The 141362-nt window shown below is 45.4% G+C and overlaps 11 protein-coding genes and 1 long non-coding RNA gene across 22 annotated transcripts in view; 5 read left to right on the top strand and 7 right to left on the bottom strand.

Moving 5' to 3' along the window:
- Positions 1–103, bottom strand: part of nrg2b (neuregulin 2b) — a 48941-nt gene extending 48838 nt beyond the window's left edge. For both annotated transcript variants that reach the window (XM_068582748.1, XM_068582740.1), the window contains exon 1: positions 1–103. This exon is cut by the window's left edge and continues 733 nt beyond it. The gene's annotated coding sequence lies outside the window, so the exon portion shown is untranslated.
- Positions 104–3779: 3676 nt separating this feature from the next.
- Positions 3780–10821, top strand: purab (purine-rich element binding protein Ab). The gene is made up of 2 exons (XM_068583313.1): positions 3780–3832; positions 4703–10821. Exon 2 carries the CDS (start codon positions 4787–4789, stop codon positions 5630–5632), a length of 846 nt encoding a protein of 281 aa, XP_068439414.1. The 5' UTR covers positions 3780–3832; positions 4703–4786; the 3' UTR covers positions 5633–10821.
- A 2283-nt stretch (positions 10822–13104) lies between these two features.
- Positions 13105–45190, bottom strand: psd2 (pleckstrin and Sec7 domain containing 2). 2 transcript variants are annotated; one of them, XM_068582813.1, is made up of 15 exons: positions 44825–45190; positions 37162–37698; positions 35344–36072; positions 23204–23401; positions 22829–22909; positions 21478–21653; positions 21017–21077; positions 19524–19614; positions 19374–19417; positions 19064–19254; positions 18882–18952; positions 18305–18462; positions 17745–17889; positions 17323–17466; positions 13105–16379 (listed from the first exon to the last, which is right to left on the bottom strand). In XM_068582813.1, exons 2-15 carry the CDS (start codon positions 37593–37595, stop codon positions 16149–16151), a joined length of 2754 nt encoding a protein of 917 aa, XP_068438914.1. In that variant the 5' UTR covers positions 37596–37698; positions 44825–45190; the 3' UTR covers positions 13105–16148. The 2 variants fall into 2 exon arrangements, with proteins under 2 accessions (XP_068438914.1, XP_068438925.1); XM_068582824.1 differs by lacking the exon at positions 44825–45190 and adding an exon at positions 44559–44723 and having other exon boundaries at positions 19524–19613; positions 21019–21077.
- zgc:92242 (uncharacterized protein LOC436899 homolog) lies at positions 27240–64537 on the top strand. Of its 2 annotated transcripts, XM_068582838.1 has the most exons (10): positions 27240–27420; positions 27527–27722; positions 27839–27916; positions 55609–55906; positions 58041–58510; positions 61202–61282; positions 61902–62022; positions 62523–62628; positions 62721–62946; positions 63697–64537. In XM_068582838.1, the coding sequence occupies exons 5-10, from the start codon at positions 58318–58320 to the stop codon at positions 63846–63848; spliced, it is 879 nt and encodes a 292-aa protein (XP_068438939.1). In that variant the 5' UTR covers positions 27240–27420; positions 27527–27722; positions 27839–27916; positions 55609–55906; positions 58041–58317; the 3' UTR covers positions 63849–64537. The 2 variants fall into 2 exon arrangements, with proteins under 2 accessions (XP_068438939.1, XP_068438948.1); XM_068582847.1 differs by lacking the exons at positions 27240–27420; positions 61202–61282 and having other exon boundaries at positions 27455–27722.
- Positions 64538–71569: 7032 nt separating this feature from the next.
- On the bottom strand, positions 71570–74400 carry cxxc5b (CXXC finger protein 5b). The gene is made up of 2 exons (XM_068581183.1): positions 74163–74400; positions 71570–73226 (listed from the first exon to the last, which is right to left on the bottom strand). Exon 2 carries the CDS (start codon positions 73019–73021, stop codon positions 72137–72139), a length of 885 nt encoding a protein of 294 aa, XP_068437284.1. The 5' UTR covers positions 73022–73226; positions 74163–74400; the 3' UTR covers positions 71570–72136.
- Positions 74401–76166: 1766 nt separating this feature from the next.
- On the bottom strand, positions 76167–78670 carry zgc:110843 (uncharacterized protein LOC541492 homolog). The gene is made up of 3 exons (XM_068584115.1): positions 78502–78670; positions 77225–77427; positions 76167–77083 (listed from the first exon to the last, which is right to left on the bottom strand). The coding sequence occupies exons 1-3, from the start codon at positions 78563–78565 to the stop codon at positions 76994–76996; spliced, it is 357 nt and encodes a 118-aa protein (XP_068440216.1). The 5' UTR covers positions 78566–78670; the 3' UTR covers positions 76167–76993.
- A 1113-nt stretch (positions 78671–79783) lies between these two features.
- On the bottom strand, positions 79784–89010 carry ube2d2 (ubiquitin-conjugating enzyme E2D 2 (UBC4/5 homolog, yeast)). The gene is made up of 7 exons (XM_068582862.1): positions 88755–89010; positions 86985–87048; positions 84074–84105; positions 83775–83852; positions 83513–83618; positions 82959–83052; positions 79784–81138 (listed from the first exon to the last, which is right to left on the bottom strand). Exons 1-7 carry the CDS (start codon positions 88776–88778, stop codon positions 81093–81095), a joined length of 444 nt encoding a protein of 147 aa, XP_068438963.1. The 5' UTR covers positions 88779–89010; the 3' UTR covers positions 79784–81092.
- Positions 89011–92798: 3788 nt separating this feature from the next.
- On the top strand, positions 92799–120723 carry ppp3cb (protein phosphatase 3, catalytic subunit, beta isozyme). 2 transcript variants are annotated; one of them, XM_068582892.1, is made up of 14 exons: positions 92799–92993; positions 103304–103504; positions 106435–106559; positions 108331–108442; positions 111008–111153; positions 112392–112531; positions 113824–113901; positions 115375–115469; positions 115692–115817; positions 116553–116630; positions 116848–116932; positions 117148–117245; positions 118173–118220; positions 120116–120723. In XM_068582892.1, exons 1-14 carry the CDS (start codon positions 92969–92971, stop codon positions 120292–120294), a joined length of 1536 nt encoding a protein of 511 aa, XP_068438993.1. In that variant the 5' UTR covers positions 92799–92968; the 3' UTR covers positions 120295–120723. The 2 variants fall into 2 exon arrangements, with proteins under 2 accessions (XP_068438993.1, XP_068439003.1); XM_068582902.1 differs by lacking the exon at positions 118173–118220.
- Positions 120724–123467: 2744 nt separating this feature from the next.
- sting1 (stimulator of interferon response cGAMP interactor 1) lies at positions 123468–130634 on the top strand. 2 transcript variants are annotated; one of them, XM_068582916.1, is made up of 7 exons: positions 123468–123529; positions 123768–123973; positions 124737–124929; positions 126985–127093; positions 127285–127520; positions 129634–129820; positions 130173–130634. In XM_068582916.1, exons 1-7 carry the CDS (start codon positions 123527–123529, stop codon positions 130439–130441), a joined length of 1203 nt encoding a protein of 400 aa, XP_068439017.1. In that variant the 5' UTR covers positions 123468–123526; the 3' UTR covers positions 130442–130634. The 2 variants fall into 2 exon arrangements, with proteins under 2 accessions (XP_068439017.1, XP_068439026.1); XM_068582925.1 differs by having other exon boundaries at positions 124743–124929.
- On the bottom strand, positions 123667–124287 carry LOC137789390 (uncharacterized). The gene is made up of 2 exons (XR_011077839.1): positions 124051–124287; positions 123667–123953 (listed from the first exon to the last, which is right to left on the bottom strand). It is a non-coding gene; the product is annotated as an uncharacterized lncRNA (long non-coding RNA).
- A 4341-nt stretch (positions 130635–134975) lies between the features above and the next one.
- si:ch211-39i2.2 (DNA damage-inducible transcript 4-like protein-like) lies at positions 134976–136520 on the top strand. The gene is made up of 2 exons (XM_068593143.1): positions 134976–135223; positions 135797–136520. The coding sequence occupies exons 1-2, from the start codon at positions 135061–135063 to the stop codon at positions 136240–136242; spliced, it is 609 nt and encodes a 202-aa protein (XP_068449244.1). The 5' UTR covers positions 134976–135060; the 3' UTR covers positions 136243–136520.
- Positions 136521–136751: 231 nt separating this feature from the next.
- The window catches only part of brd8b (bromodomain containing 8b), a 13746-nt gene continuing 9135 nt past the window's right edge, over positions 136752–141362 (bottom strand). For 2 of the 6 annotated variants that reach the window (XM_068585868.1, XM_068585907.1), the window contains exon 18: positions 138375–140243. In XM_068585868.1, the coding sequence (XP_068441969.1) occupies positions 140109–140243 (135 nt within the window). In that variant the 3' untranslated portion in view covers positions 138375–140108. The other 4 variants (XM_068585896.1, XM_068585915.1, XM_068585878.1 and 1 more) reach the window with 3 other exon arrangements.

Below are 141362 nucleotides of genomic sequence, written 5' to 3' on the forward strand. Positions count from 1 at the left end.
AATTAGCCTCCTCTCGATTCCAGGGCTGAAAACTCTCTCTCTCTCTCTCTCTCTCTCTCTCTCTCTCTCTCTCTCTCTCTCTCTCTCTCTCTCTCTCTCTCTCTCTCCTTCCCCTCTCTCTCTCTCTCTCTCTCTCCAGCTAATAGGCTAGCATCGCATGGGTGGGCGCATTGCCTCTCTGGAATGAAAAAAAAAGCGGCTCGCGCGCGCAGGAGGGGAATCACACAAGAAACGATACGCACTCCACGTATGTTCACGCACAAGGTCGGGTCCTTTATCCACTTATTTCGATCGTCAAAAGAGTCCCACTCCTGCAAACCCAGTTAGTCGGTATAGAAAAAAAAATACACACACCAACCCTCCCTCCCCACCTCTCCAAAAAAAAAAAAAACCCGGGGAGGAACAGACTGACAGGATGAGAGAGCGGCGGTTATCCGGTGAGGCGATGCAACAGTAGCGCGCGCCCTCCAGCCGCGTCCCCTGCGCCCCTCGTCAAGCGCGAGCGGCTGACGTGAGCAAACATCACCTGCCCCGGTCACCGGCGGTCGGCTCGCGCCGCGTCCCTGCGCAAACACCCTAATGACCCGGGCACCCGGCGCACACCGCCACCGACCCAAACCGGCATGTGACCATGCCGGCGCGACTGTGTTAAACCTTCTGCGGGCTGGCGGGCTGGGTGGGTGGGAGAGAAACCACGCACGCAGTGTGGCACAGACACTGAGCACACACACACACACAGAGAGAGAGAGAGAGAGAGAGAGAGAGAGAGAGAGAGAGAGAGAGAGAGAGAGAGAGAGAGAGAGAGAGAGAGAGAGAGTGCGTCTGCTGTGTATAGCCAAGCCCCTGCACGGCCGCCCACTGTGGATCTCCGGTGCGAGAGGTGCGAGAGAGAGAGGGAAAGAGAGAGAGAGAGAAAAAGAGAGAGGCTGTATATGCGACCACTACACACACTGCGGATAGTTGTTGCGATGACTAACGCTGCGAAATTCTCTCAATGGATGCCTCGGCATGGCCGATGGGCGAGCTCGGAGTTTCGCAGACTTTAGCGTTAAATGTCCTCAGACATCCGGAAGCAGCCCGCCGCGCGCCGCAGGAGAGCACACCCCGAAACCTGACATTGTCCCCGCGATTATGCGAGTCATTGCAGTTCACTCATATTTCCTTGGGACACTGAACGCGTTGCGACTCTTGGGGGGCAACAAGTGGGGGCATCAGTTCGCCCAACCCGTGCAGGGGATGCTGGGAAAGACGTTCTACCCAAATGTTTTGTTGCCAATCCTGCTCAGCTACAGCTAATAAAACCACTTTTTTTTTCATTGAATGCATCTCCACCAATGAAAAGAGAGCTTTGCACAATATTTTTTTTATGGCGACCACAAGGATCCCTCCTCCCCTGCACACAGCAAACCAGTCCCCCGCCTCTATCTCTGTGTCCATCAATCAAACCATTCATAAGATTCGTCTTCCCCTCCCCTTGTCCGAGGCCGAGCGCCCTTCGCTAGAGGTCAGAGAGCCTTTCATTGTCCGTGTGCTGAGGAGTGGATCAAATATAATGATCATATAGGGGACGATACGGACATGTGGTTCCTTACTATAGATGACCGGGATGATAAAGAACATGCACGAGCCCATTTTCATCACAGGGTGCATCGGCCCATCAGCAGGGGGTCACGTCATGAGCCGGCCTCTGTCCGTGGTGCTGAACGGGCCTTGACAGGTTTAGTGCTCCGTCCCCAACGGGCCAATCACACGGCAGCTCGTATACGACTGAAGGCCACGGCCAGATTGCTGCAATGAAGTGTTTGTCTCCGCGTGTCCACTGTAACAAGCACAAAGGAGTCAACTTGTTTTATTGTGGAGTCAAAAGGAGAAAAGTATAGTGTCCGTCCTGCGTGCCGTCGTGAAACAAGAGGGTGTCTTTTGGGGTTAAAGGTTGATGGTTCCACTTCACTGGGGTTGTTTCTCCAGTCCGGGCATCAAAGCATCATTTCCAGAGGAAACCAGAGTCTGTGATCCGTCTCGTTCTGCCCCACCCACACCTCTTACCCTCACCGCCCTCTGCCCACCCATCCACCGATCTGCCCCCACCCTTCAGTCATTCAACCAGTCATGCATTCATTAGAGACCCCATTCACAGACCTCACACACACACAATTTAAAAATGTACAAATTAGCCTTGAAAGCAAATCATTGACGAAGCGAAGGGGAGTAACAAACGATTCCTGCCGCCTCACCCGGGGGGGAGGACTGCCACCAATATGCTTCCACAACTCCCCTGGCGCTCGTGAGCCTGTGGGAATTATCAGAGGGGTTGTGTTTCATAACGCAGCAGCGGTTCAGCAGGATATTAATGCGTTCATATATATATCGGGCTGGCCTCTCGCGGTACTCTTGCTGACCAAGCTGCTTCGCTCTCGACCTTTGACCCTGAAGGGACACAGAGGCCTTCCTTTGTTGTAATAGTTATCGCGCTCAATGTCTCGGCACACTTGTGCCAGATGTCATATCTGTGGGCCTCTTTCTCTCATTTTAATAATCACGAGCAACGCTGGAAAAATCCCAAATGTTTTTAACGCTCATGTCCGCTGTCCGTGGTTCTGAAAACCAAATAGCATGCAGCGCTAACGCTAACCTCATCCACTCACCACAGTGGGATGAATGGACTTGTACTAAACTCATATTTAGAACAAAATGTATGTTTATAGATTTTTAGATTTTATTTATAAAGTGATGCTTTGAAGCTTCAGTCAGGAAGACTCTTATTTATCAAACATCTGCCATTCACTTCTCACACATACTCATTTATAAATGTACAGCTGTCAATCATGACATCATCTGTTTAGATTAGCATAATAAAGTCTTCATCTGATATCATCATTTTGCTGCTTTGTCTTTTTAAACATGATCGTCTCTACTACCTTCAGTACATTCATGTTGCTGTTGTGCACCCCTCCACCTCTCCATCTCCGCCCAATCGTCTCAGATCCGCTATAGTTTCATCCGCTCATCATCAGCCTCTTCATCATCATCATCACCAGCAGCAGTGTCTGGCCTCCACAAGGGGATGTATCTTGCTGCTGCTCCTCCATTATAAGATCTATCTGTAAAGTCAAAGCGCCAAAGACTCTAATACATATTTAATAACATGTAAGTGAGTTCATGAAGATAATTGTATATATTCTGTTGAATCAGACATGGCACAGCGCTGTGTATTACATCTTTTTTTTATTTATAAAAAATGATTTTCCACTGGCTGAAACAGTATCCCACAGGGGGAACATCGCTGAAAAAAAGCTCGAGAACTTTAACCTTAAATGACCTTTAAAAGCGAGGTTCAGTCAGACGTGAAGAAACGCCGACAAACACACAAACAAGTGAACTGAAATGAGGTTTCATATCTTTATAAACATGGTTTACAGCATAAATGACACTTTCACTCTAAAAATCAAAAACCCATTTAGAAGATGTTCTATGTTATTCGTACATTTCATTATTTGTGAACTCAAGCAGTTTACATTTTTTTTAAATCTTTTTTCTCTGACTAGAACATTTTTTTTTTTCAAACACAAACCCTTTCAGGGCCGTTGCGAACCTGTGACAGACGAGCGAGTCCAATCACAGGCTGATGATTCATGATGCTCCACCGAGTGCCAGTCCCTCCCTCAGACTCCCACACAGCTATCACCCACTGTTCATTCACAAATCTCTCTCTCTCTCTCTCTCTCTCTCTCTCTCTCTCTCTCTCTCTCTCTCTCTCTCTCCATCCATCCATCCATCCACAGGTTCGGGGTTCGCTGTCCGTGGTGCTGAAACACCCAACAATAATCATCAGGTACGACTTTTGTTACTGTCCTCTTTTTTTAAACTTCTCAGACGGGATGCAGACAGGTGTGTCCTTTCCATCTATCTATCTATCTATCTATCTATCCATCTATCCATCTATCCATCTATCCATCTATCCATCTATCTATCTATCTATCTATCTATCTATCTATCTAATCTTTGTTGCTGTCCTTTTTAAACTTCTTCGACAGGATGCAGACTTTCTTTCCTTCCCTCCCGCTTTACCTATCTATCTATCTATCTATCTATCTATCTATCTATCTATCTATCTATCTATCTATCTATCCATCTATCTATCTATCTATCTATCTATCTATCTATCTAATCTTTGTTGCTGTCCTTTTTAAACTTCTTCGACAGGATGCAGACTTTCTTTCCTTCCCTCCCTCTCTACCTACCTACCTCTTTATCTATCTATCTATCTATCTATCTATCTATCTATCTATCTATCTATCTATCTATCCATGCATCTTTAGCTGTTGTCCTTTTTTAACTTCTTAGACAGGATGCAGACAGGGGCGTCCTTTACATACTTTCATTTCTATCTATCTCTCCATCCCTTTATCCATCTCTCTCTCTCTCTATCTATCTCCCTATCTATATTTATCCATCCATCTATCCATGTTGATGTTGGGACTGCAGTGTTTTAGGCTCACATGGGTGGGGGTTAACTTTCATTTGCAATATCAGGCTCCACACAAGACTGAAGGCGGCGTTCAGTCAAACAGCGCGAGTGTCTTGAACGCAGCCCGCGCGCAGCTCTACAGTAGCAGCAGCCGCTACAGTTACTTTCATTTTTTTTTCTTCTTCTTCTATTTTATTCTCGTTCGCCCTCTCCTCTCCTCTCGTCTCGCGATAGAGCGGCGGAGCGGTTTGACGGGCAGTCGAGGTTGCAGCAGGCAGAGAGGGAGACGGTGGAAGGTAAAGCAAGGGAGGCAGCATCATGGCGGACAGAGACAGTGGCAGTGACCACGGAGGCCCCACCGCGAGCCCCGGCTCCCTGCCCCCGGGCGCCATGGGCGCCATGTCCCGGCTGCAGCACGACACCGAGGAGCTGGCCTCGAAGCGCGTCGACATCCAGAACAAGCGCTTCTACCTCGACGTGAAGCAGAACGTGAAAGGCCGCTTCCTAAAGATAGCCGAGGTCGGCGCCGGGGGAAACAAGAGCCGCCTCACTCTCTCCATGTCCGTGGCCGTGGAGTTCCGCGACTACCTCGGGGACTTTATCGAACATTACGCCCAGCTGGGACCGAGCAACCCGGACATCGTGCAGGATGAGCCCCGGCGGGCGCTCAAGAGCGAATTCCTGGTGCGGGAGAATCGGAAATATTACATGGATCTGAAGGAGAACCAGAGGGGGCGGTTCCTGAGGATCCGGCAGACCGTTAATCGGGGGCCCGGATTGGGAAGCGCGCAAGGCCAGACCATCGCGCTGCCGGCGCAGGGGCTCATCGAGTTCCGCGACGCTTTGGCCAAACTCATCGACGACTACGGCGTGGACGAGGAGCCCGCGGAGCTCCCGGAGGGCACGTCGCTCACGGTCGACAACAAGCGCTTCTTCTTCGACGTGGGCTCCAACAAGTACGGGGTCTTCATGCGGGTCAGCGAGGTGAAGCCCACGTACCGGAACTCCATCACGGTTCCGTGCAAAGTGTGGTCCAAATTTGGCAACACCTTCTGCAAATACGCGGAGGAGATGCGGAAGATCCAGGAGAGGAGTCGAGAGAAACGGGCCTCCGAACTGCTACCTGAGGGCCCGCTCGGAGGGGACGACGGCGACGAAGACTGACGCGGAGGGGTTTCTTTTCTTTTCTTTTCTCTTTTTTTTTTCTTTTTTTTTTGGAGAGCAGAACGTGAAAACAACTAAAGACTAAAACTGAACTCTGAGAGGAAAAAAAACGAGACTTTTAACTGTAAAATAGAAGGAGACATTTCCAAGGGAATCACCCCACACACAACCTCCACAGACATGGCAGCAGCTCCGCTGCCTCCTCGCTCATTTTACTGGATGTCATCCCACTAACCACCGTGTAACAGTAAGCCGCTGCTATCAAGGATCCAACTGTAAGATATGAACTGTTTCCTACTTGATTTAAATGACAATGGACAGAGTGTTTATACCTCTGACAAAAACCGACAGATTTTTTGCACACATCAAAAGCTATTTCGAAAAAAAAAAAAAAGATAAATGTTTAAATGTTTTAAAACTGCTAGTATACGAAGATTTAATCAACGAGAGAGAGAAAACACAGAGGTCTATTATATGAAATGACAGTCGAATATTGGACATCAGCACAAAGAGAATATATTATGAAAACCAAAATCTGAGACCAGATGTATAGTTTATTATAAAGGTACGCAGAATACATGAGGCAGCACTACAGGCCTGTAAACACCTGTCAGCATGTGTGCAGGAGGCCCAGGTTTGGAAAAGAAGTTTGGCAAAGTAGTCTCTAATAGTCTCTAATAGTCGGCTAATGAAAGCGTTTCTATTATGCCCTTGTGGAAAAGTTGGCTCGACAATAAAAAAGCCTGTTTTGTGGGCCCTCAAACTCAGAAACTGGGATAAATCGATCTCTGAGCTACGATATTGAATATCAACCCTGTTGCACCATGTTCATATAAACTTAATTGAGAGAGAGAAAAGTGCTAACTTAGATGTACTCATTATGATTTTGTGAATCAGCTGTAAAAAAAAAAAAAAAAAAAGAGAAAAAAATCCTTATTAAGATACCCACGTTTTCTGTGGGTTAAGTTGTTTATTTGTTGTTTTTCCCTCTAGGGGGGGAGGAGGGGGGGAGGGAGGGGGATGCAAAAGGATATACGGTCCACAAAAATATATATATAATATGGCGCGCATCCTCTCTGACGTCATGACGACCCGTGCCTTATACACTCCACTCGTTTACGTGTTTCTCACGTGGATGGTCCGTGACCTCGACCGCTGTACGTTTTCATTTAGGAGTGCTGTCGCGTGGGCCCAATTATTTACTCGCTGGGGCTAATCCCCCCCCAACCCACCTGCATGGAGCATTGGGTGGCAACGCCGAGCTGTGAGCTCAGAGGAAAGAGGGGGGCTATATATATATATATATATATATATATATATATATATATATATATATATATATATATATATATAGCGTGCAGAAACAGCTGTAAGCCCCTTTAGAGAGATGTTCCTCCCTGGAACAGGAGACGCACCACCAGGTGTCCACGTGCAGATTCATCGCGAGATGTTAGAGGAGAGTTTGGGGGTTTGCACACCGCCTGCACCGTGTTAAAACAACAAAAAACGACAACAACAACGACAACAAAAAGCTAAATCAGGAGTGGCTGGACGAGGCTATTCGTCAGAGCTGAGATGGATGCTGTTCAAGAGTCCGGCAGTCAGCCAGCCGGCCGTGCCGTCAAGTCTGAGTGCAGTTTAGTGGATGTAGAGGCCTCTCAGTGCAGGGCCGAGGCAGTATCTATCTCTTTATGGTGCTACAGCCCCTCCAGCGCTCCTTTGGGGAGGGGGGGGGCCTCGCCACTCCGAATATGTCACTTTTGCATTGTTTTTATTCTGATGCTCCTCTCTTCTTTTTCTCTCCTTTCAAAGTTTTCTTTCTCTTCCACGTTTCTTTGTTGGGTTTTCTCGCTCCCGGGCAAGGGAGGAAGCCGCCGCTAGCCGCTAGCCACTAGCCACTAGCGCAGGACTTCCTCACATTAGTGTGCAATATTGTGCGCGTGGCCAATCGGCGGCGCCGCATCACGTGTACAGACTTTTAAAAAGACGAATGAAAATGTATAGGCCGTGCGGCGGGGTAGATATTTGGAGAAAAAAAGCATGACGATGAGGTGGATGCATATGCGTTTGTATTTCCCAAATGTGAAGTCTTTCTTCTCATGCACTTTGGTCATGGAACAAAACAAAACACAACAAAAAAAAAAACGCGTCAGACTCGTAGTGAGATGTTTTTCCTGTCATGTCATGTTGTAAACCAGTAGGCTGCCTTGTCCGCCGAGCAGTGCACGTAGACTAGCGAGGGTGTGTTACGTCCTAAACTCCTTTCCCTCCTCGTTACTCCCCAACACACACACACACACACAAACACACACACAACGCAGGCAGGCAGCCAGCGGCCTCTTAACCGGGTCGGTCGATCGCGGGAAAGGTGAACTACGATTTGACTTTTGCTCGTCAGCGGTTTCACTCGCAAACGGGCCCTCGGCTCAGAGGAGAGCTTGTTGTTAGGGTCACAATCCTCCCCTCTCTGCTACTAGCGCTGCTACTAGCGCTGCTATTAGCGCTGCTACCTCTCCTCCAGCTCCAGATTCAAAGTGTAAAAGAAGAAGGTCCCCGGGTTTGTTGTCCGTGCAGCAATGAGCTAGTTTACTATTATCAAGATGCTCGAGGTGGTTAGTTCTCCTATCGGCGTTATTTAAAGCCCTGTCAGGGTGACATGAGGAGGAGGAGGAGGGGGGGGGGCTGTGGATTGAGGCTTTAGAGGCCTCATCTGGATGAAGCGCCGCTAATGTAGTTACTGCCTGGGCCTGCCCGCCGTGTGCGATGGCTGGACTGAAGCTGAATTCCCCTCGTCGGCACACCTGTGATGAGAAAAAAAGAAAAAACCGGTATCAGAAGCCCGATTGAATCCTGGCTTTTGTCAGATTTGATCTGCGTTTGATTGCACGCGCCTGGTTGGGCAATGGAGCCGAGGAAAAGATGGATCCCATCTGTTCCACGCGGGACGCTTTTTGGACCCGGGTTTGTCTCCGAGTGCTGGTGAGCGGCCAGATAGCGCCTCACCGGCAGCAGCAGCCAACCTGCTGACCCCGCTCGGCCTTTTCTCTCTTACGGAGATGACGACATATCCTCTCACTGCCCCTTTTTTGAATTATAAAAAAAAGAGCCCATTTTCCATTAAACACACACACACACACACACACTAGCCGCCCACGACGACTGCGTGTCCGAGCAAACCGCTCACATCCAAAAGGTCAATCTGAGTTCATCCTCAGCTCAACATGAGTCTGGACTCTGTGCCGATGCAGCGCTTATTCCCCAAAGCTGGAAAAGCTCTAGCGGGATTGAATTCAGGTCCTCGTGCTCCGTGAAGACTGGAAACACTTTTCTTTCCTCTTTTTTTTTTTTCTGTTACGGCCAAATGTAAGGAGAGCCTGAACCTCACTTTTGTGAGTTCCTCGCTCTGTGGAACGCACGCGTTTCTTAACAGTTTAAAAGACGTGACCGCCAGGTGCGACCGGGTCAGGTGTGCTATTACGACGAGGTCGAGTCTGTTGGGGAAACGCGACCAGGGTCCATTTTTTTTTAGAGGTCGCGGTCCTGTCAATGGGGGGGGAGGGGGTTCTCGTGATCTAGCTGAAGACGGCGTGATCTAAATCAGATTAGTCCGTTTATGAGCGCTCACCCGGTGACCCTGCAGCCATGTTGTGCCCTCGCGTCGCGCGGGCATCCATTTGTGGGACTCAAAAATTGCAAAATGGGAGGCGGGTTTTATGCGTCTTGTTTGCCGGCGTGCTCGGCGGCCTCCGGCTCGAGTTCAGCGAGCGCCGCCGAAGGTCCGCCGGACGAGAACGCCGTTCTGTTTCATCACACGGCGGCCGCCGCCGTCGTGGCATCGTAGCGATCCTCAGTCGTGATGTAATGCTGACACATTTCAACTGATGGAAACACTTTTTCCAAGTGGACGTAACTCACAGTGCGATCGCTGCGACGGCGTCGGCCGCTCGTCCCTCCTGCGTTTTCAGAGGTTATTCATTAGAAACAGCCACGTGCACCAGACTCACAACAGCAAACTCACACAATTACAGACTTAGAACGGACTGAACTTCCAGGGTCTGCTCCGTTTCTGGCGTCGGTCTCGTAGTATTCTGTCGTCGGCCAATCAGAGTCCCCCGGGGGTGATCACACAGCCAATCGCAGCCGAGCGCCACACGACTCATTTCAAAACCAGAGGACCTCGTTCAGCAAGTACTCGTTGTGTAAAGTAGTTACAAAGACAGGCTTTTCTTCTGAGGATGCTGGGAAACGGATCCTGGATTTTAGGGGGTGGGGTCAATGCACAATGAACATATCCCATGTCACCGTTTAAATCCCTTTACCATCCTCATACGAGATAATATGTTGTATCTTTCAAAAATATTTTATCTGTGGCGTGTGTGTGTGTGTGTGTGTGTGTGTGCGTGTGTGTGTGTGTGTATATATATATATATATGTATATATATATATATATATATACACACATATATATATATAGTTTGTTATATATGATCCTCCTCCTTTCAGAAAATTATAACATGTAAACAGGAAAAACATATTGCTGTTTTTTTCCTTTGTATTTTATACTTACAGAAAGCATTGAATAAAAATGGATAAATACTTGCACTTTAGATATATTAAGAAAAGTGAAAAATCTGCATATTATTTTTGATAGGGATCTCACATTCAAAGAGTATAAATTACAGGCTTTGTGACTATTGCTGGACAGAGATGTATTGAGTTCTACTTATTGAAGTATATTTTGTCTGTGTGTCAGAAGGTTTACTAAAGTAAATTGCATGATAAAGTAGTGCTACACCGATATTGTTCTTTTTTTAGTTGGTAAAAATGTCTGAAAACTGTGATAACAACCCTCTTGTATCATGTTTATCCTCTCCTCGCCCCTTCTAGAATATTTCTTATGAAATATGGCCTTTCCTGACTACATGACGATGGTGCTTACTTTGGCTTTGACATCAAGCTCATCCTATACATCTCAACATCATAACTCGCGTCCTTACACTTCATTACTTTCTGTTATGTACTATCACTACCTTATTAAATTTCCGTTGATGGCAACAACAACAACAAAAAAAAGGGTGTGCTGTTTTGTACATTGCTGTTTGTTTTAATGTTGGGGGAGCCTTGTTGTCTGAAAAATGACTAATCGCGCAATAAAAAGTAATTCCACATGTCCCCTGTCTCTGCACAACTGTCTCAACACTGCAGGAAACTACAAGAAACACAGAGAAATGTTCATTATGCGATAGAAAAATTCAAATAGGTGTTCATATATGCTACTTGATACATAGAGTATTGGTCCGCTACATGTTTTCTGTTTATCTTCTAGATTCTACAACAAAAACGTGAAGTAAAAAATCCTTAGTCTCCGCTCGTTGTAATCCGCTTCGCACTGGAAACTTTGAACCTTGTTGTGTTTTTAGTGGATAACTCCTCAAACTCGGAGTGAGGCCACTTGGGAACGTGTTGCTGTGAAGAGCTCACTGAGTTTGTAACAATGTGAAGATCAGTGGAAGTTGTGCGAACAAATTGGAATAAAATTGTAACATAGTAACCAAAACACAAGTAGATTATTAATATTATTAACTAGACTAAACTAAAGTTCCAAGCGGGGACCTTTCTGACTGTTTTGTTTCACATCAAGAAACACACATAATGTGTTATAATTAATCAATTACCACTACATTTCATTTAACTTACACTATTTAATTAGCTTAAACTATTAAACTCACTTATACTAGTGAACTAACTTAAACTATTAAACTAATTTAAACTATTTAACTAGCTTAAACTATTTCACGAAAACTATATGACTAGCTTCATTATATAACTAGCTTAAACTATGTATCTTAATTAAACTATTGAACAAATTTAAACTATTTAACTAACTTAAACTATATAACTAGCTTCATTATATAACTAACTTAAACTATTTTTCTAAATTAAACTATTAAACAAATTTAAACTATTTAACTAACTTAAACTATATAACTAGCTTAAATGCTATAACTAGCTTAAACTATTTATCTAACTTAAACGTGTTAACTAGCTTACACTATTTAACTAACTTAACTAGCTTAATCTCTCTGGAGTTATCTGCTCACCGTAACAACTTGTGTGTTTGTGTGGAAGATGTTTAAAGTCATTTTAAATGTTGAGGGTTTACAGAAACACATATTGATAAAGTGCTAACAGTGTTTCAGTAACTTGGTTTGTGTTGTTCATCTCTTTCCTCTCAGGTTCACACACACACACACACACACACACACACACACACACACTCTTCAGTGTCACTGTCTCACGTCTGCAGAGGTTTTATGTCCTGGAGACTCATCTCTGCATCTTGTGTCCAGCATGAACTCTGCTGCTCTCGTGACTGAAGCTCCTCTCCTGTAAATCCCAATAAAATGAGTCTTTGGTGATTAACATCAGGATGACAGCGCACTCCAAAAAGCGTTTAACAATCAGTGATCTCATGTAAGGGACTCACAAGGTAACATATTCTTTGTAATGTGGACAAATTATAGTGATTTTATTTATTGATCATTGTGCTGTTACACCACGAAGCTTCCAGTCGAACAACACGTCCATTTGATTTATGATAAATATCTACTTCTTTTTTTTTAAAGTAACCATAGTGACTGCTAAAAATAAATTGTTTATCTTGTTGGACCAGGCGTGGGCTGCAGAGCAGATCAGTTCCATATAACCACGAACAAAAAGATTGCATCATTTTTGTCGCTCAAATGTGATGATGGACGAGTAGCGTGGAGGTCAGGACGGCTCACTGACGGCGGCGTCCTGCTCCACGCTGACGGGAAGCGTCTGCGTGGTGGAGGGTGTGAATGTCATCAGCATCGCTCCGCCGCTGCAGCTGAGCCTCTCCAACACGTCTGCTGATGCAGGAGGAACACTGCAAGACACCTGGGAGGAGGAAGAGGAGGAGGAGGAGGAGGAGGAGGAGGAGGAGGAAGAGGAGGAGGGGGGCTGCCTTTTAAGTTTGAGATTTGATGCATTGGAAGGAAACGGGGGATGCTACAGCGATGTATGACACCATGTTTCACTGGAAGCGGCTCCATGAACGCAGATGATCTTGTTTTCTAAGTGTGTGTGTTGTTATTAATGCTGAATTGTGACCTGAATTAACTCCTTCGGCATAATGAATATTATAATCTAATATTAACTGCTCCGTGAAACCGGCGACTAATGAAATTATATCGCTTTAATGTCGCTAATGGAAGTCCAGGAATGATTTCTTTCAATATTTTGATTATATTTCTGGTTGTTTTTTTCTCCACCTTACACATCCACGATGTTCCCGTTATGCTCCACCGTCCAGATTATTATTATTTTGTTTTAAAAAGGGCATCTTGGTGCAGACTGTCAAGTGTTTGTTGTTGTTGTTGTTTGTGTTTATGATCCATTATGACCATGAGGGTGCATACTGTGAAGGTGAACTCTAGAATAATTACTCGTTTCAGGAGGAAGGACGGCAGATGCTCTTCTGCACTCGCTTTATTGTCTGTGGCTTCCAGTGAGGGAACACATGTGGCTTTGGTTTAGTTCACAGCTGTGTACCTTTATCATTGAGCTCCCAACTTTAGGCTAAACATATCAGATACAACGCACACCGCTGTTAGAGATGTTGGAGAGCGCTAAACAAAATGTGTCAGCATTATATAATATAGATAATTAACGTCTACACAATGTCATAGATGTGAGTAACGCACACGCGTTTGTTGACCTTTTTTTGTAAAGCAGACTTGACGATATTAATAAATCACAAGCACAACCGTCTGTATAAAAGCTTACTTTATGAAGCACAGACTAAATATTCAGTAAATATGTCCTTTACATAGTATAAGCATCCTGTCAAAAAACAGTTCCGATATACAAACAAAACAAAACAAAAAGACAGATCCAATGCTGACATCAAGGTGCCGAAGTTGTCATTTTTTAAATAAAACGTAACAATCAACAATTTTTTTTTTAATGTGTGTTTTTTTGCCACGATCCTATAGTACAGCACAGGCCTAGCCTAGAACATCAGGGAACAAAGGTTAGCACAACAGCCAAAGTGACTATAAGGGGAAGTCTCCCGGTAAGAAAGCAGTCATTCGTCCTCACCACACGGCTTTATAAAACACAACTTCCTCTCTGAAAACTCAGCTTCCGCGTCAGCATTTTGGTCTGTACACGGATCCAAGGACTCCAGCTGTGACTGTCTCCAAAAAAGGAAAAGAAAAAAGGATCTCAGATCCCGTTGGTCACCATTAATACGATATATATACGCCAAAGATATCATATGCTGTGGATACCCGCGGCCATGGTTCTGTGCCACGCCGACGAGGCCGAGTGACGGGCCGCTGAGCTCACCGATCTACAGTTGTGTCGTATAAGCGGGTGTGTGTGTGAGTGTGTGTGTGTGTGTGTGTGGGGCGGGTTGGGATCAATTAAGGTGCTCACAAACAGCAGTACCGCCTCCCTATCCCCGCTTCCTCACAACGTTACGCAAGGCCTCCGTCCATGTGTGTTTCCTCTGGAAAGAAATGTGTGCTGCGTGTCTGTTTTGCCGGTTCTTGGCTGGCAGAGTCTTTCTTACTCAGAAAACCAAACTCTTCTTCTTAGAAAACAAGATTGTTCTCCTCCTCCTCCTCGTCCTCGTCTCCCCCCCGTAGAGGATGTTTTGATGGCTTCTCTGCTGGCGGAGTTGTTTTTGCTGCCGTTCCCCTCTCCATTCCGATATTTGCTGACGGGTTTCTTGACTTTTTAGCGCGTTAAAGCTGGAGCAGTCCCGCTGCTACACCCTCCAATCAGCCGCTTGCTGCGTGACGGACTTTCCCAAAAACATCTCCAACTGAAGGACGGCCAGTGGAAAAGGAACACACCAGGACGAGTAAACGGCCAACACGCTACGGCGGGTCCATGTTACATAAACCAGAATACTGAGCGGTACTTTTTTTTTTAAATGTTATTTTTCATACAAAGAATGCCGTCTGCCTTTGTGCTGAAGATGCTTTCCGGAGACTCCGTGGTCTAAATGTCGAATTCAGAAGAAGGCCAATCGGATTCTCTCCCAAACATGCTCAATAAATTCTTCATAGAAAAACACGACCCTGCTAGATTTACTTCTACTTGTTGCCTACAGCTTGGACAACTCATCTACCGCAAACACACACACACACACACACACACGCACACACACGCGCGTACAGCAGCTGACCCACTCAACACGGGACGCCTCCAAACTGCACGTTCCTGTTCTGCCTTCACCCGGTTCGTAAGACACCAAAACACCCGACCACTTATCGTTACACATCGAGCGCGGCACAGCGCTTTCGTTCATCACACACACACACACACACACACACACACACACACACACACACACACACACACGCACACGCACACACGCACACACGCACACACGCACACCGTCATCCTCAGTTTCAGATTGGACTTTGATAGAAAGACAAACAGGATAACTGAATGTATGTCAGTATTTCAGTATTTGGGGTAGCGGCAGATTAAAATAAAAAAAAAGAAATCACTGACACAGACTTGTGATCTCTCTGACTGTTTCTCTAAATCCCTCAACAGCTCGTGTCAAGGTGCCCTTGAGTAAGGCACTCAACCTCCACTTCCTCTGGTGGAGCAGCTTAGTGCACAGTTCAAACCGCGGTCGTTCCACTCGGCAGCTGCTTCACGCTCACGAATGTACGCAACTGCACCAACGTCGAGACGAAGAGGAAAACTAAAATCGCTGGGGAATAAAAAAAGAGCAAGCATGCTCGGTGGAAACCCGTCCCCACAGGGTGGAAAAAGATTTTGGAGAATTAGATAAATAAATAAATATGCTATACATGGCAGGGACTTGATCCTTCTGAGAAGTTCTTTTGAGAGTTTCTGTTAGAAACTCGGGGAGAGATGTGTTGTGTCTTCACACAACACCGCAACGTAGGTCCGTACACACACACCTGGGTGGGTAAACATGGGAGGGGTGGAAAATAAAAAAAAAGGAGTAAAATGCTACAGTAGTACCATCTCCATCTGCAGGGCGAGGACAGGACGGAGCCGTCCTTCTTTCTTCTCCGTCTGGCCCTCCAACAAACACCTCGTAAATCACTCGAAGCTCGGCTCATACCTACAAACACATCTAAAAGACAACGCTCTGAGATTCATTTCAAAATAATACTGATGACGTCGTTATAAATAAGTGATCTCACACACACACGCACTGGTATGATCATTTTGAATGTGCAAGAATTAAAGTTCAAAGGACTGAGGTTTGGCAGGGTCACTTGTTGGGGCTCTCGCTCCTCCGTCTATTGCTCAAGGACAGAAACTCATCACCAGGGCGGATACATTCTGGAAGGAGAGCGACACGGCTCCTGCCTCCTACTGGAAGTACAACAGGGAGGAGCCCGGAACACAAAACACGAACAGGAAAGCCCACAAAGAGGATCAAGCTAGTTTGGCTCGGAGGGGTGCGTCGTTCACCGCTCCTCCTTCCTCATCCTCAGCTCCTCTGTTCCCGGGCGGCGCTTCCGGCGGCCCTCCCGTTCAGCCCGCCGTGAGCCTGGCTGATGGACGGGGACGACTGCGTCTTGCGGAGGAGGCACTCGTGGCCGGCCATGACGCCCTCCATGAGCAGGCCCCCCATCACGCCGGCCTCGATCTTCTCGAGGTCGTCCGTTTCGGCGCGGATCTTGGCCTGCAGGAGGCTGATGTACGTCTCGTAGCGAGTCTTCTGCTCGGGCAGAGGGGAGAGGAGGCGAAGGAGGAGGAGGAGGAGGAGGAGAGGGAAAGTGAGATTAAAAGATGATGAAACCAGACAGTAATTGCCCTAAAACTCACCTCTGTGAGCATGAACATGCATTTTGTATTTGATAGAGATTCAGTATAATATTGAGCGTGATTGAGGCATTAAAAGGGACAGTTTGGGGGTTAAATGAGGTACTTATTGAGTCAAGTGTATTACCTTCAGTAGATGGAATTGACACAGAAATGAGTACGATAGCGGTTGCTGTGGCAAAACATGCTTTAGACACTTCAAAGGAAGATGCACCGAAAGAAAATCTGAATTTTTTTCTGGCGTATGGTTTTTTTCTTGCCGTCAGACAGCTCTTATGGAGGAAAACTGAACTAAAAGTCAAACCTATCCATGCTCTCTTCAAAGCCACCAGACTCAGCTGACTAAAACACATTTCATGTACAAACATTTCACCATCAGTTCAGTTCTCGGTTGGAAAATATTCTAAATTTAGCTCACACGTGATATGGATTGTTTGAGGTGTAGGTTTTGAGTCCCCGTCCACGGCCGTACTCTGTTTCTATAAACTCCATCTGCTGTAGGTATTACACTGACTGTGGTGTTACCTCATACAACCCCACTTTAAAATACCCGAACTATCCCTTTAATATAAGCACCGAAAGTTTGAAACACAAGTTTTGAGTTGTGCTAAAACTAAATGTCTTCTTTGCTCCTAATAATTTAAAACCAAATTACAATCATGATGTACGTTCATTTTTAGAATAGATATTAAAAAAAAAAAGAAGAAAGCAGCTAACAGGCCACGCCGGCCATCTTTCATGCTTTTTGGTCTCCTAGCTGTAACTTGAAAAACATAAAAACCCATAAAAACAATTTAAAAAAAGCAGACAAATGAGCCGAAGCCGTCCACAGCCTGTACCTCGTACGTGAGGTAGTGCTCTTTGAGCCGGTACTCCTCCCACTCGCGGCTTTTGGGGTCGACTGAGGGCGAGTTTTTCCGGTGCTCCTCCAGCTCCAGGCTCATCTGCTTCAGCTTGTTCTCGTGACTCAGCAGCTGCTCCTCCTGCACCAATCACAGCGCGGACGAAAAAACCAGAAGAGACCCCCCCGACACAGCCAATCAGACGCCAGCGGACACAAATAGAATATGTAAAAACGCCCGACCCTGTGTGCAGACCTTTAAATGCAGAAGGCTTGATAAACTACATACTACATACCGTGCAAAACATCATAACTACATATGTAAGCAGTATTTGAATATAATACATCATGCACCTGGTGGGGAAATAGAAGGCTGGAGAGCGCAACTGCTGCTCCCGTCGTCCGTGTGCGAGTGTGTACCTGTTTCAGTCGGGTGGATGAAGACGGCAGGATGGGCCGGCAGAATTTCTTCATGGAGCCGATGGCGGCGGGGAAGGCCGGAGCGGAGAACAGCGCCGCCACCAAGTTTATCCGGAAGATCCACGACATCATCTCCTCCTCACTACTGCAATACGAGAAAGAGAGAGAGAGAGAGAGTGAGGAGTAAGGGGTTGATGAAGGGCGAAAGAGCAGGTGAGCAAATCGAGTGAAAATTGCTTGATGGATGTTTCTGAGCTCGCCACATAAACACAGATTCTTCTGCAAGAAAAACTCAACTGGCTGCAGAGAATGAAAGTAAAATAGGACAAATACAAACAGACGGCTACAAACAGTTCGTCATCATCAGCAGCCATCCATCCCTCTGCTGCACCAGCTCATCCCGTAGATGGCCCAAACCAATGTTTACCATTCATACCACACATTGAAAACATGTGAAAACCTTTTCTACACATGCATGCATGACTAATCCAACACAATCTTTTCTCATTTCCAGTTGTTGTTTTTTGTCGCGTAAAGAAAACCTCTCCAATCTGACTTACGAGGCGTGCAGCAGAAAGACTCTCCAGTCGGAGGTTTTCAGCTTCAGCACGTTGGCCCTCTTGCTGTAGTCGGTGGCGCGAGTGGCTAAAGCGTGGTGGATCCGCACGGCGTTCTTCAGGTCCACCTCCGAAATGTCAGCGTCCGGCTTGTACTCATCCTGGGAACGAAAGAACGTTGAAAAAATGTTATGTTTCAGTCATTCTGTTCCTTACAACACAGAATATAAGAGTATCATATAGTGATACTTACAATACTACAATATACTTCAACCTGAGGAATAGTCTTCTTTTAACTTCATAAAACAAAATACAAAAAACTAGCAACTCTTCAATTTGAACATTTCACAAGCTGTGTGTGTGTAGTACAGGCAGCCGACCAGCAGGGGGAGACAAACACACAGTAGAGTGGCCGTGCCTCATCTCTCTTAAAGCTCTTTCTATCTCTCTCTCTCTCCCTCTCCATCACACACACAAACACACACACACACACACTCACACACACACACACACATGAGCAGCAAGCAGCGGCGGCGATGTGTGTTTCTATGGTAACGGGGCAGAGGACGAGATGCGGTACCTTCTGGAGATACAAGATCATCCCCTTCAGTACCGCATAGAACTTCTTCCAGCCGCGCCGACCCCTCGGGGCTGGAAAAAAAGGGAAAAGGGAAGAAATAAAGAAGAAGAATAAATGTCTGCCATGTTGTTTTTTTCCCTGTCACTCGTCAGGATTCCTTTCGTCCGGGGGAACACACTCACTGCGCTTGCCGTCCATGTCCGCGTGGCTCTTGCGGGTCAGCACTCCGTGTTTGTAGGTGACGGCGTTGAGGAGAATGGGAATGGCGATGAAGGGGTTACTGCCGTCCGTTACCCTGGAAACTCGCTTACTCCCGCACTCGCACTGCTCCTCCACCAGCTCCGACAGACTCTTCCTCAACTCCTCCTCCTCGCTGCACACACAAATGCCCATTCAGACCGGAGCCGAGCAGCGGACATTCGAGTGCGCTCGCTTCCACCAAACTCGCATAGCCCAAATACTTTTGCCCGAAATACAAAAGCGTGTACTCACACTGCCCACTCCAGCTTCTCGTTCTTGATCGAGTTGTACAAGACCTGCGTGGACGAAGCAGTAGAAGGAGAGAGACTGTGAAGACTGTGCTTCCAGACCGAATGAAGATCAAGCTGCCAGATTCTGTGGTGGCTGCACTTTCTCATATACCTTTAATAAGTCTTTAGGGAAGTCTTTTCCATTGTTGAGGCCGTCGAGATTACTGATGAACTGTGTGCACGACATCTTCTTCCCAATGTTCTGAGGAGAGAAGAACAAACAGACACACACACACACACACACACACACACACAACAGTTTGAGATGACATTTGCATTTTTGTGGAGGCAAATTTGTCAATCTTCAACTCAGCTCATGTTTTTCTTTCTTTTTATCTGCTCCAACCTGAACGCAGTTGTGCAACTCTCCAGTGGGTGGCAGTGTTAAGCTGCTGGTTCTACCAGCGATTAGGTTTCACCTCTATCAGAGCTTATGGAGCATCAGCTTACCATACATTCCCTCTTGTTTTAACCTCTAATTATGATGCATCATTAGAGGATGAAACATAGCGAGGTGCTTGTGTCTCGCTGCCCCTCCCTGCCTGGATAAAGCCTGAACAGATACACATGTGGGTCTAAAGCTGACTCACTGCTGTTACAAAAAAAATAAAAGAAATATTGTCTGTGGCTTTTTATTGGTATTTTTCCTCTGAGGAGGCCACGTAACAGACAAGACAACCCGGTGCCCTTTTTCTAGGAAGCGTTCAGAATACCCAGGATTAACCCTTCTGTGACGATCGATGGAACATGCGTCACTAAATCTTTTCTGCTCCATTTATTCATAATATCCAGCGAATAGGTAACGCGGTGTAGTTCAGAGCCGCAACTCAACCGGATGAGCTTCTCAGTTAAATTACACGTTCATGCAAATTTGTAACGCTGCAGAGAAATTGCATTTCTCATTGCTTATATAATATTCATTATATGTAGGCTGAACGTCAACCAAAAACAGCTACTGACCATTTCTCTATGGTGAACCAGTTCAGCACCTGAATGCTTTTTTTGGGCCACAGAATAATTCTAATTTAAAAGGAAGAAATCAGTGTGTGCATCATCCTTTATTATGATAGGACATCAATTTAAAGCCGAGGCAGAGACGGTGTTAGTACTATAAATATACTTACCACCTGCAGGGGTGGACATAGACCAGGGGGTCAGATTTGGTTAGCAGGGGATAGAAAAGGAGGAAAAGGAAATACGTTTCAGTTAGTTTAGTCACAGAGGAGGGATGTTCACTAGAAAGCAGGAGAAGGTGGGACTCGAGCGGAGCAGGAGGGGTCGAGGAAAAGCAAGGCGTGGGACCTCTGACACTGATCGTGTTACGCTGCCCGGACCACAGCGCTCCAGTTTAGAACTGAACAGATGAGGCTATTCGAGGAGAGGAGAGACAGAAACAGGTCAGAATGTAGGCCGCCGCGGAGCCCAAAGAGAACCGCAGCGGAGTTCGTTCGCTAATGAGCGAACGAACAAGAAATAGAAAAGATGACGTGAATGGAGACGTGCCAGTGCTGTCTTCAGACTTTTTTTTTTTTTATCTCTTTTTTTTTTTTACAGAAAGATGAGAGGAAAGACAATCCTGCAGTGAGACAAAGAGGTGCAGTACATACATGTCCGTGTAGATCGGTGTTGAGCAGCATGAGGGCGCAGGTTAATGTGTGGGCTCCATCTGCAACAGGATGACACACAAGGCCGAGGTCAGCTACATGCCTCTCCTCCACAAACACACTTGCAGAATACCCTTTATAGACCATGCAGACACAAATCACACACACACACACACACACACACACACACACACACACACACACACACACACACACACACACACACACACACACACACACACACACACACACACACACACACATCTGCATAAATACCCTGCATGCTAAAATAACTTCAGCCAGTGCTGTGCCTCTGTTGGATCAATACTTTTACTATTATGAGAGCAGCGATGAGATTAACACTGCAGTAACGATCAATATGGAGAAACGTATGAGTGATGTCAAATATGTTGTATTTTGTAGAGCTGCCGTGACTTTTATTCGTCACATCGCTCCTCATACCGTCGTCGTCGTCATTGACCGCCTTCTCCTCCTTCTGCTCCTCTTCCTCCTCGGGGCTCTGACCCTCGGAGGCGAGTATCCGTGGGTTGCAGTGGCAGAAGCGTCTGGAGAAATGCACAAGGACCCTCTCTCTCTCCTGGGTCTCTCCCATGAGCGGAAAAGCCTTCAAGAAGTTCCTGTCACACATGAATGACACCACAAAGTCAACCGGCGGTCAAATGAAGTAAAGAAATGTGAGATTTGGTCACTTCTGAAAGTGCGTTAGAGGTGGAAGGCAGCTGACAGCTTCGCTGGAAACCAGATCAAACATTTTGTCCTTTGAGAAAAACGGTGTCAGTCAAACCTGCTTTTTAGAGACATGGACTAGTAGTGATGTACTACAATGAAGTTGTGTCATCTTTACGTCTGTAAGGTCTTGTTTTTTAACTGATAGAATCAACTTGCTATGTGACGTTAACGCTATTGAGGTTAAACATTAAAGTAAAAGTTGAAAGAAATATGATCTTTATATGAATAAATTGGTCTATCGACAGATGATGATAATCACATGACATCACATTCAGTGTTTTTTTCAAGCAACATCTCAAAATATTTGCTGGTTTCAGCATCTGAAATGTATTTTTTTTTTCATTACACTTTTGGTGGGACAAAACGAGATGTCCCCATTAGACTTGACGTTCTTTCATTTCATAGATTTAACGATTATTCTACGATAAAAACAAGCAGGTTAGTCAATAACTAAAACAATATTTTGATGCAGGCCAACATTATTGCTCCTAATATAAAATATGCAACAGAATATTGATTGAAAAGATTTCTATGAGGTCAAAAGGAATGCAGGGAATTACATAAACCTTCGTTAAACCAGTCACATTAAACAAACTTTCAGAGAATATGTCATTTCTACCCTCTTTTTTTTCATGAGCTCACTTTAGTGTGAAAACCTGACGAGGAAAAGTGTAAACCATATTGGAAACTCAGATCCAAACACTGTGAATGCAGGACTTTTAGGATGTTCACTATTAATCTTTAGCACAGTGACAGTTTTGCTAATCTGGTCCAGTCTGAAGTGCACACAAGAGGCCTCTTGACTGAGGACGGTGGGCTGAAGGCAGCAGTTTGAGACAGCGACATGTCAGGTACAAAGCAGTGATGAACTCCACTGCCGTCAGCTCAACCGGCCAGCTGCAGTGAACACGACAGCTTGATTAGCACAAAGCTAATGCCTTGTGACGGGGGGGGGGTTAAAGCAGAGAACGAGCACACACACACACACACACACACACACACACACACACACACACACAGACGCGCACACTCATCACCCCCAAGTGCTGACGGTGCGTTATACCTCAGGGCTCGATCCAGCGACAGGCCGGACAAATCGAAGAAGCTCAGGTACTCCGACGCCACCAGCTGGCTGAACTCGTTACTGCGGGGAGACGGGACGAAAGCATCGGCACGTCAGCGCGGCGCAGAGGGCGTACGAACGTGTGCAACGTTCCTCGAGGAATGTTATATGAAGAATGAAGAGAGCCTGAGCACACGTGTTTGTGATTATGTGATTGTATTCTGACATGTGCAACGATTCCGTCTGCGTCTCGTCCATGCACTAATACTAAACATATGCAACTAAATAAACATGTTTTCTTGTGTTTCTGGTGATTTATCAGTCATCATGTGCGCACATGTGCTACTGTGTGTGTGTGTGTGTGTGTCTGCTCACTTCTTGCCCAGGTGTCTGGCCACATCGCAGCGTTTGAAGCCCTCCAGGTGATAGAGGCGCTTGGCCAGCCTCTTGGCGGCCTCGCAGTCGGCTCGGCAGCCATTGGCCAGAGTGTCGGTGCTGCCGCGCTCCAAGCGCTCCAGACTGCCCAAATCGCACTCCTCTGAGTCAGATGGCACGTCTGTGAAGTTGGCATCGCTGTTGGAGAGAACACACACACACACACACACACACACAAACACACACAAGCAGGTGCCTAGGTTAATGAATGGAGCACATGTCCGTCGATGGACGCCCACTCACGAGACAGAGGAAACTGGAAAAACTCAATTACGTAAACATATGGTCACATAGACAAAAGCGAAAGTCAAATGATGTTTAAATGACCCGTGATGACACTGACCCAGTTCCGCTGTCACATCCTGCTTTAAAGCAGTTACATTACATTTGATTTAGCTGACGCTTTCATCCAAAGCGACTTACAATAAGTGAATTCAACCATGAGTACAAACTCAGAACAACAGGAATCAGAAAAGTACAATTTCTTCAATATAGTGAAACTACAAAGTGCTATGAGTAAGTGGCATTTAAGTGCTACTTTCCTTATTTAAGGTATAGCTGTGAATCCAAAGGTTGATCATAATACTGAGGCAGCTTTTCCTGCCCTAATCTCTTCTTAAAAAGCTCCACTAATCGCAGCCCGTTGACCTCGACCATGATTTGAATTTAAATGCTGAAATACACAAACTAAAAGCTTGACTCTACTCTTCTTTCCCCCGTTTCAGGCACATGCAGCCTGGACGTTAGAGAAGTGGGCTTTCATTTCTATAAAAAAAGGGCCCGTAGAGTGGAACGCGCTCCCCGGCCAAAACATCTGCCGCGATCTTGCCCTTGGGCGAAGGGCCCAACCGAACGAGTAGGTTGTCCATCCCATGCTCATTGTCCTGTCGATCCCAGCTGTGAGTGGGTGTGTCCGTGCGACTGTGGAGCAGGTTGTTCCTGCAGGAGACTGAATGTACTCGGTCCCTGCAGGAGGATTTAAAAATGAAGAAAAACTCGAGATGCGCTGCCAAACAGGCGAAGACACAAAGAGTGAACGCGCCGCTTTCACCCGTCAAGTTATGACTTGTAAAGTCTGCATGAACGACACCTTCTTGAACACCGAGTGAACCAAATTTGAAGCCGAAAAGCTTCGCCCGGATTCACTCTGGCATGAGAATATAGCGGTGTCTCAAACTGAAGCGCGTTGAAAAAGGTGAATGTACCGAACCTGAGCCAAAATGTAAATAATGTTTGTCGAGCCAACGACAGCTGACTTCACATTAAGGAATGAGGCCATCGCTGCAGACTGGGAATGGGAGTGTGTCGCTCAGGGACAGAGAGGGATGAACCCATCAAGCCAAGGACTCACACTCTGTTTCACTGAGTGTCGTCAGGAGAACAGAGAGAGATATTCGATGATTAATTAGTGCCCTACTTATTCATTTATGAACGTACTGAGGTAGTTTATTTCAAATATTGAGTTATCTCCCCTGTACTGCATTGCACTCTCTACAGTCCATCAATGGGGAGCTGACTTGCTTCTTTCCTTAAATTATATTTCTGTAAACACCGTACTGATGCTCTGGTTTCGATGGAAAGAGAAAAACAGACTTTCCAGATGAATTATCCGACATCCGAGCAAAATAGCACGACATTCATCATCAAAGCTAAAAGGAACAAACGGTCAAAAATGCTAAATTATCTTAGTTTTAATTCTTCAGAATGTATTTATCAGTCGAAATGGCGTCTCCTCATTTCCTGTCTGTGTCCATCTGCGTGGCACCGTCAGCATTCTCGCCAGATGATTCAGATGTTGTTTTTTTTTGCATAATCAGATCAGCCCAATTGCATTACCTCGCACAAATTCAATACATTAGGCGCTGATGTCGGAGGGGGATTTGCTGGTTACCATGGTGGCGGCGGATCCCTGTGCTATAGCGAAGGGATTGTAGACGATCTCGCGGTTATCTACCAGGAGTTTGCGTTGTGCGGGACCGAGGGGGAATAAACTGCCTGATGCCAAAGACGCATGGACACAAACAAGCACCAGCCCCCCCCCCCCCCCCCCCCCCTCTCAAGGTCGCCCTGTCCTCGGTCTTTGACTGATTCATTAGGCACAGAGTATCCCTCTTCATCTGGCCTCTGAACCTTGGACCAGTTTGCCTCGAGAGACACTACAAGGAGCTATTGCCCCCCCCCCCCACCCCCCTGACAACACAGCTCCCTGGGTCACGGGCAGCACATGAACCGTCCGCCATGATGAGGTGGGGGTCATGCAAACTCCTCCACCTTATCTCGAGGGGGGCGTGGGGGGGGGGGGGGCATTGCTGCATGAATGACAACGAGATCGCAGATACAGTCGGGTGGGAAGCGGTTTCATTTGCAGGGTGCCTGGGCTCGCCCTCAGGGACAGGGTGGATGGGAGTGTTTGTGTTTCCTGATGGAGGGACACCAGTTTTAGAAGAAGCCAGTCGAGGGGGGTTTGGCGATGTGATTAAAATGCTTCCTGCAAGGTCCCTCTGGAGGGATTCTGGACATGTCAGACGGGGAGGAAACACAGACTCTGCTCAACGGACTACACATCCCATGTAGCCTGGGAGAAAGTCGCGGGAACCCCCTTTCACCCCCATTGAAAATGGAAAAGTGGATGCGTGGAAATATGAAGACATAAAGATAAAAGTGAAACACACACACATATAGGCACCAAATAAAAATGAGTCTGCGGTAAGCCATCAAAACAATATCCAGCCTGGTGCTCGCAGTGAAATTGCTTCCGCTTGTCTGACCGTATTAATTCACTCGACGCAGAGGGACCTCATAAATCATTCAAAGCTCATTTCAGTCATGGGGCCAAAACGATGGCAGGCTCCCCCAATTCACTGGTGCCTGGCAATAATAGAACTAACACACACACACACACACACACACACAGACAACAGTGAGAGACACAACATGATGTGTCAGATATCTAGCGCAGACCTTTTGCGCCGGGATACTTGGCGTCACCGAGGGCCAAGTGGCACACAGTAAACCTATTTGTCTATCTAAACTTTCTAAAAGGCCCAATTTTGTATCCCCAGGCCACACATTCATCCTGTGTGACCGCCACGCAGTCTGACTGTGTCAGAGATACAGAGCGTGATGGTGCATGCCAGTGACTCACATGCTAATCTCTTTGGCTGTGCACCACCCGAACCCACACCTAGAGGTGTGTTTTTGTGTAAGGCGTGTGTGTGTGTGGGGCTGTATTTTTGTTAAATGGCATCATCCCTGAGGTAATCATCCATTACTGGATTAACTGGATTATGAAATTCTGTTATTTCACAGACTCTTCTTTCATTTTCACATCACTCTGATCGATGGCTAACCGAGGGAGATGTTTTACGGGCACGCACACGTATTGTGTGTGTTTGTGCGCGTGCATCAGCCATCTGCTGGGGCTTTTTGATACGTTCGCAGTAAAACACGCTGTTGCAATATTAGACTCTTAAATATAAACAAGTAACAAAGACAGTGAAGAAATGAGACAAAGTTACATTCATGAATATCCACACAATTTGCAGATTTAGTTTTTCACACTACTATTAACACCGATGGGTCATCAACTGAGGCCATGAAGAGTAACAGGTCGCTGTTTTCAAAACTGTCAGACATGAAAAAAAAAACTGTTTAGAGCAATTAGGCTACAGCAACAAGTGGGCTACAGCAACAAATATATATTTAATACCTCAGCTAGAGCTGCGACAAAAATCCATTGACTGATCAAATCGCTGGGATTTTCTTTTATCGATTATTCATTTCAGTCATTTAACAAGTATAAATGTCTGTTTCCAGGGTCTCTAATGGGAGGATTTTCTTTTTTAAATGAATTGTAAACTGAATATTTTTGTTGCCACCCTATCCTCAATATTATCTTGTATCCATAGCAACTACATAAATATATCTCTTGCATCCCATTTCAAATGTTAAGTCCTGGATAGAGATAATATGCTAATTTATGCTAAACTCCTGCTAAAATCTCTAAATCCACTACATTCATTAGCAGGCACTTCAAATTCCCGAAAGGAACACCACGTGAGATTTTTTTTTTTTAATTATATTTTTTATCCCAATTTCCAGTATCACAGAGAAGCAGCAGAAGTACAATAGGAGAACTCCAGTGATAGTTCGACAGAGTAAAACTCCCTCACTCTTTCCATGTTGCCACGCAGCATAACGTTAACGTTCCCACCCATTCGGACGTGAAATCCTAAAATCCAGTCTGTGATATCAAACTTACAGGATCTGCAGCAAAAAGTCGAAGTGAACGTCATATTCCTCTTTCCACATCGTCTCTCGGAAATTTGGAAATCAGCGGTTAACGGCGCGCGGAGGTCCGACCGCCTCATCGTCCGGTCGTCGGTAAAATCCGCATCGGCTCCGGTTTGTTATTTAACTTCCAAATGAGATTTCTTCAAAGCGGAAGTCCGGGTCTGCGGTAATTACAGCTTCTTCTGGTTGATGAGTTAGACTGCAGCGTTACTTCACCGTGGTGTCAACAGACCAGGAATGTGTGTTTAGAGTTTTTTCTTTTCTTTTCTTCTTTCCTTGAAGTTTGTCGGCTGTCTGGGAGCTGCGCGGAGGAGAGGATGTTGGGGGCGGAGCCAGCGGCCCCGGGACGGACCTCTCCCGGTGAGTTGTGAGGCCGATCCTAGTGGATGGCTTCACAATGGCCTGTGTGCCCCGTCTCGCACAGATTCCTCTGCGGATCAGTCCCATTTCAGCGGGACGGTCCCGTGTTGGGACTCGGTTCACTCGGCGTGCTTTTCCAGCATGTGCGCATTTTGTTTGTGGTTATTTCTGTACGCTCCTCCAGTGTGTCGCTTCAATGTGGCTCATGCAAGACACAGTGAAGCACACTGATCTGGTCCCAAAATATAAACAAAAAATAAGCCGTCCTATTTTTATTGTAAAATGAGGACGCCAGATTAGGTGTTGGAGAGCAGGATATAAATAGTTAAAGGGGCATAAAAGTACTTTATCAAGGTCACTGACTGGAGGTCCGAACCTGCCTTTTTATTACCTCTGCAAATAATGCACAGTATCATCAGGGTGCACAGACTCACCCTATGTGAGGGGTTATGCTCCCACAACACACTCGCACAAGCAGATCTTTTACAAGACACGCTGACACATCCCTGCATGCTAGCCTCACCATCTAATTCCCTCCTTCCTCTTTCTCATCTGGTGGAAAGAAGAACAATAGACACATCTCAGGACACATGAGGCACTTACAAGGTCAAAAGTACACAATTTGGAAGATGGAAGATGAGACTAGAGACAGAGCCCTGGAGGTATAGCTCGATTGCTACTTGGACAGGCGAGCGCTCCACGAGGTTCACTGCAGCCGGGCCCTCATGAGGTACAGACGACAATGAGTACATTTCCTGGACATTTCCTTGACGACAACAAAATGAAGTAGTCAGCACTGGCACCAGGATGCTCTTTTGGAGTAAGCGCACGCTGCTGAATACTGATCACGTGTCTGTTTTTTTTTTGTGCAGCCAACGGCAGTGACTCATGGATAAACTTTGTCATTTACACACCAAGGATTTTGTTTTACAAGCAGCAGCGTTTATAGACCTGTTGTAGCACAGGTGATCATATTGCAGCCAGCTCATGGGATAAAGTACTTTGAGCAGTTAGCCACAGATAAGGGCTCCTCACTGACAAATGCAGCCTGTTAAAAGAGGAGGATGGAAAGTTTTGTAACCATCAATCACTATTTATGTTAAGATCAACACACATTATGCTATAGTGTACAGTCATAAAGATTGTCAATTTAAGTAATGATTACATAATGACAACTAAATCACTGTACTTTATAATGACTCATATAAAAAAATCCTATTTTTTTATTTATGGATCTACAAGAAAGACACAAATGTGTGGAATTTAACCATTGCAGATGTCTGTCCCTAAGAAAACGTATAACTTAAACGTAATTGTAAAACGTAATGTAATGTAAGTTCTTAAACATACATAAACACACACACACAACCCAAAAAAAACTCCTACTAAGCAACAGACGGTGGACAACGGTGACCTCTTTTGGCTGGGTGAGACTCAATTTGCCAGTAAAACACATGTGAAGCACTGAACAGCTTAGAGGATAACTTAAAATTCACCATTGATTCAAAAGAAGAGAAGAGAAAGTTGAAAAACAATATCAGGTCACAAATATTTTACAGAGCCTGGCTTTCCACTCAACCCATACAGGAAGTGTTGACAGACGCCTCAGAGGAGAGAAGCCTGTGGTGAGAAGAACCCCATTCAGCCAAAAACAGCCATTGGTACAGTAAGACTGTGGGATGTGTCATAAAACTGAGTCAAGCTATAAATAGACGGAGGATAAATCTGTCGGTGCTGAAATGATTCAGTTAGTGTGTGTATCTGTGGTGAAAGGGTGAAAGAGAGAATTTGTATGTATTACTGCTTGTGTTGCAAAAGTGTGCACACGTACGTGTATGTCTGCATTTGTGTGACTGTGTGTGTTTGTGTGACTGTGTGTGTGTGTTTGTGTGTGTGTATATCACTGCCTGACTGAGAGCCAGGAAAGGATAATCTGCAGGATGTTTCAGCAGCACTATAGAACCACGCAAAGGGTTTTATTCCAAAAATGACATCCTGAAAGGTGTGTGTGTGTGTGTGTGTGTGTGTGTGTGTGTGTGTGTGTGTGTGTGCTTGTGTGTGCGTGCAAGAAACAGGAAGAGGGAAAGATTCGGAGTGTGTAAGATATGAAAGCTCTGGCTCAGAATGTTCCAGCATTATGCACATTTCTGTGTACGCATTCAAGCTGCTCGGCCCGCGTGTCTTTTATTTGCGCGTGTGTGTGCGGCTCTGCACGCCACGCTGTATATGAAAGAGATTATAGTCCACGCGGCAGAGACGCGTCTCTGATATGGAAACAACTGCGCCTGGCTTTTATCTGCTCTGCTCGGGCTTAGATCTCGTGGGCTCGCGCGAACTGGGGGGGAGGAACACACACTCGGCGGCACGTTTCCCAAATGGATACACATGGGATCATATCCATGCATGCTAATGTTAAGCCAGAGATGCTGCACACGTCTTCATCATATGAGTTCTTTCATTTAAAGTATGCATGAGTGAACAACAACCCCTTGTTATACACTTCCCATCGCATTCTCTTTGAATATGTGTTTGTGCTTTGATGTGACTGTGCAGAATGGCCTCAAGTGGCATATCCATATCAGTCAGAAGCGTTCCACTACGTTTGTGTGTGTGCATGAATGCTCCACTACATGTTGCATTAGTACATAAGCAGCATTCAACTAGTGGGCTTCACTGTTTAGCTCTAACTGCTATTGACACAAGTAAGCCGCTTGATAGACAGACAGAGTGTGTGTGTGTGCGTGTGTGTGTGTGTGTGTGTGTGTGTGTGTTTTCTCAGCAGCCTCTATGGATTAAGGTTAAGCTTAAACCTCAATGATGGTCCCCACGGAGGGCAGAAAGGGACACGACTGTTAAAGTAACAGATTGATTGCTTAACTAAGCAAATGACCAGATATGATTGACAGTGCAATCTAAAAAAGCGACTGAACTAACAAACATGTAAACTGACTACGGCACTGGCAGCATCACTTCCTGCTGGAAGAAAAACCCTTCACTTCTTGTTTTCCTGTGTTGGATGGCTTGTCCACAACATCTGCAATACTTGCCAATGTTTCCTACACCCCTGTGGCCGGCTGCCGACTTTAGCTCCTCCATCCACTGATGTCAGAATAATCAGCGGTAGCAGGGAGGGGATCTACGGGGAGAGTTTAGACTGAGGTGAGATTAGGTTGCATCTCTCTGCCCGAGGCGCCATCAAAGCCCTGTGTGTTATGGAAGTTGAAGCCTGAATTTTAGACAGAGTCTGTATGCGCCGAGGCTGTCAAAGCCATCGGAATCAATTTGAATATTTTCACGCAGTGGAAATCTGTGAGCCAGGCCAGTGGTGTTTCTTTGCAGCGATGCAATACAAAACTACAACTGTTTATGGTCTGTAAAATAGGATCACGTTAACAATAAGGAAAAGTTCAATATTGAGTAGGACCGTATCCGTTGCGTTCAAGAAAGTCGTGTTAGACACGTGTACAACTGATTCATGATTCACTAACAGACTTCACGCAGTGTATTGAGACACATACAGAGATCCAACTGCATTATGCCGCATGCCAATGATTTCCGGAGAAGACACACGACTCTTTCTTCCACTCGTTTGTTCTGTACGTACCCGCTCTGTCATCAGTAATAACAAACGCCCGCGCTGCGTGATCATGTTTAGAGCTCTTTGTTCATTGACTCACATGTACATTTGAATCCAGTGAAAGAATGGCTTTCTAGTGTGTCTTTAGCCACACTGGAAATGTCGGCCTTTAGGTCCCGCCCCCCTTGCTTTGGTCCAGACTGAAATAGATCAGCTACTACTAAATGAAGGATGTCCAGAGAGTGAATCTTACGGAGTTTGGCAAAATACTTATTACATAACCATCCACCTTTGCTGCACTTAATAATTAGCCAATGTTAGCATGCCAACATGCTAAACTAAGATAGCTAAGAAAGCAAAAGATAACCTAAACTAAGATAACCTAGTTGCTGAACATCAGCGTGTTAGCATTGCCAATGTGAGCATGTTAGCATGCTAACGTTGGCGTTTAAAGTGTCTGTAGACACTGAGTGTTGTTTTCTGATATCTAGTCGTTCTCGCCACTAGCAAATAGAACATCTCGAGACATGGGCTGACTGGCCCATGAAAAAACGAAATGTCTGCCAATTTGACAGGCTGACTGACTGATTACCTCGCCTTTCTTTTTTTATCCATCGCTTTGCAGCTGCTCTGCCCTGCAGTGAAAAGGACTAGTTGTCCATGACGCCCGAAGTGCCAAAATATGTAACTGCGCCATTTCCGAGGCTCCCCAACGGGAATAATGGAGGTAGGGAGTGGCGAGGAAAGAAAGATAAGAAGCGGCAGCAGGACAGCACTGTAGGCAAAATGGAAGAGGAGGTGGTGCAGAGAAGAAAGGAGGAGGACGGGAGATGAGATAACGTGAGATAGGACGGATAAAGTGGGGAAATGAATAAAGAGACGGGAGGTGAGATGGAGCTAACAAAGAGAGGGAGTGACAGAGTGAAGGAGAGAGAAGAAGAAATGGATGAGATAACGCAGCAGCTTTCATAGCTTGGGTAAATAATTGTTTTTGCCTTGACATGCTCGCATTTTTGAGACGTTATGAATCATAAAAAGCTTTTAAAATGTGAATTTCAAAATGATAATAGCCTGTTTTTCTATTCCCTGTGAGCTGTGTGTGTTGTCAAGAGTCCATTACAAAAAAAGTGCTATGGTGTTTTCATTATTAGCATTTTTAGCCGCAATTGGGCTGAAAAGCAATTATTGTAAAATCATGTGTTCCCTCTCTGGAGAATATTACAGCACACTGACTGTCAGAGTGATGGCTTTTCCCTCCAGTGGCTTGAATGGAAGTGCCCATACTTGTATCTCCTGAGGAACTAAAGTCAACGACTTCTAGTTCATGATAAATTAGTAACTGTGAGTGTCTTTAAAGCTTAAAAATATCCCTTTAAAACCGACTAGCAGATGTATCCACTCTAGATTTAAGTGCTCTAATGTCTGGCAAACTGGCCAGCTTGGAGAAAAAAACCTCACACACACACACACAGACCCTGCTGGGCAGGGGAAAGCTGAAGACGATGATGTCATGACATAAACAATAGCTCATTCAGTTTGGCGCTGGTGGTCAGGAAGCAAGACCGTGCTTAAAGGACAACATCTGTATACACAGGGAGAGAGAGAGGGGGAGAGAGAGAGAGAGAGAGAGAGAGAGAGAGAGAGAGAGAGAGAGAAAGAGAGGTAGGTAGGTAGGTAGGTAGGTAAGAGAAGGAGAGCCGACATCTTAAATCCTCAGTTCATCCTCTAACTCGTACTGAGCTAGGAAAGCACCGGGAGAGTCTGTGAACAAATCCCAGCAGTTAGCTGAGCTGATCATGTCGGAGGTCTGAGTGCATCTATTTGGCATTCAAGAGGGTTTGCAAATGAAACTGTGCAGCGGAGGGCAGAGCTGGAGAACAAGCAACAAGGATCGGATACAAGTCGGCCATCCAGACCTATAGTTCAAGTTACATGGCTTTCGCCCATATGGTTCCCGTTAGCACCTCCCCCCTTCAGGGGCTGTGCCCTGTCATTCTCAACCCTCTTTAGTGCTATTAAAGTAATTAAATGTAAGACAGTACTGTCAGCTGTTGCCGTATCCCCCTTAATTCCTTGGGGTCTATGCAAATGATGGACAGAGTGGATGAGTTAGAGTACAATATCTCAGCCCTGTCATAAATATCAGCTGGCTGTCTGGGGGCGAAGAGAGAAGGATGCCCCTGCTGCTCAAGTGATTCTTTATACTGACGAGCGCCCTGTATCTTATTTCTGTGCCGCAGTAAAAATGTCAAGTGTTAATCTCCCATATAAAGCAGCCACACCAGACCTACAAATTCTGTTTCCACTCAAAGAAGGTCTTTTGTCGTGCATAAACCTTGTGTGATTTGGCAGCGCCGAGGTTATCTCTCCCCGTTGTGCAAGTACGCTTTAAGCAGAATGGTTAAGGAAGGCAAATACCCCAACGTGCACGTCTGTAGCCTGGGTTTACCGCTCTCTCAGTCACTAGGCGCAGGGGAAAGGAGCTGTTTCATTTCAAATGCAGACATTCTGCTTAAGCAGTCCCACTGACTCCATAAAAAATGTAAAAGCTCTTTTTTTTCAGCACTGCCTTTCTGTTTGCGTGTTGCTGCTTTAGCCTGTTGTGCAGATGTAAAGTTCACGCCGAAGCGCACAAAGTCATCCGACCATGTGCAGTGACGGTTTCCTTTCCCTTCTCTTCCAAACATGTGAAGGCTTTTAAGTTGACAACGCGTTCTGTCGGCTGGTACGGATTTGCCTGCCAACTGAGTTTGCAAGTGTGGACAAATGACTTCCTCTGGAACCACCAGACCACCCCACTCCCCCCCAGCCCACCACCCTGCCCCCTCACAGCTGGGTCTCACCGTGCTCACGCCACCTGCTGGCTAAGCCAAGGTCACAGCACATGATTGAGCTTCAAGGAACAGCAATGATATATATATATATATATATATATATATATATATATATATATAGATATATATATATATATGTATATATATATATATATATTATATATATATCTATATATATATATCTATATATCTATATATATATATATATCTATATATATATATATATATATATATATATATATATATATATATATATATATATATATATATATATATATATACACACACACAAAGCAAAGCCTTCACTGCCTGGATGGAACACAACACACACTGGAATATGTCCTTAATGATCTAAACATTCATCTGTGTTAAACATCCAGAGAATAACCAATATGCTGTTATAGTTTAAAGATGTACGTTGTGTTTCTTTTACATGGACGATTTGATTATGGTGGAACAGCTATTACATGTCAAGTTTTCAGTTGTCAGTGGCGACAGGAAAATAGTTATATCATTGTTTTTTACTTTAACCCCCCTATGAATAAGATTGGAGAAAAAAAATGTGGGTCACCGCTCGTGCTGAAACACAGCGTCAGACATGTAAAGCGTATAGACTGCACCAATTCTAACCTGGATTAGGACTGAGCGATTTATAAAATATATTAAATACCTCAATATCGATATATTGAGACGACATCATCCGGCTGATAGTTGGTGCTTTCACAAAAAAATGTACAATATGAGATTTTTGATGAATAATTATCAGGAATGCGAATATAATAACCAAATAGCTCTAACAGTTTGGAAAGCTACATCACTTTACTGTCATGCAGCCTTGAAAACCAGGAAAAGACAACACTTATGCAACTACACGATATTTAGTGTCATATCCCAATATTGAGATATTGCCCAGCCCATAATATTGTCTAATTCCTGTTCAAACTCTATTTACTCATAATAGGTTTAAGGGTGCTGTACATACATAAATAACTTAAGATAGAATGGGGCCTTCTCACCTGACAGAGTTGGTCATGGCTCCACAGCCCTCCACGGCTCCATGGTATCCGTTCGGGACGGCCCAGCGTGCGGGTTGGCTCAGCACAAACTCGGACCTGCTTCCTGGTATGGTGGTCCTCAGCGGGCTTCCTCCTACTCCGGCCATAGCTCCGCAGACGGCGCTACCCCCGGCCGTGAGGTCGCTCGGGGAGTCCGGTCCGGCCTCAGCCCCTTCCAGCTCCTGAACGGTTTCCAGCTCCAGCTCCAGGGGTTCAGGACCCTGTAACAGCGCCCTCTGCTGGATGAGCGGCGTCAGTGGCGCCTCGAAGCTGACGCAGCTGTCCGTCTCGTCCGTGAGCGACAGCACGTCCAGAGAGTCCAGGCTGCTGTAGCAGGTCCCGCCCCTCAGGAGGGCCGACTCCACGATGCGCTCGAACGTTGAGCTGAAGCCGTCTTTGTTGTCCACCCTGCCCTTCTCCCTCCCCTCTTCGTCATCCTCCTCCTCCTGGACGTCGACCTGCTCAACGATCTGCTCAAACGTCGAGCTGAAGGTGTCCCGGTGCTCTCTCCCGTCTCCCTCCTTCTGGACCTCCTCCTCTTCTTCCTCCACTTCTGCGTCGGCCTGTTCTACAGTCGTCTCAAAGTTGGAGCTGAAAGTGTCCAAGTGAGTCCCCCCCTCGTCTCCTCCCTCGTCCTCTTCGCCGGCCTCCTCGTCGTCGTCCTCGTTCCCACATACACCATTCGCCAGTCTGTTTCATCGTGTGGAGAGAAAAAACAAAAGGTATTGAAAATTACCTTCAGCATATGACTCAAACACACTCGTTGCTTTGTCGAGGTCGGCGCACATGCAAAGCAGATCATTCATTTTCAGCGCTGAAATCATTCTTCATTCAGGAGAAGTGTGCACAATGGGAAAATATTTCAGCTTGAATGGCCACATTGACAATTGAAGCAAGATGAAAGACGAAAACGCACTGTCCAATTTGCCACAACGTGAATAGCTGGATGCTCATCTCCCCCGGCCTGTCAAACCTCCACTATTTCATCCCTTTCATTTCTGACAATATGAATCTATTGCTCTGTGTTTGCTGCTGATGGAGAGAAATAACTCTCATCAAAGAGTGAAGCCGCTTAAGATACGTGGACTGTATTTTTGCATTGGTGCGTTGAAGTGTGTCTGTGCATTTCCTATAACCATTGTGTATTTTATTTTATCGACAGCTTTCCCGTAGAACAAAGCGTTAATTAATTGACATGAATCCCTGAGTGCCCTTCACTGCCTATCTTTGTTGGTTTGAAATTGGTTTACCGGGTCCTCCGGCTCCTTAAAATAGAAACCACGGTGTTCCCGCTTGTTTTCCTTTCAGCTACTTTAGTCGAGGCCTTTTGTCTGTTCTTTTTAGTGTAGAATGCAAATAAGGTTCATTATGTACCAGAGTACTACACTGAGGAAACAATGTACCACTAAAAACATTCGGCATGGCAAAGTGGCACTCGGTTATGATACGGGAAACATAAACACCCAGACCACAAAAGGCAAATATAGCTTTCTTTAACAAATAAGCCTTAATCGAGTGTGAGTGTGTGTGTGTGTGTGTGTGTGTGTGTGTGTGTGTGTGTGTGTGTGTGTGTGTGTGTGTGTGTGTGTGTGTGTGTGTGTGTGTGTGTGTACATGAGTGACTGAAGATCTAGTTTTGATTATTCTTGAATGTGATATCATACTTTGACACCTGAAGGTCAAAAGATCTTTGCACACTAACAGCGTATACATATACATAATACATATATATATATATGCATATATATATTTATAAAGGATGATGATTTGGTGCACTAACCGCCCATCTTGTTCAGGGTGAGTGGCCTCCTCTTCGGTTGACGCTTGCATCTCTTCATTTTCCTTCCCCTCCTCATCCTCGTCCATCCCCTTTTCCTTGTGTGTGGCCTCCTCCCCCAAACTCACCTCCACATTTATGCATACTTCCCCTCTCGTCCCTTCGCTTTCTCCATCCGCCCCTCCATCTGTATGTCGATCCCCGTCTACCCTCTCCTCTTTCAACTCTCCCTCTCCTCCCTCATCCTTTACCTCTTCCCCCTCTCCCTCTCTGATCTCCTCCCGTTGTCTCCCCTCCTCCGTGTCGTCCTGCAGCGCCGGCTTGTCCTGCTCTGCCTGGCTGTGTGTCTCTGCGGGGGGCTCAGTGGTGCTGGTGTTGGGCTCCACTGGGCTCTCTGGTGGGGTGGGAGAGGGCAGAGCCTGCCCCTCCTGGGTCATGGTGCTCTTCACTGATGGTGGGGTGGTGGTGGTGGTGGTGGAGGGGGGCTGCTGTCCACTCCTGTCAGAGATGAGTACCGGAGCGTCCGATCAGCAGAACACTCTGCAGAGAAAAGGAGACAGAGCCAGAAGAGAGAGAGAGGAAAGGAAGACAAAGTACCACAAGAAAATGAGGAGGAGGAGAAGGTTGTGTTATAAAATGACAGTAACAACTATGGCAGATACTGAGACAGCCATTTGATTATTTCTAGTCTTAATTGCAAGTCACAGAGGTCACCTTCAGTAAAAGAACAGCACGGGTGTGTTGCAGCGTGTCACTCGGTGTATTTGTGGTGTTTTAGATGCAACGCTTTGTTCTCTACACCAGATGATCCCCCCCTAAAAAAGAGCTCTGAAAGGAGGGCAGGAAAAGGTAGATAAAGCATTGAGCAGAGGAATACGGACGGGCAGGCAGGCCGGCACAGAGAGGGATTTGTTTAATACAGCTCAACTGATTCCTGTCAAAATGATCCTGCAAGCTCATCCGCTTTCTGTCTATGTGGAGATTTCACAGCTGAATAACTCTGTTTCCATCCCCGCTGTGCCCACACTTTGTGTAAATGCATGATGGGGACCTGAGATTTAAACATGTATTCGAGCAGTCTGTACCGTTACTCTCACTTGATGGACCAAGCAGCCGAGACCTCTGTACAGCAGGTCCTCCTCACTCCGTACCAAGGCTCAAGGGCAAATGCTAATGAGCAGTTCTAAATTACGGCTCTGCACAGAGCAACTAATGTTTGAATTAAAGAAGGCTGATATATCTTTTTTCTTTATAAATATAATCTGATGAAGTGCATGAAGAATGGGATTTGTGCTAAAAACAATTAACTGATTAATCAACTGAAAAAAAATGGATTGCCGGCTGAATAATAGATGAATTGATAAGTATTTGTCATCGTTTTGAGCCACATAATCTTCAAGGTCGTGGATGAACTTTAATCCGTAAACATCTTGTGAGCCCGACATTGAACAAAAGACATTGTGCTGCTCAGATCTGAGAAAAGTCTTTCTGCCGGTGGACTGAGATTATGGGATGGAAAGCTCCAGAACAGCTATGGCTGCACCGTGTGATGCATTGTTTTGTCAAAGAACAAATTTTCAATCTCAATCAATCACAATATGTTCCGACTGATTCTACACACACACATTCACTATTATCAAAATATTACTATTAACATAAAGGCATTGATTTCCCAATTCATAATTCCGAATTATAAGGTATATTGTTACATAATTCCATTGTTTTAACTTGCTTTTATGTTATGTAACTTAAAATGTCTGGTGGCAATTCTACCCCTTGAAATACATTTTTAAAAAACTGTAATCCTGCAATATTCAGATATAGGGTAGATAGTACACTTATCATGGCAGATGACACACATTTTGTCAGGCACGACCCTGCACTGGCAGAGAAGGCGTTTTGATTGTGAGGCGGTTGCAGAGTGCAGCCCGTCTGCCTGATGCAGACGGTCCGTGGCCACATCAGATCTATGCTCTGCTGAATCATCCCTCGCAGGGGACTCACGGCACAACTGCAGCACCGTGTTTATGTGGATTCAAAGCGCTTCTTGAAGGCATGCAAATGCAGGTGCCGGGCCTAGTTTCGGCAGAAATGATCACACTGAACCCCGCAAACACACAACTCTGTGGTTTCTCAGGGGAAATTTCTCGCATTGCAACGTTATTTTGATCTCCCCCAAAAAAAGAAAAGGAGCGGAAAGATCTGTGGCAGCCTAGGATGTGAGCCAAATTTGGATGTATGATATTGCAAGTGCTTTGGCTCAGCCCCTGAGCATGAGGACGCCACACTGAATGTTTCATCACAGCTGCGAAGAGATGATGCAAATTATGCAGAACCGAGGAAGTCAGGGTTGCTCTCTTGTTTCAAACTTGTCTCCTAATTACAGCAGACCTTTCCTTTTTTTCGAGGACGTGAACATTCTCGGCCCAAAATGCTCAATCTCGATACCCCCGCGGCAAAATGTTATACTGTTGGAGCAACGAGAGGCACGAATAAGACAGCAAACACTGCCGCTGTCGTCCTCCTTGTCACATGACAGATTGAATAAGTCAAAGCTGTCTTCCGTCCTGCTGAGAAGTGCAAGCGGTAAGAAAAATACAGTATGACATCAGCAAATTTGTGATGTTTTTTTTGTTTTCTCAAACCCAAGCACAGTGTGTTTTCTGTGATGGCGTCTGCTAACCCTTCACTCTGACTCCAGTTGGAAGGGTGATGATCTCAAAGGACACTCTGACTGATCCCCCAACAAATGATTTCTGCATTGTACACGATCAGTGATTGGTCTCCTCTTTCTTTTACTTTTTCTTTATGTATTTTTTGCATGAAGCATGTGAATGGTTTGCAGTATACTGGGCAGTTTGTCTCTATCTGCAGAACCATCAATCATGTGACACTTACTCGCCTATGGACCGCATATGATTTATTAACATTATTATGACACACCTAAAAAGGTACATCACGTGTCATGGACCGATGAAAAATCTCAGAGACTGTCATGACTACATATTTCATGGATATGAGTATGTGCTTCACTACTTTATCAATTTACCAACTGAATATTTGGAAAATTTCCATCTGAGTCTATTGGAGCTGATATCCACTACTCGTACTAGGCATATGCAAGCACGCACAATTTGCATCCGTTTATGCAATTACACAAAGATGCATTTGCACACATTAGTGTGCACAGTCAAACACAAACAAAACAGTGACACATCTCCATAAATGGAACGAGTGAACAGTTATGAAACCAGACGCGCAAAGTGGGATTTCTCTCCCTCCCCGCGAGTCTCCAGTGTCCTGTTTTTCTCCCACTCGCTCCTCTTCATCTGTTCGACATTATGTTTTTCTGCTATCTCACAGTCTAACTCTCCGCTCTCCCTTTTCTCCGTCTCCGCCTCTCATTTCGCAGTAATTGAGGTAAATGGGTCTGAGCCAGCAGGAATATTTTTTTTTTTTTTTAAAAGGCGACGACCGTGATGTGGAAGTGAGCAGCATGAAACCCAGCTGCTGAGGAGGAAGTGGAGATGTGCTCAGACACTCCACACAGAAGGATTGAGACAAACACCGCCGATGATAGAGAAAGGGGGGTCGATGGGGGCTCTGAGACTGTGTGTGTGTGTGTGTGTGTGTGTGTGTGTGTGTGTGTGTGTGTGTGTGTGTGTATGTGTGTGTGTGTGTGTGTGTGTGTGTGTCTCAGTCTTTGTGTCTCTATGTATACAATGGCTATCAAGACAGACTTATTGCATTCCACTTCTGTCAGCAGAACACTGGGCCTCCAAAACCTTATCAATTTCCTATAATTGCGATCAGACCGTCTGCCAATCACAAGAACAGCACACAAACACACATCATGACAACACGCCCGTCCAGGCACATAAACCACCAACCCAGTGAGGATGACGCTGGATAAAAGGCAAAGTCGCCATTAAATAGCTCTCCTCTGTCTCCTGAGCCTTTTATATCTCTCCCTATCTCTCTGCCTGTCTTCCTGTCTCACTCAGACATACGCACACACTATCTGACACACACACACATACACACACACCACAATGCACACATATGGATGCGCACCGTGGTGATACTTATTGATTTGAACTGTGACACAGAGCTGCAGTCCACTGGGACTCTGGGGCGATAAGCATGACTATATGCTCTGTATATAGCAGAAAGATGCCGCAGACAAGCTACTGAGGTAATCAGGCTGGGACATGGAAGCCCACCCAGCTGGGGCCGTGCATCCTGAAGATCAACATGATCCGACTTCAAATTTAACAATGAATTCTGCTATAGGTCATGTGTGTTAAGAGACTCTAAATACATTTGGGAGACGCATAGCAATCAAAACAGCAGAGGTCAAGAAATCCTGACCACTTGACCCTGGTGAGTTTCAAAATGCTCACTCCTACATTTCCCATAATGCAACCAACAGTGTAAGTGTTGCCTCAGACAACCATTTCAAGCATAATATGAATGTACAACAATCACCTCAGCAGACCAAAAAAAAAGCTAAGTGTGATTGAACAGGCAGCCAATTGACCACTTAGTTAAAAGTGGCCGTTTGACCACTTTTAACTTGTCTGACCTCATTATGTGTATAGTGCTGTGCCCGCAGTCATTTTAAACAACAGCAAAAAAACCTCAGTTCTTTTGTTTGTGCTGTGTGCTCCCGTGAGGGTTTCTCCCTGAAAAGCACTGACGAGTGGTGTGAAGGACACGGTGTTGGTGCTTCACTGCATGCAGTCACTGACATGGAGTTGATTATCTCCACCTCGGAAATGTAAATGATGTCACAAATTGAAAAAGCGACCAACACAGGGATACAAAACCGGTGCAGTGATGCATAAAGTATATAGCTTGCACTATTTAAAAAGAGGAAAACAGCAGGGAAAGACACAAAAGAAATCAAAGGATATGAAACACAATGAACAAAATGCTTCCAAACCCAACTAAAGGGATATTAATAGACACCTTAACCACTAGGACAACCCTCTAACTACTTTTCATGAAGAGCTAATCAGTAATCAAAATTCATTTAAAGAGCTATCACTGAATACTGATGGGTGCTAATCACATCTGAATACTAAGGACTTCCCTCCTCTTTTATTTCGTCTCTCAGAGAGACATGCTCAGAGAAAAACACTGCGGTCTCATGCAATAAACGACCCACTGACCCTGTTCATGACATGCAGCGAGGCACTGCAGCCAACACGCACACACACACTCACACACACACACACACACACACACACATACACGTGCAATGTAAGAGTCACTTTTTAAAAATGTTGTTGTGATGGAAGCGCAGATGCAGGCAGAGAGGAAGAAAAATCATTTCCTGATAGTTAGCCTGGGACAGGAAAGCAGGAAAATACAGAGTTGGAAGTCGTCCAGGGTGTCTGCCTGCCTGAGAGTCACACCATTAGGACCACAGAGCCTCCAACTAGCCGCCCCATCAGCCCACTGGAGCGGAACAGTGAGCCAGCTCCCAAATCACCCTAATATGTCACTTCTGTGCTGTCAAGGTCAACCATCCTCTCACATTGTGTCACTCTAAATGCTTACATCTCAATACATGCTCACAGTAATGTGGTGATTTATCTTGTTTTTCCCTAGGCATTTCCATTTTGACATGCAAATTCACTCTTTAGTACACACACAACACACACACACACACACACACACACACACACACATAGACAGAACATGCCCATTCTGGCATCTGAATGATTTGTAAAATTGCCTGCTCCCTTTCTCATATTAGAATATTTATGTTTTAATATAAATCAAGCATTAATATTTCACGTATTTGCAATAACAAAAAACGTGTTTATCTATGTAGAAATATGAAATATGTGCATTTCTAAATGTTGCGTCCTCAAGGGTTTTTGGTGGCGTTGTTTCTGATCCACCATTGTGTCAGTAAAGTACCTAAAGGAATAAAACAAAGAGAAGGACAATGACAGAGAGAATCGGAGGGAAGAGGAAGAGAGAAACAGTTCAGAGTGGCGCTGCTGCTGTGTCTGGATGTCTGACACCTTGAGTTCAGGATGATTACACTGGAGAAAGCTGAGCTGCACTTTTGCCTGCAGCCCACACGGTTGTATTGGGGGGAAAGAATTGCGATAGCTCTAGACGAGACATGTAAATGTCTATAATTAAGATAATAGTGACTTTGCTTTGGGGATGGAAAAATAAGCTGCTATCAAACACCTGTTTTAACGAATCCACCCACATCCCAAAGCAAAGATACGTCTAGTCCAGAAGCGCTGTCTCAAACTGGAAAAACATCACTGTATATGTTTGTATATATGTTGACGTCCATGTTAGATTCACAGTAATTTCATGGTTTATTATAGTGGTGTCTCTCTCATCTCTTATAACATGTGGGGGCTTACATTGACCTTTAAAATGTGCACAGAATAATAGAATACCCAGAAAAAATGCATGTATGAGGTTACTATCTCTCTCTCTCTCTCTCTCTCTCTCTCTCTCTCTCTCTCTCTCTCTCTATATATATATATATATATATATATATATATATATATATATATATATATATATATATATATATATATATATATATATATATATATCTCCCAAAGTGTTTCCCAATACACTTAAAAAGACATAAACAAACACTGGACAGACAAGGCTTATTGTCTCTCAGAGAGAGAGAGAGAGAGAGAGAGAGAGAGAGAGAGAGAGAGAGAGAGAGAGCACCGCGCGCGAGACAGTCATGTTCTCCCAGCCTCCTCGAGCCAGTAACCATGACAACAGGATGGCTGGGAGACACGGCTCGAGCTCCATTGAGGCCGGAGCCTTTCTGTTCCTCCAGAATAGACCTTGGTCGCGTTTCAAGACCGACTTGTCCTCCGAGAAGCGGAAGGGCTTTCTCTTTCTCTTCTCGGGGGTCAGAGGAGGAGAGAGAGAGAAAACACACACACATACACACAAATACACACACAAATACACACACACACACACACACACACACACACACACACACACACACACACACACACACACACACACACACACACACACACACACACACACACATCCCCATGCACGGCCCGCGCGGTGCCTGTATCTTTCCAGCCCGCATTAGCTGCACCGCTGTCCGGTGCGAGGAGGCTGCGGTGCGGGCTGGGATGGAGCATGTTGGTCACATTAGCAGAAGGGGTAAAAAAATAAAATAATAATAATAAAAATTTAAAAAAAAGACGTGAAAAAAATAAAACTCCACGCAGCCCCCCTTTGAGAAATGCTCATCTCGCTCATAAACTAAAGTGCACGATTGTGTGGGCAACGGGTCTGCGTAGCGCTAACACAGGACTAGCTTAAAACAAATGATACCACTATAAACACGTCCTGTAACGGATGGGTTCTCCACTCACCGGGCAAGTGCGTTCAGTCAGACGCCGAAAGGAGACTTTTTCTCGGCGGTCCTCTCTCCCTCTGTGTCTCTACATCCACACCGGGGAATAACACTGACAGACTCTCCCTCCCTCTCTCTCTCTGTGTGTGTGTGTGTGTGTGTGTGCGCGTGTGTGTGTGTGTGTGTGTGTCTCTCTCTCTCTCTCTCTCTCTCTCTCTCTCTCTCTCTCTCTCTCTCTCTCTCTCTCTCCACGCTGAGCGTCCTTTCCAACTGCCCTCCTCTCACCGGGTATGCGCGTGCGACCGTTGGCCGTTGCCGGTGTCTCGCGCCCTCCGCGCAGGCTGGTATCACGCGGGGCTCGCGCGAGGTCCAGGCGGCAGCGACAGCGATTACTGCGCGGACTGATGAACGGACGGATGAATGGAGGCGTCCTCTCCGTCTTCTCCTCCTCCTCCTCTTCCTCCTTCCTCCTCCTCCTCCTTTTTCTTCTTCTTCTTCTCCTCCTCTTCGCGGAGCCTCGGCGTGTTTGAATGGCAGCTGGGTTGTGTTTCTGCTCCTCGGACCGCTCGGGAGCAGCACCGTCACTCTCCCGCGGTTACCGCGCGGTGTGTGAACGGGACGTGTCTCGAGGGCCCGTTGATATCAGACCCTGGACCCCGCAGTGAAGATTATAGCACTGACAGTGGTGTTGACACAAGTCCTTCTCCTCTCTGGCCCGCGGGGGATCTGCCGAGACCTAAATACCATCACAAACAGGGATGCAGTGCAGGAGCCAGGGGTGTAAAGTAGTTCCCATACTGAGGTCCAAGGGATGGCCAACGGGACCCTGGGGAGGGTTCCAGTATGTTCTCAAGAGAATGAGCTAGTCTTAGTCGACTTGGCATCTATTTATTTCATCAGGATTGGGAAAAACATGTCAATTGGGGTGGGGGGAAGTTTGTGAATTGGACCTGAATAACAGTCCATGCTGATGATTTACAGACAGTCAAATAGTCCCATCCAAGGTCTAAAGTCCTGCAGCTGTCATATCCAGGATGCAGCATCGGTCATGCTGTAGTAGGAATGTGATGCCTGCGAGGGAAAACATGACCCATGAAACGGTCAATACAGATTGTTGGATATGCTATTCAATAGAGTAGTTAACAAGTGAATTATTGCCAAACAAATGAGGTAAATTCAACGAAAAATTGCAGAGACTTAGTGTGTTATTTTGTGGGTTTTTTTTTGTGAAAAACATAATCCCAGACAAATGATGGAGAAGTTCTGTTTACGTGGTAAAATACAATGCCAAGAAAAATCAGTTACATGTTATTTAGTATGCTGTAAAGCTGTTTTATTGTGATAACAATATGGCTCTGACCTTTGACCTGCTGGTTACTGGATGGTGTTCAAGGAACTAAAGGTCGCTGTTTATTTGATTATAATTACCGCTAGCCAGGATAGCATTAGCAATACTCCAACAATGTTGTGGTCTTAGTAAACAAAGTTTCCCATCCATCCCTTCAGTGCGTGGTCGTGGGAAGCGGCGTGTGTTTCCATCGATCATATAGATAGAATCAGATCTATCAGATCTGATCCCGATCTGTCAATCAGACTTCTAAAGCTTCCAGAGGGCATACTTCTCTCGGTCAGATTGTTTTAACATCTAAAATGCCATGACAGTTTGACCACAGCAGCATATTGTTTTTTTCCCCGCTGATCTTTGTCAATTCCTTTTCTTCCAAAAAGATGCCAGTCATCCTGGAGGAAACTGTCAATACTCCTTTTTTTGTGGTTGGACTATAATTACAGCCCACACCAAAGGAAAACACCACAAATTCAACCACTGGAACGATGACAATCAGTTATGTAGGCTGGGGAACAAAGGCGGGAAGCTTTTGGCGCTACCGGACATTTTGTGAAAAAAATTTGAGGGAGCAATCTTTTGTGTGTCCATATTTATACACATACGTCAAGCTGTCTCATCCCCCACCCTCCCTGAAGTATTAGATAGACAGAAAGACAGAGATAAACAAGGCACGGTTTGAGATATCTTGTGATATCAAACGCTGCCCGCTCTGAGCCTGCAATGATGTTGCTATGTTTCTTTTTTTTGCTGTTGGATGGCAGAGGATCCAACACAAAATTATTAAATTCTTGGCAATGATGACGGACGAGCGGTTCCCGTTATCTGCCAACATATACTCTATAAATTCGCCTGTGTCCACTCTGCCCTTGACAAAGCATGGAGGACGTTTCCTTCCAGTTTCAGCGCACTACCACCTCATTCCTCACTTCCTTTTTCAACCTGCTCTCTCCCTCTCGCTCGTCTCCCACGTGTAAAACCAGCACAGTTCAATCAAGCCCCGAGCCAAAGTGCAAACCATCTGTATTGTCTTTAAAATATACAGTATAGTGCTTTGAGGTTACCCTCTTTACTTGTGCACCTCAAGGTCATTAACAGAAGCACAGCCAGCAGCCGTATACAACCACACATATGGCTCCGCATTGTCTGCTGCCAAGTTTTTGTTTTTTTTAAACAACGTTTTCTTCGGGGATCTCGGGTGCAGCCTTTATGATGCAGAGCAGTGCCGAGCTTCAATGTGACGCCCGCATGGATTGAGAACTTCAGCCTCCAATCCAGTTGATCTCCAGTGATCAATAGCACATTAGAAGGAGACAGGAGAAGAGGAGAGTAGCTGAGAAGAGACGAGGTGAAGAGAGGAAGAGAGAAAAGGGGGGGATAAGAAGAAGAAGAAGAGAGAGATGCTGAAAACGAGAGAGAGAGGATGTGGCCGGAACAAAAGAGTCTGGTGTGCGTTTGAAGACAAGGGGAAGAGAAGGTTAGAGAGGCGAGGCCCGAAGTGAGGCAGGTAGAGGGGGGTTAAGCAAGGGGGGGAGAGAGGAGGAAAGGGGGAGGGGGATGGAGGGGGCAACGGGTTTGAAGATGACAAAGAGAGTTCAGAGGATGCACAGATGACCGGAGAGTTTGGGGGAAACCCACTGCAGACGCAACGTCAATCCTAATTACTAATTCATTAACCTGCCCGTCTCCCTTCCCCCCTCTGTAACCACACAAACACACACACACACACACACACACACACACACAAACACATGCACCCAGTGCTCCCTGCGCCGTACCTCCTCTCTGTCCCAGGAGAGGCGGAGGGATGGATGGATGCAGAAATGAGGAGGTGGCGCTGCAGCTAAGTGACATCTGCAGGGCCGGGATGGCTGCAACGTGTTGGGGACACTGGAAATCCCTGGTGTGACAATGGGATGGAGGGGAGGGGGAGATGTGTGTGTGTGTGTGTGTGTGTGTTTGTGTGTGTGTGTAGGAGTGGTGGGGGGGGGGGACTGGTGAGGAGAAGAAAAAGCTAACAGCTTGCATTTTGGTTTGTTGGGGTGGGTGGTCTCTTGTGATGGTGCACATGGTGCGTTAATGTGGCAGTGTCAGAGTGTGTACATGTGTGTGCCATCATGCATGCATTTACCTGTGTGTGTGTGTGTGTGTGTGTGTGCGCGTGTGTGTGTGTGTGCGTGTGTTTTAATGTGCAATCTCAAGATGTGCTTTCACGAGGAGTATTTATGTGTGTTAGCATATTAAATGAAAGCAGGTAGTGGAGGAGATAAATCAATGTGCTGATGTTGTGTGCTACAAAGTAATAGCATTGTGAGTGTAATCAAAGAGAGGGAGGGGCTAGACAACCCGACGGTGTGTTTTTGGCCTCTGCTGTGAGACTCCTACCTCTTTGTGTTTATGCGTGCGTGTGTGTGTGTGCGTGTGTGTTTGTGTGTGCGACAGAAGTGTACACATAGATATTAGCATCCACACAAACCTCCTGCAGAATTCCTCTGCACATGCTCACAGACAATTCAATATGAAGATAGAGATACAAATGTGCACACACAAGGACACACAGTCACGCACCCCAGTGTGCAGACATACATGCACACGTGCACACACACACACATACACACACATACAGAAGGATGAAGGGCTGCTGACTGAGGTGGAATTAAATAGAGAAATCCTCCAAACGAGCATCGATCCACAGAGTTTACAGCGTTGACTCCGTCTGCAACGGCAGGCTAAACAACAGGGAGCTCTGAGACAGCTGGTGCAGACACACACACACACACACACACACACACACACACACACATGCATACAGGCAGAAAGCATTGCGGGCACAACTACAACACACACTCTGCTGAATGTGTGTGCACGTGGAGTAGGTCTTTGATTTTGATCAGAGGACTTCACAGCTGAATGTGCTTTAGAGTGAAAAGCATGCGTATTTCTCTGATATTTGATATTTAATTAACATATGTGTGTGTGTGTGTGTGTGTGTGTGTGTGTGTGTGTGTGTGTGTGTGACGATGAGCACAAATGGCCCGCGTGGCTTCAGAACCTTTACAAGCTGGTTTCATTAATCACCAATAAAACCTTCCATAACAGCATTCAAGGAGTTGCCTCCTCTACGTTCTGCAGCAGCAATAAAAGATGTTTACCACTTCAATCTTTGAAGAACACAAACAAGAGTCACAGTAAACTAGTTTGTGTTGATAATATATATATTAAGAGGAATATTTAGCAAATATATTCACAGGAAGTGAAGAAAAAACAAGTTGATGTAAAACCTAAAGCCACTATCTGTATTCCTAAAATGAATCATAACTATTTTGAAGGCTGCCCCGTGTAGTGACAAGCATTATATCGTCTTTCAGCTGATTGTTTTGGTTTAACCCGCAGTTTTACTGTTTTGGTTCTGCTCACAGTGGATGAAGCTCTAAAAACCTGCTGTACCCAATCGGCCCAGCAGCAAACGGCAGATGTACACAGTTAGCAACTAGCTTGTGGTGCTAGGATTTAGCATAATAGAGCATAGGCTCCAGAGTCAGCCATTTCTCCAGAACATATCACATGTGTTTGTGTGTTGCCTGCAGTCTTCTTGAGAATGGCCTATCATGTATGTTAAGTATGAAGCTATGAAGCTCCAGAGCCAGGAGGTGATGAGCCTCAGGAAACAGTTAGCTTGGCTCTGCCCATAATTCAACACCTGGTGAAACTGTTTATTTGACGTGAAAAAACTCGATCTATCCATTGTAACTTCCCCTCAAATTTGAAATTGTCATTATTTACGTCAGCGGTTTTGTAATACTGGGTTGTTTGGTGTGCTTTGGAGGTGTTAGGAGGCATATGTATTTGCTTTCCCACTGCCTCCAGTTGTATGCTACACTAAGCTAAGCTAAGCTAACCCCCTCCTGCTGTTAGCTCAGGGCTTAATGCACAGACGTGACAGTGGTGTCAATCTTCTCATTAAACTCGGAGAAGCAATGTGAATACGCTAGATGTTCAATGTTCTTCTTTAATTCTAAAGTAGATGGCTCAAGATGTTAAATGCATACCAATGGATGCCACTAGTCACTATTGTCTTCAAATATAGACTGTTCGAGTTAGATAATTGATGCCACCATTAAAAAAAAACATGTTTATTCTGGATAATTTGGGAAAGGCAGGAGACACTGTAGCACTGGGGCTTCATCGGTGACATATTGGTCTTGTTCTCCAACATTGGTCTTTCTCTGGTCTCACCTGAATGGAGCACATCTTTCCTTACCTTCAGGGTGGACATCATTGTTTAGCTGCTCGGCTTCGCGTTGGACTCCAGAGGTTCCCTTGACTACCTCATCAGCATTCATTACTACTGAAGAGGAGGGGAGCACGACATGTCAGCACCTGCGTGTGCGTTTGTGTGTGTGCAAAAAAACGTGTCTGTATGAGTGTGGCTCTCATCTGGGTCATTACATCCAGAGGCATGAAAAAGCGGGTTACAATGATACACGTCTCCCTCTACATGACAGAGGCAAACAGAGAGGGGGAGGGGATCATTTGAGCATCAGTCACTTCCACCTGTGCACACTCGTCCTTAACAAGCTTATCTATCTATCTATCTATCTATCTATCTATCTATGTTGGGGAAGTGGAAGTGGGGATGGAGGCCACCAGATTACACAAAATTTCGCCAGAGAAACGAAAAGGAAAAATGTACTCCAGCCGCAAACATCTTGTGGCGCTTCATCTTCACTTATTGAGAAACCCTGACTCTGTTTTATTTGCATCCACATGTGTGCTTGCGTGTGTGTGTGTGTGTGTGTGTGTGAGAGAGAGAGAGAGAGGGAGAGAGGGCGAGAGGGAGTGTGAGAGAAAGACAGAGCCAGGAAGAAAAAACAAGGAACACACTGGCGGCCTTGCCAACATGGTGACAGAATGTGGCATGTGTGTTTGAAACACTGGGTGTGTGTGTGTGTGTGTGTGTGTGTGTGTGTGTGTGTGTGTGTGTGTGTGTGTGTGTGGTGTGTGTGTTTGCCAACTATAAGTCTGCTGGCCAGCCGGGTCAACAGACAAGCCGGTCACCATAGCAACAGTGCCACATTCATCCCCTCCGTGCCAATTTGTAAATATGGAAATTGTATAAAAACATGGACGCCTGACTGTCGAAAAGTTTCAGCCGGGCAGCAGGTAGACACACACACACAGAGGAGTCTCTTGTTCCAGAGGTGGTCCATCTGAGCGCTGCCCTCCGATGACCTACATAACTCGCCATTTGAGGAATGGATATATCAAATATATCGCAGCACGGGCCTTATCTGGTAGACGTTGACATATCAGGCCCCAAATACTTCTGCAAACTCACCTATGTTCTCGGTTTTACAAGAGAAAAAAGCCGCCGGATTGTCTCTCACTCTCTCTGGTGCTCGGCCCTCTGCGTGGCCCCGGGGTGCTCACCCGCGTTACCGCCGTCAGCGGAGACGCCGACGCAAAAACAAGACCGCCAAGTAACGCAACAGATGCCGCTTTTTGCATACGCAGTGTCGTGTGCGTCATGTATTTAAGTGCGCTTTTTAAATGTGACACTTGCGTCGGCGTTGTCTGCATTCCTCTTTGAGCCTGGTGGGCAAATTATCCCAGCTAATGAGCTAGCTTCAGGCTAGCTGTGCATACCTGCTGCATCACAGAACATGTCTGCGCGTTTGCGTCCCTTGAAGCTGCTTTTAGTTTGAACAGTAGATCACGTTGCGGTTTATTTACAAAAAGAATTACAGCAAAATGTTATCTGAATATAGTTCAGAAACATTACATCACTAAAGCGCATGCTTGTACGGCTGCGCGTGCCTGAGGATGTAGCAGCCAACGTGGTGCAATGATGTTGAAGTCAGCCGAAAACTCCTTCAAACTCATTATGTAAATCGTGCAAAAATAGTCAACATGGTAGCACGTTACATCGACCACCCTAGGGTGCGTGCTCCCGCACAGCTTGTACTACCAGCTAAATTACTTTTGGGACCAAAGCAAAGCTTTGCAGTCTGTTTAACCGTGTGCGTCTCTCATGTGAATCCATGCTAATGCACATCCTCTTCACAGAGCCGGCTCCATATCAGCGGGGCCCATGCATTAAACATGGGGCTGTTGAAGGGGGACCGAGTTGGAATACCAATACTTTTGACATGGTAAAGCTGCCTCGTCGTGTTGTCGAGTTAGGCCCCCAAAAGCATGATGGGAAGTACCAGCTTGTGGTTGAAAAATAAAAGAGACCTCCTGCAATTCTAAACTTTGTGTAAAAATGTAGGAACTGCTAAAAAAAAAAAAGATTATGCAGAGAACAGACTTATTGGTCGCCTTCGATTTCTGTCTTATGATGCATGTTCAATAGTCGAGGTCAAAGGTCATTGAAAATGTTGTTGACTGTGTCTTTTTGGATTAACCTGATAGGAGCCAAAACGTCAACTCAGGTAAAGGAAATAAAACAAGGAAGCTTTTGAAGGAATAACGGCCTGAACTGAAAAATTATGACTTCATTAATATTCATTAAATCCCCAAAACGTGGTTTCAGTTCAACCGTCTTTTACACTAAATTTGTTGGAGTTGACGCTTTAGATTAGAACAATAATAATAATAATAGTAGACTTTTAGACTTTAAGAGCATTAATTGTTTTATATAACATTTGTTATTTAGAAAACTATTCACAAGACAAGTGCTAAAATATTTTTTTTTAAGATTGGGTACACTGATTTCAGACATGGTAATCATTACGTTAAAATTGTTTCCCTGATTCATTTATGAGGACAAACATCCTCTCATTCAACGATAAGTAATCAGGTTTTATTCATTGCTCTTCTGCCATAAAAACCCTGGGACCCTCGTTGACTTGCTGTCTCCTCTTCCTCCAGCAGAGGGCGCTGTTCATGTACATTTCCCACGTGTGAACGTTACCACACGTCTCATCCGCTCCACGTGCAGTCGGATAGAGTGACAAGGCCTTGATGGCTGCCGGGACTTTCCCAAGGTGTGTAGTGCTGTGGAAATACAAAGGTATAAAGACCGTGACACACATTTCCTGGTACTCAACACCAAATCATTACGGTCTAATAGCAGGAATTACATAGCGTGGTCCAAAGTCCGATTAAAAACATCCCTTTATGTGCGAGAGCCTCATGACCTACATAATAAAGCCAAGTCACGACGTGCATAAACATACATAAAGCTGACATCGTTCTGATCTTAAGGAAAGTCTCTTGCTGAAATATGATTTATGTGTTTATGTTTCACCTGCATCCATGGTGTTTTCCCCTTTGCTGATCTGCCCTTGATTCCAGAAGGAAGGAGGAAAGCAAATTATTTAATTTTTTTTTGATAATGTCCTCTTATCTTTTTTTAAAGAGCCGCATATCATCATAAATATTTAAAGATAAGGAAAGGAGGAAGTGAAAACCAACAGACTTCACTTTGACCGACTTGTTATGTGCTGGGCCCAAGAGTTGTGCAACGAGGGTGCACCTGGGGTTGAATTCAGATTCAGATTTGGGGTTAAAAGCGAGCGTCCAGGACGTAGGCAGTGGAAACTTAGTAAATAAGGGTCCTCACAAGAGTAGCAGAACAGGTCTGTGTGTATTTGTGTGTCTGTGTGAGTAGACCTTGAGCCTTTGGCCCTGATACCAGAGACAAACTGAGGGACAAACAGACGGGTGTCTGGTTTCAATGAAACACCGGTTTTGGTGGAAATCCGGCGGGGCTGGTTTTGTTTTGCATAATGAGGTCAATCTCACTGAACTGATGGCATCTTGTTGACTTCACTGCAACGGAAACAAACCAAGTCTTTCATGAGTTTTCTTGTTTTTTATTTAAAAAGAAAAAGATTTTCTTATAATCATCCAATTGTTAGTTATCATTTCACATGCAGACGTTATGTTTTCAAGGCAATTTATTATATTCATTCTCACTCTTACGCATTTAAAATGTAGTCGTATTGCTAACATATAGATTAATATAAATCTCAACAAGGATAAATAACCTTTTTACTCTTTCGAAAAGTTTTATTATATTCACACTCACTCTTACACATTTCAAAATGTAGCTGTATCGCTAACATATAGACTAATTTAAGACTAAATACAAAGCTTCACATGTATTACTCTTTCTAAAAGTTTGATTCAGTAGTGATAAACGGAAAGGTTGCTCATCTCGCTCAGGGATTACTTTAGCCCGGCCCATGTTAGCTGACGTTAGCTAATGTTAGCTGACGTTAGCTGACGTCAGCTAACGGGATTGCTCGCTGACATTCCTGACTGAGTTTGTTGACTTCATAACTTGACAATGTTCTATTTACCTCGTCTGGTATTTCCCCAAAATTGACTTCTCGAAAAGCCTCTGTATACTTATTATTCATTCTAAAGGGAAATGTGTAAAATATATATATATATATATATATAATAGAGGGATAAATGTATACTTTATTCATCCCAATGGGGAAATTTGTTTGTCCTTATTAGCAAGCAAGATAGAACAAATATCAGGAATGAAAAATGCTCATTATATACAACAAAACTCAAACAGCAGAGCGCATGCATTTAGGAAAATTAAACAGTCAAACATGCGCAGTATACGCAGTATACTTTGGAGTGTGTATAAGTATATGTGGTGACAAACAAACAACAAAAGCAGTGCACGGCTTATTGATGTTGAATCATTTGAGGAGGATCTGGCCAGAGGAGACTTTTTATGACGTCTAATTGCAGTGGGCAGGAATGTTCTCCGAGCATAAAAGGTTTGGCTGAACAGGCGAGCAATTCAATTAAAAAAAAACAATGATCTAGGTATCTATGTATTTGTAAAATGTCAAAGTTCCTTCTCGGAAACTGTCATCAAACCTTCAGACGTTAAAGACACGTGAACCAAGCCCTTTCCTCTGCTTGCGCTGACGTCAGCGTGTGGCCTTCAGGACCTTAATGTCACGTGTCGGTTCCCTACGACCCCTCGATGACCCCACAGTGACACAGCCTGAAAGCAGGTCGGAGAGGGAGCGCTTAATATTTACTAAAACTTACCGTAAAGGTAAACTAATCACGTTCCACACCCAGACGGCCCAGACCGGTCGGTGACTACCCAGAAGCCCCGGTGAGTCATCTCCAAACGAACTGAATACATATAATTACTCACACGGGCATGTGACTGGCATTAACACCATTCAGCTGATGGCCTCATCGGATTTGGCAACCACAAAAACAATGAGCTGCTGGCATGATGTGTGTGTGTGTGTGTGTGTGTGTGTGTGTGTGTGTGTGTGTGTGTGTGTGTGTCAACAACCTGTTGACGAAGAAAGAACAGAAAACAAACACATGGAATGAAATCCAGATTCCTTCCTGTGCATGTGGTGTTGTGATTAATTGTTTCATACAAAGCCAGCAGGACTTCCTGGAGTCAGAAAAATAAATAAAGAAGTGGGGGATCAACACACAGCTGTGCTGCGACTCAGTTAGATCAAGTTAAGACAGAGAGAGACTGAGAATGAATCCCATTTCCTGTGCCACTACATGTGGAAAGGGTACGCAGCCTGTCAGGGGAAATTAAACTCCTCGCGTCCTTGAACGCAGCTAAAAGTCACGAGGGGGGCAAATTAGAAACATGGAGCTTTGTCACGCTTTGTGATAGCAATACATACAACCTGTATAGACGGGGGAACTTATTCTTTCTGTTTGTTACATGGTAATAGTTAACCGGCTGTTATTTTTTATTTCCTCACAGCATCACAGGAATGTAGAGGAGATAAGAAAAGAAAGTGAAGGAAAGGAGGAAGGAAGGAGGAGATAAATGCAGTGATGTCAGTCCGGCCCACTCCTTTTTTTTCCAGTACAAAATGCAGCAGAGCACAGCTCAGTCTGCATACCACTGCTGCTGACGGCTGCTGTGATCCCACACACACACACACACACACACAAACACACACACACTTTGCTCACGTCACACACTCATCATACCGCTCTCACAGAGGCGCCGGAGCTCAGAGCAGCGCTGGAAGATGCAACCGGCTGGCGACCACTGAGTGAGTCCACTTTCCCATCCTCCACTGCTCTCTCTCTCTCACGCTCTCTCTCCCCCCCTCTCTCTCTCTCTGTCTCTCTCTCTCTTCCTCTCTCTCCCTCCTGTCTGTGTTGTGATTGTCATTCCACGGCCCGTCTGAGCTCATTTATCTCCGCACGTCTCTCCTCTCGTCGCTGTGAAACCGGCCAGTGTTTTCTCACACTGAGAGACTTTTCAAACTTTTCTCTCAGCATGCCGCGCACACGCCTCTCTCCTCTCCTCTCCTCTTCTCTCCTTTCTTCTTTCTTCTCTTTTTTTCTCCCCCCTTTGCTCTGCGTGTGAGTGGAGGAAGAGGCGAACCCGGGCCCAGAGCCAGACCTGCGTGCCTTTTTTCTATCTTTTTGAACAACAAAATGTGGATGTTGATCCGCTGTATTCTCATCTTGTGATTGTTGTGTTCCTGCGTTGTGTTGCCGTCTGCGAATAGTTTGGCACGATGTTTTTGTGCCGCTGCCAAGGCATTGTTTAAATGTACACACAGCGAGTAAGAGGAGCTGTTGCACAGGTGGCTTCTTTTTTTTTTTTTTTTAAACTGATGAATTGGTGCGTCTGTGTGGGTTGTTGTCTTCAAGTCAGGTCCAGTTTCTTTGTGTCGCTTTTAAATCACACGGCCTTAAAGGGCCTCACAGCTCCATACACTGTGGTGGGATGAATGAAAACAAGCCCATCACAAAAAGCCTCACTGTGTGTGTGGGGGGGGGGGGGGGTGATAAAGAAGTACAGTTGTGTGTGGACAGAGTTAATAAAGGAATGGATGCTGGTTCAGAGACTAATCGGGGCAGTTAAGCCGTCTGTGTATTGTGGCGACCCCTCCTCGCCCCGTGCCCGTGGTTGTTGTTGTTGTTCCCGTGCTGGATGGGAGGGGGGGGTCATCGGCTGCATTTGGGCCCACACAGCGTTTTAGTGTTGCACGTTGTGATCCCGGGTGGGGGGGGCGGGAGTTGACAACGTGATTAAAAAATAAGTGGATTTAAAAAGTGCAGCAGGCTCAGAGTTTTGGCTAAAGTTTCATTGGTCGAGTAAGAAGATTAGAAGAAAACGAATTTCCCAATTTTTTGTTGCGTTCGGCCCTGCGTCAGCCTGAAATAATGGTTTCACCAAAACCACAGATTAAATCTGTTTTTTTTAGCGGCTTAGCGGGATGCCAGGGTTCAACCGCTGCCGCACCTCCGAGCTGCAGCGGCTGATGCTTCTCTATCGATAACCCGTAAACGCTGGACCGCCCTCCAGAGCAGATTGGTGAGCCGTTATCACAGAAACAGATCCTATTGGCTCCGTCTCAGCGACGCAGCGTGTCACATCTTTCAAACGTGTGTGCAGGGCGGAGGCTGCTTTGTGCTGTGTGTTTACACACTGTTCAGGGTGAAGGTTGTTCGTGGGATTCATTTTTCTCTTGAGGACTAAACAGAGTGGTGTGTGTGTGTGTGTGTGTGTGTGTGTGAGTGTGTGAGAGGTTAGTGGCTGTCTTGTATTATCCCGGCTGTTACTGTAACGTCTCTTTAATTCACTTTAACGTCTCTCATTTCATTTTATTATCTTTTAGAGTATTAGATATCTTGTATTATCTCGACTAATCTCTTTATCTGTATCATTAGATTAGCACATTGTTTGTCCTGCGTCGTTTATATATATATATATCTTTTTTTAGCTCTCTATCTGAGTCTGTTACCCCCAGATAGGATGCAAGTCATTAACGCCCAATGTGTGTTTGTGTGTGTGTGTGTGTGTTGACACACTGAACCTGCCCCTGTTTGCCTTTCAGTATTTGAAAGCACAGAGGTATTTTTTCTGCCTACTGTATGCAGAGTAAACACTGCATGAACACACACACACACACACACACACACACACACACACACACACACACACACACACACACACACACTACATTTGGTATCGTGGCTTATTTGCTTCAGGACTTTTGTGATGTGCCAGCCAGAAGAGGATTGAATGGAGGGTAACTAAACAATACTGTAGATATAATCTCTCTCTCTCTCTCTCTCTCTCTCTCTCTCTCTCTCTCTCTCTCTCTCTCTCTCTCTCTCTTTCTCTCTCTCTCTCTCTCTCTCTCTGTGTGTGTGGGAAAACTACAACAGCAACCTTCAGAGCTCAGTCAATCCGGACACACTGTGCCTTCACCTCCTCCAGCGCAGAGGAAGAGGACTTGACAAGAGGACGCCGGTGACCTCCAGCACTTAGACCGCACCCGATCCCACGTCCTCCAGAGAAAGGGGAACCTGACTCTGGGACAGGAAAAGAAAAAAAAGAAAAAGGAGCGACCGTATCCCACCGCTGAAACTCGACCCGCCGGACGGAGAGACAGAGGGAAGAGGGTGACCGCCGTCTTTGACAAGTGGGGCACGAAGAGGCAAGATGCTGGCTAAAATCCTGGAGGACATGTGGGTGGAGCCCGAGGTGCTGGAGGCCCTGAGCGAGGAGCAGAAGAGGATCCTCTTCCTGAAGATGAGAGAGGAGCAGGTACGCCGCTGGAGAGAGCGCGAGGAGAAGGAGACGGAAGAGAGGGAGGAGAGGGAAGGAGGCGACGACGGCGACGCGCCAAAGAAAGGTAGAGTGACACGCTGAAGTACACACAGGACACGCACATCTCATTCCACTACACAACAGCATGAGGAGGATTCCTAGTAGAGCAGAAGAGGAAACCTCTGACTGAAGTAGCAGGAAGGATCAGGGGTTTCTGGGTAATGTGGTCTTTGGTTTTGACGAGCAGTAACAAAACTCTGACAGGAGATTAAAGATGATAGCTTCTCTTACATTGTTCTCATTTCTTGACGGTAAAACAGGCGTCACAACTAATTTGGCACCTGACAAACTTACAGAACGATTATCTGTACCGAGAATCAGGCATTTTGTCAACATGCAAGTATTTTCAGGTACGAGACATCTGTCACCTTTGCAGCAATCGATGGGAAACATGCTTCTGATTTATTTATTTTTTGTTGAGATTTAGATCGTAAGAATCTCTAGTGGGCTAGCCTAGCTTTAGCATAAATACTGGAAACAGCTAACTATTAGCTCTGTTTGAGGATAACATGCACCTCTAATGCTCACTAATTAATATGATTTATTTGTTTAGCGTAAAAACAATACGTTGCTGTTTTATGGGGGTTATTTGCCAGACTGTATTTACTTTGGGTGTGCGCTGACTTCCTTCAGTCTCTGTGGCAAAGCTAGCTTTTTACCCCTTTTCCAGTCTTTTTGCTAAGCTAAGCTAAACTAAGCAGCTACTCGCTGTAGCTTCATATTTAAATGAGAAAAATGTTAAACTTGAACCTTTTTCGTTTTCAAGTTCCAGTATCGGAGCTGGATCAGACATATTCAGATCAGATTTAAAATAGATTGCTTTGAGACAACAAATACATGTTTTTATGACACATAATAAATGAAGTAATAAAATGATACGACCGGCATAAAGGCAATTAGAAAGTATCTAAAGATACAACTCACCATTACGCCGAATTAGTGGGAACCTTCATTTTCTTTGGGGGGTAACGTATCAGACGGATGTATCCGGTCATTTTTCAAAATAAAACCTCTTTCCAACCTTTGACACGTTTTTAATAAATTCTTTCTGAGCTGATTTAAAGGACCAGCGTGGAGGACGTGGTGTCATCTAGTGGTTAGGTTGGAGAATGCGAAGCCTTCAGGCAACGTAAAAACGCAAAAGGCTCGCCCTCAAACCAGTGTTTGGTTTGTCCCCCCTGGGCTACTGTAGAAACATGGCGAAATCAACTGATTGTTTTGTTTCATGTGATTATTTCTCAAATGAAAACACATGAATAGTATATTCGATTACTTCCATTAGATCCTCCTTAATCCGACACACTGGTCCTTTGTAGGTGAAATAAATGAATACAACTTTAAATCTTCCGTTTGAAATAATAAATCCCCCAGATTTTGTTTGCTCGTCAGAAATGTCTTTGTATGCTAGGGGGGGGGAGTCACATGTATGACCTCTGTGTTTTTTTCTTAATCCTAGTCCTGTTTAATCCGTATACAAGTACCGCACACACCTAAAAAAAAGTCTGCATGAAGAGTAGCGGCTCTGTAACTACAATCAAATCCCCATTACTACTGTTCCTCTCTCTCGATGGCTAACGGTGAGGCGTCTGCAAACACACACTCATTTGTTTTTAGCTATCTATATTTCAGATGTCGTAAGATCGCGCGGCCCTTTCCCAACTAATTCATGAGTAGAAATCTTCTCAACTCCGAGCGCACACGACACACAAGCGGTGTAGTAACACCCTCTCCTGTTTCCAATCTGATTAATGTGTTTAAATTACACACAAAGGGATCGAGTCCAGAGTTCGCCCATCGGGCTCTACCTTCCAGTCTCACGCATCTCACCAACCTTTCCTCCATTTCAGGTGTTTGTCTGACTCACTGAGACCCTATCTGTGTGTGTGTGTGTGTGTGTGTGTCTGTGTGTGTGTGTGTGTGTGTGTGTGCGTGTGTGTGACAGACAGCCTCTATCCCCGCCTGTCGAACCGTTCTCCCAGCTGAAAGCTGAATAAGATTGAGTAAGCCCTGCGGTTTGGGGCGTCGCCGCGCTTTAAATTGCATATTAGGTTACCGTCTTTGTTGACTCAATCTGTGCCCCATGTCACCCGAGAGTGTGTGTCGTCTGCGTGTTCGTGTTACACAACATACAATCCAGTTAGCCCATTGCAGTGTTTGTCCCCGGTGCCGGTGTCGGGACAAGAACAATCGTTAAACGTCACACAACTATGAAAACCCGACGCTTCCGCGCCGCACGTCTGGCTCTTTGTGGAGGTGTGTGGTCACAAAGATGGCCTCCGTTTCATGTGTGGCGTGACAGGTGCGTTGTGCGGACAGAACCACGACTGATGTCAGAGATGGTCTTTTTGGTCAGGTGACATCTGACTGAGACGTCCCACACACAATGTCCCCTTATGTGCTGCGTGACTGTGGGCAAACACGAGTCATCCCCCCCCCCCAAAAAAACACGGAGAGGAAACAGAGCGGCCTTTGTTCGCATCGGCTTCTTAGGACTCTGTGTAGTCGGTTCCCTGTCAGGAGCCGACCGTGCCCGTGGACTCCTACGGCATCTGTTGCCGACTGCGTCTTTTAAAGGGCAAATCTGCACCGAGGTCCTATTGGCGGAAAAGTGCTGCTGTAAAGCTCTCCGGGGATTTGAACTTTTACACCACGCCTCCACGATCGGTGATGTCATGGCAGGTGTTTTTTTTTTTTTTTTTTACCTCTGTTTTCTTAGCAGGTGTCATGGAACAAACACCCCGGAGGGGTTGGTGGGTTATTTCCACCGACTGCATCACGATGAGGGAACAAGTGCAAGGTGTGGGTGTAGTTGAAGAATTGATTTTTGATTATTATGACCTGAAGATAAGCAAACAAAAGCAAGATATAATGAGTTACATTGTTATACAAGTTGTACTTTTACAATGCTCTGTGTATTTTAAGAGCGAGTGAAAGAGAAGATGCGGTGTCTAACAAAGAAATACACAAGATTTTGGTTGTTTCCGAATCCAGTTTCTGTGAGCCAAGTAACCCTGTTATTAACTATCTTCCTCTCCTTCTTTAATGATCCCGAATTATTTAAACGTGGTTTTGCCAATGGTCCATAAGTGAATGGTGTTTTGCAGCGAGACACACTAATTTTCTCCACTTGATAGAGAGAGAGAGAGAGAGAGAGAGAGAGAAAGAGAGAGAGAGAGAGAGAGAGAGAGAGAGAGAGAGAGAGAGAGAATGGGAACAGCTAAGCTCAATGCTGATGAGCTTTTCTCAAGCTCAACACTGATAGGACAGCACCACCTTCTGGATGAAAGCCAGAATAGCAGTTCATGAGACTGAGAGACAGACAGCTGACCCTTCTCCTCTTCCTCCTCCTCTTCTTTCTCCTCCTCCTCCTCCTCCTCTTCATCCTCCTCCTCCTTTTTCTTCTTTTCTCCCTGCAGCAGCCGATAACAAACATGTGAGGTGGCTGCTGGGTCGGGACGGAGACGTGAGCGTCATTGTGATCGGAGAGGTGGACGAGTTCAGGTCCTCCAAACTGCTCCAGAGCCTCATGAACAACAGGTAGACACACACAGAAAAACAAACACGGATAACATTAAACTGATGGACGCAGGCTCCGTGGCAACCTTCTGCCACATCTTTCTACAGCAATATTTAATAATTAATAAGTGATTCGTGAGTAATAGTGATAATCTACTACTTGTGTCAAGCAACAAAATCCAGAATGTGCAAAAGAAATGTCTGTTTGTTCGATTTTCTTGTTTTAAATTTGAACGTGCGTTCAAAGTGTCTTTCAGAAGAGTCTTAATCTCTTTTACGTGATGGACTTCCTCAGCGTTTCTAAACCACAGAACATCCCCGTCATAATAAAGCTTTTACTTCCTTGAGCAAATGACATAACTCTGATTGAGTTTGATAACTAAAGAGTGTCAGCGAGCGAGCCGTCTCCTCGTCCTGATTGGATTATAGAAGTTATCTGCCATATGACTAGCTGAAAGGAGGGGGGGGGTGATTCAAAGGTTAGGCCGGCTGACTGAAAATGGCCGTCTTTGTCTTCCCAGAGTCCACACTGATCATATGCACGACATCCAGCCGGTGGACTTGCTGTCGGGAAGAGAGGCCCAGCAGCTGGGCTTCAAAGAAGAGCTGTCCCTCGCCGTCGTCGGGGTGAGCGCACGTGTTCTGCCGTCGGTTTCGGGTCAGGCGAGCCGCGCGTCAGAGTCTCGCTCGTCAAAACTGTGTCCCGCTTTTCCGTTCAGGACGAGCCGGCTTCCCCGCGGGACCGCTGGTCCGAGGAGGACTCCTGCAGCGCCGACGACGACCCGAAGGACCCCGCCGAGGACAGCGACAGTGACTCAAGCGGCAGCTCGGACAACCACGGCGAGTGGACGCCTCTCAGCGAGCCCCGTCTGAGTAGCCCTGGCGACCGGACGCCGCTCAGGGCCCAGCTGTCCGAGACAGAGAGGGCCGACCCACAGGACGCAGGTAACACAAAGACCCATTTACTGACGCTACTTAGGTGTAAGTACAGGTAAAAGTACTGCCACATTGTAGAAATACACCTTGCATTGCAATACAACTAACTAAATGAATAGCTACTACATACAAGGCACACCAACAGTGCCGTAAAAGTCGGGTTACAAGCCACTACTACCTTTCTGTGGGTGTCTCCGCTAGCTCCCCGCTGTAGCTAGCTAGTGCTGCTGCTAGCTCTCCGCTAGCACTGCTGCTAGCTCCCTGCTAGCTCCCCGACAACCACCGAAGGTAGCGGGACCAGCCCCGGCGGGGAGCTAGCAGCAGCGCTAGCGGAGAGCTAGCAGCAGCACTAGCTAGCTACAGCGGGGAGCTAGTGGGGACACCCACCGAAGGAAGGAGCGGCTTGCAACCCAACTTTAACCGTAGTAAATGTTTCCCTTTTACAGTGTTATAATCTACATTTTATGATTGGATTATTACCACTAATGCATCAACATCTACACAGAAATGATCGTATGTTGTGTATGTGAAGTTACTCGTCAGCTGTCAAATAAATAAAGAGGAGTGCAATATCTCTCTCTGACAACGTAGTAAAAAAACAGCAGTGCAGTTACACCGAACACAGGTGATTTGTGTTGGAAGAGCGGGGCTGTCCGCAGGAGGCGCATTAACACTGGGCCGAGTGCATTGTTACGACATTAGCTCACCGGGGAAAACACATCCTGGTGAACTCACCCTGCCTTCCTCTCCCCTCCTCAGAGAGCTCGCAGTACGGCGGCCGCGTGGCGCAGCTCAGGAAGGCGTTCGCAGAGGATGCTCGCGGCGCCAAACCCGCCAGCGCCAAACCTCCCCTCCCCGCCAAGCCCGCCCACCTCCAGAAGAGCAGCGCGCCCTTGATTCACTCAAACTGAAATTGCGGTCCAGCCCCGCGACGAGGCCGCGCTGCGACCGCAGAGGCAGAGCTGCAACACACACCTGTATGGGAAGTGAAGGCTCAGCGAGACACTGATGGACCTGAACCCAGGCCTCATAGAGAGACGGATCCTTCCTTGAACCTGAGCGGTGACCTGAGATACACTTTTGTAAGGCCGCGATGCCCGGACCGACCCGCAGACGGAGAAACGTTAGAGTGGGAGTGGATGGGGGGGGGGCAGCGGAGAGAGACTTGAAAGCTTTTTCAACCGAAGTCAACCTGAATGAGAAAATGAAGCAGCTTTGATGTTGCCGAGTTCAAATGCACTCACATGGTTTGTGTGTTTGACAGGCAGACACTGAGAGATGTCCAGACACACACACACACACACGCACAAACACACACACACATGCATATACTGTTCAATACAGGTGGTGAAACACTGTGCTGCACCTGATGAATGAATGTTCATGGTAAGTTCTCCTCCTCAGAAGACATGAGCAGAGGTTATCGGGAACGGAAACATGTGTTTGATAAATAATCATATCCTTCTGTGCTGTTCAAAAGCTTTGAAACTGTTTTAAATGTAACTTTCCTATATGACCCATCCAGTTCATCAATCACAGCTAAGGTGCAGGGTTTTTGGGGTCAAATTAAAGGACTGAATTCATGGTGAATAATAATAAACTGACTGGTTTCCAAAAACAGTTTGCAATCCCTCATATGAACACACACACACACACACACACACACACACACACACGGGCCTCCTGACACCTGAACCAGCCATTTCACTGTCTTTTTTCTTTATGTGAATGAGTGAACAGGATGTAATGGCGCCTACGACTCCGACTGCGATGCACCAAGTTTGTGGGGAATCAGTGTCGCGTTCGCACAACGACACCAGCACACTGGATGTAGTAAGAAACAATAACTATGAGCTCAATTTGCTGACTCGTGCTTAAAAATGGAGGGCACCTTTTCCCTCTCTGGCATACCCATACTTTGCCCCAGATTAAAATATCTCAACTATGACTGGATGAATCCCACACTGACTTTATTGACCCCTCTACTTGTCCTCTAGTGCCAACATGTGGTCCAATATTGTGGTGTATGGCCAAATAACTGTTGGCAGTACCGCCGGTACTTGTTGTACTTTGTGTTCAGCGCTAATGAGCAAATATGACCGCTCCAGCATGCTGAGCTCGGATGATGAGCGTAGTAAAAATGACACCTGCTAAATGTGTTAGCGTCGTCACTGTGAGCATGCTACCACACGCTGACCTTAGCATTTAACTCAGAGCATGGCTGGAGACTCTCAAAGGGCTGGGAGGAGGGGGGACGGGGGGGTTTGCAGACCAAAAGTAATTTAGACGAGCTTTGATAAAGTTATCCAAGTTAATTGACCCTCAAGGTTAATTCCTGACCTTGGAAATAGTCGTTTGAGACTAAATTCTTTCCTCACAAGGTCCACTTACTTGGCTTTTCCGCAGCAATCGGCCACATCACACAGCCGCTATACCACGTGACGGAAAATCCATACTGATGTTCCACGATAACGACTCAATCATCACGACAGCGGAAACAAGAGACGCCGCAATTTTGTGGCCGATAGCTTCGGAAAACCTAGTGAGGTGACGCTGAGACGAGGATGTCCTTTTTAAATCAAGCGTCATTGTTTAATATTTATTTTTTCCGTTGCGTCCAGTCGGCGTCTGAAGTTCTGCGACACGCAGACATCAACAGACACTTCCATTGTGAGCGTCCTCACTTCCTGCTTGTCTTTGGGGCCTTTTTTTGGTGTGCTTTCAGTCAGGTCTCCAGTTAGTGAAACACATGACCGGTTGGGCTAAGTCAGCGGACAGGCCGGTCACGGTCACGTGATACTCTTGGCTGCGGTAGAAAATAAACTTTTTTGGCTCTTAAAAAAAAAAGCTAGTTTTGGCTGATCGAGCTGCATTGTCGTGAATTTGGCATGAGCGGCGTACACGAAGAGGCCCCCTATACACGCTGATCGACCAACAGGGATCTGGACACCCTCACACACACACACACACACACACATACTCCCACAGCTTTCTTGAGTCAGCACTCTCACCTCGTGGCTAATGTCTCAATTCGACTCCAGTGTCCCGGAGTGCAGACCTCAAAGAATGGCAACGTGTAACCCTGCAATCCACCGACCGCACTGCAGCACGAAAGGGACGTCGGATGCGAGGAAAATAGCGAATCCTTCTCGCAAAAGCACACGTGACACCGTGAAAGATGTGGCAGCACTCCATCTTAAAGGTTAGGAGTGTTTAAGCTGAGGATACCTCACTACGGGGTCACATGTTCCCTTTACTCAGTCACTAATTCCCCTGCTAAACCTTTTATTTGTACTGTTGGGTATCTCCCCTAAAGACTTTCTATGTATTTTGTTGGTGTAAAAAAAACAATTTATGACCAAGCCACTAATTTGATCTCTCTTTCTCTCTTTTTAAAAAAATTTTTTTCTCCAACACAGTTGAGTCTGTTCATATGGTTATAGCGTGCATTCAGCACGGGGGTGTTTACTGATAGGGGAAGACACAGAGGAGCGGCTGATGGCGGTCACTTACACAATGATTATCTATTCAGTGGGATGCGTCAGAAAACAGCCCGGCCGAGATCAAACGGCGCGCACAGAGAGCTGATTAGCATGTGGTCTGGAGCGAGACGGAGCGCGAGACGCTCGGGGAGACAGAGCAAAATGGGAGTCAGGTCACGGGAAGCACCGCGTCACAGCCAACTCAATAAAACTTCTCATTCCCTCACCATCCCCACACCCGCAGCCTCTGGCGCACGCGCTTTTCCTGTACGTGGGCGAGGAGCGTACACGTGAGCGCGCGCGTGTGTGTACGTGCGTGAAAGTGTGTGTGTGTGTGTGTGTGTGTGTCCACCCATATTTCTTGAATCATGTGACTCGACACGAGCAGTCATGCACAGTGCGAAAGGCCCCGCTATATATAGTCGGCCAGTGTTGGGTTTCCCAGCAGAGCATTGTAGGAGCCGCTCATCGTCGTCCCATAAGAAAGTGCATGCCGTTGACTTGTGATGTTTCTATTTGCTGTAGGTGTTAAGAGTCTGGAGGGGAAGTTAGGACACGAGGAGCAGTTGGTGCTCTTCCTGTTTCTATCTGTGTGTGTGTGTGTGTGTGTGTGATAGTAAACTTCAAAGATCATAACAACAAGGATTAGATACCGTGCGTCTGAGACCAATAAAGCGTGTCTTATCTCGTCTTCTGAATGAAGTCATTGTGGAGAGGAATAGTGAGTCAGGAGTTCAGTTAGTTAGCAGCTCTGTGCTTAATGACTAACGACACCTAAGTGGTGATGTCATTAGATTTGGCCCCCTTGGGTTGCTTAGGTGCGTAAAACCTCAGGCGGAATCAAGGTGAACAGTTCAACGTGTTTTAATCATTTTTAAATGCAAGCATAATGTTCATTCTTCCAAACGCTACAAAGATATTTCATATCTAAACATGTAGCATCATGCAACATGTAGCATGATAGCTGATGCTACATGTAGCACATGAGCTTTGGTTTGTTTTTTTATTTGTTTAAAGGGGAACTACACCAATTTTCCGCATGAAAGCCCGGAAACATTTGCGTGTCGTCTGTGTCTCTGTGTAGCACATGTGTGCTGATGCTACACGTAGCATCAGCTCCCAGTCTGATTTCACAAAAAGTAATACAGAAAATTATGAAAATACATTAGGTTTAGTGTTTTTTGTGTTGGTGTCTTTTGACAGAAAGTAAAAGAAAACCACAACCGGCACCAATCTTAACAGATAACATAACATCTAAAGGGATTCGGTATAAATTCTTGTGAAAGACAGATTACATAATGACAAAAATAAAGAGAAATGGTCAAAATCTAAATATATAGGTCAAGCTATAAAAACACTTCATTTTCCAGAATGCAACACACAGGATCGCCCACCTCCTTTAAAACCCACCCATGCCCCTCAGGGTGGTCTCGGCTCCCCACAGAGACACAGACGACATGCAAATGTTTCCGGGCTTTCATGCGTAAAATTGGTGTAGTTCCCCTTTAAACAAATAAAAAAACAAACCAAAGCTCATCAGATATAAAAAGCATTTCAATGGTCATAAAACAACTGACAGAAACTCTTTTCGACAGCTCAACACAAGTTTCTATGTGTGTTTAGTCTCATTGTTCATTTCCAAACTAGTTTAAAGTCAGCCAAAACATTTTTAGCTAATAATTAGGCGCTATTGATGACAAATGACCGTCTGATGGTTTGATGCTTCCCCACTTCATGAGCAAACATTATGTAGTTTAGCATCCTAGCATGCTAAACTACATAATGTTTGACTACTACAAGTTTAGCATGCTAGCAAGCTAAACTACTTGATATCCCTGCTGAGAGTGAGCGCGTTAGCTTTGGGACTGAGCACATCAGCACGCTGACATTAGCGTTCAGCTAAAAGCTAACAATGCTAGCACGTTTACTTGGCACACAGTTAGTTAATGACTGAAGTGTGGATGGGCAGGACCGGATCATGGGAGATTGAATATGAAAGATACAGGTTAGCTCGGTGGGCATACATTTCAAGTCACCATAAATTTTAATCTGATATGATATAGATATTGCGAAAATGTCACGTCAATGTTGTCTCAATAGCCTGAATTCTTTGAGATTATGAGGCAAATTTGTTTTGCCACACGGTGAGTCATTGCTGCAATTCAATACCATTGATTATTATTTATTTGAGTCACTAATGATTCACTCAAACAGCAGACAAATCAAAGTGAAATACCTTTGTGTAACTGACATTACTGCTCGTGCCTTGATGTGCTAAAGGTTGGAATAATGCAAATAAAATGTTTCAAGCGTTCTTTTTTTTTACTTGAGACTCAACGGCAACAATCATTTCCACATCATGAGGTGGCACGAAGAGAAGACGTTATGAAATATCACTGCAGGCAGACGTTATCGCCGCGCTTTGCCGGACTTCCTGGAACCTCCGTGCCTTTCTTAAAAAATCAGCGGCGGGCTAAAGATTAACAGAATTTTGTGTACACGTTACCCTCCGAAACGAGCGCCGCGTGAACCCGCCTGCGGTTCATGATGTCAGACTGCTCACACGGCTAAATCCCCTCTCTTTCTGTGTTTGTGTTTTGACCGACAGGAAGTTCCTTTTCTACTTCTGAAGGACTGAAACTTTTTTTTTAACGGTACGTTACATTTCAAAGCCACTGCCATTGTCTTTGTGCTTGTGTTTTGAGAGCTAGCGTGAGGCCGAACCAGAAGGAGATGGTGCCGGTGGTCGGTCTATTCTGAATCCACCTTTAACAGCTTTAAAGGTCAAAGGTCAAGAGTCCCCTTTGACCCGAGTGTCACCAAAATATAACCTGAGGGCAGATGAGCCTGAGCTTTTCAGGAAAGTAAGAAACCATTGTTGTGTGTCTGCTTGGGGGTAACCGTGTTTCCCACGTGCAAAAAAAGTGAACGCAAATGGATTACAAGAGGGGGGGGGGGGGCGTAATGAGGAATGATCTCAGAAAGATGCTGTTTCTGCAAAGCTGTTACACATTTTCTAACACTGGGGATGCAGCCAGTGGGAGAGGAAGGAGGGGAAAAAAATAAAAAATTTCACAATGAGACACAGTGTCTCCAAGCCGACGCAGTGGCCAAAATTTCAAAGGTCTGGCTCGTGAGTGAGGGTCCGCCCAGCTCCAGCGCAGGTTGCCTTTGGGCTGGCAGGTTGTTCCACTGCAGTGTGTGTGTGTGCGTGTGTGTGTGTGTGTGTTTGTGTGTGCGTGTGTTAGAGGAGTTTTTCTTCTTCTTCTTCTTCTTCTTTCTCCCTCCGGAGTGGGCAGGGCCGCCGGTGCTAACATATGTAAGCTCCACAGGGGTCTGTGACGGCACACACGGCTATCTGGACAATGCATCCGTCATTAACCTCTCGCCTCCCTGCGTCTCCGTCTCGCTGCGTTTCGTTCGGCCTCCGCCGCCGCCGCCGCTCTCCCTCTCCCTCTCCCTCTCCCTCTCCCTCTCCTTCCCTCTTTGTCTGGCCCACGCTATCTTCATCCCCTGCTGTCCATCTCCCCGTCCTCCCTGCGTATCTCTCTCTCTCTCTCTTTTCTCTCCCCCTGTGGCCTGCTTTTCATCTCTCCCAGTTTTTCACCCCCTCTCCCTCTCACCCCCCCCCTCCTCTCCCTTCTCCTCCCTTCTCCCTCTCTGCCCTTCACCACGTCTCTTTTCTCCCCCACCTCCCTTCACCCTCTCTCCCTAGATCCGCTTTCCACCCCCTCCTCCTCCTCTTCCTCCCCCCCCCACACTCCCACAACTCTCCCTCTCAAACCCCCCTCCCCCCACCCCTCCTCTTCTCTGTCCTCCGTTCAATCCCTCCTTCTGCCCCCCCCTCCCCTCCTCTCTTTCTCTCCTGCCATCTTGCAGGCCAGTGGAGCCAGACTGCAGGCGTTCAGGGAGTCACTGGACCTGCTGGGCAGCGGGTGACACAGATTTCCGGTGTGTGTGTGTGTGTGTGTGTGTGTGTGTGTGTGTCTGCGTGTGTGCGAGTGTGTGTGTGTGTGTGTGTGTGTGTGTGTGTGCATGCGTGACGAGAACAGGGAGGGGGGATTAAGCTCCAAATCACTAGAAAGGCACCGAAGAGAGAGAGAGAGAGAGAGAGAGGGAGAGAGAGAGAGAGAGAGAGAGAGAGAGGGGGGGGGGGTGAGGGAGAGAAAAAAAAAGCTGCAGATCCAAGAATTTGAAATTCCCCCTTTGTCTGGGAGATGAAGAAACACTAGACTGTGGACTTTGAGTAAGAGACTGTGTTCCTCGTTCAGCAGGAGCGTTGCGTTCGCATGATGCTGGAGCTCGCTGCTTTTCTCCATGAGTTGGCAGTGTCCTGCGTTGGCTGGCGTGCTGTGCTCTCTCTCTCTCTCTCTCTCTCTCCCCGCCTGACAAACACACATACACACACACACACTCACACACACATACACGCACGCATACTCAACCCCCACAGATGCACACACACACACACACACACACACACACACACACAGTCCCTCTGCGATCCCCCTGACTGAAGGCACACAGGAAGTGCAGCCGTGGCCCAATTATAGCGTGACACCTCGGGCCGGCCGTTGCCATGGTTACGTCTTCCCTGCGGTCCCCTGGAGTGTGGCGCCGAGGAAGAAGGTCTTATCACATCAGCCATCGTTACGGCAACAAGCAAAAAAAAAAAAAAAAAAACCCACCCTGTAGCCTCAGTGCAGCTGCCGGTGTATTTTGTTTATAACGTGGTAGTGTGCATGTGTGTGTGCATGTGTGTGTGCATGTGTGTGCGTGTGTGTGTCTACATGTGATCTACACTTGTGAATAAAAAAAAAGGGAAATTGCGTCAGTGTGTGAATACAGGAGAGTGTTTGTTGTTTTGCGTGTGTGTGTGTGTGTGTGTGCGTGTCGCACGCACCGGACTGGCCAAGGCAGCGTGTAGGTGCGTTTGTGTGCGTGTGTGTGTGTCTGTGGGGTTGCGATAAGGCTCTCAGCCACACCATTAGGTGACTCATAATCCACACAACCCCACACACACACACATACGAACACACGTGTGCATGTGTACAACCAGGGACACGGAGGATAACGGACACATACACCCAATTAAACACACACGCACGCACACACACAGACACACACGTATAAACCCAGCCTGTAGACAATTACACATGGCCAATTTATTTTATTTCAAAAGGGCAAACAGAGCTATACAGTACAAGTTGCACATGAAATAATTTAGCCTCGGCTGAACTCATTCATTTCTTACTGATGCAGTGACGTCAGAACAACAGAAACAAAACTCCCTATCAGAAACAAAACATTTGGCTCCTTTTTCTTTTCTTTTTTTTTTTGTTTTTAAGTTGAAACACAATACATCCAAACTGGAAAGGGATGTAAAAAAGACATAATGTTTTCCAGATATTTACAGTCTATTTACAGCATTTTTGTCGTCACCTAAATATTGACACACATTGGTATCCTTCTTTCTCTCCTCTCCAATTCACTGATTGTCAAAAGAAAGGATGGGAAACGAGTGTGGACATTCTCAAAGCGGAGCTGCAGCTCCTCGTTTCGGCGCCAGATCCCCGAAAAGATCTCCCAACCAACCACAGTCCGAGTGTGTTAACATGGTGTCCTGTGTGTTTGTGTCGGCTGCAGCTCCTCAAACAATCATCCAACCGGGATCCTCTGACAAATGCTGCCCCCCCCCCCACTTCCACGTTACATTACTATCCATCCAAGGCGCCGTTGCTCCTCTCCTGTGCCAGACCCAAAGTAAAGTCGGAGCCCCTCAGATCGAACCCAGACACTCTGCTCTCAAACCCAGGACCTCCCGGCTTCCTCTTCAGCTCCTCGCACTTCCTGTATTTACAGATCTGGTGTCCCCTCTTGCGATTGCGGCAGCTGCTGCACTGGTCGCAGTTCGTCTGACGCCGACAAGGTACGCACTCGCCGCACCTCTTCCTCTTCCTCCTGCCGGCGCTGCTGCCGCCCAGGGAGCCGGGTGAGTAGCCCTCGGCCACCAGCCCCTCGATGCCCTCGGCTCCCATGGCCGCGCTCCTCCAGTGGCCTCCCCCCATCTGGAAGCCGGCCAGGGGGAACAGAGTCGGGCTGAAGGGGAACCAGGCGCCCAGGAAGGGCTGGAAGTCGGTGCCGCATCCGGAGGAGTCCTCCTCCTCCTCCTCGGGGCCCGACCCGCCTCCCTCCCCGTCCCCCTTCGCCTCCACGGCCTCCCGTTTCACCGGCTGGCTGCTCGGCGCACCGAGGCCGGCCTGCTCCGTGGTGGCGGGGGTGAGCGCCAGCAGCCCGGCGCGCATCAGCAGCTCGGCGGCGTGGGCCAGGTGGAGCCCGCTGGGCGACTCCCACATGTCGGGCCAGGAGGGGGCCCGGCGGGGCTTAGCGTGCGCGGGCTGGGCGGCCCGCTGCTGCGCCGGGGAGGGCTGGATCAGGCCTTTGACGTCCACGGCCGGAGAAGGGGTGGAGATGTAATGGGAGAGGCTGTAGGGGTGGTTGGAGCGCTTAAGGCTGGGTCTCAGTGGCTCATTGGGGATTTTAGCGCTGCTGTGGGCCTGATTCGGGGAGGAAGGGCCAGCGATGTCTACGGCAGTGGACATAGCAGTGGCTGTGTGTGGGGGGTGTCTGTCCGTGTGTGTGTGTGTGCGTGTGTGTGTGTGTGTGTGTGGGAAGAGAGGTGAGGGAGAAGGGGATTGAAGCCGATGCGGGGTTGACAACCGTCCTGCTGTTACTTCAGCCAAAATGGCAAGCCTTGGCCTGTGTCCCTATTCCCATTCTCTGCAGCAGCCTCAGAGTCCTGGAGAGCTAGAAATGAATGGGGGATGAAGAGAGGAAGGTTAAGAATAGAAATGTTGGAGGGACGAATACAGAAAGAAGAGTAAACAGAGGAGATTGGGACTCTGGGATATTTCTCAGCTGGAGCCACAAAAAACACCGTCAGAGAATCAGAGTGTGGAGAATCCGCGTTTAAGGAGAAAAACAAACACATACCTATGTATGTATTTTTTGTATTTTATTTTAGAAACAAACTGCTCGAATAGACACGAACGGGGGCCATGTATCAGACACAGTGCATGGCTCTCGCTCGTGATTTCCGCATACAGGAGGCAGTATCCCTTTAAGAATTTCACGGTATATCAATGCAATCAATAACAGAGCGACAACAATATGCAAAGATATGCGCATATGCGCAGGTCAAATGTGGAGCGCGCTTTTCAAATACATTTTGACGACTGCTGTTATGTGTGCCAGCCAAAGCTTAAGCCGAGCGAGGAGAAGGACTAAATAGAGGACCGTCAGGGAAAAAAACAGGCTGTCTTTTGTCTGGTATCGACGACGAGTGAGCGAGGTGCGCAACGATGCGGTTGCTGTGGATAAAAAAAGACCAGGCTATGTTCCATGTCCACATTTGTAGCAAATGTACCCCGGCGATTTCAACGCGGGGGCATATATGTGGTTACGCGTCAACGGCGCGGAGCCCCCTTTCTTTTTCTTTTTTTTTTTTTTTGCGGGTCGATCGCGGCGCCCGATCGATCGTTTTTTTTTTTTTCTCGCCGCGATTATGGTTACCTAAGAAAAGACGGCGCTCGGCCGACGCCGCCACGACGGGGCTGACCACAGTCCGAGTGGTCGCTGCGACACGGCGCCGCGCGCAGCCAAAGAGGAAAAAGGCGACACAAAAAGAGGCTTTCCAAACGGCGCAAATCAACGGGGAAGTGTCGCCGAAGCGTCTCCGCTTACCTTCCGAATCGCGGCCCGAACTCTCCTGTCAAAACATATGATGAAGTCATGAACTAATGGCGTGGTGATTGTAGCGTCTATGGACGGCGGAGCTGCCGATTCCTCCTCCACCTCTCCGTCCCGGAGGGTCTGCAAACACTCTGCACGGAATTTGGGGGCGTCGCTCAAAATGCGAAGTGGACTCTGCAGCCGAGAACGACGTGGTCAGAGCGACCCCATGGTATCCGAGGAGCGCTAACGCACACGGGCAGGCTGCCGGTGCGAGGGAGGGGAGGGAGGGGGGAGGTCTGCCATAGGAGGAGGAGGAGGGGGGACACACACACACATTAAACCCAGCTTTAATATGCATCCCGGTTCCCACTCGACTAAACACACACAAGCGTGTTCCAGGGCGTCACAGCTCCAGGAACAGTTATCATGCAAATAATAATGCTTATGATGCAGTGTCATGATGAGAGGTGCCCAACATGACACACAGCAACACCGAGAACTATTCATGCATGTGCACAAATAAACATAATTATTATATAATCGAATCCCCTTTGTTTCTTTAAGTGGACTTTTTGTTAATGTGATTTTAATAGTATAGTGATAATTAAAGCTGCATCTAATTATATTGTCTATAAATTGTCTATGCCCACTTGAATTCATTCATAAGCCTTGTTTGGTCCACGTGATGGGGAGACTCTGGTGTCTATGTGCAGTCAGTAAGCACACGCGCACTAATGTATAATTAACTTAATTAAAAACACCTGTCTGGGCTCGGTAGCACGTCGGTGACGGCGAGACTAAGAATTGCATTAAAATAGAGAGAGATGTAAATACATTGGCTCTTTGTGTGTGTTTGTGTGTGTGTCTGTGTCTGTGTGTGAGTGTGTGTTCATCCAGAACAACAACGCACGTGTGTCCACGTCACTGTGAGTGATGTTATAGATGACTTGCTGCTCCAATAGTTCGGGGACGGAGGCGCCTGGGAGAAGTAAACGCAACGCGACATTATTATTTTTCTTCTAAAAAATATAGATTATCATGCGCATCCACACCGGAAGCCAGTGTCACACACATGACAGGAGAAGTTGCCGGCGTCTGTTCCAACAAGAGGTGGACGTTATGAAGTGGATATGAATAACCAAAACGGAACAACTTAACACGTATACTTAGTGTTCACCAAAACCTACTCAGACTTCTTGTAATTAGCAGCCAAAGTGAGTGGCGACATGCTCATATGACCCCAAAATATCATATACTATGCAGCTATTCATCGTACAGTAAATGCATATTTATTTATTAATGTGTGTTTAGTCCCTCTCTCTCGCCGTGGAGCTGTCTGTTAAAGGTGACTCCTCACGCGGGGACGGCGTAGTCCACTCCACCTCTTGTGAGAGCCCTCCGCTGCATCTGGCACGCAGCCAGATACCTCGTGCGCGAGTCCGTGTCAGTGTGTGTGTGGTGTGTGTGTGCGCGCGTGACGTTCGTGAGCGTGTCACTATGGGAGCAGGGGCCCACCGTACTCGCGTACACTGTCTGGCCCGGACTATCCGTGTAAACACAGCGTCTTCTAGTGGTCACCGCAAATACTGCCACATCTTAAAATGGCCACTGGTGCTGGTGGACACTGCAGCACGGCGGCCCCCTCCCTCCTCCCCCTCCCTCCCTGCCTCACCTCCAGCCAAGGCCCCTCTGACACACACGCGCACACACACACACACACACACACACACACACGGGGTCCCACTGCAGTCGCCACACGGGGCTGTTTACTCATTATCCCTGTCCACTGTTAATCTCTACACACACACACACACACACAGCTCTGCGTCGCTGCTAACGGAGGTGAAGTTGTTCAGCAAAGTGCATTTGATCCTGTGGTTCAAAACAAACACATGTAAGAGTTTATGCCCCGCTCCTCCTCCTCCTCCTCCTCTTCATCCTCCTCCCCTCCCGGAAATGCAGCAAGAGAAGCCCCTCCGGGTAAATAAAAATAAAGACGAGAAAGAGTACAAATCAGATGACTCGATGAGTTTTATTAACAATTTACAGAACAACGAATAGAGTCACACACACACACACACACACACACACACACGCACACGCACACGCACACCGCAGCCAGTAGAAAACAACTAACTTTGAAAAAAGCAAAAATATATCATTCATATGCATTGGTTTTTAACCCTTAACTGATTAAATACATGTTTCTTCAGAGAGCAGACAGTTACTGGTTTACAAACAGCAAGATAGTGTTTCAACGCATCCTAGTTTGAGAGTATTATTTAATTGAAAAGGGGAAAAAAACAGAGCTTCTGTTTTTTTTTAATCTGACTAAGCAGCTCAAAAAAATCATATCACGTGACATTCGTATGGGTTGTTGTGCGTTCACACTTCGGGGCGTAGGCTGTGGATTTAAAGACGAGACCGTCGCTGAATTCTAATTTAAATATTGGGCCGGCTGAGGCAACGAAGAGCCAGTAATCACGGCTCAACCACCTGCTCCACACCCATGGGAGTCGAGAAGGAAGGACGGGGGAGGGGAGGGAGAGACACAGGTAAAATATTTCACTTCCATCAGGTCCAGTGAGAATTTGATCTAAACTCTTCACATTGAGTTGGTGAAAAAGCAAATTGCGGCTTGTCAAAGTCCAATTTTCAGCGCTCTCTGGATTTTTGTTCTGGGCTATGAAGAATCTCCATTGTTTGATATGATTGCAACAGCGTCAAACCGTAACCGCTAATGGGGAAATACGCTAAATGATTGGACAAATAGAGGCCAGCAACACGAGAGAAGACAAAAGTCGGGCGATGGTTGAGGTTGCCGGACCTGGTGGCTTAAGTTAAGCGTCCTTCTTTTTGATGATGAGCGGTCCCACGTTGTCTCCGGTTTCATCGTTGTGCTTGGCGTGGGCTCCGTCGCAGTAAGGGAACTGTTAAAGAGGGAAACAATGAGTTGCTAAACACCCTTTGTACTTTACGATGCAAGTGAACATTGAAAAAGGAAAATCATTGGACATTAAAGTGTCTCTGCTTGCTCGGAGCAACAGGTACACGGCTACCGAGGCCCCGACCTTCTTTGACTTCCAGCAGCGGCAGTACACAGCCTTGGTGCCGATGTCCTCCATGTCGAAGCTGTGGACCACTTTGGGGCTATCTTTACTGATGGACGTGTTCACCATGCCCTTTTTACAGCTCCGCCCGCTCAGGTAATGGCTGACCAGGAAACCTCCGACGGCTGCAACCACCGCGACCGGCACCGCCACCACAAAGTGCTCTGGAGAGAGACAGGTGTCAGAAAGTAGAGGATAAAGAAGCCACAGTTTATTTATTGTATACTCATAACTGTCTGGACAAAATACTGACCACAGATGACTCAACCTCTCTCGTGAGCGACTTGCACAGGCTCATGGCATCCAGCTGCCAATTTAAGTACCATTGGAGTGTTGAATTTGTATCACCAAGTCTCTATTGCCTTGATTTAAAGTCTTAAACACTGGTTTTCTCTACATTTCTGCAGGTCAAAGCCTGGAGTGTACTAAGCCTTTAACATGTTTCTCACTAAAGAGACGTCCACCATTACAGTGACGCATAGAAACAGCACTGTAATCTCATGTTCACCTGTTGAGAAGGAATAAATAAATAAAAAAAACACCCAAGGTTTTGGATGACTCATGGTCTCGTTCAGATAAAGATACGACTGCCTGGGTTTAAAATAAATCGGTACTCCTACAGGTTCGCCATGTTGCATCATCTGAGGGAAAACTGAACGCTTTGGGAGGAATGTGCAGAGAGATATGTGCAGTGGTCTGTCGTCCCGGCTTTGTTTTAGCGAGGTCAACAGAGGCGTATCCAGCATCACATGCTGCAGCGCCGTTAAGACCAGCGGAACATGGGGGGGGGGGGGGGGGCGCGCATGCTGTCAGTCTGGATCAGCCAGTTCAGTGATTAGCTAGCTGCTTTGCTGGAGGCCATGATACAACGAAGACATTCCTGGAAGTCGACGCTGGGATCGCATCCAACGTGAGGCCTTTGCAGACACGGCCCAGAACTACCATCAAAGTGACCGTCAACTGAGTCAACACAGGCCAACTGAGTTCACCGCGCTAGCTAAAGGGCTGACAGGCAGCCAACGGATGGGCGGTTCTTAACACTGCAGCCAATTTAGAAATTAGATAGCCATTAAAGAGATATGTGCACTTCACGTTGAGTCCCGTACGTGCACGTTAGCCTACTAACCGTCACTTGGGTTTGGGTAACGTCGGGTCACAGATGTTAAGTTTACGTTGAGCGGCTAACGAGAACACTGATTTAATGCTAGCTTGCTCGTTAGCTAGAATGAATACGTTACCTTTGGATAACGTGAATCCCGGTTTGGTCAAAGCGGGCAGCGCTGCTAAATTCGGGGCTGGCATGTTTCTCCTGGACGGTGTTTTGTTTGTGCTCGGCGCTCAACAGCAGCAAGGTCATCCGGGGAGTCTCACTGAACTCTGTCAGCTCCACAAGCACTGTGCTCGGCCTCCTACGTCATTGAGTAGCAACCAATCAGGTCTGAGGAGGAGGGAGGAAGGGGTATCAAAGATATTAAACTGTCTTCGCCGCACTTCCGTCTTCGCATTACTGCTGTTTGAGGACCGAACAGCATTTCAGTCATTCATTTTTTATTTTTTTACAGTTAAGGAGTTTCACGTTAACCAGCACAACTATACCATGTATATTTTATACATTGTTATTGTTTAACAATTGATTTAATTTAATTGTTGATTAATTTGACAAGATCTCAAAAACTGCTCTCTGGCATTGTCCTAAGCCACATTTACAGTATGATACGACTTAACTAATTGTAACTTATTGTTTCATGTAATTACTTTTTCTTTGTTTCCCCGATAAATATGTATTGTTTATCTTATATTGCACATTGGAGCACGCCGGTCGACGACCGAACGTTTTCACAGGGGGAGAATCATCTTGACGGCTGCGAGCTTTGGCGAGTCCCGTTTCCTTTTAGATAACTACTTTGTCTAGTGCCGTGATTATGCAAAGATAAGCCACAAAAGTGGTTTCTGCGTTTTATTTCATAAACCTGTCGACTTGTTTAAAAGAAAAAAAACTCCGAGTCCATCTTGGGCAACGATTTGTTGGTATATGAACACGGAATCGTCACAGATTGAAATGTAATGCTCTGCAATGTCGTTACATAGAATCACCACCAGAGGGCAACAAAGCAATCTACCATCTTGAACATTTAAACAATTTTGTAACATTTGGAGAAAAAAAGAAAATAATCACATGACTGTAACATATAAATGTGATTGTCATGGTCTAAATGCATTCTTTAAAACCACACATTTAGTTTAATTTCACTTAAAATATTGCACACATACATACACAATGCACTTCTAATGAATTCGGAACAATTACAAAACTCTTTACGTTTCAGTGAAGGTTTTTTTATTTACCAGACATTCCCCAATACCCACAAAGAATGCAACTATCTAACAGAAATACCGTGTGGGAAAGGCAGGTATTATTTATCATGTCATCCATAATTGCAACCTGTGTAACATTTCTCTTTCCTACCTCTCTCTGTGTGTGTCCTCCAAAAGGGCCCCGAGAATGAGTCAACACAGGAATAATGGGTTTTTATTACACAGTTTAATCAACACACAAAGCTCAACGAGCCTCTCAGGTAATTCAATATACAGAGGTTTTGTGCAAGAAGAGTGGGTTCTCCTCGCACCCAGAGCCCAAGCCAGTCCCATAGCCATTTAAGATGTTAGCCTCTAATTTAACAATAGCAAAAAAAAAAAAAAGAAAAAAAAAAGAGAAACCAAATAAGGAGAAAATAAAATGCAACCTAAAAGAGTTATGGGGGGTGGGGGGAAGAGGGAGGGCGGGGAGATAAAAAAAAAAAAAAAAAACACAGGTTAAACTAAGAAAAATAAATTGCTTAAATACCTGGTCCAGAACCTCCACTTTGTGAGTAAAGAAAAGTTGGCGGTAGTGGTGGGGGGGTGACATGGGGTTACAATTGTGCGTGCATGTGTGTCTATGTGTGTGTGTACAAAGGGGTCAACTTAGTTGGGGGGCGGGGAAGGAGAGGGTGAGGGAGTTGGGAGCGAGAGGTGTAGAGGATAAATCCAAGTCCTTTCATAGAATCCAACAGAACACCAGAATAGGCCGTTTCTCCACAGCCTGCAATGATTCCTTTTAAGTATTCATAATATAAAATACAGAGTGCCCTTCGACTCGTGCCAAAAACAAAACCACTTTCTTGAATTGTCACCTCTACAGATGGGAATTATAAAAAGGTGACAAGATCAGAAAGGATGCAGAGTGTAAAAATCCTACTGTCCCCCACCTCCCCTAAATAATTAGGGGAAAAAAGGAGGAGGAAAAAAAAGGGTCCCCTCCAAGTTTTACAGAAAGGAATGCTTTTAAGGATTAACGTCTGAGGAAGGGGGGGAGGATACAGGTGAGTGGAAGAAATAAGTAGAGGAGAGGAGGGGAGTGGGGCAGCCCAACCTGCGTGGTGACAACATGTAACGCAATACAGAAGTCAAGAGATGGGGCCAGAGGTCACGAGGGAGGGAGGAGGTGGAAAAGGAGCAGGGAGAGATGGGAGTTACCGTTGCAAGCAGACAATATGTACACTGGAGGGAGGAGGGCATGTGAGCTGAGAGGAGGGAGGGGATGGGAGACAGAGTCAAACAGAGGGAGGAGGGAGAGAGAGAGACGGAGAGGGGGAGGGGCAGAGGGAGTTTTACAGGTACTCTGGTGAAGGGGAGGCGTGGCTCAAAGAAAGCACTCCAACGGAAACCAACAAGATCTTGTTTTAAACTTTTCATTTGTTTGAATGGTTTTTTGTTTGTTTTCTCTTTACGTCTGAAGCTCCCCTAACCTTATGTCGTAGAGGTGGTTGGCCATGATTCTAACCCAACACTACATTGCATACTTTTGTGTCCATTCCCGAGCTATTCTGTTGTACCTGTGAACAAGCAGAGAGAGAGAGATAGAAGGGGTGTTAGTTGTTTAGCAACATTAGGATTTTGTTACATCTTTTTACAAATCAAAAAATCAGTTATGGGAGAAAACCTGCAACACGTTCAAATAATTTTTTTCTGTGTCCATCCTACGTTTTAGCCGCTTTGCTTGCAGCAGCAGCAGAGATGCCAGCTGGCTGGTCCTCTACAAGGACACAGAGAGCAAACGCTGCCGTCCAGTTAGTAGCAGGGAGAAGAGCTTTAAGCTATCGCTCAATCAAAAACGACGGCCAGTCTCACTGAACTGATTAACGGTGATGTTTTGTACCAGGAGAGCGCAAACGGGACCCAAAAAAAAAAGCAGAAGACCTACAGAAGGATGGAATTTACTCTTATTTCTGTTTATCATGAACCCCGTCAGCTGAGAGGCGTCTTTAGAGACTGATGAGCAGCCTCATGACGGAGCTGAGGACACAGTCAAACAGGTTGTTATGGAAAAAAAAAAGACTTTCAACCAAAAATAAACTTTCAAAAGGCACATTATATTATTCATCGATGAGCCTCGAAGCTCCCGAGTTGCATTTTTACAAACGACTACGTAACCGTGATGCGTTCGTATCATCGGTGAACATGAGCATTAAAACTGAGTTTACGGTGGAGCAGCGGCTCTGCAGCTGAACCGGGCATTGCATGATACGTTCCTCATGACCGTAGGCAAATATCAGAAATAATGTTGCGTATTGATAAAAAAAAAACGAAAATTATGAACCACAGACATGACAAATTGGAGAGCTTTTTAGAGGATTATTTTATCCATGTATCACATTTTTGTATATTCCCATTTTAGACAAGCACGATAATCTCATTTCACGCAGCCACGACTTGTTAGCAAGTTTTTTTTCCAGCTATATAAATAACACCCTGACGTGCATATCGGGCTGCGTTAGCCCCAAAAAGCATTAACGACGTCACAAGCAAAGTCATTTGCTGGGAAGAAATGTTTCTCAGAATGTTGTATTAAATGGTAAAGCTCTGCATTCGTATTAATCTTGTATACATAAGTTGCTACACGCTTTAATCATCCTTCCTGAACGGCCACAACCCGCCACTCGCTTCTACCCGCTGACAATTTCAATAAAGTTCATTCAAACAAGACGGCAATGTCAATGTTCGTCAATGTTGAGGATGAACGGCACGGTACTGTGAACACAAAGTAAGAAGAAAACAAGAGAAGTATGGAGCCACAGAAGGCTAGAAGATCTGATTCTATCCATCCATCCATCTACAACATATGTAAAATATTCCTCCAGTAACAACAAAACCAGTCCAACACAGTTGATTGCAGATCTTTTGACTGCGACCATGTGGTGAAACCGGACTGTGGTTTTGCTGCAAGATGGCCGACCAAAGTTTCTGACCTGGCAGAATTAAATCCTCTTTCTTTTGAACAGTAAGCGTCTGTTCATCTTCAAAGCCAGTTCCTGTAATATAACCTGGAAAGACGCTTAAAACCGGCTATCTTTCTGTCTGTTGGCAGGAAGACGACACACAAACTGGAAATCTTCAAATATTGTCTTTCCAACTTTTGTTACATCCCTCGCGATAGCTGCAGACTCCATACCGCGAATAAGGCTTTGAAAATCGATAATCTATAGCGAGACGGAGCTCCTGTCCTCCAGCAGCCGGTTTGCGACGCTGACTTTGATCAGAACTTTGATCAGAACCGGCCGCTGCACGTCTCCACCCGAGCCGGAGGAGAATTGAGGCACTGCACGTCAACAAATCCAAATACATGCGAGTTGCAGCGCAAAACAGGAAAACTTACTTTTCCCTGTCCGTCTTGTAGATGCGGGCAATCTCGGGTACTAAGGGGTCGTCCGGGTTTGGGTCACACAGCAGAGAGCAGATGGACAGGAGGACTGGAACGGACCAGTTAAACAAGTCAGTACTTCACAGGTATAAAAATGTTATTTTAACAATTTATGCCAATTTCCTTCAGAAGACCCTCAGATGAAAGTCAGACAGAGGATGTGTCGCAGCTATAGAACTGTTAATAATACATGCAACTAAGATTTAAAAGCTCTGTGCATGACACCAGTCAAAGCAGCTCCAGCAGTGAGCGCTGCATGGAAAGGTCTGAAGCTGACATTTAAGGAGAGAGCGCTGCAGTTTGATACGAGGACCTCTGCGGGAGAAAAGCTGCAAACGATTATTTGTGGGAAGTGGTTTCATATAAAAAAGGAAACCAACGTGTTTCCACTCTTCCCTTATTCTTAACACGCCCCTTATGAAGACAATAGCGTCTGTCATTTAATCTGGAACAGCGTGAGCCAAAGGCCAGTTCAAACTAAAATATATAAAGAAATAAAAAGCGTCTACCTTTGGAGATGGTGAGAGCCGGAGACCACTGTGATCGCAGAATGTCAAGACAAATGCTGCCGTTGCTGTTGATATTTGGGTGGTAGATTCTTGTGGTAAATGCAACCTGGAGACAAGCGGAGAGAGAAGAAATGTAAGCGGAGGAGCGAGGGGGGGAGAACGGGGGCAGGTGAGAGCAACAACAGGAAACGTAATGATGTGAAGCCGCGGCGTGTTTTAGCGGGCATGAGGCCGTTGCTTGGTTCACGTACGCCTCGCTCACCTTTGGCGGTTTGAAGGGGTAGTCTGTGGGGAAGTGTATGGTCAAGAAGAAAACCCCGCTCTGGTAAGGACTGTCATTCTAAGAGCAGAGAGAGAGATGCACATTCATCTCATTACTGACGGCAGAGCAGGAAGAGGAACGTTACTTTGAAAATCACAGTAACTCAAGAGCTCCGGTACGGAGAGTAAAAAATAAATAAAATAAAGAACATTCTTTCACCATCTGTGTGAACGTTAATTCAAAGTTTAAACCAGGGCTGTGTATAAAATCAGTTATATGCAAGTGAAGTGAATACTTACAGGTCCCATTATTGTGGCTTGCCAGTGAAACACTGAAACAAAAAACAAGACATTGTTTAGGAAACACCAGGAACACAACGCACGGCTGAGAAAGTGTGTGTGTAAATACGGCCTCATCAAGCGAGCGCGTGTATTTCGGACAGTTGAGTAACAGGCTCTTACATAAAGAGGTATTTTTAAACTGTAAAAGGGTAAGGGGTCACATAATGGCAGGGGACTCGCATTTAGATTCAGGAAGGGCTCCTTATCTGTTTAACACCCAAACTGCTACGTCAGAGGAAAGTTATCCCACCATGAAGGATCATTTGTAAAAAGACATCACTAACAAAATGCAAACCATCAGAATCTGAATTTGGGAGCATTTAAACATCGAGCCTCCTGTTGACGGTCTGAGAGCAGATGTCACGTTAACAACAAAGAAAAGTAAACCACAGTAAATATGTCACGAGAAGCAAACTGTCTTGTGCTTTACAGCGGAGCGGTTTATTTGATGTTGGATGGCAGGAAGTGACACGTTCAGAGCGACGCTGCTGTTGAGAACGTGTCTGTTGATGTCACTGGAACCAACTACACAGGCAACTGTTGTTAACACTTATATAATGAAGTCACGATAATGTAGAGTCATATGTTTAGTAAAGCGTTCTGTCTGTGGCGAGTTAGTTAGATCAACTCCACACAAGCAAACACAAAGAGCATTTTATAGGAAAGCTATTAATGTGTGAAAATGTTGATAGATAGACACGTTAATCAACAGGTCCACAAGGCGGAGGTTCTTCATGAGGGGAAAGAACCCGACCCGATGTACAATGAACCCTTAAAATGGGAGAAAATACTAATTTCTTAATGCATAAACCCAACTTCTTAATGTTTTCATTTTAGCAGAAAGACTAAGATGCAACCCCATTATGTCAATACATCAAAATAAAAAACATCTAAAATACATATTATGATAATAAATAACAGATTGAGCTAATGCTAATGGGAACTAAACTGCACGTCGTGATGAAAAGGCATAGTTTTGATTCTGATATGGAATCATTGCGCCGACTATGTTAAGCGACGACTGATTGTCCTTCAGACAGGAGAGATGTGGCTCTCAGTGACAAAGTCACTCCCAGGGGTTCATGTTTGGTTGCTTTATTATATTCATTTTGTATTCAAATCAAATAATTTGGGTTTAACTGTTTGCTATGCATGTACATTGTACGACCCCCCCGCCCTCCAGCCTCCGCTTCGTGATGATAGGGAAGCATGCCAATGTATAGGTGTGTGTGCTGTGCGCGTGTTGTGTGCGCTTCAGGCCCGCCTCACGTGCTCTGTATGAATGTGTGTGTAAGCGCACTCGGCTGAGGAGTTGTGTCCTGCCGAGCAGAGAGTCGCCGTCAATTATTTTTGCACCGACGGCGAAACACATTGCAAATTGCATTGAACACACAAACGAAGGAATTCCTGATCAGACTACGGGCTACTTCGGAAAACACAGGTGGCAACTTGACAAACACTCATGTTGATTGGCTTAATGAATAAGTTCTTGTTTTGTTTTTTTAACAGCAGAGCCACCTCTAAAGCAGACTATAAAAGTTGAAATAACTGGCCCATATGAGGAAAATGTAGGCTATTGCTTCGACTCACACTACAATGTCTTTAAGGTTTTTGTTCTGTTGAATTTTTTTGTTTTATTTAGGGGGTTTTGGAAGATTGCAAAGATAACAAAAATTATGTGGAATTACCTGCAGAAATGTATATGATCATGTTTGGCATATCTTTATTGATAAATTATACTATTTAAAAACAAATACATAGACTAGATAAAGCATGGGATTGAAGACATGTCCCCCCTTATAATAACTCTGCTTATTTGCGTTGAATAAGAGGATTTATGTTCCTTGTAAAACGATAGAGTAAGCATTATGTTGCATGTCTTGATAAACCTGACAGTGAAGGTGGCAATAGTCTCATGATTTTAAATTACAAAAGTTCTGATTAGTCAGGAATAGGTGCGGTTTTAAATGAATGGCTATTATCAGACAGAATGGGCTAAAATGCCCAAGCAGCCTAAATGTCTGTGACAACATGTTAAGCATTGAGTCAGCAAACTCATTAGAATATGCAGAGCTATGCCAGAGGCCCCCGGACTTGGGCTTTAATTGTCAAAAATGTTCTCTCAACCAAATCAGAAGATTCACAAAGGTGGTTGTATTAACTTCTGTATTACATGAGAGCTGATGGCAGAAACAGTTGAGACTAGTCAGATAAAAGTTGCTGCCCATCATTGTCTATTTTTTACTGAACTATATAATATTATTAAGGTTTCAAAGAAAATATCTACAGCATGTATGAAATGTATTAAATCATATGTCCTGAAATTACAGAAAAACACTGAGTTCATAAATGCCTAGGGGTTATTTTGGGGTTAATCTTTTTGGGATAAAAAAGTGTGTGTATTGTACATTGATAATGAAGGAAAATCCCAGTCTGCATTTACTTCTAGACTACAAAACAATTACGTCATCGCTCGATAAGAATTCCCCCTTGTACCTATCCTGAAAGGAAAAGTGAAACGGGCCCGTTGCAATAGAGTTCACAAGAGGCAGTGCAGGCATTTCCTGCTTCCACTTGCTCAAAAAAAACAGATACTTCCTTAAATTAGTTAAATGGTCAGAACTCCTCACATAAAAAGCCAGCATTGATGAGTTATTCATTTATTTTTCTTCGCAAAGTTACAAGACTGTGGCTTGAAAACATTTGAAGTGTTCCAGTTGCAGTTTGTGGCAAACTATTGCTTAAATTGATTCAGATATAAGGCTATAAGGCATTACTGGTGGTGTAATTTGTGAGTAGTTGTTGTTGTTGGTCGAGCACAACTCACACACAGCTACCAGGTTAATGTTGGTTTAGATGATGAACTTACTGTCATCTCCTACTGGTCCTGCAGAACACTGGGCCGGTGGGTCCCGTGCCAAGTCGTTCAACTCCTGAGACAAACAAATGACAAGTCACTTGATCGTGTCCTTGCACAGCATTTTCACAAACAATCACCTGCATTACACACCAATATCACACACAGAGAAGTCCCAGACAAAAGGATGCTCAATAATCAGATGTTTCAACTACCACCTTCGATTTAAATCCATGTTTGTAAACAGATCTGAAGGCCAGAGCCACTGCAAATGCAACACAGCGTCTCTGCCATAGTAACAACTCACAAGACAAGTCCCACTGACACAACACTACAGTAGCACCGTGGGCTTTGCATGCCGGCGTGGCCAACGTTATATAATAGCATTTCTCCAGGTGGAGCAGGGAGAGCGTGTGGCAGCCAAACTGGGACAAGTCCACAGACACAGGAGTGTAAACAAGAGCATCTGCTCGTCGTGTGTATCCTCCGCGTAACGTCACGGTGCCAGCGTTAGCTAGCTTAGCTAGCTCGTCGGGGCGCTCGGGTTCGACAGCAGCACCAGGGCGTAAAGTGGTGGTTTAGCTAGCTGGCTGCTTTAGCCACATCGGGACATGGCCTCACGTTACTGCAAGGGGATTCACAACGACCCGACACAACACAGCGTTCAACGAGTTCAACCCAACACACGGCATACTCTCGATCTGCTTGCTCGCCTGCTGTCAGCAACATGGCATCAAAGGCGAACAACGCGTGGGGCCTGTTTTCACCACAGCGACACTCTGCTAACACCGCTAGGGTTTCTTGCATATCGCTCGAATACAAGCAGAATGACGAATACGAGCAAAAACACCAATATTGTCCACGACTGCCCGACAACGGGTTTGTGCATTACGGATAATATCATTAACAATATCACGTTAATTACAACAACACAAAAACAGGGATACGGTATACAGAAGCGTAACGTTTGGTTACGTCCATCCTGATGTGTTGGATGTTACCGTTCTACCTACATCCAATCATTAATCCACCAAAATGCAAGTTAGCTGCAATAAAGTGAGATAAATGGCAAATCGGTAGGTAAAATAAGCGCGAGCGTCCTGTCGCTAGCAAGTGTCTTGTCGCTAGCAAGTGTCCTGACGCTAGCGTCGCCGCTAGCCGGACAACTTATCTGTCAAATCAAGGAGCAGGTTCATCTTAAACGACTGTAATAGTTGACACAAGCCACCTTGACGACAGTACGGGGCTACCACGGAGAAACCCGGTAGCATTAACGGGTACGAACGTAAACTACCGTCCCGTTAACGGCACAGATGCATCGTTAACGACTGGCGTCACCGTAACGTTATTAAGCTAGCTCGGGCAGAAGCTTATCGGAGCGAGCCAACCTCCGGGACATAATGGCAGCCAGAGACGGCTTGCAGCTGGTATCGCGTCCACCAGAGACGGCATCGCTAAAACAGACAGCACGTCGATGGTGGACCCGTGTGACATAACCGAGAGCAGCCATCACGGAGGCTACTTGTAGCGTACGGAGTGTAACGGTTCAGTTGGCCTGTTTGTAGTGGAATCAGACAGGCGGCGCGTTGCTGCTCTCACAAGCGTCACTCACTATTTAGAGACCGTTAGCTGGTTGTTCAACCCAAGTTTGACTTATTTATTCAATATTGTTGTGTTATTCTCAATGTAGTAACCCGGGCAGACGAGCATCGGATGGGCAACCTCGCGATTAAATCCCCGGCGAAACTGCGAAATCCTGGGCCTCGTCGTTCACTTCCTTACCTTGTGAATTCTTTTCAGAGCCATTGTTGTGCTAGCGCTTCTGTCAGGGGAAACGTGCGATTAAAATGGCGATTGATATCACTGTCCGTTGGTATAACTGTAACTTGTTTGATCGCAGAGCTCCGTTACTGTACACGTAATGTACCAATCGTTACCAGAAGGAACCACCGATAAAATTTCGAGACGAAACTGAAAGATAGAAGGGGTAGAACCGCGGTCCTTCCTCCTACTGCAGCGGCTACCAAATCACTGCGGCCTGCGCTCTGCCAGCAGCAACACCGAGAACACTTCCGAAACCAACCCTTCACAATAAAAGCCCGTCGCCTTGCGTCCAAGCTGACTACAACCTTATAAGTTATATACAAAAAATGATTATGATGGCTGTACTGTGTTCCTCATACAATGATTTAATCTGCAGAGTTTAAAATAAACTAAATGTCATGCCAAATCACAGTGTAAAAGTTCTATGTGTCTGTATATGTGCACCAAAAGAAGAATGAGCAGTCAATAGGCTACTTTAAAACTCTGTCAGCTGATTATGTGTTGTTTCTAAAAAGACAATTCCATATTATTGGACTACAAGTATCCATTATTTTTTTATTGATTAGTTTGACTTGTATTGTCTCAACTCATTTGTTGATAAATTGTCATAACTGGTGAAAAATACACAATATTTTGCATTGTTTTTTGTACCCAAAGTCATGTCTTCATACTGGGTGTGCCCAACCAAGTGTCCAAAACCCAGACATACTAAATTTTGTCATCCATAAAACAGCAGATAATGTTTGACACCAGAAAAAAAAGAATGAATTATATTAAGAGTTGATGATTAATTTGAAGATGACTAATTGTTTCTACATATTACGATATTTGTATTCCTTTGTTCAGAGACCAATATATTGTGTGTTATTTATTTAACGTGTATGACGAAAACACGAAATGACTTTATTGGAACTTTAAAAAAAAATAAAAAAAGGCACCCTTTTATGCTGTAAACCAGCCGGAGAAGCCGGAAGTCGCAGTTGGAGCGCGTCTCTCACTGCGCTACTGCTCGAAAGCCTTCCGCCGACATGAGCACGTAAAGGGATCACAGTTGCAGTGCAGGCTGGAGACGTAGTGCTGCAACTGGCCCCATTGTGGCTCCGTGCATGCGACGGCTAGACTGTGTTCACATGGCCCGGACGGATCCAAAATGTCTACCCAGCATGCATTTTGCATGAGGTAAACTCCGGCGAACATCTGCTGAGGCAGTTTCCCTCCACAGTAATATCCTTTATATATCCACAGACAGTGGCATGATAAACGTGTCACCGTTATTTGGCCGTACTTGCCGATACACACGTTCAGGGGTAGTGTCATACAGATTAATTACACCCGGGGTTTGCTCAGCGCGGAGTGATACGGTCAGCAAAACGTGTGATCGCGAGATTTTAGGCACATGGCACATTTCAGGCTTCTTTTTTTTTTTGAGGATTCGAGCTGGAGCAACTGTTACTATATATTACACGTTTCTTTTAGAGAGCACACCTGTACATTTTGAATATGTTGAAAAACATTTACTTAATTCTTCTTATAGCGTATGTCACCGTGTGGTATGACCTGATGTAGCATAAGAGGTTCTGCTTTTCCAACGGGCATATTTCGAGCAAAGGCCAGCGAGGTGTTTTAGTTCACTTTGAAGGTGTATGTCAACACGTTGTGCCAGGTAATATTAGCTGGAAACTGCTGTATCTACCCCCAACCTCGACCTCTAATAATCTCCGCACATGTCCCTGAGGGTGGAGACACAAAGTGTGCACTTGTTTGCATTTCCATTACTAATAACCAAATGTAGGTAGCCAGTAGGCGTGGTCACCTGCAGCTCTGAGAAATACACAAGAAGGCCTTCTTCTTCCCGAACTCGTAAACATCACACATTTTTCACATGTGGAATACATAGAAATACACAGATTACACCGATATTCAAACAAATTGGAACGTTAACTCATAATATTTTTTCATTACACTTTTAGTGTACTCTTGTCAGATAGATATAAGTTCATAAACACTGCTAACTCCATATTAACGCCATCGCCCCACGTAGCAAGACATACAGTATATTTTTTTGTGAAATTATTCAAGAACACATTTACATTTGAAATACAACAGACAGTCATGTGTCATGAGTTACTTATAGTAAAAAGACAACTATAGCATTCCTCATGAATACAAGTATTAATTTAGATAATCACCATCAGTTCTGTGGAGTACGGTTGGCAGCAGAAACTCCACACAAAGGGATACATTGACACATTTCAGACAGTATTCTGCAGGCTTGCAGTGAGGCATTTGTCACTGCCTATTATACTACAATAGGCATATGGGAATGTTTTCATCCTATACAAAATTGTTCTTCTGCTCTTGTGAGATTGGTGGACAGCCGTCAAATGAAACAAAACAAGCTAAATCTGTGTGAACAGGGAGAAGATCGCAGCATGCCAATTAAATACAAATCAGCTCTTACATTTTAGAACATTTATAGCGTATCGTAACATTTTATTGTTATTAATCACACCTATGCGGTTCCTGCCATGTCAGACTCAATATCTGCTGTAAAAAACTTATTACGAACTGCAGAGACCTAAAATGAGGACCTAGTGGTTCACCGTTGGCGTCCAAATTGTTCTTTTTGACACTCCTTGTAAAAATGATCAAATCTTCCAGAGCTCAAAAGGCGGCTGAGTCCAGACAGGTACAGCTGATGCTCACAAACCAAACGGACACACCAGCCGGACATCAAGGCTACTCTGAAATGGACAAAAGGCAGAGGATCATGCAGCTGTGCTGATGTGGAAGCTATAATTTGCTCCTCCAGACTAATGCCGGTTAATGCACTCTTGACCGTGTAAAGCTGAGCCTGACACACTGACTCAGAGACGCTGACGGGCCGCTGTGCAGACGCCCTCTGATGTTTAACAACATGGCCGGTTGTTTGGGGCCACCTTCTGGCCAGGCGTCACATTGTTTGCCTCAGCGCTTCTCCAACCAACAGTTGTGTTTTCTGGTGTGCTGAGCGTTACAGCCTCGGTGGGCACTGCTAACAGTGTGTCTATGTGTGTGTGCCTTTTTATTAGAAACACAATCCATTTGTATTACTATTAACATATATTTTGACATTATATATTTTGCATTATAACACTCAAGTGTTCAATAGACAGAGAAGACATTATTTGATCAGCTACATCACTTTTATTTCGTTTATTTTACTTGAATCTTGCTTAAAAAAACGGGACTATCCTATAGGCCCACGTGATCCTCTGTCATATAGCCTACTGTAGCTACAGTAACACGGGCACAGTACGCACAAACACACTCCACAGAGTCGTTGTTCAATGGGGTGGAGGGAAGCCCTGTAATCAATACCTCCACAGGATGGCGGTATGGGTCTGAGTGGGCCTTCTCCAAATGGGTGTGCGTCCCCGCGTGTGCGTGACTCTGCGTGGGAGTTCCTTCTTTCGCCATTCCGGGGTGTTGCCAGCCGCACGGTACCTGGAGAGGTATACAGACTCTCCTCTCTTCTCCAAGGGGTCTCTCCCCCCCCAACACACACTCACACACGCACACACTCACACACACGCGCACACTACCAACAGACACACACACTCCATCTGTGCCAAGAATCTTTACTCATCTTTTGGTTTAATGTTTGCATCTCTGACGTTGCACCGGTGTCTCTTTTTTGCACGTTCTTGATTTGTTTTGAGTCCATTTCTTTTTTCTTTCAAAAAAATAAATAAATATTATTATAGCACCGCAATAAAATGAGCCAATTTGGCTGTTGAGTCACCATGCATGTGCCTCTGAAGCTTTTCGGGGAAGGGCGGGGGTGATGGACGGGAAGGGGAAGGAGGGGTATCCAGCGCAACACACCAGGATCAGGGTCTTCCCTGGTTATTCCATTAGAATTCACCCCCTCACCGAGGCATTACCCCATTCTCTAACGTGGAGGAGGGGATGTCTCTCCCTCCTATGTATAGCCAAAGCCATTATGTGCGACACCCTCCGCGCTGCTGCATGAGCTCCGTTTACGCGCTCCTCTCCTAGCGGTGGTTTCGTGTTACTGAATAATACCCTACGGAGACACACAGCCGAGAGAGCGATAGAGGGAGGAAAGAGCAGGGAGGGAGAGAGGGAGATGAGCATCTTGTTCCAATGAAACATCAAGCAGTGTGACGATGACAGCGAAAGGCAGACATAAAGGTAAATAAACGTTACGCATAACCTGCGATCTTTGGTGTTGTGGTGCCGCTGTGGATGGGGGGACGGTGTCACGGGACGACGTTGCCCGTAAGCAGCGATGTGAGAGGGGAGATCGGGAGGCAGGGCAAGATGCTATGGGGGGGCTTGTCACTCGGGGACTCCATGGGTTTTTTTTTTTTTGTTTAGCGTTCTGTCTTTGTGTTAATTTATGTGTCTCTCGCTGCACGTCGTAGTGGCGCCGGATAGGAACCACCTTTTAGAGGGAGAGATGGAGCGGGCTGGTTTATTTTTAATTTATTTTTAACCCAATTGGAGTCAGGTAATCGATTTGTTATAATGGCAGGTAGGTTGACAACTTTGCCAGGCCGAGTGCGCACCACCGGACCCACGAGTTTGGTTGTGACTGGAGGCCCAGTGAGACGGAAACAGCGCCTGATGTTCGGTGATGAGCTCTCTGTACACGAGTGCACATGACGGACTCGCCAGCGGTTTTGGAGTCGACGTTTTTCCCTCATTAAGGCCTGAATGTCAGCGGGTAAAATTGTGCTTCACCCCCGCGCATTGCTTCCTCCACGTCCGTCTCCGTAAAGGTCTCCCTGGCTTCCCCCCGCTCGACTCCCCGAGTGACACAATTGAGTTTTTTTTGGGGGGGGGGGGGGGATGCTGCGCGGCGCATTCGAGCCCTTTTGCCCGACGATGATTATGCATACCGCACTAATGCTGTTATTGCATCAGTGAATTATAGAATATTTAATGCGTTTATGAAAGTGTGTGTTTCTCCTTTTACGCGTGGGCAGCTATATATATATATATATATATATATATATATATATATATATATATATATATATATATATATATATATTTACACACACACACACACACACACACAAGCACGCACGCACAGTATACGTGTAAATGTATAGGGGAGGCGAGGAGAGGAGGGGCTCTGCTCGGGTTGTGATCCGCGGAGCTTGCACAGATTGTCGTGCTTATCGGGTCACAACGATGCTGGCATGCCTTCCACGCACGCAGACTGTCACATGCGACGATGCCTGGCTGGCTGGCTCCCCTTAATAAACGCGTAAGGGCTCTCTACCGGAAGAAGCGGAGCTGACAGTTGTATGCGTCGCTCGGGCATGCCCCGGTATTCCGTGCGTGCGTCGCGCTGGAGAGAGAGAGAGAGAGGAGGGGGGGGGGGGGGGGGCTGGGGGCGTGGAGGCTCTTGCAGCTCTTGCACGTATACTTCAGGACTGCATGTGCAAAATGCCTTCAGAGTGGCTGTGCTGTGTGTGTGTGTGTGTGTGTGTGTGTGTGTGTGTGTGTGTGTGTGTGTGTGTGTGTGTGTGTGTGTGTGTGTGTGTGTGTGTGTGTGTGTGTGTGTGTGGGGAACAAGGCTGCATGGATGCTGTTGTACAGGGGCGGTGCTGCCAAATCTGGATTCCCTTAAAAAAACACAGTGCAACCAAATGCACACTGACCTCCTGAACATTCATCAGCTATCTGCCTTTACACCCCCAAATGTGTACTTTTACATTTTAATGTCTGTTTGCATGTGTGTTTCAATGCAGCTGGGCCACTGGAGCTCAGCTGCCTCAACATTGGAGCAAACTAATCGACCTATACGTTCATGCATCATCCATCACACACACACACACACACACACACACACACACACACACACACACACACACACACACACACACACACACACATGCACATATACACACAAATGCACGTTCCATAGCGAACGTTCAGCAAAAGCACAAAGCCATTCATCAGTCAGGTGAGAGTGATTTAGTGTGCATGGAGCTGGAGAGAGAGAGAGAGAGAGAGAGAGAAAGGGAGAGAGAGAGAGAGAGAAAGAGATGGGGAAACATCAGTCAAAGAGACGTCACTCCTGGCGGATGGACTGTGGCCCGGTAGTTCCCCACGTTATGGATTTTTATTCAGCGGTGGACGAGCGCGCGGCCACGGAGCCAAAAGGACAACGCACACCGAGAGGAATGGACGAAGAGAGAGAGGCAGAGAGTGTGGGGGCGAGGTGAGGGAGAGAGGGAAGGAGAGAATGTGACAAGGCCACGGAGGAGGTGAAGGAGCCGGAGCGAGAAGGAGAGGAGCAGAGGGAACGGAGGAAGAGAGAGGGAGAGAGAGGAAAAGACAAGGGTAGCAGTGTTTCACACTGCTGTGTGGCAGGACAGCCTCCTCTGACTTAACCAATGGACTTCTCACACCCGTCTTGATTCACTTACCATGCAAACCCGTGTGTGTGTGTGTGTGTGTGTGTGAAAATCAAGCAGCGACGGAGGCAAAATGTGAGAATGTGACTCTTGCATAGAAGTTTAGCGAAGTCTCCGCCAAACATTGTTGGCGATAAGGCGGACTGGAACAGAGTATTTTTACGAGATTTTGTAGAGTACAATAAATTCTGTTCCTGCAACCTCATGCCAGACTGTGAATGCACCGACACTCGGGCAACGAAGAGACATCATCCTCCGAAAAAAGGGCAAACCTGTACCCATGAGTCACCAGCGAGGAGTCAAAGAGGATTATGGACACACACGTAAAAAGGCAAGCGTGAGCTCGTCAGGATCTCCCTGAGATCCAGAGTCCCGACTGTTGATTCCTAAACATGAACACACAAACAGATCATACAATAAAGTACCGCGTCACAGCTTTGCATCTTAGACCTGTTTTGCATGGCAGAAGCACAGATGGATGGAGGTGTAATCAGCATCGACGATGGCTGGTTTCAGGCTTCCTGGTGGTGTCGTAGCTCACACACTCACAGGTCGAGCCACGAGAAGCTCCATCCAATAAAAGCACCGAGCGCATTCGCGGTCGCAGGGTCGTCGTCCTTGTAAATGTCAAACCAGAGACAAAGCAATTTTGAGATATCCCTTTGAGTTTGGGTAACGAATGATGGACTATTTTAATGTTGTTTTTTAGATCATACATCAAATGATTCACCAATTGAAAGAGAGAAAAAACATCCCACTGTGACACATTGGTGCACATCAGAAAGTGGAAAAAAAATCAGCTGAAACATAGATATGAAGTGTTGCTTCAGTCCATTGCGATCCAATTGACCTCACTCACGGTGGATAATTTGCTGTGTCAAACACAGGTGTGACTGATAACATTTATCATGGCTGTGTGGCATTTAGCCGCCGCAGTGTGAAGGCGCCCGGGTGATGTGCAGGCTGGCTCACTGACATGGCCTCCTGCTTCCCCCCGAAATGGAGTAGGCATTCACGTTATTAGTCAGCTGCACCTCGACTGCTTTGACAATTCAAACTGTGCGGTGTTTAGAGCGACCCGGGCGATCCAAGAGATGACGATGGAGTTGATTCAACACCTTCCTGACTGAACGTTATGAGCGAAAATGTAATGCATCTGATTTCACGGCTGCGGCTCGTAAAACTGCAAACTCGGTGCGTGATGACTGTAATGATGCTTAGATTACCGCTGGGCCTTGAGTTTATAACAGCGCCATGTAAACAAAGCATAACTGTTTGGAAATGAACATTTTAAGTATCCTAAATTGAGATGGTGTTCATTACATCTTTCTTTCTGTTAAAGACATGGTAGACCCACTATCTGCTGCTTTATCTTCATCCCTGAGAGGTGCGACATACGGGATCCAGAGCATTATTATAGCAGCAGACAACTATTTCTTGACAGTTACAGTACAGCTCATAACGCCATCCCGACCCACACCCACCTTCCTGTCCAACACCATCCACACACATTTTGCTCTGTCAGCACTTTGGCCGTTGTTTGCGCTGTTAGCGCCGAGAGCTGCGAGCCGCCGGCTCAGCAGTCGCCATGTTGAGAGACATTCAGGAAAGGGAATTGAAACGCTCCCGATCTCGCATTGAGCACCTTGAAGCAGCTCGGGGGGAGACTTGAAATCTAACTAAACCATCCAGCCTCGCAGTTGTCTCTTTTAGGATATATAATCGGTCGTTTGGTTACTTAGCATCCTTCACCGTGTGCTAGCTTAACGCGAGACGGGGCTACAAGAGACGGCGTTGCGGCGCAACGTGTTGTCGTAACGTTGCGTTGCCGGATAACACAGTGAAGAAAGAGTTTGATCGCTTTTGAGTGCAGATGTTTTTTAACGTGTACAAATGGTGACCCGTTAAATCAATGTGTCAATCAATGTGTGAAGAGTGATCACCGGAGCCGAGTGCAGGCGTAGCCAATATGCGCACATGCGTGTGTGTGCACTCATGCATTCACAAACACACACTCTCACACACACGTCACCTCTGGCAAGGCTCGGGGCACACTGGGCATATTTCCTTTTAGTGTAACATGCTGTCTCTTTCCCTCATAGTTCCCCCCAGAGTCGTGTGTGTATGTGGGTATGTGTGTGTGTGTGTGTGTGTGTGTGTGTGTGTTGGATTTTTGGTGTTATCCTTGCGAGCCAAGGGTCCCACCTTGACAGGTCTGTGTGTCCTGTGGGGAGGGTGGCAGGGCGGCAGGGCAAGGGCTATTTATAGAAAGAGAGAGAGAGAGAAAGAGAGAGAGAGCGAGAGAGAGAGAGAGAGAGAGAGAGAGAGAGAGAGAGAGAGAGAGAGAGAGAGATTGTCTAATGAGGACAGGCTGTTAGGGGGTGGGCCGTTGTTTCTGTGTGTGTTTGTGTGCGTGTCTGTGTGTGTGTGTGTGAGATGGAGTGTGTGTGTGTTCACAGATGGCCCTTCATGTGTGTAGTGTGCATTAATTGAACAACTTCAAACGCATCTTTAGTCGCCCCTTCCACTACCACCTTCAAAGACCCCTGAATCTATGTTAGCGGATCTGGGTCAAAGATGGTAGATAAACACACACACACACACACACACACACACACACACACACACACACACACACACACACAAACACACAACATGCATGCCGACGGTCTCATGTCTTTGCTATCTCACACACCCCAATGTTTGCTCGCCCTCTCTCTTCTTCTCATTCGCCGCACTCGTTCTTTCATCCCTCCTTCATTTATTCATGCACAGATAGATCTGGTGAGATGTGTGTGTGTGTGTGTGTGTGTGTGTGTGTGTGTGTGTGTGTGTGTGTGTGTGTGATCACTTTCGATGAGGTCCTGCTGAGGGCAACACATCTAACATACAAACGCGTACCGGCATGTCATTAGTTCTGGTCCATGCCGCTGGATAAACTCTGGACTAGATCTGATCGTCTGATCAGTTTTGCACCGTAATGAAGTGATTCATAGCTGGAATATCCTGTTTACGCTGCACATGCTTCTGTGATTACTTTGTATGTACCATTTCAAGTTGAACCTTTAGCATGTTAATTGCTCAGCGCCAACAACGATTTCCCTTTTCAGTGATGTGACAACCAGTTGATTGAGGAGGACACTACCTGTTTGGTCCCATTTGGCAGACACAAATGAGGACAGATGGATCACGGGTGACTCCTACAGTCATCTCTGCAATCTGTCTGCGCTCTGCTTACTGTCACTTCCTCCATCCCTGCACCTGCCCCTCTCATTGTGACTGGTGTTCCTCTGTGATGAAATCTGATGGAATATCCCCATAATTAACTTTAGCCATTAGGGAAGATGCTACACAATTACAAGATGATGCTGATCTGATTCTGCTCCAGTTAGGCCAGCCCAAACACATTTAGCAGATTTGGTTGAAAGCTATGTCATAGATTCCTCCCCCTGCCCCTCCCCCTCCCTCTCTCACTGCGCTGTGATGTGGAGATTTTTGGCTGAGCTGGCACCTTTTGCCGCTTAATACATTCCACACCGGGGAGTTCAGCTTTGTAGAGTGGGCCAGAAGACAAAAACAGTACATTAGGAAGAGGCTAAACATGCTTTCACCTCTTTGCTCGTCTTACACCCCCATGGTGTGTGCACATGCGGGCGTGTAGAGTGGCTGCTTGTTGTGCAAAGGGTTGTTCTGTTTTCACTCTCCTTGTCAGCACTTCAGCGAGTGGAGTTCAGCGTGTTCATCGTCTGAGCTCAGGCCGTACTGTCAGGGCGTAAAATTCCCTCACGAGGGCTGCAACAAATTAAAAAAGTGTGCATTTGAGAAAAAAATACGATCCGCCATCACGTTTCTTAAGAAGTGTGGCCTTTAGAGTCTGAGCTTACTGACCCCTGATACCTTATTATGTATTATTCATGCAAAGATGTGTGGTTGACCCTTAAATAAAATACAGTACAACAATGTATGAACATACTTATGTCACTGTCCATGCATTTACGTGATAAATTAACGCATTGTTCGCATTAAAACACAAAAAATTGGACTGAAAACCCTTTCGTCCGACATCCTGCTATCCCCAAAACAAACAGCCATGTAATTATCTAACTATCTCACTCGAAACATGCGGCGTCCAGATCTCTGCCAGGTGTGTTTGCAGCGACCACTTGAATGAATGGAGCTGGCTAACCCCCGTGTCTGGGCATCAATGGGCTGCGAGACGTAATAAAAAAACAAAACACACACACACTTCATTCAAACGAGAAAACAAGCACAGATGAATTCAGGCAATCGGGCTCGTAGTCGTCAAATAAGACATTTCATGCATTCCTGCCAAAACTAAAATTACACTCACCAAGCTGTCCGCCCGCTTAGCAGTGGCTGCGTTTCAGAGAGACGCTCTGCATTGTGTGCACTGCTGGGCCTGTTAGCCGTTAGCTGTTAACCATAAAAACAAAAGTGAGCAAACTGTTAAATGTGTTGGTAAATGTGGATTTACTGTTTGCGCCGGACATTTTATTCCCATACTACCTTCTCTACTACACTCCGCCAGCTGATATATGTTCGTTCTGTTAGCGTAGCTACCTTGAAATCTGCCCTCTGGTTCTCCCAACAGGTGGGTCTGAATGTGAATAATTTAGCTTGTGAACCACTTCTCATCCCGACACAGAATTTTAAACTACAACTGTTTCTGAATGTGGTGTCGTGGGCTAAATGTATTGCAATCCCTCTTAAACAAAGTGTGCAGCCAACAGGGGGACACTTGCATGTTTCAAAGGAGAAAAGTCTGCTTTACCTTCAGCTTGCAGAATTTTGTGTTTCAGAGCTGCATTATAACCTTACCATAAAGTAGTTGGTGTGGACTGATTCAGTTGTTTTCTAGTCTGTGTGCATGAAGTGGCTTCCTCAACAATAGCTGCGGAGACAACAGTCGATCCCAGCTGCTTGCTTCCTCGCTGCGTGGCCTGGGTCATCGTTCACAAACAGCCCAGACTGATAATACTCACGGTCTCACTCAGCGGCTAGATAAGTGTGCGGGCTACAACCGACCACTTGAAACTACTCGACCTTTTGAATTTGACTCTGCACAAGTCCAAGAACGAAATGCGTCGGCTTGAAATGACACATAACGATCCTTTTGTCAGGGACAAAAACACAACACAGCTCGTTCAATTTAGTCCCTGAAAGTTAGACATCCTTTATGATAATAATGTGGAGAATGAAAACGTGTTGATAGCTTGATTTAAGTGAACTGAATGTGTTCTAAACTCAATTGCAATGTTTTTTAAATTTGCCTTTATGCCTTTTAAGGAGCACAAGCTTTGTTTATGACGGTGAAAACATTTAAAACTTTGATTCCTTTTCAAAGTGTTATAGAGAGAAACCAACAGGACACTAAAGCGCCATTAGCATAGCGGGAAAACAGAGGCCAGTGCAGAGTGTGTCTGTTTGTAATCATGGATTGTTAGCAACGCTAGCAGCAACGTCTGCCCACTTTATCAAGACGCTGGTACACACATTGTCCAAAAATGTCCAAAACATTCGCTAAACTAATGACACTCCCATCAGCTGTTCTTTTGTGATTTATGCTAATTTGCTAATGCTAATAGGCTAAACTAAGATGGCAAAACACCTTGATAACGTACAGATCTGAACCTCTGGCAGCCTTCGGCCTTTCAGTGTGTGCCGAGACCTCTTAAGTTAAATTTGGTCTGAAATCCAATAGTGGTCCTTGAATTGTGCGCTCATCAGATCGGTTGTCAGGTGCAGAATACCTTCTTGGTTTGACTTTCCTCTTTTCCGTTCCCTAACTGCCAAGTATAGTTTTCCCAAGTATAGTCCCTTCCCCGAGCTCTGTCTCATACCTGCCCTACTTTCACACCGCTCACACAATTTACGAGTTTCACACTCCTTCCCTCTCGTTTCTACGCTCAACCTGCTCTCTTCCTCCCTCTCTCTCTCTCTCTCTCTCTCTCTCTCTCTCTCATACACACACACACACACACACACACACACACACACACACACACACACACAGACCAGGAGCCAGAATAACCAGAAGTACAGTACATGTACACACATTGAGTTCATGCATGTGTGCAAGCTTCAAAAAAGTACTGCACCTTTTTTTTTGTCCTACGCATGCATCTTTTTGTGACTTGCACCCGCATCCCTGTACAGCTGGTAGCCCAGTGCAGCGCTGTGTGGTGCTGTAATCTAGCACAAGGCAGTGCATCACATTACATCGCAGTACAATAAGAGCATTAGCCTCTGACTGAGCCCTGTTTCTTTTTATGAATAAATATGAAGTCATGAGTAATTCTTTTTCCGTCTTATGATTGGCATGACAGCTTGGCACCCACAAACCTTTTTGTCGTATCAATCAGTCAGAAACTGTTTTTAACCTTTTGGAAACCATGTGGAAATCCTCCCGCGCCAATTTTAAGTCCCAGCATGCCCCATTCAAACCAATCTTTTTGGCATAAAATGTAATTTTTCCATTTTTGAACCGAACAACACAGTTTTTTTGACTGAAACTCATTCGTAACATTACCAAGGTTTTTGTTTTATTGTGATTTTTGTTCCAGATTCTGGAGATTTTTGGAGAATCTGGCTTGATTACTCAAAATAACTCTTAACTATGACTGTATGGTTTGTCAAAAGCAATTTCCATCACCAACCACATTTAAAATGATGAGTAAAATCCTCTAAATTAAAGTAAAGTGTTGATTTAGGTTGTTTGCGACATGATTTATCCGGCTCATTTTGCATACTGCCCCAATGTTGCTGATGTTTCACTGGTGATTACGTAAAAGCGCGCAGGGTGGTTTCATGTGGTTGTGGAGCTGCTTTTTACTGTAAAAATGATCAGCATTAAAATGTAATGATGGGCATCAGTGGAGAAAAGCTCACTGAGGAGGCCGGGGCCCTTTAAAGTGACAAGAAGAGGAGGGAAGCGGCAGTAAGAGGAGTGAAAAATTGAAAAGGAAAAAAAAGAAGAAGAAGAAGAGAGAAGGGGCAAGAGGAGAGAGAGAATGCAGAAGAGAGAGAGAGAGAGAGAGAGAGAGAGAGAGAGAGAGCCAGGCCTAGTTTTGAGTTTATGATCTAGGCCATTATCTGTGTTAGCACTGGTGGGGCTCCAACAGGCTCTGTGGATCCTGCATAACAATACCTTTTATGAGCTTGTATGTGCCTGTGTACCACTATAGACACACACACACACACACACATACATGCGCCCACACACACACATGCGCCCACACACACACACTGTATGCGATCATGCGTGTTAACGCCATTGTGCCATACATGATGTACGCATGCGCCCCTGTGCCTCTGCCTTTTGTTTCTTGCCACCGAGTTTGGGCCTGCTTGTTAGGATCGCTCGCTCGTGTGTGTGTGTGTGTGTGTGTGTCGTTTGTGTCTTCGCATGTGTGTATGTGACTCCTCACGTGCAGCTGTGCGCTCTTGCTGTATCACCCCCGTCGTCAGTCAACCCCCCTCTCCAGCAGCGCCCTGGGGGCCTTCATTATGTAAGAAAGACATTACTGCAGAACAGAGGCAGGCAGCTCCTGATAACTCTGGCAGCCCCTGCTCCAGTACAGCCCGCTTAGGCCTCCGTAACACATCACACACACACACACACACACACACGCGCGCGCACACACACACGTACGCAGTCACACAGTCAAAGGCTCCAGCGGAGGTGTGATCAGGATAATGGTGAGGATCAAGGGGCCTCTGATGTTTGTGGGGAGAGCTTGATACTAAAAGAATACAGGAAATATCAATAAATCATGTTCTGCATTATAATAAACATTCTTATATCTCCGTCTGTGTCATCTCCTCTCATTGAACCCCATCCATATATTCATACTCGCATTCAAACTCCCCCCCCCCCCCCCTCCGCTTTCTTAATCTCAAACAATACCTCCCATATTTTATGCATCTTCCTTCCTGCATCATTGATCCCCTTCTGCCTCCATCTCTCTACACACCTTTTTCTTCTCACTTCCACCTCCTCCCTATATCCTCTTCATCACTCCCTCCTCCTCCTCCTCCTCCTCTCTCCAGCGGTCCCCTTCCCCCTGGCCCACCGGCTCTCCATGAAGGAGGTGTTTGACGCCGAGGGCCGGCCGCGGGTGGACCTGCTCAAAGCTCACCTCACCAAGGAGGGCCGCCTGGAGGAGGCCGTGGCGCTGCGCATCATCGACGAGGGCGCCGCCATCCTGCGCCAGGAGCGCACCATGTTGGACATCGAGGCGCCAGTCACGGGTATGTCACAGTGCGGAAGAGGGGGAGGAATGCGGCGGGAATCAGTCTGTCATTTGGCCACGGAGCGGTGCATAAAATATAGGAAAGCCAAACCTGATGTCAGTTAAAGGGATAGTTTGACATTTTGAGCTTAGTTTAGCAGAACCACTGGAAACACAGAGGAGACAACTAGTTCATTGAATTTAGTGTTAATAACTTGTTGCGATCTGTATAAAAAACTAAGTGTAAAAACACAACTTCATCATTTTATTTTCTTTACTATTTACTGGTCGGGAGGGATAACATCCTGAAGAGTAAACGACTCCTGCCCAAGAAATAGTCCCGCACATAACCTCCGTAAAACTTTTTACACTCCTGTTCTTGTATGAAGTAAACAAACAAGATGTAACAAGTAAGTTAGTGAGCTTTAACCTTTTGAAAACTGCGTGAAAATCCTCCCGTGTTAATTTTAAGTCCCAGCATGCCCCATTCAGAGACTGTTTTGGCATAAAATACGTAATTTTTCCATTTTTGAACCGAACAACACAGTTTTTTTGACTGAAACTCCTTCCTAACAGGCCAGGTCTTTGTTTTATTGTGATTTTTGTTGCAGAGTCCGATTCTTTAGATCGTAATCTTTCCAAAAAGGTGTCTTATTGACCGCTCCAGGAGGCATTTTTGTGTAATCTGGCTCATATCATGCTGGATGTTCATAGTTATTATCAATATATCTTTTAAAATAGATTTTCTGCTAACTTTAGTCAGCCAGGCTAACTGTTCCCTTGTTTTCAGTCCGAGTCGGAGAAGTCGCATGTGCATGACAAGCACATGGATCACACACTTTAACAGTGAGGGTACATAACGACAGTGAAACAGAGAGAGAGAGCGAGAGAAACAGAGGATTGGAAGATGAATTCATTAATCTGCCACATGTATCTGCCACGCTTTTTAATATGAACTGTTGTTCGGTCGCACTTCACTGAGGGAACCAATTGTCACTTGTGCGCCTCATAATGGCAGCCGCTATATAGCTTTGGTGATATGTGCATGTTTTCCATTGCCAGGGAAGGTTATGAACCGTGGAGAATGTTGAAGGGAAGAAGATGAGGAGGAGGAGGAGGAAGAGGAGGAGGAGGAGAGGAAGGGAGGGGAGGACAGGACAAGACAAAAAACAAGTTTCTGAGGCGATAACACAGAAGACAGACGTGCAGGCAGGCAGACCCAGACACCGTCAACACATTGACACCGCTTGGTTAATGTACCATTGTATCTCTGCTTGTGTGCGTGTGTGTGTGTGCGTGTGTGTGTGTGTGTTTATGTAAATGCGAGTGTTGAGATAATTCTGTGTGGGACGTCTGGGCCCACGCAGTGTGGGAACATCGCTCTGCTTTTCACAGGTACAGATCCCTGGGGACGAGGAAAGAGAGCGAGAGACAGTCGATCGTAAGCCGCTTAGTGCAGAGGTTCTCATAACGTATTGATCGCCGTCTAAGTTTCTCCACTTTTTTTTTCAGATTCTGACCCAGAAACACCCACCTGAGTGGATTTGTGTCTGAGTTAGCTGCGATTGGAAACCATAGCCAGAACAGCGCGGGTTCTTGTAGGGAAATGTAACGCTGAGGAGATGTGTGACGCTCAGTTTTAGCACTTTGACGGAGTCTCTCTGGACGGACGGGCAGGTGGATGGTTGAAATGTGAACGGACAGGCTTTTAGGGAGTCACATGAAGGCTTCTGGGAGAATACCGAGGCCGGTCTGAGGAAGAGGAGAACAGCTACGGCTCAATTTCAGTCATGCCATTTGGCATTCCCGATTCCCCGCTTAAATTAAAGTGAATGCGAAGGAGTAGACACACACAAAACAAACATGGCGGGCAGATAAGAGGGACAGGCGGCTGCAAGGCGGGCTTGCAGAGGGGAACTCTGAACTCAAAGTGAGCAAAGGGACGCCGGGCAGATGGCGGCGGGAGGCGGCGCTGGGAAGATGTACGCAGGCGGATCACACAGACAGCTCTGAAGTCTTTCAGAACACAAAGTGTTCGGCGTGTGAAGCCCCGATGCGAGTCAGATCCCAAAACCCTGCTCGCATGTGACTTGAAACAAAACCGTGCAGGGAAAATGATTGTCAACACGGCGGTTGATGTCGTATCAGAGTCTGTGCGGCTCCGGCGAGAAAACTAGAGGCTAAAAGTCCTGATGGATGTGAGATTTCACCGGATGGAGTGCGGTGAAGGTTGCCATTGTCTTGAAACGCTCATGATCAGAATCAGACCCATCTATTGACATCTGTGTCTGGTGTGGACAGACATTCAACAACAATTAACACACTTCAAGACATAGAAACACATTCAATTTACACTAGAATATGAAATAAAGTGCACAGACAAACTGATAACAGTACAATAAACTGATATATAGCTCAACCGTCGTTAGTAGCATTCGGGCTAGAACTAGTTTTATGAATAAATTAAATTTCCTCGTGATTGTTCGGGATATAGAACGTTTTGAAATGATAATAACAATTTCCCGAAGCCCAAGGTGACATGTTCAATCGCTAATTTTGACCAAATAACAGCCCAATGTGCTAATATTTTCAGTGTAAAATCATATTAGACAAATAAAAGAAGCTGAAACCTCAATCAGCTAATCAACTGTGTTTCAGCCTTTTCTACTATTATTGATCATTTTAGAAAGAAAAAACAAATATATACAGTGTGTTCCTTAACTAGGATTCAAACACAGACCGTCACATGTATTTTTTTAATCATTTATATTGTGTTCTTTCTCATGAGGCAGGTGAGTGTGTTTCTCTCTCAGCAGACAGAGCATGCATACCTCTGCAGACGAAAATCAGGCCATATGGAGCCACCGAAGCAGAGATTTACAGATTCATACAAACCAGAACAAGTGGCGACCTTTGTGACCCTGACACTGTCGCGTGCCGCCTCCACAGTGTGCGGAGACATCCACGGCCAGTTCTTCGATCTGATGAAGCTGTTTGAAGTGGGGGGTTCTCCTGCCAACACTCGCTACCTCTTCCTCGGGGACTACGTGGACAGGGGCTACTTCAGCATCGAGGTGAGGCCGCCGGACACCGAAGCACTTATCTGAACATCGCACCGTTCTACCGGGTGTGTATCCACACGGAAAATACTGTCAGCGCGCTGTATTGTGTGTCCAGCGAGCTTACAACTAAATCAATGTCCATTACGGTGTGTGTGTGTATATATATATATATATATATATATATAGCCCTAAACGCTCTTATACAGTTTCTACCGGCGAGGGTCATGCCACTACGGAGGTGTACAGTTACCTCACTGTGCTGTATTTACTGAATTATAAAAAAAAAAGGTACTCGAGTCTGAAAAGTGAACACAGAGCAAAATGATTTAAAATTCATGGATCATCCAAGGTCAGTGATGACTAACAAGGGTATATGATACGCCGCGGACTGAAATATGTATAGAAACTGAGTGGAGACGGTACATTCAGGGGGCCGTCTGGACATTTCTGGCCAATAGACGTGAGGGCAATGAAGTATTTTTGCGGCATGATAACAAAAGCGCTCGGTGGACGCCCCCGGCCTGTAGTGTTTAGGCCGCTTTCCTCGCACACTTCAAGGGCATAGGAGCTCGTGAAGAGCTCGGGTGGTTGATGCCGGTGAGAGAGCAGCCTCTCAGACAGTTGTAGTGTCAACAAAAGGGAGTAAAAACACGCCGGCTGATTCTAATATGCTAAAAGATGTCTGACACAGACGCAGCCGCGGCTCCTCCCGACTCACTTTTTCTTTTTTTCTGCTAAATCAAATCAGCGCCGACCCGGGGCGGCGAGGACCAATTGGCTTTCGGCTCAACCAATTTGAGCAGTTGATGGTTCATGCAGGGAGGGAATCCCATCCTGATTCTCTGTGTCTCACTTTGAATTTACAACCTGAATTGAATGAGTGGAACTGAAATGAGTTCGACTCTTCCTCGTGCAGTTACTTAGGAGCAATGAAGTGTGAAAGAGAGTCGTTTGAAGGAATAGTTTGACATGTTAAAAGTATTGTTAGAAGGTGGAAACAGCTGTTATGACTGGATCTTAACTCCTAAAATGTCAAACTGTCCTTCAAACCCGGCAATATACAAAATGTAATATATTTCCAGAATAGTAGGGGAAAGTCCAGAGGTGTCATTCTAACAATATTCACCCTTTTACTGATATTTGTTACCTGTACGGTATATTTTCAGTGCATTAGTCCGCTATCCACAACAACTACATGTTTCAAGAGAGAAAAGTGGAAGCTGTCTGAAGCGTATGAGTCTCAATTGTAACGTACAGTTTTCATGGGAAACCAACAATATTGTCGTCAACATTATCGTCAAGAAATAGTTTTTCACACGTTGATTTCATCACAAGGATGTGCTCGGATAATGAATAAAACAAAATGACATTATTGAACCAGATGAACCAGTTGGTTCCTTCCTTGTTTGCACCTAAATAGTTCAAACAATTTGATTGATGGAAGTTGTAAATACACAACACAACCCTAATCGGATTTAGAAATGTAATGTAATGACATCTTGCTGTGGACGCTGCACATTGACCAATACACGAGCCGCTGGTCGCGCTTTGGCGTTCCTCACCGAGCAGAACGAGCCGGCGGCAGATGTGGGAACTAAGTGACAGAAAACAGATGCACGCAGACAACCGGACACACACAAAATACGCGATAAGTTTCCTTTGTAACGAGACAGTATTCACTGCGTCCCGCAGTGCGTTGTAAATGCATGACGGTGGTGTTGTCGTTCGGTACAGCCGCTTCTCTCTAACCAGGTGCTTCTGTCTTCCCCCGGTGAACCTTCAGTGTGTGTTGTACCTGTGGTCACTGAAAATCCTCTACCCAAAGACGCTCTTTCTTCTACGGGGAAACCATGAATGTAGACATCTGACAGAATATTTCACCTTCAAACAAGAATGTGAGTAACTCTTTTGCGTTTCCTCCGAATGTGATGTGCCTCCTCCTCTCTTCTTTGTGTCTGCACCTCTTCTTCCTCATTGCTGCTGTTCTTCCCTCTTCTGCGACCTCATCCCATCATACTCCTTTAAACATGGCTGTCTTTTCTGTTTCAGTTGTCATAAAGCCACGTAAGCTGCAGCTCACAATTATTTTCAGTATCGATGTCAAAACTATATTAAGAGGACACCAGCAAATATTCACTTTGGAGTCTTTTTAATTGTTTAAAATTGTGTTTCCAGCGGATTCTGTAAAGAGGCGAAAGTGTCCGAGGCAAAAGAGTCACAAGATCCATGTGGACGATATGGATATAAAGAGACAGCATTTGGTCTTATTTTATTCAGCATATAGCTTGTTATTCAAAGCATTATGAGAAATACAAGACAAAATACAAGATCAGACAGTTAATTCATGCTAACATAACCCTGTTAGCGGCTTAGCTTATGTAAGACAGCGGTCGCGTCGCTGTTCATGTTTCTAAAAAGCTTCACTTTCCCCTGTTATGAGACAAAAAGCTTTTAGATTTACAGATGCGTTCGTAATGTAATGATTTCTTACGTAATGAGTTTGGCCTCCTCGCATACGACTGAGCAGGACGGGACCGCTGTCGTTTTCGTCTTCGCCTTCGCTCTCTCGTGGCGTCCGGGGAGGACAGGCTTGCACTCAACGTGGAAGTCTGCAGAGGGAAGGTGCTATTATGAATGCGGCGGCGTCTTCTATTCGCGACACGCAACGGCACAAAAAAGCGAGCTAATAAAATGGTTGCCTTCGCTGATGTCATGCCGATGTCCTCGGCTTAAGTAAGAGCAGACGAACGCACTGTTCGGCCGCTTCCTTACACTTTTTTAGTGCTTGTGTTTTGGAAACCGGTCACTCTTGCTGTAGAGGGATTCAAAGCTAAGCCTGCCATGCCTAGCGTTGATGCTACGGATGCTAAGCTAGGATTGGACAATTTGCTGCTTTGGAAGTGTTTAACAAACAGTCACTTGTTGCAGATTTATTTTCAATCACTCAGCGAATCATTATGGCTGTTTCAGCTATAATTTTTTCTTCTGTCCATCCTCCTGGGTGGTATCCTCCCTCCTGTCACTCTCCCCTCCACGCCTCCACACCTCCTCACCCTCCATGTTTCTTGTTCCCCTCCATCTTTTCCTCCCTCGCACAGTCTCTCACTCCGTCTCCCCGACTCTCCTCGCGTCCTGTCCGAGAGTGGGTGATTAGCAGCGAATTAATTTGGCCCTTAATGATTGGCTCAGGGACTCGCTCTTCTGTGTCTGATTGGCCAAGGGACAAGGAAGCTAATTTCCCCCGGTGCTCGTGGCAAATAGTGGTCGCCCTCAATTACCATCTGCTGTGTGTGTGTGTGTATGTGTGTGCACCACAAGTGTGTGCAAGAGCATGTACAGTGACTGCATGCGTGTGCAAGAGCGTCTTCATAAATGTTTAAGTGTCTGTGTGTGCGGAAGGAGCCGAAAAACTGGTGGACTGGCAATAATGAGCTCTTGCTTTACACGAGGCAGATGGAGCGGTTGACAAACACACTCGCTGTCTCTCACTCACACATACATTCACACAAACACACACATACACACACAAATGCTGGCTGTGTTTGTGTGATTACCGTGGTACTCTGTAATACTGGCTTTGATTTGTGTACGTGTTGTCCTCATGTCCTCACACACTTCCTTCTCCTTCCTCTCACCACTCCTCCTTCTCCTGTCTCCTTTATGAAATTATCATTCTCCCTTTTCTCTTGGATGAGCGCAAGCAAGGAGCTCGCGCTCATCCCAAATCCACCTTTGCTTCCCTGCTTCTTCTTCCTCTCCTATCGTTCTCCTTTGAGCTATTTTAATCCTGTGATATTGTTTTGTGTCAGATGTATTGTTACGCCCATGTGTGAAACGTGCTTTAAAGATGCTGCGTGTTGGATGTCTTTATTGATATCGCTGCCAAATTAAAAAGGAGTTTTACAGAAAGCAAAAAAAAGAAAGAAATCATCCTTGTGATGACGCCTCTACTGCTGCTGCTGCTTATATTTGGGTCAGATTTTGTTCACTGGAACAGAACCGAAGTCTGTGCGTCCATATGTTGTCTGTAATAATACGGCATGTGCTGCAATATGGAGTGTGTTTTCACCAATGCACTTTTCTTCTCCGGCAAGCAAGCATTTCTAAATCATCAGAGAAGGAGGAAACTGTGTCATGTGGGAGCGTCGGAGAAGAGACGTCGGTTTAAATTAATAACATCACGCGATGGGAAAATGTTCCGTGTTGCCGACTTTACACCCAAGTGCACGGAGGTAGCCTTTGACGGAGCACCTTTTAGATCCGTATAGATGTAAAAGCTCCGTGTTTGTTTGTTTGCTGTCTGTTTATTTTGTGCAGCGTGTTTGTGTGCGACATGTAACAGTCACACTCTGCTGACTGCACGTTAGCGAGGCTGGTGGCTGTCAAAGCCAGATTCAAGCCCTTGTTTTTCTCTCAAGCCTTGAAATATCTCCCCCCTTTCCCTCTCTAACCCCATCCAGGTAAGATCAAGTACTCGGAGCAGGTGTATGACTCCTGCATGGAGGCGTTTGATTGCCTGCCCCTGGCGGCCCTGATGAACCAGCAGTTCCTGTGTGTGCATGGGGGGCTTTCACCAGAGATCCACACGCTGGACGACATCAAGAAGGTACGAAAAGAGGCTCACACACATGCAATTTTTAATTAACAATACTGCCCTACACAAAGGGGAGAACGCGGGAATCTGGGTTACTGCGAACATGTTATGTGTCATATGATTTCTGTATTTTAAAACGGCCCTAAGAGCTAAACACTATTTGGTAATCTGTGGAAGCTAGAAGCTACTGTCACACTTAGCGTCTACTGCTAACTCTGCTACAGAGAAACAGCAAGCTAGAAAGCTATTTTTAATGCATTTTAATTATTTTATATTTATTTTTGTATTTTTTTAGTGCCGTCACTAGACAGCTAGTATGGAGAGAGACAGGAAATGTGGTGAAAGAGAGTAGGGGAATGACATAAATGCTCTGGCTAGCTGCTGAGATAGCCTCGGCTAACAAACTAGATTTACTTATTAACGTTAGCCAGCCTGTAAATAAAAGTTTACATTTGTGGAAATGATATCTTATTCATTCAAAGTTTGTAATTCTGTGTATTTAAAATGGCTGAATTCAACCCCAACGCAGAGAAGACACGGCTTAAACTGCTAAAGATAGCTAGCTTAGCAGATCTCAGTTGCTCCTATGTCAACATTAGATCGATAGATAGATGGAAACATACTTAATATACAACACAACAGAAGCGTGTACTACATTTAAAGAAATTAAACAATAAAGAAACTGTTAAATTGTATCCTTATTTAAATTTGTTAAAATGGTCACGAAAGCTGAAAGAACAGATTGATGTTGATATGTTTCCCCCCCATTTTATTCCTTGAAGATGCCGTTTTTAGCTGTGCGGTAAAATAAGGCATCAAAGAAGACATTACACCCTTCAGTTTGAAATCTATCTCTGTATTTTCTGCCCTTGAACATACGAGCAACATGCACGGTTTACCCAGCAGGAGAGGCTAATGCTAGGGTGACATGTTATCCACTTAAACACACACCTCGCTCCCACATGTGCTGTCAGCGCAGACACCAGTAAACACAGAGGGCCACACGGCCGCCTGTATACCAGTAATTAGGAAAACAAAGACACGCATGAAACACGGAGACACACACTTCCTCGTCTAATGGCAGCGTTTCCATGGTGAATCTGCTGGTGTGACATCTCCCTCCTGTGTGGTGAGGGTTGCCATGGAGATGCTCTGCTCTGACAGTGTGTGTGTGTGTGTTATGTGTGTGTCATGTGTATTTGTTGTGTGTATGTTGTGTGTTGTGGTGTGTGTGTGTTTCCTTGTCCTAGTTGGACCGGTTCAAGGAGCCTCCAGCGTTTGGGCCCATGTGCGACCTGCTGTGGGCCGACCCGCTGGAAGACTTTGGCAACGAGAAGACGCAGGAGTACTTTGGCCACAACACCGTCAGAGGCTGCTCCTACTTCTACAGGTACAGCAGGAAACGACTCCTCACGAGCACACCGGCTGAAAAGAAACCACACGAGAGAAATCCGACTTGAATGTGAACGAGTTATAGCCCGGTGTTGTTGATACTCGGGATGTGTGAAGCTCAGAGATGTAAACGATAAACGGACCTGTACTTGTGAAGCCGACCGCCCAAAGCGCTTTAACACTACATGACATCATTCACCCATTCACACCCTGATGGGAGGAGCCACCATGCAAGGTGCCACATCAGGATTATTTACCTTTCATGCACATTAGGCGCAGCTACAGGGAGCAATTCAGGGTTGGGTGTCTTGCTCATGGGTCAGCGGTGCTGGGGATCGAACCACCGATCCTTTGATTGAAGGACAATCCCTGCTCACCACTGAGCCACAGTCGCCCTCCTCCCCCCCAATTAAAAAAAAACAAGCCGGAACGAATGCAAGAATGCGCACAAAAAGATGGATATTCTTTGAAATGAAGCAGCTGAAACTTGGAGCCAGAGATGAGACGCGTCGCCGCCACCGCTCACCCGATGCGTTTTTAATGATCCGTGTGCCGCAAAGACGTGACTTTCGTCTACGAATCATGAATCTAATAAGTTTGGAGGGACTTCGGTTTGTTGGTTTGTTTGTGGTGAGAGGAGAGCGAGAGAGAGACGCTTCCTGCGCGGTTTCACCACATCCGAGATCCAATAACAATCACTGGGATTTGTACAAGAGACAAGACATCTTGCCCAGTTTACACACACACACACACACACACACACACGCATCCAATGTACGAGCGCACACGTACAGTTTCCGTTTTCGGCATGAAACGATATCCCACAATCCCCGGGGAGGCTGCACGGTTCTGTTGCTATGACGACTGGCTAGTCCTGCCAGATACCGAGTGATATGAAGATACAGTGAGAGGAAGAGGAAGAGGGAGAGCAACATGGGAGGAGGGCAACGGTGGTGGTGGTGGTGGGGTAGAAGATGAAAGATGGAAATGAAGAAATACAACAACAAAAAAATGGAGGCTTTTCATCGACGAGGCGCTGAAGTCGATGCGATCGTGGAGAGTGAGATGTTGTGTGTGGAGATCACTATCAATCGACCAACTCCTGAAGGCTTGCCTCCGTGCTCGCTGATGCCCCCTGCTGGGGGCGAGAGGCCCCGCTCACCTGCCCCTTAACCCCCTCCTCTTCGTTATCTGTTTGCTCTGTTTTTTCTGGATCCTTGTGCGTGTTTCAACTGACTCTGTATCTGTCTGTGTGTGTGTGTGTGTGTGTGTGTGTGTTGCCGTCCACAGTTACCCGGCAGTGTGCGAGTTCCTACAGACCAACAACCTGCTGTCAATCATCAGAGCGCACGAGGCACAGGATGCCGGGTAAGCTGACTGACTGACTGACTGTCGCGGCTCAGTCCTTTTCTCTCGGCTTAAAAGAGAGAGCTCCATTTAATTTAATGGCTTACCTCGAACACTTCATGTTCCGAGCTGTTCTTTCCCTTTTGTCGGGGGGAAATGGCACATTACAGAGAAAAGAGGTTTCACAAATTTTCCCTCAGTCGCACTTAAACTGTGTTATTAGCATTGTTAGAGAGCGTCTGACGGAGAGAGCGCCAGCCGCCTGAACAACATTCAGGTCGACTATAACTCATCTCTTTGAGAGCAGAACGGTACGCAGAAGAGCCGTGCGAGGTTGGCATCCCGCTAGTCCAGATAAAAGCGGGTTGCGGTAAAAATACAATTCCCAGACCCACAAATCCATCCCTGGCATCTGCTATCTTAGTGAAATCCTCTAAATATAATAGTGCTGCCTTAATTGCTGCATTGTGAGTGGTGCTGTGGGTTTGTGCTGTTTGGTGAACCCATTAACAGTATTTTATCTGATGTGCAGCTGGGCAGCAAACCCCTTGCATAAGGGCCGGCCAAAACACACTATTACCATTACAAAACTACAGTTTTAGAAGTGTATACTGACAATAAATTGACTTATTGTGGATGGGAGCAAAAGGAAGACCTCAGACGACACAAAACAACTGTACGCATTTCTGGGAAACTGTTGGTTTTTCTTTGTGAAGCACTTTTTGTATTATTACACAATGTATAAAGGTTAGATGTGTTGATTTACTGCAATCTAACTGTTAAAATATTAGTCACAGATGTAACGTGTGTGTGGTAGAGCCAGGTAACAGGCAGCCAATCAGGGGCCCTCGTTTGATACAAGGCCTTTACTTTGCCTTGATTTGATTGGCTCGCGGTCAGACGCGGTCATGGAGGACACAGTTTGTTGATCGGCGAAGACCAAAAACAAGGAGCGGCCTTCCTGCTGATGACTTTAATGATTGCATGTCGGCGTTTTGGTCCATAATAACCGACAGTATTAAAATCGCTCTGATAACCAAGCAGGAGACTAATTCTGCTGCTGCTGCACACACAGATTATATTTGTTTAGAATAAAATAATCTAAATTCTTGATTACTGATGAGTTTGGTAATCAGTCTATCCTTGAGGGACCCGGCTTGGCAGCGGCTGCTTTTGTGCTTTGTTGGTGGGAACAAATGGAAAACGTGTGCCTGTGTTCATTATCGTGTCTAATCTCTGCTGGTTGTTTGCATGCTTGAAACTAATTGCACCCAGACCTGTTTTTTTTATTGCGACTAAGTCACAAGAGCTCCCTTTACCCATTTTGCCAGGTTCCTTATCCATTTTGTTTTTTATAACGCGTGACTGTCTCGCCTTCAACCAGTCTCTGTCTGGTTTTAAAGACCTCAGAAGCAAAATCCTCCACAAAGTTTTTGTTTTTTTATTGTTTTTCGTTCACCAACGTGGGCGTTGTTTGTCTCTCTCTCTCCTCAGGTATCGTATGTACAGGAAGAGTCAGACAACAGGTTTTCCCTCCCTCATCACCATCTTCTCTGCTCCAAACTACCTGGATGTCTACAACAACAAAGGTCTGACACTCACAACACACACAAACACACACACACATCGCTGTAACCACTGCGCTGCCATTATTTTAGACTGAACAGTACAATTCTGCACACAAGTAACGAACCGTTTTTTGGCATGACTGTATGATGAACATGATATTTGATGTTGAATATTGAGTAAGAGGAAAACGGTATACTGTGTGTGTGTGTTGTGTGTGTGTGTGTGTGTGTGTGTGTGTCCAGCGGCGGTGCTGAAGTATGAGAACAACGTGATGAACATCCGTCAGTTCAACTGCTCCCCTCACCCCTACTGGCTGCCCAACTTCATGGACGTCTTCACCTGGTCGCTGCCTTTCGTGGGAGAAAAGGGTATCCCATGCACACGCATGTCTTTTTAGTTAGACTCTTCTACACACAGCGTATTTTAGTCAACACATCATACTGCCAAAGTTGTCTATAGTGATGCTGCAGCAACGAAAAGCTGGAGTCTTCAAGGTGCTGATCGAAACCAACTCGTCTTTCGGACAACTTTGAATCTGAGCTACTTGGAGTTTGGGGGATTTCTCGTCTTTATATTGCATCTCACATAAAGTAAAATAGCAGCTGTCGTGGATCAGTTAACACATGTAGAATAAATGAAGACAAAGAAGTGTTATGCCGACTGTTTTCCTGTGCAGAGATGAACTAACACACAACAACACTATGTTTATGTCCTGCGGGATCTCACAGCTGAAGGTTGAAACGGTGCGCAGGATAATGCATTTCTTAGTTTGAAGGGATCATTTTAATGTACTTTACAGCACACTGTTCTTGTACCACTTTATAATTTTCTCCAAAAATAGCAATTAGATCGGCTTAAAAATGTGTACAACCCCTACTTACAGGATTAGGGACTCGTGGGTAACCAGCGTCGAGTCAGATTTGAGGCATTTTATGCCTTAATTGGACAGCAGCGGCAGAGAGAGGACAGGCGATGAGGGGAGAGCGCAATGGGGAATGACATGCAACAAGCGTCCCCAGCTGGGCGCGAACCGGAGGTGCTCCAATACTTCCCCTGGCTAACTTTGTGCGTCTGTGTGTGTGTGTGTGTGTGTGTGTCTGCAGTAACTGAGATGCTAGTCAACGTCCTGAGCATCTGCTCTGACGACGAGCTCATGAACGACGGAGAGGAGATCTTTGACGGTAAGAGACGCTCAACGCATTAAACATTAAAGCAATTTGACTCAAACCTGTGTGTGTGTGTGTGTGTGTGTGTGTGTGTGTGTGTGTGTGTGTGTGTGTGTGTGTGTGTGTGTGTGATTGGGAATAAATGCCATGAGACATAAGACATCTGTCAAAATTTGAAAGATAATGACGACAATAAATCACAGTAATGCGCTTGTGTGTGATGCTTTTCCAGCCAGTGCAGCGGCAGCCAGGAAAGAGGTGATCAAAAACAAGATTCGAGCCATCGGGAAGATGGCGAAAATGTTCTCCGTTCTACGGTGGGTTGTGTGTGTGTGTGTGTGTGTGTGTGTGTGTGTGTGTAGTTGTGTGTTTGCTATACATTTTGCAATCAAAAATCACCAGACATCTTTCTGTGTTTTTACAGGTGCACACTGAGGGAAAGTCTGTAATTCTCTGTATTTTTTGCTTTGTTATCAACACACACACACACTTGTCACACACACGTATACACCACCTTTTGTCTGTCTCTCAGGGAGGAGAGTGAGAACGTGTTGACCCTGAAGGGGCTGACCCCTACGGGCATGCTGCCCAGCGGAGTGCTGTCCGGGGGAAAGCAGACCTTGCAGAGCGGTGAGTGTGGAACGCGCACAAACGCACAGAACACGCAACTCGAACGTAACCCTGGAGACACTTTTCAAAAAACAGAACTAAAACACACACATGCACAAGTACACACAGTTTGAGTATATCTGCTTTGGACCATCCTCCGGTTCTCTCCTGCCCTCTTTCCTCTCCTCCTCCTCCTCCTCCTCTGCTGTTTTTTTCCTTCATCCTCTTCCTCACTGACTCGCTCACCCAATTCACCTCGCCGGCGCTGAGGATACTAACAGCCTGCTGGGTGTGTGTGTGTGTGTGTGTGTGTGTGAGATAGAACAAGTTGGAGAATGACAGAGAGTAAGGACAGACAGCTAAAGTGTTTGTGTGTGTGTATATGTATGTGTGTGTGTGTGTGTGTGTGTGTGTGTGTGTGTGTGTGTATGTGTGAGCTAACCCCAGCTAACGCTAACACCAGATGCCCTCTGCCATAGCTCAGCGCTGCTCTTGACTGCAGCCTGAAACATGTCTCTGAGTCATGCGTACCCACTCGTCTGCTAACACAAACTGCATATATTGTGCACATTTCATAGCGGTTAGCGGTCGGGCTCAGGGGGGAGAGGAGCGGTGCAATGGAGGTCTCGATCTTAAAATCATGCAAATATTTGTATTACCTATACAAGTTGTGCTTTGGTCTGCTTCATTCTGTGTGTGCGCTTGTAGGCGCTTCAGTCGTTTCTTCTTCTTTGGTGTTGGAACAGACCCAAGTAGCCATTAAACTGAGGTCATGAAGGCTCCTCCCTGAGCCACGGTCACCCTGGCGTCCATGTTTATGCGCAGCTGCACAGACGCATGTTTCAGCCTCCACTTCCTCTCTTCTGCTTCCTTCGTATATCTTTGTCATCTTCTCTCCATGTCCTCCTTTCTTTCTCTTCTTCTTTTCTTTTTTTGCCCATCCTTCAGCTACCATTGAGGCCATTGAAGCCATCGAGACAGTTAAGGACGCTGAAGGTAAACTCCCACTCATTCCACTGTGTGTTTGTGTGTGTTTGTGTGTGTGTGTGTGTGTGCAGCATGGCTGCGCTCTCAGCCACCCATGTCCATAAGGTCATAGATCTTTTTTTTTCTACCCACGATGCACTGAGCTCTTCTAACCACATCAGCGCTCATGCTGAAGCCGCCACATAACAGCACATCCACACACTTTTCTCTTTTCCTTCTCTCGGGACGCAGTAAACACCACTACACCTTCTCTGCAAACACACAGACGAGTACGTACGTCCCACACACACATGGCATGTCACACCCAGTTTACACACACACACACACCTTGTGAAGGTGGGTAGGGACACTGTGTGTTACAGTCTTTCCTTTATATTGTATAGGTGCTGTAATGCTGTAGAATATAAACATGCAACCAAGCTGTTCCCCAGCTAGCAGAACCAGAGTGACCTGAGATGGTTGTGAATGAACACAAAGTGTACAGGGGATGTTTCTCTTCATGTTACCGACCAATCATAGACTTCCTCTGGTCACGTGACCTCAGTGGCGTGATAACAGAACAGGTCTGCCGGGTTCTTCTGCGCTACTGAACAGATTGAGGTCATAGTATTTGTCTTTAGTGTGTCTTTTGTAGACTACTTTGTTGTTACTGTGCACGCTTCTGTTAACTGTAGTCCTCTGTGTTTGTACCTTTTTCTAAATGTCCTGAACTACAAGTCCATAATTTGTTTGAACAAATAAATTATGGGTGTCTCTCGTGGTTTTCTCTGCCACGTGTAGTGATTTGTAGCTGTGTGTTAGTGGAGATTCTGTAAACACAGAGAGTTCAGCTGATCTCGACGCTTTGTGCTTTATTCATTTTGGTGCAATCTACCTTTTTATGACAACCAGCATTCTGAGCGTTAACTCTAATTGTTCTCACTCGTAGTCTAGTTTGGTTCAAACCAACTTGATACAAGGTGTACATTTGTGAGCTTCGGCGTTCTTAAAGGCAGACTTTAGGCTGGGCGAGCTGTTTCCTTCTGTTCACAGTCTCACGGCTAAGCTAAGCTAAGCTAACGACCAGCGGGAGGTCGCTTCTACTCCACCGTACAGACATGTGAGACGTATCAAACTTCTCATCTAACTCTCCGTAAATAAGTTCCCAAAAGGTTGAACTGTTCCTTTGAAACATTTGCAGTCTACAAACCAAGATAACCTCGATGATGTCGATGATGTTTCGTGCACCTTTTTTAGAAAAAACGTGGGAGTGCACCAGCATGTTATTCATTAAACTCGCTGATGAAGAGGAATTACGATTTATACAATTTTTAAAAAAAGACACATTCGCTCAAAGGTCAAAAGAATCACCTGACAGCCTGACTTTTGTCTTTACCTTTTTAGTTTTTAAGAGAGATAAGATAATCCTTTATAAGTCCCTCAGTGGGGAAATTCCAGGATTACAGCAGCACTGCTCACAGTAAATAAAGATCAAGATCAGGTAATGTAAATAAACAGTAGAACAGTAATTTAAAAAAAGTGTGTAGTTATCTGTGTAAAAACCCTGTTGTGCAAATATGACATGATAACCTTGTTCATTCAAACCCCAAATATCCCCCTCTTAAAGGTGCTCAATCAGGGTTAAAAGTATTAAAAAGCTGAATAAACTTGTGCACATTCACGTTTTATAAATGAATAAAAATGTGCTTTGGAGTCTTCAATCCATTTTGGTGCTCTGAATATTTCCCTCAAAGAAAGCTCCTAGGGGGTTTGGATACACAAGATTGTGCTTAATGTCTAGTTAAATATTAACTCAGTGCGCTCGCATGTATGTATGTATGTGTGTTTGTTTGTTTGTGCGTGTGTGTGTGTGTGTGTGTGTGTGTGTGTGTGTGTGTGTGCGTGCGCCCGCCTGTCTCCTGCAGCCATCCGAGGCTTCTCTCCGCAGCATCGGATCAAGAGCTTCGAGGAGGCCAAAGGCCTGGATCGGATCAACGAGAGGATGCCTCCGCGACGCGAGGGCGTCAACAGCGTGGGCCTGTCGATGGGCCGCATGAACATGGGAGAGCCCAACGGGACCGACAGCAACAGCAATATACAGTGATGGACGTTCACTCCCGCGAGCCCAGACACATACCTGCAGTTACAACAACTCTGATGAGGTACCGAATGAAGAGACACCTGTACATAGGCATATATACACAACGAAACACACACACAGTATTACATTCACTGGATAGGCTACAGACGACCTCACACATACACATACACACACACACACACGATGACCTACCCCGTCCCCGTTGCTGTTTCTAAAGGCATGAGCGTACCCGGACTTCACCACCAAAGGCTGAGTCTCTTCACTGAACTGTTCGGCCGCATTTAAAGAACTACAGCTCCCATGTACCTGCACAACACACGGGGGAAGGAAACTCCAACAAACTGCTGCTCACCGTGTATGTTGGGGATCACCAGCGGGGTGGCCGGCGTCAGATTGGCGTGGCAGTGTCGGGGCGGGGTCGAGTGTTTGCACGGCGGGGTGAGGGTGAGGGTGGCGGTCCGGGGTGGGGAGTGGTGGGGGCGTTGAAGACACGTCTGCTTCTCTTTCCTGTTTGCATCCCCAAACAGGAAGTGGATAGGTTGATTTTATAGAGTTGCGGATATGCCTGCCTGCCTGCGTGTGTGTGTGTGTGTGCACATGCTTTAACATGTAAATGCGGTTATATTGGGAAATGTGTGTTTGCAAAAACACAAGCTGATCTCGCCATCGGTCGGACGACAGCGAGATCTTTTTTTTTTTCGTGTGTGTGTGGTGTGGTATCTGTTGCTGAGAGATGTGTGGAGATAATCTCAGCTGCTGTCTAATCTGAGCCCTGGCCTCGTCCTCGTCCTTCTTCTTGGGAGGAGGTTCCCGTTTGCTTTTGTAGCACTACACTGTCCCCATCATCCATGAGCCAAGTGGAGCCCCCCGTCCTCCTCCTCTTCCATCTCCCCAGAAAAAAAACCTCTGGTCCCAGGCCAGCTAGCTCTCGGGAAAGTCTTGAAACTGGGCCCAGATTAGATCTGAAGCGAGTGTTTATCCTGACTTGTTGCGTGTAAATAGGTTACATAGAAAAGGTTTTATTGCACAAGATGCAAGATGCAGTATAGCGGACGTACGATGCTTGATGTATGAGAGGGAGTGTGTGGAGGTCGGAGGTGAAATGTGAAGTCATACTGCATTCATTCTCTTTCTACATCCTCCTTTCTTCCCGCGTTGCTCTCTGCTCCCAAACTGAGCAGCGATGGCCGTGAACCTCTGGCCTGAAAACCAGGAAGTAATATTTCACAGGGGGAAACCGATTCTTCCTGTAAAGGCAGCCGCCCCAACATTAACGACGACAACGACGAGAAGACAGAAGAAAAGGTCTTTGTAAAGCATTTATATTAATGCATCAGTGCATGCAGATTTAAGTTCTTTGATAATAATGTGAAGATTATATTTGTGCTCTGTGTTTCACTATGGTAGGATGACTTTTTTCTTTTTTTGTTTTTTTTCTGGCTAATATAAATGAACTGAGGAATAATGAATACATTATTTTGTACATAATGTTAATTTAACTTTATTTTTTGTATTAATTTTGTGTTATATTTTCATGTTTTTTGTTTTTTTTTCACGACCTGTGTATCCGGTTTCCTCGTGGCGCTGTACAGAATGACGGTGCGCTTCTACTCAAAGGTGTCGAGTCCACGTCCTCTCCTCTCTTTTTTCGGTCGTGACGGTGTACAGGAGTTGTTCTCGGCGATGAAATATGAATTAACGATACAAACGAATATTAAACTCGCGTTGATGAATGACCGTTCTATATACAGAGGCACAGGCATTCGGGCAGCATGATTGCATGGTTACAATTTGCGCTGTTTCAAGCAAAAAAAAAGCGGCGAGGCACATTTTTAACTGAAGAGCCGGCGTGTTGTCGTCACAATTTAAAGGAAATCAAAGTGTACTCTCTCTCTCTGATCATAATTCTTGACAATTCCTCTTGTTATTTGATGATATTTATGATTCTATGATTATTATGATTCTATTTATTATGGACATTATTCTTAATATTTAAGCTCTCTCTCTTTCTCTCTCTCTCTCTCTCTCTCCTGGTTGCTCTTCATGTTGCGTTGCTCCTTGGTTGATCTTGTTGTGCTTCTTTGGGAGAGGTGAACCCCACTGGGAGACCCTGTGCCATAGAAATTGTGCCACGGTTCTATCTTTTTCTCTCTCTCTCTCTCTCTCTCTCTGTTCTGACTCCCCAGTCACCAACACTGTAAGCATGCCCCATGGGACGATCCACTTTTTTTACTCTTGAATAAAATATGCATGAACCTTTGGTATGGATGCTGAGCCTTTATTTCATGCCCCCACACGATGCAAATGACAACACAAAAGAATGGCCCTGACGGTGGTGATGAGAAAAGCTCCATCGAAACTGGTTCTTCATATTCAGTCGCTGACTCACAGAGGAACAAGATTAATCATCTTGTGCGGCAGGATTTTGTCTTTCCCTCAAAATGTCCTACCCGGAAAATTAACTTGTAACCGCTTCAATTCATATGACTTCCTGTTGGGGTCCTAAACCCACCAGCTTAGGAAACACTGCAGTAAATGAAGTTTTCGTCAATGCCATTGTTTTTTGGTTTGACTTGATGAATAGAAGAGTAATAACTGGAAGAGCCAGAGGTTCAGGTATAGCCACTTCCATTAGTTTCACTGAGGTGAAACTGGACCATGTTTTGCTGATAACTGAGTTAATACTTCGGCGCAGGTCGTAGGCTGAAGAGGAAACTAAATGATTGAATGGATGAATTACAGGATTTAAACGGTTAAATAAATCGTGTTCGTGAGCGTTCACTAAAGGTAATCGTTGCAAAGTCAAGCTCGTGCTGTAGCGCGTAGGAATGAAAACCAACACACACATTAGATAAATTGAATAAATTAAATATTGTTATCTAGAATATAAATATATAAAGGACAGTGTTACAGCAATATACTATTTAAAATTGCGGGTGTAATGAGAGCATAAAAAAGCTGACTGCACCTGTTAAATGAAAGAATTGACAAGTTAAACGAACACATTACAATATTAATATTTGCAGAATGGGAACGTCCTCTTTCGTAGACATTTCTGATAATCTCTGCCTCCTCCCACACCTTGTCCTTGATTGAGTAATAGCAGAGGATAAGTTTAAGGTGAACTGAAAGCGAAAGTGTTGGATGATGAGCCAATGGGTGGAGAGAGAGGAGAGGCAGAAGGAGAACCGAAGACAAAGGAGATCTCTCTTATCCGGATCACAGCAGACACGCCATGGTGAGTCCCTTCACGCATTCATTCTCTTCTAGTTTTAAAAAGCACTTTGGATGGAGTTTGTGGATCCCTAGATTAGACTTTTCCCTCTCCTGTTTAGATGGCATGTTAAAAAAAATCCTCACTGCTTCGCAATAAACTGTGTTATGTAAAGTATTTAAAATATCAGCTCTTTGCGCTGTGCGATAAAGACACCTGGTTAATGGAAAGTGATGTCTGACACTGTGACTGTCGCCCTCAGGACGCTCTCATCCCTCGGCCTCGGGGGGCTTTGCCCAGGGTGTGTGCCGTGGCGCTGGCCGCCATGACAGCAGGAAGCGTCGTGTGTCTGTCTCCTGACCGGTTGTTCGGGTGGGTTGCCGTTGTAATCCTCATCTTGACCCTTGGCCCCCTGCTGCACGGGCTCTGTCTGGCGGCCGAGGAGGTGCTGAACCATTCAAACACGAGGTGAGAGTTTTCAGTGTGTGAGATTTAGGAAGAAACTTGTTTTTTTTTTACACTGTATGGCTAAAAGTTGCTCTCACATAGCGGTCGCCCCTGGTAACGCCGTCCCGATTGGCTATGTCCTTACGGTTAGCACCGCTAGCGACGTTAGCTTGCTAGCACCACTAGCTGCAAGCCACCGGCTCAGTCGTCGCCAGGTCGACAGCCACCGAGAGGCCATCGAAATGCTCCCAATCTCGTATTCTACAACTTTAACCTTTTGGAAACCGTGTGAGAAAATCCTCCCTCGCCTATTATCAGACAAAAAAAAAGAGCAAGCGCAGAAGTAGACGAACGTTTTAAGTCCCAGTATGCACCATTCAGACAACGTTTTGCCATGAAATAAGTAATATGACACAGTGTGTTGACTGAAAGTCCTTTTAACACCCTAATGCTTTGTTTTATTGTGATTTTTGTTGTAGATTAGGCCATAATCTTTCCAATAATGTGTCTTATTCGTATGTGGGACGTTGTTAAAGCACAGTAGTACAGTTTGAAAAACTTGGTGAACGCTTTTCGGTGATTGGATGAACAATCTGTCAATCAAACTCTTTCTTTCTGACGCCCTCTGGCTCACATGAACACTAACACAATACTTGATTGGACAAGATGGATTTTTACAGCATTAAATTACCTCGTTACATTGCGATAATCCAGCTGCTCTGCATCAAAGAAGTCCATTGTCGTGACAAACCCACAGAGTATCATATCTGTGTTTTTTAACAAGATATAGAGGCCAGAGGCTGCTGAGCCGCGTGCTGCCAGCCTGTGGTTTTGGGGGGAAGACCCTGCTGGCTGCGGGGCTGGCAGGCCTGTTGCTCTACCTGGCCGGACCTCCTCTTCCACACACAGAGCAATGCTGGAAACTCCTCGTCCTGACCTCGACTCTTTACGCTCTGTTCAAAAGCCTGGGAGTCCTGGTGAGGTCCACGCAGACACACAAACAACCCTCTCTTTGTTTATCTAGGGGCCTTTTCTTTTCCACTGCACTAAAATATCTACATCTGCATCTTTTGGTCATCCATAACAGGCTACAACATACAAAAAACACAGTTTGAGTCTTGCAAATTAGCATGTAGACATCTCTTAATAATGTAAGTATCTCTTAAAGTCCTGGACTACATGACTAGATCAAATGTAGCTATAAGGAGTGGACGTCTGGACCATCTGGTTTATACTTTAGCAACTACTAGCAAACATTTTCAAGACAATGTTTAAAAAAAATACTCAATATAAATAATTTAGCGGTGCCAGTTATTGCCTCACTGCATGTCGCAGCCCCAGAAAAGAAATGTCTCAGATGTGGCACTTGGAAAAAAATGTTACAATTGATCAGAAATCTTTGGGTGGTAGACTAGAAGGATGCAGTAAGTTATAATAAAACCTGGTACGGCTCCCGTTCTGAGCAAAACTATGAGGTCATCTTGATTTCACATTCCTGGCCGACCTTCAACATGTCCTAAGTTAACACACTAAACTAAATGTGACTCACCCCTTGTTACAACACACCAGAAGGGGGACATCTCCTTGTTGTTTATATCCCTTCTTCAGTATTTTACACATAGACATTCCTTATTTAGAGAGTAAGGCATAGTAAATTATTGTAAATCTACAAAAATCAAAGAGAGATTGGAGGTGAACAGTGTGAATGCTGTCACACACTGTCCTGGAGAACTAGAAAAACAGTGCAGAGGGATTCTCTCTCTCTCGCTCTCTCTCCAATCCAGATGAACTTAAAATCATTGATTTTAATTAGAAGGGTTATCAATTGAGAGCTTATTGTTCCAGCTCAGAGTGCCATGGCAGAAGTGAAAAATAGCCTGTTTGAGCATCAGAGCGCTGCACTTCAGACAGAACAGTCCCAAAGTAAGAACACTTCCCGAAGCGTCAGTTGACTGTAATTGATGTGGCATTTCTGGAGTAAAAATAGGCTCCGAATATGTCTTCATCAGCAAGAATGACCATAACACCGTCCTCAAAGAATTTCTGTATAATTCTGAACAAAGCTCACTGTTCCCTCAGACGCCTTGAAGAAACTATCGGCGGTATAGATTATCATCCAGTTCAAGTTCGGGTGTCTTTGTGGAATTAGGTCTAAATATACGTTCTGCCCACACAGCGTTGGGTCAGATTACTTTGAAGTGTAGTCACTCACTGAATACAAATTACAAGGCAGCATTTCCAATTATTTTATTTAATCTAATCTCAATACTTTTGGGTGAATTAAAACCAAACATTATTGCAGTTTATACACACACAAAAAGAACATTTGAGTTGCACAAATATTCTTTTCTCTTCAAACATATCAACACATTTTCAATGCAAATAAAATGCATTTCACATAGTTTGCATTTACAGTTTTGTTTGTTTGTTTTTTAATCAAATGATCCTCACAAAAACAATACTGGCACCAACTATACTTGTACTGTGTGTATTCTACAACTTTTTAATCATCCATTTTCAATGTAAATGAAAGGGAATACATATGAAAAACAATATTAGTTCAGTTGTTTAACATTTTTATTGAGAACCTTTAGAAGTGGTCAAATACATCATGAATTATCAATAATTACCCTTACAAAGACATGCTGGCATAAGCATATCTTTTTAAAGACATGATGGGAAATGTAATCAAGTAGCGACAATATAACTATATAATCTCATATATTATATATAATGTATTTTCCAATCTTATCCAATCAGAATTGACCGTGAAAACCATAATTTTAGCCATAAAACGGCGCAATCTGACTTCCGTTTTAACTCTATTTTTCGCCTTCAAAATAAAAGCACTTCAAAACAGAAACCAAATACATTTTGCTTACGACAGACAAAAACATGCAACAAAAAAACGAAAAAATTGACAGGCAAACTGTTTCTAACTTTAGGACACATATTGAGTTACTTGCACTCCCGCTCCTGAGCAGAGGGGAGGCGTCGTGACGTCCTTCTGAAGGTTTCTGTGGTCTGTGCAGGGTCCGTCGGAGGTAGAGGTGTCTGACATCTGCGAGGGGAGGAAGATGAACGCGGCACACGGCCTGGCCTGGTCCTTCTACCTGGGCTACCTGCGACTGGTGCTGCCCCGTCAGTACCATCAAAACACACACACGTTCTTATAGTTCAGATTACACCGCATCATTTGTTCACTTGTACAATATCATCTAATTAATTGGATATACTGTCCTTATCTCTGTCCCTTGTGGTTTATTGGGTCCCAATAACGCATTCCAGCGCCTCCTAGAGATCTGAATGTGTGGGTGTTTGTGTCTGCTCAGGTTTAGAGGACTCCATCAGAGCATTTTGTGTCACCCGTAAGGCCTTCCGGGGCCGAGGCTCCAGGAGGCTCCTGATCCTCATCCCTCTCAACGCCAACATCTCTCACAAGCTGGAGGAAGAGGATGACAACATCCATTTCTTCGACAACCTTCCCAACAACGAGATAGACAGGGCCGGCATCCGGGGGCGGGTCTACAAGCACAGCGTCTACAGAGTATTGGACGAGCATGGAAAGGTAGGCGTGGCTGTAAAACAATAGTGACAGAATGACACTGAAGCACTTTCACAAAATAATAGCTTTATGCCATCCATTGTCAGTAGTAGAAAACCAACCTATTTTTAGGCCTCTGCTCGAAAATTGCACACCCAAACTTAAAAGTGTGTATCTCTGCAACCACTAGAGCTGTTTGCATAATGTTGGTGTTGTAATAAAAGGTACACATGTGAGATTTGGTTAAGATGTGTACATATCAGTCTATATGTTACTGGTTAAGACTAAATGAAGATGACACACAGCAAAAAATGAAAAAGTTTCAGGTCCGTCTAGAAAAAAAAAATCACTTTCAGGATAATTATTTCTCTGAAATGATGCAGCTGTAAAGTCTAACCCAAATCACAGCACAACATGTGATCATTCTCTCTGCAAAGGCTGACTTTGATAAAGTGAAGCAGAACAAAGTTAGAGAGGGTTTAGTGCAGAGAACATTCAGGCGAGGTCTCCAAAATGTTCTCATGTATCAAACCATGTATTTCACTTGTGTCTTAATTATGGCAAAAGGGATAGGAACACAGACAGTTCACCATTCTATCTCAGAGCTGTACACCGTTACTATTTGAAGTTAAATCTTCATAGATCTTCAATTGAGTTGAAGCAGATAATCAATAGTCAGAATATACTCAGAAATGTCTTTCAGGTGCCCAGCAGAAAGATTGAGTCAACATCTCATAAGGTAATCAGAGAAGCTGCGGTGTCGATGCCACTGAGCTACTTGTACTGCGATTCAACTCGGGGTCTGTCTTCTTGTTGGCAGCGTGAGTTGAAAGACTTAGAGGGCTGACATCTTCTCCTTTGATCAGATTTGTAAAGACTGCGCACAAAAAATGCGACAGAGGGAGAGGGAGAGAGAGAGTCACAGTAAAGTGACAGACTCAAGGGGCTGTTTCTGTATATTTTCTTCAATATTTCATGATAGCACGTCAGCGTGCTCCATATTCAATATGTTTGATGTGGCAAGTCAAACAGCGATTGTACTCAAAAACCACTTCTGTAGTTTAGTCGAGGGAAAGTTTGGGACGCATGAAAGCCGTCTGGCTTTCAAGCGAGGCCAGAAATAGCCACCAATTATATGAAACTGATTGCCAGAATGGTGTTATGGCCGTGTTTTACAGTCGCAGTCACCACACAGAACTGGCAGAATAAGGTGACGATGAATGTTTGGCTTCTGACCGCTGTGAATAGCGCCGTGCTTAAAGGGACACTTGTATAGAAGTGATCTTAAATTCTTAAAGAAAATGTTTTTTTTCGCGTGTTTGAATGGACATATCTGAAAACTATTAAACCCTTAATGAAGGCTAGGTTAAGAACAACTACTACTGTATTTAAACATTTCCGTCATTTCTGTCTCACCAGACAGAAGTTGTGCAAGCACCGATCATACGCATGGACACACAAGTCTGGTTTTGTGATGCAGGTGTTGTGTGAGATATTGTTTTGCTGTTCTTAAACCTGATCTCCATTTCCCTCTACTTCATCAAGGAGTTTAGAAACCTGAAGACGTTAACATTTTACTGATTTTAAAACAGAGAAAAGCTTTGGAGACCAAGATATTTAAATAAATATATGACGACTTTGAATACTTTAAAGTGAGACTATGTGACTTTTAAAAGTTGAGAAAACTTTTGAGCCAGTTTTAACTCGACGTAACGAGTAAGTGTACCATTAAAAATGATAGCTTTTAATGTATTAATTCATTAGAATGTATTCCTACTTTAAACATATAAGACTGTTGTCTTCTTGTCTTAAACATACTCCGAGAATATGAATGAAATTCTTTTCAACGCAGATGATTAGTACTTTGAGATCCAAAAAAGGAAACACTCTCCGGAGAATAGTAAACGTAACCGTTCCCCTCCCACAGCACAGCGTGAGCGCCACCTGCTGGTTAACCTGAGAACTCACCAGTGGAGGTTTTTTAGTGACGCGGAGTAACAGCACCATCTACATGTAACGCATGGCGATCAAACATGTCTGGTGCCACAAAGCTTTTAAAGGATTATTTGTCCATGTAATGTATCTGTGTGTGTGTGTGTGTGTGTGTGTGTGTGTGTGTGTGTGTGTGTGTAAACAGGACCATGAGTGTGTGGTGGAGTATGCAACGCCCCTGCTGACGCTGTACAGCATGTCCCAGGAGAGCAGCGCTGGTTTCGGGGAGCCGGAGCGCCGGCAGCAGGTCCTGCTCTTCTACAGGACGCTGCAGGAAATACTGGAGCGCTCGCTGGAGTGCCGCAACCGCTACAAACTCATCCTGGTCAATGGTAGGACGACCAGCCAAGTGTTTGTGTGTGTGTGTGTGTTCCCTTTATACACACCTAGCGGCATGAGACAGACATGCTTTTAGAGGGATTTCAGCTTTTAGCTTATCCGCTTCCCCACAAGGATTGACAATCGGGATTTGCGTATTTATAGATTCTTCTGCTGTTTCTGTGTTTTTAGAAAAGGTTTTGTTGACACACACAAACACATTATGACTGAAATGAAGGGCAGTGGTCAGCGTATTGGTTAAGATCTTTTCCGGCTTTGGTCCAGTTATCTCTGGCCTCAGGGGAACTTTTCATCTTTGCACTGGAAAGAAACTACATTTTCTTCTTCTTCTTCTTCTTCTTCCAGATGAGCACGAGGACGACCCTCACCTCCTGTCCAAAGCCATCCTCAGACACCTACAGCAGCAGGAGAGAGAGGAGTTCTGCATCACCCCGCCTCCTCAACAGGAGTTGTTCAACCCCTTCGCACTGATGTCGAGCTCCCCGCCGAGCGCCCCGCCTATGAACGGTGACTGTCACCTCCCTGAGCCAATGAGCAGGGAGCCGACGCTCATGTTCAGCATGGAGGGACCTCAGCCTCTGAAGGAAGCTGTGGAGGACACCGACCATTATTGAGGACAAATGCACACACATGATGTATGTACACACAAACAGCTTGTTGTAGAGGACAGTTTGTGATCTTTTTTTAATTAGTTTTACTGTTTATTTATATTACTTGATTTGTATTTCTATGTGTCTCTTGTGTGCTCTGCTTCTGTAATCCTGCGATTTCCCCACTGTGGGACTAATAAAGGATTATATGATCTTATCTTGATGTGTCAAATGTTGTGGAGAAGGTGCGTCCACTCGTCCTGTTGCTGCCAGTCGGTCCGTTCAGTCTCAGACAATAAGCACAGTCAGCATTTAGCTCTAAAATGACGTCTGCAGTTCACCTTAATGTCACAACAACGGTCTTTCAAAGGGACGGTGCACAGAACGAATATTTTAATTAACGCTGCAAATTATGCAACAGTGATGAATGAGTTAAAACCGTAGAAGAACAGAGAGATTTAAGGCAAGATAGAGAACAAAGGAAGAGAAAGATCTATGAGTGGGTTTTGTTATTGGATCAACAACAGTTACAAGAAACCTGACACCACGCCTGCTTATCTGGGTGTCACATGAGTGCAAACGCGCACACACACACACACGCACACGCACACACACGCCTCCTGGCCGCTGAAACTGCGAGGTGAGGTTTCATCAGCCAAGAGTCATTCGATCCAAACACGTGATTTATAACATGCAAATGTAGTATCTGTGCAAACAAAGTCAAAATTGGAAAGTGGACCATGAAGCACAGTTTTATACGCTTCCCTCTGTGTTTTTTTCTTTTGCTGGACAACGCGACCTTTTCAGACATTAAAGTCAAAAGGTTGCTGCACCATAAGGTCATTCAATGGATAGTTAATTTAATATAATACAATAGACAATACAGAAGCTCTGATATGGCTTTTCACAGTCGAGTAGCCTGGGTCACACCTCCGATTGCACAATCTGAACACATTTCAGGTACAAAACAACATAAACAGTGCTGTGCAGTGCTCAATGCATGGTTAGCAAATGTTAGTGCGCTAATGTGCATATGTGTGCAATATATATATGTGCACTGTGCAAATATTATACTTGCTCATAGCGTCGGCTTCACGGAGCCTCTAGCGTGGCTGTTGACTCTTTGTCTTGTTGGAATCAAATTTAGAAAAAAGGGCAGTTATATCAAATATATGTCATAATGATAAGTCAATAAGTCAGCTGGTCCATAAACGACCCTGCCTGTTTCTCAATAGTGATGTTACTCCATGTTGTGTCAACGCTCAGCAGACTATAGTGTAGCACACCAGCATCAGTGTGTCTGTCAGTAACCGGTTCTCTGCAGGAAGTTATTTCTGATAACAAAGTGTGTTCTGACCGTGTTTCTTCAGCGTTAGAGGAGGATTTAAAAACGAAAAACAAGACTTTGTTGTAGTTTTAGTCACGGCCGCAATGACAGGAGGCTTCCAGAAGCAGGTCTGACCTGCTCTCCACCAGAAACACGACGTCCCAGGCTGCTGACATCAGGTGACACACACACTGACATATGTAGAACTCAGATTATTGTCGTCACAAGTTTACATTCAAACGGTGACTCATTGATCCCATTGAACCAGCGACCGCCTTCACTCAGAGTTCGTAATGATTGTTCAAGTTATGGTGGAAAAAAACTGGTAGTTTTTACACTTCAAAGTCAAGTCACAAGGACAGATTTGTTCTTAGATAGATAACACTGGACTCAAGGCCAGAGTGAACATCAGGCGATATCAGTGAGGTAAGTGAGCACACACACAGACACACACACACACACTGACCTTGCACACTGAAGTTCCCCTTCAGTCACTTCCTCCTCCGTGTCTTCCTGAGCGCAGCATTTTATCTGAAGCTGACTGGTTGGTTAGCAGGAGTGATGTCACAGAGGGGAAGTTTTGCCAGAAGGTGAGTCAGCGTGAGAGGTTGACCTGTAAAAAAAAAAAAAACACCTCACTGCTGCGTGTCCGCTCTCACGTCGGGGCTGCGGGGCGGAGCAATGACTTCAGTATTAAACCTGACAGCCGGCCACCAGCTGAAGAGAATGTTAATGTGACTTTTCTCCCTGTAGCGCTCGCCCCCAGTGTTCATCCACAGCAAACAGTGTTTCTGTGTTTGAAACAATCATTATGTTCTCAGTTGTCCCAGATTAGTCACTGGGGCGGCATGTTCTGTAACCATGAGGCCTCATACATAGATGCACTTTATCTGAATGACACTATCTATAACAAGAGTGCTTTACTGTGAGATTAAATTATACAAAAATCCATTCCCTAGTTGCTCTGAATACGATGATTAAGTACTGTATTTATTATTGTTTGTCAACCAGTTGTGGATCTAATTTGGGGAAAAAAACAGTCCCGTGTTTGTGGATCCACTCCCGCTGCTCCACCAGGTGTGTGTCTTACTCACCTGTGAGTAAGGCAGGGTGTCTAGACCGGACATGCTCACACACACACTCGCAGGAATCTCACGTGCAAACACTGAAAGCGGGTATGAAGGTTAGACTGACTGGAAAATCACATTCAATACGAGCTAATGAGAAAGAAAATCATTGGCAAAGTCTGATGTTTCACTGGGAAAACTGTAAAATTCCACAACAATGCAACATACGAACGGATCAAAGTCTGCACTATTTTAATGAACGTCAGCATAAATATTGTACATAAAATCATATTGGCTATTTCACCCACTGTTTTTATAACGTCAGTTATGGTTTCTCTTAATTAATCAGCATTTCAGGCAGATTAAAAGTTAAACTTCTCCATTATTTTTCATTCAGGCCAGAAAACCTTTCGAAGAGGCAGCAGGCATATTGTATTATCAATTTAATTTAAACCAACTCAAGAACTTAATCCTGTGTATGAGATAATAAAACATGGAATCACTTTTATCACACTTGTTTTGTGTTTGTGGGAGGACTGTAGTGATCAAGCGCTCCCTCCTGTTACGATCAGGCGTTTGTCAAATAAAGGAAAACAGGATGGGCACTTCTGACGGTCTGAGCTTAAAATGAAAAGATGATCACACTTTTTTCATGACCGCACCCAGACTGAAACACCGCCTGCAGGGAACTCAATACTGTACAATAAGTTAAGTTCCTTAATAATTTCTACTATTTCAACTTACTTTTTACATGCCCGGAAATGAACATAATATTGTATTACTTGTTGCTGCACTGATATGATTTAATAAAAAAATAGATTATATATTATTTGGGTTTTTCTTTCAATGCCCATATGAAGAACATGTACCAGCACATTGTTATCATTGTTATCATTTTCTCTTCTGAGAAAACATTTCTACGCCCAAAGCCCATTTATTTTTAGTCAGACCACATTATGGATGAGCTATATATTAGTCATCAGCTGGTAGGATTCCAGTGCAGCTTATGCCCATTCACCCTGTGAGGAGTTTTTATCTGAACGTTGTTATAACAAATATCAACGGTGATGGAAGTCCTCAAAAATGTAACTCCAATAGGCTTCTCTGACAAATATAAGTGTCTGTCTTAACATGTAAATCAAGATAAATATGTAATGGAATTAATAGTTATATTTGTAGTAACAGGAAAGTTTTAATTATTTGCACGGCCCAAAATAAAAAAAACTTGATCCTGTTACTTTGATACTGTATGAAACTAAATTAATTAATTTATCATCATTGTGAGTTTCACACATTCAACATTTGCTTACAATTATAGGAATACAAGTCAGTTACCCAACATAAGTAATCTTATGTTGGGTAACTAGGGTTCATACACATTTTGACCGATTGATTTCCATGACTTTAAAACAAATTTCCATGACCAAACATTTTGTGAAATCTCGGTGAATACATATCAAAATGTGAGAAGATTTAAAGTATTTAAACTAACAATGATAATTTCAAAGCCTACAGTATACCTTAATTCTGGGGTTCTTAACCTTTTTGACCTCAGGGCCAAATTTTTCAAGTACAAAATTAACATATATTAACATAGTATTGGTTTATTAACTAATTGATCTTACTCTTGGTTTGATTTCAATAATTAAATCAAATCTAAATACAGTTAAACAAGCAAAAACCCTTGTCAAATGAATGACATGATACAATGTGATCATCACAAAGGCATGGATATTGATCATGTGTAAACCTGCACATACAACAAGTCATGGAACAAATCAAGCTAATACAGGAACTAATTTATTAACTCAAAAATGACTAATAATTCGATTTTTCTACAAAAACAAGGGAGACTCTTAAAAATAATTTAAATTTGATAAATAAAATAATATTTGTTAATAAAATAAATACAATTCCATGACTTTTCCAGGTTTTCCATGACCATATGAACCCTGTAAGTTAGCGTTCACTTGCTTTCCTCACGCGCTGTCCTCCTCACGCGCAATGCCCAGACATGTTGCGCGAGCCGGGCAGGCCCCGCGCGAGCCGCGAAGCTTCTCGATGGAGCCGGTAAGCCACGCCCCCTTCAGAACGGCTGACGCAACGCGCCGCCGCTCCGGTATAAAAGCATCGCGCTCACTGCTCACAGCCGCGCGCACACACACAAAGACGGAGTTGCTAGATTACATGGAGGAGACACTTGGCAAACGTTTGGAGGAGACAACGGAGCGCAACACACAGAGAACAGGATGGTGTTTACCGCCGCGATGTCCGCCGTCCCGGCGGAGGACGACAGCGTCGTCGAGATGATCGGGAAGTATTTCCTCCGGCTCGCGGCGCCGGGCCGAGAGACGAGCTCCAGCCGGCGGGGGAGCGTCGAGAGCTGCGACGAGAGGGAGAGCAACTCGCCTGGTAAGTCTAGAAAAGTTTAACGTAGTTTTTTTTTTTTACAAAGACAATTAGGCCTATTATTATAATAATACAAAAAGTGTATGAGTACTATAGTGACTATATTTTTTACATTATAACTTGGCGGAGGAACACGTTAATTGGCTGATGTAACAGTGTATGGATGTAACTCATGCAGCTCTCTGATAAGCTGATGAGCAACCTTCATTCTGATGACTCGTGTGTTTTAGACTCTGATCACATGATTATGTGATTATTGATCAGATTATTGTATTTCGGATTCCCTGCATTTACATTTCACTCTTATAAAAACATTCTGACAGACATGCACATTTTCTAACTCAAATGGGGGGATGGGGAGGAAAAAAAAGTATCCCATTAAAATATTCTTTACAGATAGATAATTTATACATTTAAAATGAAATAACTAAGTTCATTAACTGAATTGTATATATTCTATATTAAATCAGACTCTGATGGCACAGCACTGTGCATTACAGCCTCTTTTTTTTTTTTTTCTTCAAATAAAAAAAGGTTGCAAACCACTGCTATAACGCCTCTGTTTTCTGTCAACAGGTGCCAACATGGACGCCGGTTTGGAGCACGAAGAGCGTCTCCTGCAGCAGGACGTGACCCGGCAGATTGAGCGCTGCCTGACGGAGGCCAAGGCGTCCGCCCTCCACTGCCGCGTGCTGCTGCTGCCCCGCCAGATGACCGCCAGGGTCGGTCGGGACGTGGTGCGCTCCTCCGCCGACGAGCCCTGCGGCCTCCGGGGCGCCTCCGTCAAAGTCTACGTGGACGGCAAGGACGGCCTGACGCCCGCGGGGGAAGTCCTCCTGGACCCGAGCGTCACCCCGACGTTTGAACTCTCCGTGATCTTCAGGGCGGAGCGGGACGACGGCTGGCCCCCGCTCAAGGTCGTGTTCGACACCGACAAGGTGATGAAGCTGAGGCCCGAGTACCGGCTGGTGAAGAGGAAGCTCTACTCGTCGGCCAGCCCCGTCGTCCATGATTTCAACTAGAAAGTCAAGACTGTTAAACCTGTTCCACATACCTCTGTTGTTGTTATTGTTTCTTTTTGGCCTGGACTGCACTGGAGTGCTGTTGTGTTTCTCTAGAGAATTGTTTGTTCATGCATGAATGTGACCTGGAGCAGGAGTTCAAACAGGTTTACCTCATGAACACGGTATTTTGCACAGAATGGATGAATGTTAGAAGTGTTCACTCTAAAACATAAACGCCTCCTTCCAGGACCGGGCTGGTCTCGCTCCTGAATTGTGCTGTACTTTATTATTTTTTATATTTATGCAATTGTAAAAAAAATAAATTTTTCACACTTTCTTGATCCAGTGCTTTGCATTTGAAATATACGTCTACACACTTTGTGTACTTGATACTTTGACTTACTCCACCTTCAGAGTCAGGGAAAATGATTACAAAGTTAACGCGGCATCTCGAGTGGATTTGTATAGCTAGACTCTAAAAGCAAATACAAAACCCTGGTTTCAATTTAGATCAAATAATCTTTATTTAACAAATGTACAACAGAAGACGTGATACATGTATCGGCTACCCAAACACAACTCTACACGGTCCATCTCACGGGTACAAAACTTTCCTTTGTACTCTAAACACACATTACAAACATGTTTCTGACGCTACATCTTAAGCCAAGTTGGGACGCGTCGATACTATAACAACCGACTCCACCCGTCAACACACTCCGTGAAACACCAGCGTTTTACGACACAGCCAACTATTTTACGAATACATTTAGTTTGCAGACATTTTCTGATTCTCTACCTTAAAGGCAGCTATTGGTTTCCATTCATTTCACAACAAACGAACGAGCCGTGGCATTTGAGGTTAAGATCATCAGTTGTTCGCCTTCGGTTTGTCGTTTTGAAAACACCGATGGTGCTTTCAAGGACACTCCGGCATTTGAAATTGTAAAGTCTGCTTGCAAAGGATCTTTTAAATGTAAAAACAAACGATAAGCATCTAACAGCTTCCATGATAGCTTGTATTCTGGAAAATAATCTCAGATGCACGAGTGTCCTTGAATGCAACACGATTAAAACTGGGCACCGCACAGGAGCGCAGATAAACGGAAACACGCCGTTTACCATGAAGCATGTTTTTTTTATTTCTGTTATAAAGTTGATTGACGAAGACGAGTTAACATAGTCTCCAGAACTGAATGGACGATTCCACTGGGAAGGTCGTGGGAACTTCAAATAAATGTAAAGTAGATGCAATTTGCAGTTAATAGGCCTGAAAAACAAGCAAAAAAACAACTGGGAAATGTATCAACCAGCTGACTGAAAGACAGCCAGTCTGGTGGCAACATCAGATTTTCTAAATATAGAAAGACGCTGGAAGAAAAAAAAGGTCAGGAAATCCAGTCGTAAAAGATTTGTGATACATTTGAAGAACGTTTTAGCAGCGATCACAGACCAACATGCAGTAGTAGTTCTGGAAATCGTGGACCTGTACATTATGATTGGCCATGTGGGGGGTGGTGGTTGTTGTTGTTGTTGTTGTTGTTGTCGTCCAGAGTCTCTCAGCCCATGCGGGCCGGACACAGCTCAGTCGATCGGCTCGTAGTGACGCAAACACGATGCAACGTGATCAAATCTAGCGAGCAGCGCTCATCCCGCCCTTCATCATTTCATCCCAAACAAACTTTTGCTGGTGAAAGTGTTTTTTCTTTCTTTCTTTCTTCATCTCTCCGTCACATGATTTCCTTCACTGCTCCGTCTCAGCAGAGGGACGACGCTTTGCTGGTGAAAATGACACGTGGGGGGGAAAGTGGAACGGATTCCCAATGGCGCTGCACGTAAACCAATCACATGAAGAAGAAGCTCTGTGCAGCCCTCACACACACACACACACACACACACACACACACACACACGGACATAACCGTTTACACACACGCCCTCGTGGACACCAAAGTACAGATGAAGAAGTGTGTATATGCACACACACACACACACGCAGACTGCACAGTCCTCTTCAGAAAACAACCAAAGTGAGCGTTCAGTATTCACCTCCGCCTCCCGAGTGACTCAAGTCTATTTCTTCATTTTGAGGTCGGCCTCCATGGCACTACGGCGACCCCTAGTGCCTCCGTCCTGCAGCACAGAGACAGACGAGGAGAAAGGGGAGGGAAGAGAGAAAGAGACGGAAAAAGAAAATTCACATGAGGGCGTTAAGGTCAAAGGTCAGTTGGACAGAGTGACGGGAGGCCCGGCGTCAGACCTCCTCACGCGAATGCGCTCCGCACAAAAAAAAAAACGAAAGAAAAAAACACAGCAAAGTCCACCCCGTGAGGCTTCCTCTCCAAATGACGAACGGAGCAAATAAAAACATGATGAAGTACAAAAATAAATAAACAAATAGAAGAAAGAATTCAAAAGAAGGAGAAAAGAAATTAGAACATGCAAAGACACGGACAACCGCACGTAAACAGACACACACAGGAAGCCGGCATGGGGTCACTGACCGGAGGCCGACGGAAGCTTTGGTGATGACAGGTTACGGGAGCCTGCGTGTGTGTGTGTGTGTGTGTGTGTGTCTGTGTGTGTGGTGAGGATATTGTGTCAAAAACAGAACTTAAAGTTTATGAGGGTGACGAGGACAGTGTGTTCAGAGGTGTGTGTGAAGCTGTCAGAGAGAGAGAGAGCGAGAGAGAGAGAGACAAAGAGGCCTTTGAGTTGTGATCAACTGTCGGCTTTTTTCTTCTTCTGTTTGGCTAAATAAGTTTAGTAGCTTAGAGGTCGGGGGCAACGCCGTCCTTCACCTTGTCATTGCAACCCGACCAGCTAGATGACTACGTTCAACGCGCGAGGAAGTAAAAACTAAGATGGGTTAGAGAAGTGGACGTCTCAGTGGCATCAAGTCTGACTCAAAGGAAACGAAAAGCGAAGTCAAACAACGGACGCCGTCTTCTTTTGTAAAGGCCATGAAACCCTATTTTCACTGTGAGGTGACCTTACAGGGTTACTACGTCTTCACTGCTCATGTTTTTACTCACAGCTCTCTTTGGGTTTGAGGCTTCATGGCCCAGTTGGGGAGAAAAAGTCACTTACTTCAATGCAGTGGGTCAATATTGCGGTGTTGCTGATTACAACTGTGCATCTTTAGAGCGCTTTAAAGCCAAAATATTGCAGGAGAGGCAATATCTCACACACGCACACACACTAACAAACACACACAGGGCTGACGAAGCAGATCAGAGTTACTGGTGACGAGTGATGTCGTTTGTTTATTATTTAGTCTCAGAGGCTTTAAATCATATTAACTTACACGATGAGTGAACGATAAATTGTTTTTCCGCTTGATATTTTTAGGGAAGTGTTTCAGACGTGGTGGTAAATGTTTATTTTAACATCAACACATAACCGTAACAAACTATCTTCATGCTTCATGTGGATTAGGACCCAGATGCACACCGAGCAGCTTCCTGGTGAGAAAACTACGTCAACGCCACAGTGATTGTAAAAAAACAACCTCAGACGTCATTTTGCTCTTCTGTGCTGCAACTTCTTGCAACTTATCGGTCGACGTGTACGCCGATAATAACCTTTAATTATCAGTCTTCCTCTACTCATGAGGATTTGTTTCATGCTCTCGGGAAGGAGAATAAAACACAATGATTGTGTACTTTTATTTGTTATTCTAAATTAAATATTGGTTTTGAAAACATTGCCAAAAATGTTCAAATGGAAATTGTTGAATTGTTTAATATTTACAGTATTAACAGTGGTCCGTTTAATGCTTTAAAGTTAAATCCTAGCTTTATTTTGCTTCCTTTATTGCCACTAAACTGACCCAGAGAAAGAAAAGAGATGAGAGGAAGAAACAGATGTGTAGAGAGAGTGTTTCAACATGTGTGTGTTTGCTTTGAGGCAAGCGTGTGCGCATAGCGTGGCCTGGTTCTGGTGAAATCTGAGGGGAGAACCTGAATACTTACAAAGAGAGAGAGAAGGAAAGCAGGAGAGGCCATTGGGACACTGTCCTGTAGGAGGACAAACATTGGAGTGAGAAAGAGAGAGAAAAACACACACACGTGCGTGAGAAAGCAAGTTTCACACAAGTCTGCGTCACACACGGAAGCGCACCGAGGAACGAGCGCTCGTTCGACCGCTGCTCGCTCGCTCGCGCACACACACACACACACACACACACGCACACACACACACACACACGCACAACTCGAATATGCAGATCGTAAAAGGTGAGACTGCTACACACAGACGGAGATAAACACACCTGAGACAATCAGGCACGAATACAAGCAGGCGAGCACGCTCCCACCTTTAAGCCAGCTCTCACACACACACACACACACACCCCATACCACAGTTCCCATCATGGCCAGTATGAAAAATATCATGACATCCATTCAGTCGTAACACCTCCGTGACCTACAGACGTGGTTTTAACTGTTGAGGTGATTAAACTCTGCTGTAGAGAAGCCAATCAATAGATTTTTATCATTTTTGTTAGAGCCTTTAAAAACATTTAAAAAAAACATTTGCAAAATTCAACAATAATTCTGAACTTCCTGAGAAAATTCGCAGACATTTAGACATTTCTAAATTCCATGATACTTCAAAAATGCCATGACCTACGAGAACCCTGTTAGACACACACTCAAGACTGACTGACTCACTCACACTCACACACACACACACACACACACTCTCTCTCACTGACACACACACGTTAGTGAGGAGGGGCAGCCGGCATGCAGGACATGAACCAGCAGGGAAGTCAACACGAGGAGTTTTTCCACTGAAGCACATCGCAGCGAGCCGACAGGAGGCCCAGATCACCACGTGTGTGTGTGTGTGTGTGTGTGTGTGAAGGTGAAACGCAAACACAAAGCATGTGATGCACGCCGAGAGAGAGAGAGCGGCGTCATCCGCACTTTAACTAAATCATCGAGGAACGAGTCAGACGGCAGGAACCGGACAAAGTGAGAGACATCGAGGAGTTTTGGTCCCAATAAAAAGGTTCAACACAAGTTCTTTAAATTCATGTATGAGATGATTCAACAGACAGTGAAGGCGTGTCGTTCAATGTAACGTCAAAACAGAGAGCCAAACCGTTCCTCCTAGAAGTTTCAAGCAGT

Source organism: Clinocottus analis, unplaced genomic scaffold, assembly GCF_023055335.1.
Source record: "Clinocottus analis isolate CAN_PGR_092001 unplaced genomic scaffold, fCliAna1.0.p SCAF_10, whole genome shotgun sequence".
NCBI lineage: Eukaryota > Metazoa > Chordata > Actinopteri > Perciformes > Cottidae > Clinocottus > Clinocottus analis.

What these genes read in the sequence shown, in the direction of transcription:
- sting1 (XM_068582916.1), top strand. An exon ending in CCTGCGACTGGTGCTGCCCC is followed by an intron (nt 127,094 to 127,284) that starts GTCAGTACCATC and finishes GTGTCTGCTCAG; the next exon opens with GTTTAGAGGACTCCATCAGA. An exon ending in CAAACTCATCCTGGTCAATG is followed by an intron (nt 129,821 to 130,172) that starts GTAGGACGACCA and finishes TTCTTCTTCCAG; the next exon opens with ATGAGCACGAGGACGACCCT.
- psd2 (XM_068582813.1), bottom strand. Translation starts at nt 37,595, where the DNA reads ATGACCCAGGAGGGGCAGGCTCTGCCCTCTCCCACCCCACCAGAGAGC. An exon ending in GCCAGACACCTGGGCAAGAA is followed by an intron (nt 22,910 to 23,203) that starts GTGAGCAGACAC and finishes GTCTCCCCGCAG; the next exon opens with TAACGAGTTCAGCCAGCTGG. An exon ending in GTCTTTCTGCTGCACGCCTC is followed by an intron (nt 17,890 to 18,304) that starts GTAAGTCAGATT and finishes CTCGTATTGCAG; the next exon opens with TAGTGAGGAGGAGATGATGT.
- si:ch211-39i2.2 (XM_068593143.1), top strand. Translation starts at nt 135,061, where the DNA reads ATGGTGTTTACCGCCGCGATGTCCGCCGTCCCGGCGGAGGACGACAGC. An exon ending in GAGGGAGAGCAACTCGCCTG is followed by an intron (nt 135,224 to 135,796) that starts GTAAGTCTAGAA and finishes TTCTGTCAACAG; the next exon opens with GTGCCAACATGGACGCCGGT.
- ube2d2 (XM_068582862.1), bottom strand. Translation starts at nt 88,778, where the DNA reads ATGGCTCTGAAAAGAATTCACAAG. An exon ending in AGGACCAGTAGGAGATGACA is followed by an intron (nt 84,106 to 86,984) that starts GTAAGTTCATCA and finishes TTTTTGTTTCAG; the next exon opens with TGTTTCACTGGCAAGCCACA. An exon ending in ACCCCTTCAAACCGCCAAAG is followed by an intron (nt 83,619 to 83,774) that starts GTGAGCGAGGCG and finishes GCTTGTCTCCAG; the next exon opens with GTTGCATTTACCACAAGAAT.
- purab (XM_068583313.1), top strand. Translation starts at nt 4,787, where the DNA reads ATGGCGGACAGAGACAGTGGCAGTGACCACGGAGGCCCCACCGCGAGC.
- zgc:92242 (XM_068582838.1), top strand. Translation starts at nt 58,318, where the DNA reads ATGCTGGCTAAAATCCTGGAGGACATGTGGGTGGAGCCCGAGGTGCTG. An exon ending in CGGCGACGCGCCAAAGAAAG is followed by an intron (nt 58,511 to 61,201) that starts GTAGAGTGACAC and finishes CTGTTTTCTTAG; the next exon opens with CAGGTGTCATGGAACAAACA. An exon ending in GATGAGGGAACAAGTGCAAG is followed by an intron (nt 61,283 to 61,901) that starts GTGTGGGTGTAG and finishes TTCTCCCTGCAG; the next exon opens with CAGCCGATAACAAACATGTG.
- cxxc5b (XM_068581183.1), bottom strand. Translation starts at nt 73,021, where the DNA reads ATGTCCACTGCCGTAGACATCGCTGGCCCTTCCTCCCCGAATCAGGCC.
- ppp3cb (XM_068582892.1), top strand. Translation starts at nt 92,969, where the DNA reads ATGACAGCGAAAGGCAGACATAAAG. An exon ending in GCCTTTCGTGGGAGAAAAGG is followed by an intron (nt 115,818 to 116,552) that starts GTATCCCATGCA and finishes GTGTGTCTGCAG; the next exon opens with TAACTGAGATGCTAGTCAAC. An exon ending in AAAGCAGACCTTGCAGAGCG is followed by an intron (nt 117,246 to 118,172) that starts GTGAGTGTGGAA and finishes CCCATCCTTCAG; the next exon opens with CTACCATTGAGGCCATTGAA.
- zgc:110843 (XM_068584115.1), bottom strand. Translation starts at nt 78,565, where the DNA reads ATGCCAGCCCCGAATTTAGCAGCGCTGCCCGCTTTGACCAAACCGGGA. An exon ending in GGGATTCACGTTATCCAAAG is followed by an intron (nt 77,428 to 78,501) that starts GTAACGTATTCA and finishes GTCTCTCTCCAG; the next exon opens with AGCACTTTGTGGTGGCGGTG. An exon ending in GCTGCTGGAAGTCAAAGAAG is followed by an intron (nt 77,084 to 77,224) that starts GTCGGGGCCTCG and finishes CCTCTTTAACAG; the next exon opens with TTCCCTTACTGCGACGGAGC.